Source organism: Amaranthus tricolor, chromosome 6 (assembly GCF_026212465.1).
Source record: "Amaranthus tricolor cultivar Red isolate AtriRed21 chromosome 6, ASM2621246v1, whole genome shotgun sequence".
Taxonomy (NCBI): Eukaryota; Viridiplantae; Streptophyta; class Magnoliopsida; order Caryophyllales; family Amaranthaceae; genus Amaranthus; species Amaranthus tricolor.
This window is the reverse complement of record NC_080052.1, coordinates 27,449,690-27,592,732: the sequence shown is the minus strand read 5'-3', so window position 1 is coordinate 27,592,732 and position 143,043 is coordinate 27,449,690. Positions and strand designations below refer to the sequence as shown.

Genomic DNA, 143,043 nt, shown 5'->3' with positions numbered 1-143,043 from the left:
ATGAAAAATAAGCAAACCATATACAAGTTGAAGCATTTAGAATAAAGAAAACAAGCTTGATGCTTCATTCTTTTAGAGTAAAGAAAACACTTATGCTTGTTACATGGTGAAGCCTATGACTACAGATTACTCTCACATGATTCACTAATCGCATGATTCACTAATCTCCTTGCGAATTGCGAATCAAAAAAAGCGAATTATGGTCAGTTTTGGGCTATTTCAGGGTCATTTTGAGCAAATCGCGAATTCAAAAAAGCTAATAACTGGCGAATTATGTTACACTGCTACAGATAAATAGCGCTGTATAAATTACACAGAATCTCCATCATATCCTTTCTGTACGCTAGAAGTAACATGGTGTGAAAATGATCTACAACAAGGTTACAAGTTGATGAGGATGCAAGGCACCAAAGACAACCATTTCAAATTCTATGGCTGGAGGTAGCATTACATGTCAAATGGATGATAAATGTATGAGTTTCTTAGCAAAACACATGCAAATTGCACAAGAGAATGCAAACAACTTGCCTCGATTAGGATAGAACCTTCGAGGATCCAAAGGGCAAGCAACAAAAAGGGCATGTTGTGGATCAAAAATCGCTAGACATACTAAGCTAAACCACTCCCTCAAAACACCAGGACCAGTAGCTTCTTCGTTTTTAAATTCCATAAAGAGACCAGAATGCAGCGACGACGGTTCTGCACGAGATATATACTCAAATGATTCAGCCAGAAAACTAGACCTGTCAATTAACATCTCATGTAATTCCTCATAATCTTCACTCACATCTGGAAACAGCAACATAGCTAAATGCCTCCTGGATGCATAATTCAGGACATCTTTATGGTTAAGAAGCCAACTATTATCATCAGAAGGCTTAGCGTATCGAACAACAAGTTCACACACTGATCTTTTATACCGTCTCATTGTGGTCAAAAATTGGTCTTCGAAACCTGGATAGAGCACAGAAATGCCATACAATTCCTTAAGGATAGCAAGATAATGTGATGTGAAGCTTTCATTAACTTCAACGTTCTTTTTACTCTTCTCCACCAAGTCCAGCTCCAATTTGTTAAGACATTTATCAATATTATACAGTAAATCTTTCAAAAGTCCAAAGAGACACTGAATCTCGTTAGGTAAAAAGAAGCAGGCTGTTCCCTTACCCTTTCGGGCATTGGTAGCAGCAGCAAGTTTCCTTGCAGTAAACCTCAACACAGGCTGCAGAAAAGAAGAAAAATCGCACACAAGCTGATCTAAAGACCCAGCGATGAAACCTGGTTCCACGCTCAATGACAAGTAATAGATCAATTTCTTCCCAACATCCCACAAGAAAGGAAACATGTCTCCGATAGCAACCCTGTTCATCTTCCCTTCAGTACCAGCGCGGTCATAGGATCCCTCCTGCCCACTACCAACTACGACTTCCTCTAACATTGACCCAAGATTGCTCCTGCAATATAAATACAGGGAGTCTTCTTCTGATACCATCATCTTAAGCACTTTACAAAACTTCAACACCGTAGTAACACAATAAGCCCTATCACAATCATTCTCACACCCTTTAAAGTCTCTCATAAAATTTATGAAACCCTCAATACATTCTTTCCCACATGTCCTGTTATACGTCTCCTTAGAAACATAAAGCATAATTATACCGTGAGCAGCATTAGCATCCATAAAAATCTTGCAGAAGTCCACCTTACCAATGTTTATCATCTTCTTTTTTATCTTTTTCCAATACTCATCATCCATGCCATCATCAATCCTACTCTTTCTATACGGCTTCTTAAACAAAAAACAGAAATTATCAACCACAAGTTTATCAACAAAAGCTAATTCTTCCCTATAAATTCTATAAACATTGGAAACCATATCAGTAATTACCCGCCAAACTTGAGGATGACCAGTGCTCCGCATTTTCCCCACCAATTGCAGACTCGCATCATTCTCAATTTGACACTGCCTCAATGTATGATCCCAGTGCAACTGCTTCCCTCTATACACTAACCTTTGCTCCGTCTTTGGTATCCTCGTAATCAATTCAATCTTCTCAAGCACAAGTTCAACGGTATCATCCCAATTCCCGCGTAAAACTAGGGTTTTACCACCAGAAATCAACTTCACAAAAAATTGCAACTGCCACCCCGTCAGATCCCAGTTTGATTGGCTCGATTCACACCGTGCAAGAAATCCGTCTTCGAATAACGGTGACACATCAGCATCAACAACAGATTTTCCCCTGCAATTGCTCGAATTTTTCCGAATTCGACTAACTGATGAATCATAAACCTCCAGCTTCCGCTTCGAAGAAAAACGATCAAGGTAGAATTGCTGCGTCGTCCAATTAGTACCAACGGATGACATTGAATTGCTGAATTCCGTTCAGCAATCAAATTGTTGACGATGATGAAGTTGGTATGAGAACAATTGATCGATAATAAAGAATCTCATCCGAGTACGGCTATAAAAGTAATAATAAAGAGTGAATTTTAGATTAGGGATAGAAATCGAGAAAAATTATACTCTATAAATTTAGGGCTTTAAAAGGATTTCGCAGAATCAGTAAATATGAGAGGGCCGAAATAGTATGATACTGAGATCAATTAAGAGTTTTTATTAACTATAAATTAGTTCAAGCGCGCCTACATGGCAAAACTTCTTTATTCCATAGTGACTCGGCATTTTTTCATTAAAAATTAAAGAATATTCCCTCGTTTCATAATAAAAAAAATAAAATATTTTAGATAATGAATATATTATTTTATTGAATAACATACATGATTGAGGAAAAATAAGGATCACAAACATTGAAAAAATATAAAAATCACAACTAATAAAAAAAATTATTTTATTAAATTAGTGGAAAACATGTAGAGACCATAAAAAATATAAAAATGTTAAAATGAAGTTGGGGGAAGATATAAAGGAACCACAACCATTATTAAAATATTAGAACAAGGTTATTTTTGTGTAAAATCTATAATATAAATTGAAATATCTTTATGGGAATAACAAATGAAACACTCAAAATAACAAATGAGAATGTTTTAAGGAACAGAGGAATTAGTCATTTTTTTCGACCTGTCTTGTATGAGACGAACTTAATAGTAAATTAGTGTTTTTTTTCTGAATTACTCCCTTGATCCTCTCAAATGCTTACTTTTTATTTTGACTATTTTCTTTTTCACAAATAAATGGGACAGTTTTTATGGTATCAACATCTCAATTGAGCTGACCATTTTCATTTATGATGGTCTGATGGATCCTTTTCAAAACCCTAAAGATAAACTAAAAGTAAAAAGTAAAAACTCATAAACTATGGTTAACTTCGCTTTCCTTGGCTACATCTTTTATTTGTATAATTTACAGTTTTTCATCTCTTTTCAGACTTTAATTAAATAGGAAAGTTGTAGAAAATAAACCAATCTTTGTTCAATCCACTGAAAATAAACTAAATTATTTTTTATTTTTAAATAAACTTAACTATTGTTTATTCCTAATTTTTTATTTACAAAGAAGTTTTGAAGATTGTTATAAACAATAGCTCGGTTTGTTTTTAGCAAACACACCTATTAGTGGGTTTATTTAAAAATAAATAATAGATGAGTTTATTTTCAGCAGATCAAATAAAGATTGGTTTATTATTAACATTTTACCCTTATTTCTATTAGTGAGACACGGTGGAGTTCCCAAACAATCAATGCAAGGTAGTGAGGATCCGAGTCATAGTGTAAAAACAAGGTCGCATCACATCGATCAAGTTGTAAAGGTTTTTAAAATAAATAAACCGTTATTTTTTACGCTGTTAAGGTGTAAAAAAATTGCATTTTAGATCGTATCCAGGGATATCTTATGATTTCGACCGAAATTTAGTCATTTCAAACCGCATCTCTAGCTCCTGTTATCGCATCATCATTGCAACAAGAAAAACACAAGGGAGAAAGCTCAACAATGCAAATGGAAAATGAGAAACCTAAAAAGCATCTCAACATCAAGTTAGAGCAAAAAGAAATTATAAGCTTTTGAGCCACATTTTATCATGTCCCCTAAGCTTTTTGGTAATAATAGAAAAATCAGTTAGAAGCACTTATTGGAGATTATTTTATTAGGCATTAAAATGTGAAAACTCTAAACAAAGAAATTCCTCGCTTATCATATCGGATAAAAATTCGCATTTACTGCAGCAATAAGCACCTTTTTTCTAAACGCAAAAATTTTGAACTTATAATTGTCACATAAATACTTAGTAAATCGGGACTACAAAGCTTCTTAGTCATCCATACACATTTTTCACAAACGACATTTAAAAAATAAATGAGCCGAAGTTTAAGAACATAATCATTCCAACATTTTTAAACCTAGGGTCTAAGGGACCATTACAAAAGAGCAACTCATAGACTGTTTTTATATTGTAAAGATCACTTGTATTTCCAATCTTTTATGTCAAAGGATCAAATTTTGTGTCCGGTCAATGTTCGGGTGTGTTTGAATAAAAGGACATAGAGGAAAAGGAAGGGAGGGATTTGAAGAGAGGAAAAATCTTTTATTTAGATAGCAAAATAGAAAGGAAGCGATTTAGAGGGGAAGAATAGGAAGAATTCGATAGATACATAATTATGGTTTCAATTTCTCTAAAGTTAGAAAGATTTGAAGGGATAAATCCAATCTCGCTTTATATCCCTTCCATTCTCTGTTATACAAACAAGAGTTATTTCCCCTGCATGTCTTTTCTCTTCCTTTTCCTTCCTTTCCTTCCCCTTCCCTCTTTTTTTTTTTCTCCAAAATTATTATCCAAACATAATATTAATGGTCTCAAGAAGAGTATTAATAAGTTGGATCTTAAATTCAAAAATAAGACTTTTATTAACATAAATGGAATGAGTTATAAATGTTGTGGTTCGAATTCAATTATTTATTATGTGGGTTTAAACGGAACGTGCGTAAAACGGACTAGCTTTTAAATGAACCCTTTATTGACATAAATGGAAAGGGGTGAAAATGGGCTCTTATATGAGATGGATTGAGTCTATAACCAAAGAGTCCAAATTCAAAAAAGATAATCTTTAAAACAACTAAAACGAGTTTTTTTATTTAAAGTGTCAAATTAAAATTTAAAATGATCAAATATTAAACAATTAAAGTGAATATTTTAAGCACAAAAATAAATTTTTTAAGGCAAAATTATCTAGAATAATCCAATCTTTTAATGATTTTTCTACAATAATCCCACCTATTGATTAACCATGAATAATCCCAACTTTAAGGGGTATTTGCCTAAAGTAAACCTGGGTAACCCGATGAGTATGACTTGCCAAAGTAGGTTATTCACCAAAAAAAAACTAAAAATTAATTAAAAATTAGAGAAAAATTTTAAAAATTTACACAAAAAATTCTAAATAATAAAAAAATTCATAAATTTTTTTTGAACATTTTTTTGACATTTTATTTTAATGTATATTTTTTTAAAAAAATAAAACATGCTATAGGAAGTCATCCAGTCATCGGGTTTACTTTAGGAAAATACCCCTCAAAGTTGAGTTTATTTATGGATAATCAATAGGTAGGATTATTGTAGAAAAATCATGAATAGGTTGGATTATTCTAGATAATTTTTTTCATCTTTTAATTAATTATTATTTTCGATGAGAATAGGTCTAGAAGAAATGTTAAATTAATTATTAGTTTTTTGAACCAAAAATTGTCAAACTAAATTTTAAGGGACTTTTTAACTCTCAAAATAAATATATTATGCTCATAATTGAGGTGAGACATGTGTTTGCTATTAGCATCATCGAATAAGAGAAGATTTGGTCAAAAAGTCCAGCAAAATTTTGTTCATTGTAACTATAGCAAACAAGTACTCCTTATAATTTTTTGCTAAAAGTATAATTTAAAAAAAAAAAAGAGTAAAAAAAAGTTTTGCTTATTCGAGATTATTAATAGCAAACAAAAGAGAATATAATTTTACTTTTTTATTTTTGACTTGTTCTTTCTTCTAAATCCTCTCTTGCCTGGACTGTAGTTTACAAAAACTCCATTTGTCCCATGGGATATGCTATATTTTCTATTTTGGTGAAATTTGTTACATTTCTATTTTAACTAGCTCAAACACTTTCTTCTAATTAACACAGCTAAATTATCTTTTTTTTATCTCATCATCATATTTATTCCACTTTTTTAAAGCACATTATTTTTACCCATGGCAAAACTTGCAATTTTATCGCTATACAGAAACCAGCACTTAAAAAATATATTAAATTCAATTCTCACACAGTTATATTCATCTTCCGGCCTATTACCCGCAATAAAACAAAACATCCCATTGTATAAGTGGTCGCTAAAAAAAAAAATAAATTATTCTTATAAGAAACCATTTATTAGTTAGACGATTTCAAAACAGAAAACTATATATATTAATAATTTTATTAATAATTATATTAATTTACTCAACCCATATATAAAAAACTTTAAACCATAAACGGTAACACACGGAAATTTGTGTAAAAAAATACATCATCATCAAATGAAAGATTAAAAAAGTGAATAGATAAATCCAGAAAACAGCAAAAATATTATCTAATCATCATACACTCATGATTTCACTCAATAGTCAACAATAACTCCCTATTTTTATGAAGCCATATTTTTACATAAATACTCCCACTTTCTTATTCAAAACAAATCCTTATTTCTCTTTTATCTTCAAACATGGTTGAAGGTGGAATTATAAAGGCAGACAAAACAGAATTCACAGAATGTTTCAGAACAATCAGGAAAACTCCTTATATTATGAGAATTGCCTTTTCTGCTGGCATTGGTGGTCTTCTCTTTGGTTATGACACTGGTTCGTCTTTATTTTTACCCATTAAAACTTATTTTTTTTATTGCTTTTTGTGTTTTTGTTATTGGATTAAATCCCTTTTGTAGAATCGGGTTTTGTTTCATATAGAGTACGAACTATTTTACTAAGGATTATTGAAAACTGGGTTTGATTTTCACTGGCTTTTTGTACAATCTGTTTTTGATTTTATTGAAAAGAAATTGATTTTGGAAAGGGTTATTGAAAATTTTTGTGTTTAATTTGATTTTGTTTTCATTACCTAGGTGTTATTTCTGGGGCTCTGCTTTATATCAGAGAAGATTTCAAAGAAGTGCAAAGAAAAACATGGTTGCAGGTATTTTTTTTTCATAATTTTCTCCAAGTAAATATTTTAATGGAGAAAAAAAATTGATTAATCGACCGCATAAAAATATAATATATGTTTATCGGGATGTAGATAACCTAAATCCTCTGTGGCTCTGTTTGTATCGGTGGTGGTTTTTGTTTATTGGCGTACTAGTCATTGCAGATTGGTCTTTCTAATTGATTTTTTCGAGGTTTTAGGGTTAAGATTACAATAATTGAATTCTAGTTAATTGCATTATTCATTTGACTATTTTAGATATGTGATGTGTTATTTTGAAATAATTTTTAACATATTTAACCATGAATAATTAAGAAAATTTTGATTATAATTAGGGTTTAAAATTTATATTATATATGGCTAAAAAAGCTATGTATAAATAATAAATATTTAATTACATTATTAAATTCATCCCAGAATAACGTTAGTGACTGAATACCATATATCTTATTACAAGGAAAGGTTTCATACGGGTGCAACATGTGCGAATGCACTAGGCCGATATCGAAAATAAGGACCTCAAATATTTCATAATATGCGTAAGGTATGAGATAAAGCAAGTGATGAAATGTTTTGACGTAAAATTAGAAGCCTAAAATATAAAAACGCATATAGTAATTTAAATATTTGACATTTTTTCCTCCACACCTCTTATAACTAATTAATTTCTGACTTTACATAATTTTGCCACTTTTTAGCTCTTTTTACTTCAAAAATATTCATTTTCATAGAGGTAAACTTATTTTATTGATAATGTGATAAGAAAGTTTGAGTATTTAGACAAATAAATTGGTTGTTTGGTAGGAAACAATAGTGTCAACGGCAGTGGCAGGAGCAATTATTGGAGCAGGAGTAGGAGGATGGCTAAATGATAAAATAGGGAGAAAACCAACAATTATAATAGCAGATATTCTGTTCTTCATTGGAGCTTTGATAATGGCATCAGCACCAGCTCCATGGATGATCATTCTTGGAAGAATATTTGTAGGTTTGGGTGTTGGCATGGCTTCCATGACTTCACCCTTATACATATCTGAGACTTCCCCAACCAGGATTAGAGGTGCCCTTGTTAGCACTAATGGGTTGCTCATTACTGGTGGCCAATTCTTATCTTACCTCATCAATCTTGGTTTCACTCAAGTAAGTAATGAATCTTTTTGTGTCCAATCTAAGTTTGACAATAGTTCATTTCATAGTATGTGTACACACATTTTGGACAGAATTGAAGATTAACGGTTTTTTGGTTTATGTACTGTGGAGGATAGTAAAATGACTCGGTTAAATCAGTGAACTTATTTATATGTAATTAATTGTAGAATGTTTGGTTTAATGGTCAATCAAAAACATCCTTTTGTTTTTTCAAAAGTAAGTGCAATCGTCAACTTAAGCTTTAATTTGAATTAGTTCTTTGACATGTATTATAGTCATCGTGACAAAATGTTACAAGTATGATTTTATCTACTATTATTTTTTCAGTTAAATATTTAGCTCTATGTATAATTAAAATTAGTCATATTTACATTTCCAGCCCAAAAGAGTCTCGTATAAAAGAGGTAACAGTATATGTATAAAATGGAGTCTCATCCATGCACTTGTTTGTAGATATTGGAAGTTTCTTGATTTCTTAAGAAAGTATGGTCACATAACAATGAACAGTCAAAGAAATAAAAAGAAAAGTATTGCACTGAGGAATCTTTTTGACAACCAATCCAAATGTTGAATAGGATGTTTGTTTATTTCACCTAATTGGACCCTTCATTGGTATTATTTTACTCAACAATGCATATCTTCTGCTGATATATTATTCATATTTTAGTTTATCATTGATGATCTTTGTTGACTACAAGTGATGTTAACTAATAGAAAGTGACCTTTAAGGATTCAAACTAATCATTTTACTATTTAAAATTAATATCTACTTATTGTAACAATATATAGTTTTTAGCGGCCCGTTTGATTGTTGGTAAGATGTATTAATTAAATGGTTTATGATCATGCTTTCCTATTTTAATCATTGTTTTTCTTCACAAAAAACATTGTCCTTCATTATCACTTGAAAAGATGGTATAAGTTGGTGATAAAAATCATGAAGAAAAACACACATTTAGAGGCTAGAACTACATTAGCGTCAGAATGACATAATATTGAAATTAAAAGCCATTCTCATTTCCACCATTATATACAAATAAACAAACGCCCTGTAAAAACTATTTAGGCCAAAGTTGATAGAATGTAATATGAAAAATCTAGAATGAACTAGACTACATTGAGCCTAAAAAACCTCGACAATGATAGAAAAATCTAGATAAGAAGGTAAAAATATAAGAATACTCTAGAGAAATGTAGAGTTGTGTAACAAGTTTCTCAAACTCCCTACATTTTAGTATAAATAGATTGTTTGGCTTACTAGAGTAAGGGTGCAACAATGATATGTGTGAGCGCGCAAGAGATGTATACCTTAAAATGAGAGGTATATGAGATGAATGAGGCATGACCTCACATAAAAACATAAATGAAGAGTGTATAAGTGTGAAACAAGTGTCCCACCAAAAATTTTGTTGTAAAATTTATGATGTAATCAAATATTTGTATTCACTAAATGTTATGCAATATTTGTTTGGGTCTAATCATAATTCCGAGTGCACCCAAAATTTGTATCAAAAGTTCACGTGTTGATTATTCAGGTCAAAGGAACTTGGAGATGGATGCTGGGGGTGGCTGCAGTTCCAGCATTTTTGCAATTTATCTTAATGTTGTCTCTTCCTGAATCTCCCAGATGGCTCTACAGAAAGGTATTGTGCACAAACAATGATCTAACTGTATCATCCTAGACTCACATTACTTGCAATTGCAATGCACAAAACTGTAAGCCAGTCATTAAGAAACTTCGTGCAGTCGGAACTAGTGATCGTAAGCTTGCATACATCTAACCTCCTAAAGATTTATCGTCCCCAAGATCTTTACGCAAAACTTTCCTCTCCGATGCAGGGTAAAGTCTCACAAGCCGAGGCCATCTTGGCAAGAATCTACCCCGAAGAAGAATTAGAAGACGAGAAGAAAGCACTCAAGGCATCCATAGACTCAGAAAGGGCACAGGAAGAATCATTTGGTGGAGGTGGTGTGCTAAACAAAGTCAGGAAAGTTTGGGAAAACCAAGTATTTAGAAGAGGGCTATATGCTGGAGTGACAGTTCAAGTGGCTCAACAGTTTGTGGGTATCAATACAATCATGTACTACAGCCCAACGATAGTACAGTTAGCCGGGTTTGCTTCAAAGAGCACCGCATTAGCTCTGTCTTTGATCACCGCAGGCCTAAATGCAGTTGGTTCGATTGTGAGCATGATGTTTGTGGATAGACATGGTAGAAGACGGCTTATGATTGTGTCCATGTTTGGGATCATTACTTGCTTGGTAGTGTTGGCTATTGTTTTTTATCAAGCTGCAGAACATGCTCCTAGTATAAGTTATGCTGAATCTACCCATTTTGGCCTGAATTCTACTTGTCCTGCTTTCAACTCTGCTCAAAATCCTGCTTCTTGGAACTGTATGACTTGTTTGAAATCTGCCTCACATTGTGCTTTCTGTGCAAACAAAGCCGGAAATGGGGTAATAATCTTGCTTTATGTTTCATCTATTTTGTGCATGTTTAGTCTTTTATTTTAACATATTTCTGCGTTTCAATTGATATTTGCTATTAAGAGTCAATTTGACAAAGATAAGGTTATATATATCTGTCTTCTCCAAAATTTATCTAGGTGAAAGTCATTTGATGACATTAGGGTAACTGAATGTACTTCGTTTCACAAGGCTTAAAACCAACCAATCTGACTTCAATGGTCATATTTGTATTAAGAATCAATTCAACCAAAAGCTTAAGTTGATAGGCAATTTTTGTAGTCTCACAATATATTATATATTCTATCATGTCCCTTCACTTAACAGCCCCTTGGGCTAAATGTGTTGATGAACACATAGCCTACTCATACATGACACTAAATGTTCTACTTGAAATGATGAGGGGTGAATGAAATATGAACCCGTGACCTTCTGTTACATGGACTTTTGATACCATGTTAAAGAACCACGTCAACCAAATCCTAGGATATGTTATACTCCCTCCAAATCAAATTAGATATCCCATTTGTTTTTTATCACTATTCATCCTTAATTTATATTTTATTCTTAATTTATAAGTTAAAACATAATTAAATGCGATCTTGTTGATTCATACATCTACTTTATGTATCAGTTGCACCCAGGAGCATGTTTGAGGAACACAGATGACTTAAAAGATGCATGTAATGGACAACAAAGAGTGTACTTTACAGAAGGTTGTCCAAGCAAATTGGGGTATTTGGCAGTCATACTATTAGGAGTATACATTATTTCTTACTCCCCAGGAATGGGAACAGTACCATGGATTGTCAACTCAGAAATATACCCTTTAAGGTACAGAGGAATTGGTGGAGGAATAGCTGCAGTGGCTAACTGGACATCAAACCTCATTGTAAGTGAAACATTCTTGACTCTAACTCAAGCCTTAGGCTCAGCAGGAACCTTCCTCTTGTTCGCCGGGTTCTCGGTCATAGGCTTCATTTTCATCTACTTGTTGGTGCCTGAAACTAAAGGACTGCCCATTGAAGAAGTGGAGCATATGCTTGAAAAAGGGTATAAGCCTAAGTTGTTTGGTGGGTGTCAAAAATCAGAACAAAAGCATTGAATCTTGATGAATTATTCACTTAGAAAATTTAGTCATAGTTTCTTTACTTGGCCATTTATCTTCAAGTATGTGCTTGTTTTTGAATTAGAAATTTTGGTTGTAATGGAAGTGTATGAAAACTAGTTAATTAACTAATTCAATTTTTTAGTTCGAGTGTGCATTATTTTTTCCTGGTAAGGTCTAAATTCGATCATCACTATCATGTTTTCTAGCTCTTCTCTTTTCCTTCTTTTAGTCTACATTGTACTAAAAAACTAAGAAACCTTTATATTCATTGGGTGTATTGTTTTGTGCCTAGCTGCTCAATTACAATTGTGTGTTTGCTTCTATAGGCTAAGATTTGGTTCAAAATATATAAGAATTATGTCATTAATTGAAGTACAATTACTCAACACTCACCGTAATTCAGTCTACATGTTTATATGTAATATATATATATATATATATATATATATATATATATATATATATATATATTTGTTGAAAAAGATATATTAATAATACTATTAATAAAATTACTTTTATGATTTATAAATTATGCTGTATTTTTATTTTATTACTTCAGTAAAAATTTTTGTGAGTAGAATAAAAAATTAAGCAGGTGGAGGAATACGTGTATTACGTATATATACGTATAATATGTTTGTGATCATCAAGGTGCACTAATATGCATGATAGAATCATAAACTTATTGAGAAATTTTAACAAAAATAATGCCAAAGCCTTAATCTCAAATAATTGGAATTGACAACATAAACCAATATATTAGTTTTAAAAATCGTCTAATTTCATCCATATGAACATCAGTTCCATTCCGATTTTCATCATGTCCCGAGCACTATAATCTATAGACATAAATGTTAAATTTTCTCATCTTCATGATTCCCATTAGATTGAAAAAACTATCGGTCAAGCTACCAATGTTTTAGGATTACAATTTTAAACTAGTACTTTTGGTTTTCCTTAACCTTTGACACAATACTTGGGCAATTTAGTGTGGCGATTCTTGACAACAGCCTTGTATATAAGTAACCTTCTCTTGTTCATTTGACACCACACTCAGCATAATTTGGGGCATTGCTCGTGAAGAAGCTAGAAGGTTAAAGAAATCTAAACAAAAGCATATAAAAGGGTTGCCTTATGTGGAGCAGCAACAATAATGAGAAATCCACCAGCTCACGAGTGCTGTGTTTTGTGTTAACTCGTGAAAGTTGGCTTTTCTATGTTCAAGTCTTCCAACCTGTAATTACATTGACACCTTTTTTTGCCTTTACTTTAACCTTTTGGAATGACGGCAAACTGAGATGTGATGGGATATTCTATAGTGCTTTGGTCAAGTTGGCCCAATACCCATTTTATGGATCCATGGTTGTTATATGTCAGAAAATTTGAAAAAAATAAAATTTTTTATTAACGTTAGTTAAAAAATAAAATTTATTCAAACTTTATTTTCAAAATAAGCTTCTTTGGCCCCAAAGTTAGGCTTGATACATAAGTATGAATTAAATCAAAATCAAACAGACAATCATATTCAAATAGGGAAAATGCTCTCGAAAATTCAACACAATTTCATTCATGTTCAACGAATCCATATCAAATTAAACCATATTACAACGGCTAGATTAAATCATACACAAAAGTCAACAAAAGTCAAACCATTTGATCGCTGTTACTAACAGCGACTTCCCCTTTGATCAGTCAAACCTTATTTGGCTGTTAGTAACAACTACTACCTGTTGACTTAAAAAATTCCAGCAACTTTAAACTCGCTGTTACTATTATGTACCAAGCCTAGCTGGGGCCAAAGACGCTTATTTTGAGAATAAAGTTTGAACGAATTTTATTATTTGACTAAAGTTAATAAAAAGTCTTTTTTTTTTTCAAATTTTCTTATTTGTCATGGGTACGACCACTCATCATCGTCTACACCCGGGTATTGGCCCATTAGAGGAGGAAAAAAAAATACTCCACGTGTGTGGTGGGAACCCAATACAAATATCAAAACAGTACTCATTAAAAAAAATTCTAATTTGAAGTTGATAGAGTGTATAACATAGATTATATAGATATATTTTGGAGTTTTAATTATAATACAAACTTAAATTTTTGATTGAGTTGGTTTCTTAACATAATATCAGAGGTCTAATTACGGATTTGAATGTCATTTACTCCTCTATCAAGTAGAATTATAAGCTGAAAGTGATACCTTTTATATGACAAATTACTTTTATTAGTTTAAAAAATGTCGTATTCTAAGAAATAGATAGACTCGTCAATTTTAGGCAAGCCCCATAAACAAAAATACAATTAATTGCAGATGGGTCTAATTCAAGCCCCAAATTGTCCTTGAAATATTCAAATGGCATCTGTATTTTGCAATAATACAAAATACAACATGTTTTCATTTCAATCTTTAACCTCCCAATTATGGCAATTTCTCTTTGTTGTGGAACTTCTTGTCGGCAATCATATTTTTACTATGTTGGGTAATAATAATAAATATTCAATGTGAAAAATAAAGGACCACTAATTTGAAAGGAAATTGGAGAATATTCACTTTTTTGTTATTAAATCTTAAAAATACTCCTATAATGTAAGCAATGTGAATTTCTAATATTTAGATTATAAATTGTAAAATTAATGAAAAACATGTATTTAGTTGAGTTAAACCATAATAGTCTTTAGAAAAAAACCTTTAGCCACTGAGTTAAAGTGTTAGTGTTAAATCTTAATTCTCTTTAAAAACTTATATATAGAATAAATTTAAATTCATTCAATTCAATCTTCATACAAGCCCTCAATCCCAACCCTTTTCATTGGTATAATTTTCTTCTTTGCTCTCTCATTAGAGGGATTCGAGTATACTATGTTTACTAATTTTCCCTTTGGATCTTGTCTTGTGCAGAAATACTAAATTGATAATTATGATTATGACAGATTTCTTCATAAATCAGTGGTCATCATTCATTTTTTCGTGATTACAGGGTAGGCTGAAAAAAAATAAAAATACTAAATGAAAATCGGATCCCAAAATTTACATAAAAAGTAGTTTATACTCTCAACTAAAAAAATGTTAATCATACATTCTTCTATCTTTATTAGACATCGTCTCACTGTGAGATAACTTTTAATTGGATCAACCCAAACTATTTAAAAAAAATATTGCTTCCTGTATAAGTGTAAATCCATATTTCATTGTTTTTTTTAATATTTTTTTAATAATGGGCTACTTATATGGGGACCGTCTTACTGTGAGACGGTCTCATAGAAGACTTGTTCTTCTATAACTTAAGTGATCGATGATTGTTTATTAATTCACAAATTCTTGTGAGAAACGGTCTCTTTGAAAGATCATTTCTAATTGGGCCGGCCCAATATATATTTTTTAAAATATTGTAAGTATGCATGAAGAATGATATAAGTGACATTTAAGATATTGAAAGTAAGCATTAAGGATATGGTAAGTAGCAACAAGGATAATGTAAGTAGACATTAAGAATACAGTAAGTAGAATTTAACCTTTTAACAGACCGGACTTAAAATACATTTTTCAAAGAGACGATCTCTCAATAGACTAGCTGTTATTACTTTTATCATCTTTCAAAAGTTTTGTTTTCACTTCTATTTTTGTGGAGAATTGAAGTTGACACTAATTTTAATCTCCTTATTTTGGCTAAAAGTTGTACATCTTTACACCAATCCACAACCAAGAAACACTATAACCTCAAACTAATTTATTGATAAATTTCTAACTTCTTGTCATTTATTTTTAATTCAGAAATAGTTTAGAGAATCGCTATGTGTTAAAAAGAAGGCATTTAATTCTTCAAGTAGATAGTAAAAATCGAACTCCTATTACAAATATGAAAGATAACACCTTCAAACACTACACTAACCCGTAATTTTTCATACTTTCTGCTTTTTTCAGATGGGATAGAAAAAACTTGTGAATGAAAAATCAATACCAGAAAATGGAATGACAATAAATTTGAATCACAACAACCAACCACCTAACATAAAATTGGATTAATAATTTTACATCCAAACATTACACATGTATGCCTTCCACAAATGCCCCAAAAAATAAGTAAGAAAAAGAAAATACAATGTGCAAAGATGGGATAACAAGCACCCTCTTGTCTCCATCAGCTACATTTTCTGGGCACATCTACAAATATTTTTGTTACAAGTTTTCAGACCACCAAAACAAAACCTCACGGGCCAGAACCCGATCAAGCCCGTGCTTTCACAGAGGCGAAAACGAAATATGCTAAAGCTTGTGTCATCTCCAAATATGTGGAGAAGAAAAAAGGGCAGAAGACGACAACAAGATAAGATATTTGGAGACGATGAACAGCAAACCTATTTGCAAACTAAAGAATATCTAAGTTAGCTTCAACATCTCAATGCAACTCCTACTGATAAGATTTCAGATTCTCCGGTTGACAAAACCGCACTGTACAAGAAACTAGACGCCACCAAAAACAGACCATTCCTCCTTACTATATATACAATTTTACGGAAACTAACAACCACAACCACAGAGTTAACACTGTTCGATTCGCTGTTAAGGGCTCGACGATGAGGCTATCTCTTGTTTCCTTGGTTCCCTCAAGATTCCAAGAAGTGTTTCGGCCTGCCATAATTGACCAAATATGATTAGGAATTAGTAAGCTTACCAATCCAAAGTTACCTAATCTTTGTGACATTTGTTGACAGGATTAGGTGATAATCTAAAACTTAACTGATGTAAATGACATTTTAACTACCCTTAATCTAAAGGACTTTCAATTAGAAGTATTTAAGTCTTTTCATTTCAAAACTTGGGAGTATGCATTAAGGATCCTATGAGTTCATTTCACAACTTCATACAAGTTCAAAAAACGGGGAATTTACGCAGAAAAAACTACAGTATTCATGATATAGTCCACTACAATTAGTGGAGAATGAAGCCCACCATTAGCTAACCAATCTACTTGACTTGTTCAAAATGATGGTTAATGGACCCACTAATAGCTCAAGCATCAAAGGAAATTCATCTCTTTCACAAAAACATATGAACTATTCAGTATTCCCTCCTTCCAAAAAAAATCCCTAACTACAAATGGGGAGAATATCAGGAAAATGAGAAAAACTGGTAAAAAAAGTACCCATCCGATTTCACTCATTTAACATAATTTGCTATTTTAATTTGTCCAACTAATTTTGCGTCATTTTTATTTTTAGACAATGATTTACCACTTTCTTTTGAGCTCGTTCATACATTCTAAAGTTCTTTTTATTTCATCCACACAAAATACACAATTTACCTTTGCTACTAAATCAAAGCAACGGAATAGTATTTTTATGGGAAACAGAAAAAAATGAATGGTCAAGTTTAAATTGGAGTAATGAAAATCAAAGAAATAGCGTAAAAACAAGGCAAATTCAATGATGCAGATTACAAAGGAAAACCGGGTTTTGCTCTTTAGACAGAGGGAGTATGCTTCTAAATGCGAAAAACTAAAAATCTTCTTCAAAAGGGGAATGAAGTACAGCATAAAAGCCAACGCAATTTTCAATCTTCATCACCTAACAGTCAACAATGGTCTCCATTTCCATCAGTTATAGCTCAATAGCCCAAAGTTTTCATGGTACAAGAGCAAATTACTAAAATGGAAGCTAATTTGATTCAAACTCAAGCTGAAACCTCAATCTTTCCTGACTTTAAGTCAATTTAAAATCTCAGAACACTGTAATGAAAAATCATCTCTTTTTTGCAATGATTAAATCAGATAAACTCCTAAAGTCAAACATTACCAACGTACTATTACTCCAATGCCAATCGGCTCCTGCCTGGAAAAAGTCTAAAGAAGTCCAATATACACGACCTTACCCGTTAAAATTGTTTCAGATTCACTATTTGCAAACTATGTTTGGATAAGAATTCATCAAACAAGAGAAGCTTTTATTTGTTTGTTTAGAGGAAAAGAAGGCAAGAAAAATATCATTTTCCTTAGATATCTTATCACTTTTAGAAAGATTTAATCATTAACAAAATTAAGGAAACTAATCCCATCCTTTTCAGTTTCTCCCTTCCAAATTTGTTATCCAAATAATGAAAATTATATCCCTTCAATTCCTTCTCTTTACTTTCCTTTCCTTCCAATTCTTCAATGTTCAATCCAAACAAAAACAAAGTGAAGAAGCGCAACGTATTCAATAAATCATAGCATACCTAGAGGTATTCACTCGGGTTCTCGAGTTGATTTCGAGTAAGGTGTTTCGAATCGGTTCAAAATCGGGTCTTGTGTAAGTTGTGTCCACATTGTTTTTTCCATAATTATAAATCCATTTAAGTCGGTCAAATTGGATTTGGTTATAAAGTATGAATTTTAGGTCATCAGGTCTATTTTGAACACCTTACCTCTGACTCCTAGCACACCCAATTCAATAATTTGATTCAAATAATCCTAATACAAAGCACATGAATAATCCTAAACACCTTTAATCAAATCAATCCATTGTTCACATCTAGTTCTCTTCTAATCATTTCAATCTTACTAGTTCCACAACTTAAATCACATATTCAAGAATTCATCAACCAAATAAAAAAATCAACCACACCATCACCCCAATGCAATCAAGTTATTAAGTAACAACATCAAGGCGCAGAGTTCTGGGTTCGATGCATGCAAGCTTACCTTTAATGGCGGTAACAAAGAGGTTGTTTCCATTATAATTTGGTTAATGATAAGAAACAATCACATAAACTTTCAATATGAACCACCAATAAATCAGAAATTGAACAACTAGCTCACCTTATGCTTAGCTCTAGCAGTACCAGTCTGAGATAAACCAACAAGAGGAGGAATACCACCTTCAGCAACCAGCAATCCTCTATTCCTTACATTTTCCCCACATAATTGCAGCAATGTCACCACCGCAAACTCCTTCCCTTTCGCCGAACTCTCTTCCACTGCCTCCACCAACGCCACTATTCCGCCTTCCTCCACTATAGCCGCCCTCCCAAGCTCTATCCCTGCCAAACTACTCAACACCACCATCGCCTTCTCCGCCATCCCACTGCCCTGATCCGCCACCAACTCCACCAATGGCACAACAGCACCCGCCTTCACAGCACGCTCTTTATTCAGCTTCGCTGAGCACAGCTTATACAATGTCGTCAGCGCATCCTTCTTTCCTCGCGCGTTTCCATTTAAAAGAAGAGCAACCAAAGGTGGAATCGCACCCGAAGCACCTATGGTTAAGCGCGTCTCTTCATCCACCATAGCTAAACTCATCAAAGCTGCTGCCGCATTCTGCTTCGAATTTTCCGTCCCTGTTTTCAACACATAAATTAGGGATTTTATTGTTCCGGAAGTTTCTGCAATTGGACGTTTATTATCCGGATGGAGAGATAAATTCAGCAACGCTGTTACTGCATGTTCTTGAGTCCATGGATCAGTTGATTTCAGGAGCGGCACCAAACCCGGAACTGCACCTGTTTCTGCTATCAAAACCCTATTATCAGCCCGATTCTTTGCAAGTAATCGGAGTTTCGCCGCCGCAGAACGCTTGATCGCCGCCGAAGGAGAGTTTAAGCTATCAACACATAGTTTCACAGTTGGTTGAAGATCTTCCGGCGAAATACTCTCGATTATTTCAGTCGAGAAAGTTTCTCTTTGAAGAAAACCTTCACATGGTTCGGGTTCTAGATCCATTTCATCCGTACTCGGCCCAATAAGCGCCGTCGCCGCTAGCCGTTGTAATTCACCGGATATATCACTGCTACAAACAGAATAGTCGCTGAATGATCTAGAAAGATCATCAAGAAGGCCAAAATCTTCCTCAGCAAAAGATGATTTGAGAGACTTAGCAGTTCGAGAAGCGAGCTCACCAAGACGGATATCAATGACGGAATCAGTGAGGTTTTCAGAAACAAAAGTGCTGGTTCCAGTAGGAGGAAGGATTGATGATTGTGTATCAGATTCCCTAGAAGGAGAGAAGATAGTAGAGCGTATTGTTCTCATAGAGCGGCCTCTTTCACGCCATATCTTGGTAGAAGATGAAGAAGATAAAGAAGATGGTGAGTGAAAAGTGGAGTAGATGGAATGTATTCGGGTAGAATTGGAGTGGGTATCTTCAACCGACACCATTTTCGGATTCCTATAACTATAAGGTTCTGGAAGAAAAACTTGGTTTAGTTAACAATGGAGGATAGTTAAAGATGGAAATGGAATAATAGAACCTAAGACATTTATGGAAAGAAAAAGATTTTTATGTAGAAGGAAGAGAAAGTAATCCCGGGTCTGGATACCGGGTCTGGATACCGGGTCTGGTAGAGGAGGGAGTTATCCGGATTCTATGGGAGCCGGGAGGATGAAGAGAGAGAAGGGATAGAGTGACAGGTTGGTTATTGCCAAATGTAAAGAGTAATAAATAAAAGAAGGATGGGGTTGGGTTAGCTTTATTGGGGACCCAATTCTTTTTCATACTCGGGGCATACTCGGGGAAATCGTTACTAGTAGTCTACTACTATTCTACCAATTCCTAATTATGTGAATTATTAAATATTATGTTTTTTTTTTATTTTATAGAGTATGCATAAGGAAGGTAAGACTAGATGAGGATTAGAGTTGTGAATGGGTGCGGTTTTTATAGAGATTTGGATTTGAGTCTTAAATATACATATTTTAAATTGGTTGGATTTTAAATAAGACAGATTTTTTATGAGCCTTTTATTTACATAAATGAAACTGGATAGAATCGGTTTTTATATGGCCTTTTATTATTTTTTTTTTTCTTGATTCATCATATATTACTATAGATTTGTAATAGTTAGTAGTCTAATTATAATTGACAAAAAGTAAATAAATTATCACTAATTTTCTATTAAGTTCGTCTCACCGTAAGATGATTTTCATTAGTCTCATACAAGAATTTTTGTTTATTAAAATATTTTTTACTAATGGGCCTCTTGTATCGACTCATCTCATGGTGAAAAAGGTCTCATACAAGACAGACTAATTAATTATAAGTCATTTTACTCAATTTATGCTTTACAAGAATAACATTATATATGGGTTTGGCTTGGTTGTAGCAAGTTGAGAGGGTCTAACCCATTTGAGCTTGTTTTATTAATATTACAGCTTAATTCAATTCGACTTGACCTGTATCCAGTTATTATGTGATTTGAGCCTAAGCTCTTTACTGAAAATAATGCTTACTCTTCAACTAAGATAAGATTCGGTTGTCAAAATTTTGTAATAATGAACAATTATTTTTAACGTTTTCTTGAGTAACATTTTTGCCTTGATAAAAAAATTTTTTTTTTTCCAAATATTATTCAATTTGATAAGTTTGAATACATGATTCGTACCTCAAACAATGTGGAATACATCGTTCTCTTTGGTTTCTATTATTCCCACTCTAATAGTAACACATCATTGACACTTCTACTTATCTCATTAACTTTCCTACCCACAAAATCACTTCACAAAATCACTCTACTTTGAGGAATCCCTTCATATAATCTCTTTTAAATCTCGTGTATCATAGAATTAGTAGTATTTATTTCAAAGCAATGATTATAATAATGTATTGTTCTAAGTTTTTGAATTTCAATTAATCTTTTAGGTTGTCATTATTTTAGGTGAAAATGACATTAATTGATCGTCTTTATGTTACTTTGGCTTTGACTTTTAATATGTTTTTGCTCATTTTGCATGAATAAAAAAACGATTTAATTATTCGTTTTACAAATAAAATTTTACTTAAAATTTTCATAAAAATTTACTTTATATGCTGATACTCTCGTAAAGTTTGAATTCTAAATTCGCTCAAAATATTGAGCAGATTTATATTACTCAATCCCTGACCAAACCACCTCATAATTTCTAGTTTCTAACGTAACTCCATCTCAAACCTCAACATGGGATGTTCATTCTTGATCAAAAAAATACCACATGTCTATTCTTATCTTCAATCCTTTTCATCATCAAATCCTCTCTTTCCAAAACAAACACATATCATTCCTATAATAAAAATTATGAACAAAATTTTTTTATTACCACCTAATATTATATCTCTAAATGGAAATATATTGAAATAATTTTTTTTTAAAAAAAGATGATTGAAGTAGAACAATCATGATTATTAAACTTGTCAAAAAATTTTCCCACCAAAATTACACTAAATTTTCATTAGCATTTCCACCATTTATTACAAACAATTAAACGGGTCGTATAGGCGGAGTAACAATTGACAAACTTATTAAGACCCTTTGCAATTTCAAAAATAATGATATGTTTCTAACAACAATGTATCTTTAAACACTTAACATATGTTTCTAACAATAATGTATCTTTAAACACTTAACATATGCTAAGCAATTTAATATTGAGGCCCCCAATTTTTTGATCGAACATGTTGAATATACTCAAAATCTCCCTTGACATGTCGTAAAAGTACTTCGTCCCTTTGAATTAGCTTTAAAGAGAAAATAGAGTATATTTTAACACAAATTCTTTTATAAGACGGTCACACCATGATATGTGTCTCATACTTGAATTAAATAGCCCAATAAAGAAACTTTTAGCATAAAACAGCTCTTTTGTATGAAATCGTCTCACAGTGAAATGATATCATAACGATCTCATACAAGAGGGGCTGTTATTTTAAAGAAAAAATGAATATTAGGTAAAAAAAAAATACAGAGATATTAAATTGTGTGAATAAATTTATAAGAGATATATAATATATGGATGAGATTTAAAAAGTAATAAACTATTGTTCAAAATTAAAAATAATGCAAAATGAGTAAAGCGAATCAAAATATCAATGGGACCTAAGGTAGGAACGAGGGTGTAATTCATAAGAACCAAATGCAGTAAAAGCTGTTTGGCTCATAAAATTTTTTAGCAAGGGTGATCCAAGCTCAAGCATGACCAAACTAATTGGTCATTAAACAAAATCAATCAATTAAGGATGGCGGATTGGTATGTAAAATAAAAGATTTTAACTAGACCCTGAAATAATAGATGATATATAATTAAGGACTTCACATCACATTAGACGTGTTTAATTGATGGGTCAACTCAACGGATCAAACATTGATTCATATTTATACGGATCATTTACGATCATGTTGATAATGTGTCGAGATCTTATTGGACATATATAAAGTGGTCGGGGCGGAGTGAATCAGCCGATCATGTCAATTTTTCGACTTGGTTGCCATAAAAGATTATCTGATATTTATTATTTCTTTACTACGTAATTTTATATATAGACGACTCGAACTAACAAACTATAAAGTCAAGTTAAAAGATTACTAAATGAACATTTTCAAAATGAACTTGAACAAATTAAGTTTTTGACCCGACCCGATACGATTAGGAGCTCTACACCACATCCACACTAGTCGTATAGATAACCTACACATCACACGTGCGAATAATAGTTAGACACCGGAAACTTTAACACCTTACGACCACAGTATATGACTACCGTACAAAAATCTAGACATGAGGACACGTGTTAACGTACAGTCTGATGTATAAGATGATGATGATGATGATTATCATACACGGTTTCAACTGAGCACCGTCTGATTATCATATTTGGATGCATGCATTATCATATTTAGGAAAAAGAGTAGCTGCACGTACCAACTAGACAAGAATACTACAATTAGTTTAGATTTGATCTAGTAATTAGTGTCAAACGAATGTTTAATTGGAGCATTCTTATTAATTTAATATTCTCATGTCTCTTTGGCAACTCTAAAAGTCGAATTTTTATCTTTATTTATTTTAATTTTGTCGGGACAAATTTAATAGTTTGTAGCGGCATGCAATTAATTTCCTATTAATAAAAAAAATTAATGTTTTAATAATATATAAAATAGTAAAATTTGTGGGATGCATGATTAAATTGAAAGTACAATTACAAATTCACAACACCTCTGTATATGAACACATATAGATTTAAAGGATTAGTATTCAGTGTTTTTTTTAACAAATTTAACTAGAGATTTTTTGTATTTAATATTGATTTTATTATTATTTTTTTTATTAAAATTTGATTGGTTCATTTTGTTATCTTAAGGGCGAAGTCAGAAACTTAATGTTGGGTAAGACGTATAGCCGCTACGTTAGTAATAATTTAAGTGAATGATGACGAATACATCAAAAAAAAATATTTCGAATGACTAATACACTAGCAAAACAGTTATAGTGGAAGGACGGAAAAACTAGCAAAAAGATAGTCGAATGATCGTTACAATAGTAAAAATTTTAGTCCATTAACAGCCGTCAAACTTTCTAAATAATTATAAACGTATTAAATGTCTAGATATTTATTTTCTAATATAAAAACTTTCTAATATAATTTGCAATTTGAAAATTAGAAAGATACAACTTAACACTAAACTTAAATTAGTAACAAATACGGGCAATTAGTATTAATTAATTTATAAAACTAAATATATTAAATTGTTACATGAAACTTTCTTAATCCAACAAATACAAATTATAAGAGTTGCCTTGCTAGTAAATAACGACAACGTTGATGGATGATAAAGATTAGGGGATGATTGTTAACGAAATTAAGCAGTAAGGAGAAGGAAGAAAAAAATGTCGAAAATGACACACTAGCTAAAATTAGTACTTGACATCACAATTTGTATAATGTATATGTCAAACAATTAAATTAAAGATTATAATAAATTAAAGATTGTGATAAAATTAAAGAGTCCAAATCAAGCAATAATTATAAATCTTATGTGCGGTTCATAATTTTTTCAGCGAAATCATGATTAAGATAGCTAATAAGATGTAGTCATGCGTGGGTCACCTCACTTTACTTTGTCAAATAAAACAACAATATCAATATTTGATTAATCAGGAATAGTGTCAACTTTTAATTAAAGCAGGGGCGGAGCAAAATATTTCAAAATCCAATTTATTTTTCATAAATTTTTGAACTTGAGATCCTTCATAAATAAAAAGAGAGAATTTTTTTAAAACTAAAATTATTAAAAATTCAACGCAATAATCTTTTTAAGTACTATATAACTAAATAAAAACTCAACATAAATTCTAACTACTTAATATTAATTTTTATAAATATAACTTAAATTGATTTGTTAAAAAATATTTTAATTCAAACCATTTAATGAAAAGTTAAATGGAGTATTAAAGTAAAGAGAAAACACTTGTTTGCCGTTGAAATTTACATAACATTTACGTATCGACACATAAAAGTAATTTCCTCCTCAAACTTAATAAATAAATTATTATCCAACGTTAAAGATAACAATAATTATATCCTAAAGAATGGGATTACTTACTAAGACTACTTTTAATTACTTAATCTTAATCATTAACAACGTTGGTAATCAAGTCAGCCACTTCTTTTTAGTGAACACGACTTTCTTAACCACAAGTTTTAAGTAAATAAAGTAATGATTATTATTATGAATCATAATAATAGGATTAAGCCGAGTTTTGTTAAGTTTTGGGTATTTTCCCCCTTGTTCTTTCATAAAACCATCAAGAGTATATATATACATGATCAAACAAAAAATAATTGGGCCAAAGTTAAAATAAAGCCCATAATGCAAAATACATCGAAATTAAATGTAAATTGTTCAACACCCCCCCTCAAGTTGGAGCAGACGGATCACAAATGCCCAACTTGCGTAGGAGGAATGTAAACTGTCGTTGACCCAAAGCTTTAGTAAAGATATCACCCAACTGCTCATGCGTGGAAACATGAGAAGTAGAAAGAAGACCCTCTTGAATCGCATCCCGTATGTAATGGCAATCAACCTCGATATGTTTCGTCCGCTCATGAAAAACAGGATTCTGGGCGATATGCAAAGCAGACTTACTATCACAGTACAACATCATAGGAGCAGAATGATCAACACCCAAACTAGAAAGCAGACCCTTTAGCCATTTGAGTTCACAAGTGATAGAAGCCATTGAACGATATTCAGCCTCAGCCGATGAACGAGAAACCGTATGTTGTTTCTTGGTTTTCCAAGAAATTGGAGAACCACCAAGAAACACAATCCATCCAGTCAAGAACCACAAGTAAGAGGGCAACTAGCCCAGTCAGAGTTGCACCATCCAACAAGATGTAAGTCACAGCTAGAGGGAAGAAGTATACCTTGACCAGGAGAACCTTTGAGATAGCGGACAACACGTAATGCCGCATCCCAATGCTCCACACGAGGCGCCTGCATAAATTGAGCAAGAATATGAACTGCGTAGGCCAAATCAGGCCGAGTGAAAGAAAGATATATAAGACGACCAACTAGTCGACGATAGCGTTCTGGAACCTCTAACAAATTACCACATGCAAGAGCCAAAGAGTGATTTTGTTCAATTGGGAAAGGAGACGGCTTTGCACCCAACAAACCGGCCTCGGAAATGATATCAAGAGCATATTTACGTTGACATAAGAAAATACCCTCATCATTACGAGCCACCTCAACCCCAAGAAAATACTTCAACCGCCCAAGATCTTTCATGTGAAAGCACGTACACAAATATTGTTTGAATGCAGAAAGAGCAGAGGAATCATTGCCAGAGATGATCAAATCATCGACATAAATGAGAACATTAAGTTGAATAGAACTGCTCCGGTAAGTAAACAAGGAATAATCAGAGTACGATTGGCAGAAGCCATAGTGTTTTAAAGAAGCAGACAGTTTAGCATACCAACATCTCGGAGCCTGTTTCAGTCCATACAAAGATTTTAATAAGCGGCACACCTTACCGTGTGATGAAAAGCCAGGAGGGGGTTTCATGTACACCTCCTCTGTCAAATCACCATGTAGAAAAGCATTATGAACATCCATCTGATGCAACTCCTAGTTTTTAGCGGCTGCAACAGCTAGAAAAGCACGCACGGTCACCATTTTCGCAACAGGAGCAAAAGTCTCATGATAATCAATCCCTTCAACCTGATGGTTACCAAAGACAACTAAGCGAGCCTTTAGACGCTCAATCGAACCATCAGCATTATATTTAACTTTGTACACCCAACGACTGCCAAGAGCCTTCTTACCTGGAGGCAGAGCAGTTAGTTCCCATGTGTTATTATCCTCTAAAGCAGTAATTTCCGTTTTCATCGCTTCTTTCCATCCATTATCCTGCATAGCCTCGCGAAAAGAGCGAGGCTCAGAGCCAGAGAGAAGTGCTGCAAGAAACGAACGATGTGGCATAGAAAAGTTATCACAATTAACATAATGCGCTATAGGATAGGGAGTACCGGAGAGACTAGTAGAACAGGAAGCAACAGAAGAAGAGCCTTTATCCGTAGAGGTGTGTGTGGTAATATTATTAACAACAAAATCACGTAGAAGAACAGATGGACGCTTGTCACGAAAGCCACGACCCAAATTCTCATTATCAAAGGAGGCAACATCATCAGATTCATGGGTGCTGGATGAACTGCTGGGCCTAGATGTTTGTGGACTATACGGCGGGGTAGCAGGAGATGATTGGTTAGTGAGCGGGCCGATATTGGTGAGAGTCTCATGTTGTATTGGAGGAATAGGATTAGTAGACAGTGGACCAATATCATCAAGAATTAGAGCATTGTTATTATGTTCTTGAAGCTCATTACATAAGGAGGTATCAACATTAGTGGTAAAGGGAAATTCATTTTCATAAAATTTTACATCCCGCGAAACAAAAATTTCACCAGTTTCCATGTCATAGACCTTCCAACCCTTCTTAGTAGCCGGATACCCCACAAAAATACACTTACGACTACGAGAAGCAAATTTATCACCTCGTGTCTTTTTATTATGAGCAAAGCAAAGACAACCAAAAACTCGTAGTGTATTGAAATTAGGAGGTGTGTTATACAACATTTCAAAAGGAGTCTTATTACCCAACAAAGGCGTAGGAGTTCGATTAATAATATAAACGGCAGCCAATATACACTCCCCCCAAAATGAAATTGGTAAATTAGCCTGAAACCGCAAAGCCCTACCCACATTAAGAATGTGTTGGTGTTTTCTCTCAACTCGACCATTTTGTTGTGGGGTGCTAACACACGAAGTTTGAAAAATAATGCCATGAGAATCAAAATAAGGCACCATACAATTAAATTCTGTTCCGTTATCACTTCAAACATATTTCACATGCACTTCAAATTGACAAGTGACCATAGCAAAAAAAGAATGAAATGAAGAAAAAACTTCAGTTTTATTTTGTAACAAATAAACCCAAACGCCACGAGAGTAATCATCAACAATAGTCAAAAAATAAACTGCATTACACGAAGAAGAGGTAGAGTAAGGGCCCCAAAGATCACAATGAATCAATTCAAAAGCTCTAGTAGCATGAAAAAGACTAACAGGAAAAGGTTCACGAGTTTGTTTCGCTTGTGGACAAACAACACATGCTTTATTCAAAGTTTTTTTATGAGAACTGGAACTAATAGCAGGAATTAACTGAAGAATCTTATCAGACGGATGACCCATACGACGATGCCAGAGTTCAAATTCGCAAACCCCCGCAACAGTAACCACACACACCGCAGGAACATCACGGAAGAAATAAAGGCTATCACGTTGCTCACCTGCTCCAATCAGCGTCCCCGAGCATGGGTCCTGTATAGCACATACTGTTTTAGTGAAACGAACAATACATGCACAATCATGAAGAAGGCAGGAAACAGACAGCAAGTTACAATGTAGACCCGGAACATAGAGTACATTAGAGAGAGTAATAGACGATGAAAGCCTAACACTGCCACTAAGAGTAGCAGACACACGCCTACCATCAGGTAGTCTAACTGACCATTCGGGAATGCGTTCGACATTATCTAAACAAGAGTAGATTCCGGTGACATGGTGGGAAGCCCCACTATCAATAATCTAGTCAAGGCAAGAATGCTTACCAATCATACGATCATCCGAGTGCTTAGGAGTAGGAGCATGTAAAATAGAGTGCACCTGAGCAGTACCAAGAGCAGAAACATCAGGCTCTTTCGATGGAGAAGAGTGAGGCAGGGACAGTAGCCCACCTCCAAGAGAAGAGACAGCAGTAGGTTGAGCTCCCCGAGTCCGAGGCACCAAAGCAGCAGCAGACTTAGCATTACCATAGCGCTCATGCCACCAAGAAGGCTTACCATGTAATTCGAAACAAGTACCACGCTCATGACCACGCTTCTTACAATAAGAACAAAGAAGAGCAGATTTATCAAGCACAGGAGGTCTTGAACGAGACCGAGAATGAACATTCGAGAGAGCAAACACATGGGTGTCGATGTCAGTAGACTTTGTGCGAGCAATGGAGCGGGAACGTTCCTCTTGAAGGAAGGTTTGATAAGCACGATCAATGTCCGGGGAAGGCATCTGAGACAAGAGATTAGTGCGAACCGTACCATAAATGTCATCATCAATTCCAATATAAAACTGATGTAATATTTCTTCATCCCGATCTTGGCGAAATTTATTCACAACACCACAAGTACACAGACCACAACTACAATGAGGAATAGGTTTCAAACGATCAAGTTCATCATAGAGCCCCATAAGTTTAGTATAATAGTCCTCAATTGTCATAGATTTCAATTGACGACAATCCGTAATTTGCGCTCGAAGTTGTTGAATACGCGGGCCATTAGCAACACAGTAACGTTTTTCAAGATACAACCATAAAGCCCGAGCCGTATCATGAAAGGGTATTGAAGAAACAATTTTAGGGTCAAGAGTACGATTAATCCAAGATACAATCATGGAATTAACAGTTTCCCAATCAAGAATATCATGAGCAGCAGTCGGTTTAACAATGGAACCATCAACAAAACCAAATTTACGACGGGATTTTAAAGATAAAGTAATAGCACGAGACCAAGAAAGATAATTATCACCTTTGAGAATGATATGAGAGATGAAATTACCCGGTTGATCGCCGGAGCCAAGATAGAATGGAGAAGTAATATCAATCACTTGTGAATCAGTGGACTTCGGTTCACCCGTCATGACGTAAAAGCAAGCGTGGATCAATCACAAATCAAAAGAAACCAGAAACGCAACAAACCAGCAATAGAAGAAACGCAACAAATCAATAGAAGAAGAAACCAGCAACAAACCAAAAGAAACCAATCAATCGCAAATCAAACCAGAAACCAGAATCAAACCAGAAACCTAGAAACGCAAATCAATCGCTGAGACCAGAATCAAAGCAAATCAAAGATGAAACCAGAAGAAAATCAAAAGAAGAAACCAAAGCAATCGCTGAGTCCAAATCAATCGAAGAAACCAATCGAAAACGCAGAAACCAATCGAAAAACAAAAACCAGAAAATCAATCGAAGAGATCAATCGAAGAAACCAGAAGGAAGAAAACGCAATCGTTGAAAATCAATTGAAAGGAGAAGAAACGCAGGGAAAAACAGAGGAGAAAGCAAGAGAAAGAAAATGAGATATGTCGTCAGGCAGAGAAAGCAAATCTGATACCATGTTAAGTTTTGGGTATTTTCCCCCTTGTTCTTTCATAAAACCATCAAGAGTATATATATACATGATCAAACAAAAAATAATTGGGCCAAAGTTAAAATAAAGCCCATAATGCAAAATACATCGAAATTAAATGTAAATTGTTCAACAAGTTTAGTCCAATATAATCCATTTTTTAATTAATATTCAAGCTTTTTAAACTTAATAAAGTTTATATGATATCAAAAGTGTTAAAGGTGTTTAGTTCCTAGTATTGCCTTTTTTTACTTGGTATCTATTAGATCCCAAAATGTTTTACTTGGTAATTAGACATATATTAACTTTTCTTTACTTTCTTATTAAATTTATCTATTTATCTATACTATATACTAAAACGGTATTTTTAATGACACAAAATATGAGCGAGTATGTTATCTTAGGGTGAAATGTTAAATATTCAACAAATCAAATATTTTATTTCTATTAATATCAAGCAAGATATTTTTCACAATAAGCATATAAATATTTTCTTTAATCAATGTGTATTGAATAATATATTTTCAATTTGTTTTTATATATAAAAAATTTAAAGTAATGATTGAATTAAGATATTCAATGCATTTATACGGAATATTAAACTGATTATGCTTGAAACCCTAAACACTTTATAGAGATAGCAAATACTATACAAATACTACTATTTTATTTTTACAAGTAATATATATAATTATTATATTTATTTAATAACCTAATTAGAATAAATTGGATGAGTAGAAATGAAAGGAAAATCGTGTACAACAACTAGAGTTTCCTATATATGAAAAATTGACACTTAGCTTGAACATTGACTTTAAGTATACTAATTAAAGTAATTGTAGATCCTTTTTAATTATGATGTAGATTGATATTACTTATTTTTCTGTAATGACTTGTCATCTAATGGCATATCTCTTTCCTCATTAATAAGTTTTGATTTTAGGTTTTTTTTTTATTTTTTATTTGTTATTTTTTTAATTTGCATTATTTTTATTTTTATAATGATCTATTATTTTTTTAATCTCATTCATATATTTTAGTTGTATTAATTTTATCCATGCGCACAATACCTTCTTTTTCCTAATCAACAAATACTCACATAATTTGAAGAAGCCTAGTCCAAATTGACGAATATTCATGGCCTAATATCTCATTCTACTTAATCAAATAAAATAGTTGATTCAATACATTAATATCCATAAAATATCATTAATTTTTAATCCTATGGTTTTGCTGCACTTTTTAGTTCACATTTCTTTGATTTACTACATTTCTAATGTTCATTGCTTTCATTATCTCACGTAATCTCATTTATAAATTAAATACATATTTAGTTTTTTTAATTTCATCACATTTATACTTAGTAGTTTTTTTTTTCTTTTTGAATAGATGTATACGTACTTAGAAGTTAGTATATCCATTTATTTTTGTCTATATATTAATTAAATGACGCAAAATTTAATTTCGTCAATTAATAGTCTAAGTGAGTATCATTTTCGACATATTTTTAAATAGAAGCTCACGCAATGTAGTTTGACCAATAATAATAAGACACAACAACAATATCAACCCCATATATCAACTACCAACCTAATTAAGGCAATAATTATATAGTCAAACATTAACAAATTAATTCATAATTTTGGTGGAGAGCAAAATATATAGAGATGATAAATAGTGTAAAAATTTATTTATTTATTTTTATTTTTTTAAGGAAAATCAAAGCATGTATATAAGAAACTATTTTATATTTTTTATATAATTATTAGGAAAAATTACCTAGAATAATCCAACATTTTCATGATTTTCCTAAAATAATCCCATTTATTGATTAACTATGAATAATCTCAATTTTAGGGGTACTTGCCTAGAGTAAACTTAGATAACCCGTTGACCTATTATAACAAGTTTTATTTTTTGGAAAAAAAATAAATTAAAATAAAATGTCAAAAAAAATATTAATAATGTTAAAAAAAAATTGATTTTTTTAATCGTTCAAAATTTTTTATGTAAAATTTCAAAATTTTTCACCAATTTTACATTAATTTTCAGTTTAATTTTTTGGTGAATTACCTACTATAGCAGGTCAATGGGTTATCTAAATTTACTCTAGGCAAACACCTCCTAAAGTTGGAATTATTCATGATTAATCAATAGGTAGAATTATTGTAGGAAAATCATAAAAAAGTTGAATTATTTTAGGTAATTTTTCCTAATTATTATTATTATTATTTTGGAAGAAATAAGATTCATTAATTCCAAACAAAGCTAACCATATACAAGACAAGAGAAGGACAACAGGCCTCAAAACACAAACAAGCATAAGAAAATTACACTAAGCGATCCTTATACAAAGACATAGACTCAGGATACAAGCTGGAGATACGAAGCTTAATGCTCCTCTTTAGGCTCTTCATCACAGCTTCAGAGTGCTAAGCTTGAATTGCCAAATACAATCATTACGAGCTTTCCAGATTAAATAAACCAGATTACTAACAGAGGCAATAACAATCTGCTTCATGAGCTTAGAGACCTTCCATCTATGGGGGAGGATGGCGGATAATGAATCCTTAAGGTGCACACCCAGCCACAAAGAAAAGAGGCAATTTTTATTTTTTTTGTCAAACAATTTTCCATAAAACACTAAACCAAACAATTTACAAGCGGGGTAAACAAAACCCAGATATTCAAGGGTCTCCCTACAAGTTGCATCAGTGTGAAAGAATAGTCTACCTTCTATGAAGGGTTTCTCATTCTCACTCTTCACGTGCACGGGAGGCACTGGGATATCTCAAAGAAACGTCACAGCCGGCGAAACAACATAAAGAATTACTATCTATGAAAGTGTCAAGCAAAAAAGAGACACAAGACATAGGTACAAAACAAAACACTGAAGAACCAAGCCTCTAAAATATAATAGCACAGATGTATTAGGTTCTCAGTACTTTACGGCTTCCAGATTTTGCTTTGAAAACTTAAAATTATTAATTATCTTATGCTAGATTGTACCCAATTTCTATATTTAATCATTCTTCTTGAAAAGTTATAATTATTGAAAATAAATCGAATTTGTTAATTTTTATGTACAATTCTAAGTGTTGTAAATACTACTATTATTTATATTTTTTATACCAAAAAGCTAGGAAAAGAAAAAGGCTAGAAGTTAGATGATCAGAATTGAACTTAAAACTTTATTTGAAAAAAATAATATTCTGACTGATATTGGCTAGTGTATAAAAATTGAATGGGACCTAATCAACATTATCAGCTAAGAAAAACTAAACTTAGTGATAGACAGTGCACAATTCCTTGTACCTGTGCTTTTGCATACTTGCACTATGATATATACAGTCTGCTTACGGCTTTCATTTTGCTTTCTATTTTTAAATTTTAATTGTTATTTTTAATATTTGGAATATTTTTGAATTAATAATTAGTGTGTACTTTTAAAAAAATCTTAGCTGTACGTCTTGCTTCGAGAATAATTTAAGATGATAAGCATGAAAGAGATTGTAGACAAGTGGGAAGTTTGTTCAAATGAGCCCTTTCATATATATATGTACTCCTAATTACATTTAATTAATAAAACTACTTTGATTTGTCTTCATGCTTAAGAAATCAAATTAAGTAATATAATAAGTTTCACTAATTTTCAAATCCTCAGCTTTTGTTGTATATTATAATAGGGCCGTTTCGTTTATTTTTGGGCCCAAGAGCAAAAGATAAAAAGAATCCTTATAAACTTACTTAAGACGTAATGAATAATATAATACACCTTTTGTTTTTTATTATTGATATTTAAACTACTTTTTAAAAAAGCACCAAAAACTCATATTACTTAGCAAAAAATGTAAGTTATATCTACAATTACTTTAAATTGATATCACTTATATACATAAAAATAAGTTTTTTGGGCCTTAAAAATTAGGGGTTCTGAACGGTATCCCACTTTACCCTTACTAATCGACGACCATGATTATAAAGTACTCTTTCTATTTAAAAGAACTATTTTGTTATTTTACAGGAGGATTATAAGTGTCAAGTTTTATGACGGCAATTATTATATTTTTAGGCGAAATTTGAGTTTGATCTTTAGTTAATAGATGAAAGTTCTTTGATGACTCTAAGGGGAAATTTCTAATGACTGAACTAGAAAGCTATTTTGAAGATTTTTGGTAAGTATTAGGTTGGATTCTTGTCTAACTCAGTCTAAATTATAAAAAAAAAAAAAAATTCAATCATTTCAATTATCTTTTGAAGTTCCTACTTCAATATTCCATATAACATTTATGCATTACCATGACCAAATATAATATTATACTAAACTATTTCTAGCTCTACGCATGTATTTGCATGAGCGGGATATTAGGTTGCTGATGATGAAATCCATGGCTAGAAAGAAGATTCTATATACTAAATAAAAAGACAGATGACCCAAATAAATAAAGAGCTGTAAGTGGGCCTCTAAACCTTGTTAGATTTAGAAAATTTGAAACAAATAAGCAAAAAATTATAAAAAAATTCAAATAATGGTAAAGTTTTGAAACTATTTTTCAAAATAAGCAGTTTTTTCCCACACCAAAGGTTTAGTATGTTCGCACTTAGTAACAACGAACAAAGGCAGAGGGTTTCATAAAAGGCAAAGAGTCTGTTAGCTGTTGATAACAACGAACAAAGCTTTGAGTAATAATCCTTGACTTTTTTTTTTAATTACTTTTGTTGGTTGTTTTTGTTCAAAATTGCCATTGTAGCTTTGAAATATAGCCATTATAGCCTTAAATATAGCTGTTGAGTAAAGATCTATAAATACACCGCCCTTGTTAATTCTTGTAAATTATATTTATTTTGATATGTTTATTTATAATATTTATATTAAGTTATTCATTAATTTCAAATTAATGTTTTTATTTAAATTTAGTTATATATGTCAAAGCATCATTCAATGGAAGCGTAACACCCCGGCTCAACGGACCATCGGTGACTACTCATGGAGACTGTAGACTAACCCCACAGAGCAACACAAGTCTTTCCAGCGCACTTTGTCCTCACTCACTCGTGCGCACCCAGGAAAATTTTCTAGGAGGTCACCCATCCTAAGATTACTCCCCACTTAGCAAGCTTAATTGTGGAGTTCTTAGCAAATGAGCTCCCATGAAAAGAAGATGCATCTTGTTTATATAAGTAGTCTATCAATCTCTTTTCAAGCTAAATTTGGGGTATCACAGGAAGAGTATTGTCATTGTGGTCATGAAGTGGAATACGGTCGCGATTGGAGCGATTTTGATCCTGGACGTCAATATGTTGCATGTCCACTATTCGAAGATGAAGATTTGGGATGCACCTATTTTAGGTGGGTTGATCCAAAGGGCACCAAATGGCAAAAAGACATCATTATTAAGCTCGACAAAGAGAATGAGGAGCTTAGAACCGAGATACATAACTTGAGAATTGAAGCAATTGATATGACGCGTAGGAGTGAAGAAACCGAGAGGATATTGATAAAGTTTAATAAGCGTTTTTAAGTTGTAATGGTTATATTTTATGAATGAACGATGTATTTGTAATCATTATTAATGAAACTATGTTGAAGTATTGGCATCGTCTATTTGCAATGAAGTCATCAACATAAGTCATAATAAGTCCGAGCATGGATGATTGTTCTCCAAAAGTCCGAGTTATGGATGAAACTATGTACTAATGAGGCTTATCAACTTCGATTCATATACAAAATATGATAAAAACGATAAACATATATACATACATTACAAACTATATAAAAATGTCTAAATATCGAAATCCTACAAATTTTTAATATACACAAATGTTTAATGTATTACAAAATATTTACTAATCCTCATCTCCATCCTCCTCCTGCACCCTCTCCAACTATGATGTCCTCTTATGCCTCCTACGATAGTATGAGGCGTTCGTGTGTTGCTCGGGTACCACTTCTACATATAACTCCAAAGAGGGAATAGATGTAGCCTTTGAATGCTCCCACATAGCATCTATAGAATCATCATCCTCAACAGAAAAAGCTAACAATTCACCACTCATGTAGTATTTAAAACATAAATTAACAGTACTTCGTGTGGTGTCAATTCCAATCTTAAAACATACAAGAAGCTTAAATTCATTCAAATCCATGTTCGAGTTGCATGCAAACAATTTACGTTTACCCCCCAACATATGCAACCTTGTTGCCACTTGTACGAATAGAACCATTCCAAAAACATGCAATAGTCATACGAAATGATGCCATTTCTACATGAATACATACAAAACCAACTTCATCACCAAGTACATTCACGAAGATACATAATTAATTAACTATATTTACATAACTATTTAACTACATTTACATAAACTAATTAACTAATTCAAATAAAATAAATATACTCAATATACAAAATAAATTAATTACGTATAATGAATATACAAAACAAAATCAACAAACATAATTAACTACCTACATTTACATAAACTAAATCAATATAATCACCAAGTAACTAAGTACATAATTATTAATTCAAATGAATAGTGATAACATGGTACTAAACTCACAATATCCACACACAAAAAAAAAATATAATAATAATAATAACGTAACCAAATTCAAAAGAATGCACAAATAAGTAAAAAATCAATAATACATTACCTTAATAAGCTTATATTGAACTAAATGAGTAGTATTTGCACAAGTAATGAGCTACATTTTAAACAAAGAGTAAAAATTGGGTAAGGAAGAAAAAAACCCTAATTTTCGTATAAAAAAACAAAGAAAATTATACCTTAGACAACTGCAAGTATATGCTATACCACTTTACTAGTGTTGGATTGGAAGATTTTTGGGATTAAATGAAGATTTCAAGGTTTTTTAATGAAGGAAAAAGAGGGAGAAAATGTTGACTAATTTTTGGGGTTAGTGGAATTGGGGGAAAATGAGAAAGAAAGGGAAGCTGCTGATTTTAGAACGCATTCGTTTGCAGTTATTATCAGCGGACAAAAAATAGAGGTAAAAAATAGTAAAAGTCTTTGTTCGCTGTTAATAACAGCGAACAGACTCTTTAACTTTTTTTGACCTCAACTCTTTGTTCACTGTTAGTAACAGCGAGCAGCTCCAAACCATAACTTTGGGAAAAAACTGTTTATTTTTAGAAATTGTTTCAAAACTTTACCATTATTTGAACTTTTTATTTTTTTTTTCTTATTCATTTTAAACTTTCTTAAATTTAAAGGTTTGATTTAAGCATAAAACTAAAACAAATTGGATCAAAAGCTCTTTAACAATATAAATAGAATGTTGCCCAACGATACTTGAATAGTTGATCAAATATGTGGTGAATCGATCTTCTTGTAGGTGGTGAGAATCAAACCCTTATCATAAAAGCGGATACGGATGCCTTCAAGTCTTAATTTTGGTGAACCGTATCGCTAGCGCCAAATAAAGATTGGAGGGTGTGAATTGAAATCATGGCCCATGTCATATTCTAGAAGGTTTTCAAGAATTTAAACAATTAGAACAATTAACAAGACTTTTATTACAATTTGTCTCCAAAAAAATACATCTCAAATGCTGAAGTCTGAACAATGAATATTGAGTTTTGTTCTACAATTTGTTGTCGCGTAATCTCTCATTCAGCCAGTCGAAAAGCCTCCGTAAACGAATCCTTAATCAAGGGGTTCGAAGCTGCTATTCGGGTGACAGTGATATCAAAATCTTTACCCGACCTAAGCATACAACACCAGCAATCAGAATTGTTCAGTTACTGTTAAACAATAATCGACCTAAGTCGATATACTGCAAAACTATAATACGAAATCATTAGAAACGGAAGAAATTGTTTGGAAAAATATATATCTTACGGATCAAAAACGCAGCCTCCAGCCTCTTCAACAATTACAATGCCAGCTGCCACATCCCTGAAAAAGGCGAAAAAAACCCCTAAGAAAATGTACATATAACAAAACTGGACCTTTGCTCGTGGATATACAACATTGGTAATGCTAAATGAGTTGGCCGTTTTGAGTATATTTAAGATACGAGGCGTAAGAAGATTTCATACCATGCACCCCCATATCCTGTCTCGTAAAAGAGATCAAGCCTTCCGCAAGCTATACCGCACAAATTCAATGCGCAAGAGCCTGACATTCGTACAGACCTCACCTGATTACAGGAGACCATTATAGATATTTAGCTTAGGTCATGTACAATGTTCGGATCTCGATTTGGACCAAGTGGGGTTCACATGAGGTATACCTTGTAAAGCAATGCATTGATTCTGTTTGTTGTAGTATCAACGGTGGCTTTATCCCGTTTTGTACCGGTCTGTTCCAACAAATGGCACAAAAATCATTGTATCGTTCATCTTCGGAGTCAAAGCACATTAAAAAAAATATCACATTATTTTTTTCCCATATTGGTAATGTGGAAGGTCGTCTTGCATTAAACAAGTGGCGAGGGGGGATTCAAACCTGTGATTTCGATCTGAGACCGTCTTGAGTTACTCTCGTGAGATATTGTCTCTCGGTGAGACGAGCTCAAAACAAGAAGCCCATATACTAATAATTTGTATGAGTTGGGCTACTTAATCTATGTATGAGGTGCGTCTCTCGGTGAGACCGTCTCATACAAGAATTTGTAAACTATCCAAGGTGTAAAGGTAAATTTAACGGTACAAAACTTTCCAGATACCTCTGTTGCAAGAAGGCATTTGACAAGTTCATCTTTCGAAGATACTGCATAAGAACAACATAAGTCATGAGTTGAAGGTGCCCATCATATCTACAAGTTATTGATTGAATCAATTACGATTTACGACATACCTTGTATAGGTTTTCCGTTGAGAAACGCACCTTTCCCTCGCACACCAGTGAAAAGCTATTTCCAAAAGCTATTTGTCAGCGCAAAGCACAATATTTTCGACTTCACCAAAAGATACAAATATAGGGGCCTTCTTGAGTTGAGGTAGGTCAAGAAGATATACAAATATTGCATACGGGCTATGATACCCACAAATATCTCACGAGTAATTTGGTTGTGCACAGTAGCAGAATACTTCTATATGACATTAACCGCTAATACGATAGAAACGAATAACGCACAAATTCTTACCTCGTCCAATATTGGATTATACACAACACCAACAGTTGGAACTTTTCCAATGGTGAGACCGATGGAGACACACACGAAAGGAAATCTGGAAGTTTATTTACAGATAATTGAAACTAAAATTAGCAATAATAAACACAACATAAAAAACCTTAATGAGAAAGAAGAAAGCTGTGATCAATTTACCCATGCACGAAGTTAGTAGTCCCGTCAAGTGGATCAACAATCCATGTAGGATCATCTGTCAGTTCTGTAGCACCATAGGCAGCCGTAGTTTCTTCACCAATGAACTGAAAAGTATATGGAAGAGATCATATTTCACATAGGCCATATTACAATTATATAACACATTATAAAGAGGAGAAAGGATGATAAATAACAAGGGAAACCTTATGATCAGGGTAATGCTGCTTAAGATGATTAAAAACAAGGTCTTCGCATGCCTTGTCGGTCTCAGTCACCAAGTCCACCTGTTAGACAAGTTATTCCACAGTTAAGATTGCGTGCGCTAACAGATGCAAACATAGAAGTTTAAAGAAAATTTTAAATCTCGCAAAGAAAGGATTTGATGTTACCAAAACCCATGTTGAGCTACCCTTGTCGAATTGACTCGCAGGATCAATAGATACCGAGTTTTTGTTGACATTGAATTAAAAGTACAACTTCTTGGACTAGAGTTTAGCAATTCATTGAATAAAACTATCCACTAGATACTTCATGACAGTGATCTTGTAAATCTTAAAAAGGGGGTGAAAAATGAAAGTTAACACGAACTTGTTAATCTCTATCAAGAACCTCAAAACACCTATAATCACATGAACCACAAGAATTCAACTGTTATAATCACCTAGCCTTACACTTCCATTAATTGCAATAAAGAACTATTGCTTCATGATCTGCATTGCACGGAAAATTTTTGAACACTTATCCAAAACAAAAGATCTTATACACAAGCTTATGTGAACCCACCTTGTAATTACCCGATTTGCTTCCCCACAATCCCCTTCTCAAAAGAAGTGCTGAAGCAAGAGTCAATTCCCACAATATTGAAGATGATTTTGAGCATCTTGTAGCTCATGTTATGTCTTGCACACTTGAGAGTAGTGTGGGATGTGCCATGGGAAATGAGGTGCTAAGGTTTGGATCAATTGATCAAGTGCTTAATGATGATGATTTGAGGGGCTTTGAGCAAGGCATAGAGTGGATTGATCAAAGCAAGAGAGGATTCGAAGAGGGGGTTGGATGTGCCTTGAACGAGGCAACCCTCGAAGGGAGAAGTGCTCGTCCAAGGCAGCTCGCGTGCAGCAGACAGAAGCTGTCCCATTGAGCCGCTCGTTCGGGTGCTATACATGCTCGTTCGAGCGGTTAGACCCTGAAGCATTCTGACGGTATTTTAAAGTTGCGGTATTTGGCTTGGGCCTTTCAAGCCTTTTGTCTAGACTTTCTTATATGTTGTAGGAGTATATAAGGGAGATGTTAGAACCCCAACAGAGTATTGTGAGAGACTAATACTAGAGAGGCAACTAGGGTTCATCGATTAGAGTTCCCTCTTCATTGTATTAGGTTATTTGTGTGAGACCACCATTAAAGGTGAGGTCTTTGCTTTAAGAGGCTGTTCTTAATGCTTTGTGTGTGGCTTCTCATTGATGTATGTTGATATATTAATGAATGTAAGCATTGTTTGAGGGGGAGGTATCCATAGATACCTCGTAAAGTTTGTGTCTTTGTTCATTGTTGTTCTTGCTCTGTTTTTGGTTGTTTTCTTTGCACTTGTTTGTGTTTGTTCTTCACCATTATCATAGCCCATTCACAACAAGAAGAATGAACAGACAACACTTAGATATGTGTAAAACACTACATCCAAAGATTACAACAATAACAACAATGCTAGAGTCTTAACCCAAAAATTTAGAATCGGCTACATAAACCAATATATCAGTCATTCAATAAAACTTACCCTCTAACTTTATAGGCACATCTCGATCACAAAAACTTTCAATAGCCACGCTCCATTTTTACCACTCACACTTAATTGTATGGGTCACAATTTTGTTGGATGTCTCCACTTGAAACATCCATTACATCTAAAGATTAGCTAAACAAAATTGACAAGCCAATTGAGTTGGCATACCACATTCTAAGTTAACTGAATATAGTCATCCTCAACTCCACAAAAAGTTCAGGGTGCATCTCATGGTATCCAAACACCATCAAATAATATAGCTTTGCTTTCTCATTTTTTCCACTAAGGATTCCATTGTTAAGCTTTATATCAAACTTTGCCTAATACTCATTTTCATAATCGACCCAAATCCACGTAAGCAATGGCAAAAGCAGTTCTCTATATATCAACAATCAACTTTACCCAAAAAGACTCGACCATATTCATTGAAAGTGAATGCCAACCCAATAATGATGATCCAGGGAGGTTAATCAGATATTGTACTAGCCCCATGAAACACAGAATTCCATTTTATTCTTCAACATCATTCCTTTTATCTATTGTGTTCTTTATCTCAATGGGCCAAAGATTTATAGCTCTTTCATTTCAAATTAATTGAACTATATTAAAATGGCTCATTAAGGCATTTGCTTCTAAAGGTCAATCGAAAACAACCTCTTTGTTACTATGACTAAAAAGGGTGAGGTTGCGTTCCTACCCTTAAAAACCCGCCTAGGTAGAGCCACTTTATGACATTCGGGTAATGGAATGTAATGAAAACTCCTTCTAATCTGTAAATGAACTAAATTTCATTAACTCTTAACACCATTAGTACTCAACTATCTCAATACCCAAAAATCCATTAACTCCCATATATCAGAAAAGTGATTCCTTAATAATACTAATAATTTCAAACATCACAAAGTTTATAATTCACAAGTTGGGAATACATTCATATTTCATACACTTTTTGCTGAAATTAATTCATACAACAATCATCAAAATTTCAATACCACTTAACTTCCAACATAAACTAGATTGACACAATAAAACAAATAAGATGATAACAATTAAAGAAAAGGGTAACCTGGCCTTTATGCTCCACATTTTTGGTCTGATAAAATCCCTTGCGAATTACCTATCAATCAAACAAAAGAAAAGGATTAATTCAATTTTAAGAGACACTTCAACAAAGGATGAACAAATGAAGAAGAAAGAGAAAGGAGAGAAAGAAAAATACTTCGCCAGCTTTTTTGGCAGCATCAACAGCAGTTGCAAGGAAATCTAAAACATGGAGAAATTAATTATAAAGCTAAGGACTTTGAACAAATTAAATCTACAATTAGAAGTGTTGGATTAAGAGAAAGATGGTTACCAATTGAAGACATTGTTGTGAATTTGTAGGGGGCGGAGAAACACAATTGAGAAGTAGTGAATGTTGATGATGTTGCGAAATTCAGGAACCTTGGTGTACCATTCAGTTTCAGTGATCTATAGTACACGGGAACGTGCATTTTATTTAAAGAATTATTTTAAGATTAAAGATGCCCTTTTCCTATAAGGATTCGCAAGTATCCCAAATCTTTTTAAATTGGAATTATATTTTTAGTCCATTAAAATTGAATTTTGAATTTATATTGGTTTTTTACATTTTTATAAATATTTAATCTTAGAGTTTGATTTTTACTTTTTTATGTATAAAAACTTAGGTTTGTATTTGTATTTATATTTAGTATAAAGTTTTCCTTTAAAATTTAAATTTATCTTTATCAAATTAGAAGTGCTATATAGTAGTATAGAGTACTTATATGCTTTCTTGTAGTCCATACTTTTGAATTTCCATTAATTGTGAATGAAGCATTTTTTTTAAAGAGAAAGAATGTGGGTATTTGATAATAAGTTTAGAGATTGATTGAATTGGATGGATGATATTGAAGATGGGTTTAATATGTATGAATGAGATTAAAATAGTTTTGAAAACCCCTCAATCCGCTATAAAACAATTTGTCTAATCAAATTAATATATAAAATAGTTTATATGGTTTACAAAATTTTTAAAACCCCAATTTATCACTTGATCTAATTTTAACATTTTTTCAAATTGAATCATATTTGCTTAAGTAACACGATTGTATTCTTATCTTACGACCCAAATAAACATGCTATATTTTCAATTTATTAGATATTAGATAGATTTCTATAATATTATCACTAAGATATGATACCATAGTAAATACCTTTTTATTAGTAACAATACAAGAAAACTTTTTTTCAATTTAATTTAACTCATGTTCTTTTTCAATATCATTTCATTCTCTTCAATTGGAATTAATCATCATTTTCTCCAATAGAATTTTTAGACGACATAGGGCCACCATGAAAATAACGGATAGTCGAATATCAACAAATGCATGGAATATGCCTGTAAAATATGCTGAAGTACACTTTTATTCATTGTAATTATTAGGCCCCTGACTTTCCACGGCTCTAACCAGTAACTTCCTTCCACACCATTCCAGGATAAAAGTATTCCAATTTCCAACCACATCTTTCATGATGCAGCATACAATAATCCTTACTTCAAAAAGGACCTCTAAAAGTGTATCAACAAAAACATAGTAATACTCATGTCAATGGAGTATATTCAGACAAACTAAGCTTCCATAACTCGATGGAATCGATATCCAGACAAGTGTGCTTTGACTAATCTGAATTTCAGAAATGGTAAAAAAAAAAAAAAAAAAAAAAGCGTGTACAAAGATCAATTTGTTGGAGAAAGATGCATTTTCACTTTGGACTCCTCATGTTAAACTTTATTTACCTTCAACATTATTCTTTAAATACAGGAGATGTTCTCAATATTCGCTCAAAATTACAAGATGCTGAGAACTTGAGGCTGCACAATCAATAGGAAGGACTGCAGAATATAGATCTGTGTGCGTTTCAGATGACAGCAGTGATCTACTGAGTTCACAGGCTGTGATTTGATAAAAGGCTACAACGGAAAAAATAATTGGAGATAATGAACAATGGAAACGATACAAAACATACAAAAAAGCTCATGCCAGTTCTCGGGGTTCAAGAGAAGCGATTTCCTGCATGACTTGGGCTTTGTCTGCATCAAACTGTTCATCCTCTGTAAAATATCAATGCGAAATTGCCAATGCATTAGAAATCAGGACAACGGCTGTATGAAAGACCAGATATTGAACTTTTCGAAAAAAAGCTTACGAAAAAAATAGAGAAGTTTGCATCATATACCTTTATCAGTCTTGAGATCACCAAGTAATCGAAGAAGTTTGCTCTTATTTGCAACAAGGATGTTGGCGATGTCGGCTGGCTTGTTTTGGTTTGCAGCAAATAGCTGATTGGAAAATAGAAATTCATTAAACATAGTAAATCCAATTGAAGTATTTATAATGTAAATGCAAAATTGCATATACAAACCTTGAAAACATGAAATGCTTCTATCTGGATGGTCTTGCTTGACTCCTGCATTGAAAAATACACATATTTGCAAATTGTTCAGATACTTTAAGCTTATACAAGATGCGTCTCCGACAAAGATTTTCCACACAACGATATTGAAAAATCGAATACAATCCTCAACCCTCTAACCAACCTTTTTCTTCCTCACTTGTTGCCTCTCACATAGAAAAAAGATAATTCACCAAATGGAAGATTATAAAAGTATGCATATACTAAATTACCCTTAGAAGATTCATCAGAATCCTTAGATTTTCCCTTGAGCTCACATATTTTGTCATGGTTGCAGCATTGCTACGATCCAATAACATGTCCCCCAAGAGCTGAAAAACACAAGGCAAGATTAGCAAGTACTTTGAGGTAATCAATATACAATCACCTATCATTTTTGGGAAAAAAAAAGGACCTTGTCAATAGATACTTTAGTTGAATTTTGTGAAGAGTTAATAAATGCCAAAGCATTGGGAACACTCAAATTCGCTAATGAAAAAAGTAAGAAAACAATTCTGAAGAATACCACATGACAACATGTCATCTGTAGTGTGGACTAATACCTTTACGGCTTGTCTTCTGGTAATGTAGTTGCTCGATTCCAGGAGTTTTGAGTTGTACTCGGCAAAAAACTGGAACAAATCGTGGACACATACACGCAAACAATTAGAATAAAAAGTATGATTTGAACAATTAGATAAACAACAATCATACAAGCAAAAACCTTCATATTCATCAAGCTCGTTATCACACATGAAAGAAGTCATTTCATTGAGTTCTAACTTTAATCAACGTAATTTAGACAATCCCCTTTAGGCCTTCAATTAGAGTTTAGTCACATTTACATCCAGGCTTAAGCAAAGTTATAAATAATATTTCAGTGCTGGCACCAATAAAACAGTAGTGAAACTCCCTCAACAATCTCACAACTGATAACATCTCGTCCTTCCCTCCCTCCTTTTGATTTCTGAACAAAGGAATATGATTCTTTTATGGCATTTTCTACTTTGTACCAAACACTTTGCACAGCATTACACTGATTAGTAAAGTAGGCACTTGCTAGTTCAATTAGCACCTTAAGAACTACAATATTGGCAACTTCACATTTCAATGTTGGGCAGAAGAAATGTATTTTCAGAATGACTTCTCTAGTATCAGCTATATCCTAAATCTTGCTTCTTAATCCTAGGTTTGCAAGATTCTTATACGAGTAAAATAACTCACATATGATGGTGCAATTTGACATCGAGCAATAGGCAATGGCACATAGCAGCATAAATATTTAAACCTTATTCAACAACCATGACAAAAGGAATGAAAAGTAAAGTCCAAGAATACCCAATCATAGTTCACAGAGAGAAACTCAGCCACCGTAGATTTATGCCTTGTCAAGAGTTCCTGCATCATGGCCACAAATCCCACATTAGCATCAAAATTGTCGGATAGATGACATAGTTTACAGCCCAACTCAAGCATAGTGTTAATTCAGAAAAAATTTCAGGCATGGCATAGTCGAGAAAGGATTTCAGGTTTATATTACAAAGCTATGGCAAGTGTGTAAAGCTTGTAGTTTACATTACAATGCCTAACGAAAATCTTAAAAAGTACTAGCACACTCATTCCCAAATAAGAAGGAAAAAAAAAGATTCCAACAGCGAATGATATCAAACCTTGAAAGTTGCAGCAGCATCAGCAGCAATGTCAAAATTTGGAAGCTGAATAAATTCAAAGAATTTCTTCAAATGCTCTGATTCTAATACATATCTGTGAAGATAAAAGATAAAAATTGAAAGGCATGTATATTCAAGACATACAACACTTTTAAGTAATGAAATGAATAGAGATTGTTAGAAATATTTCACAGAATATCTCAAAAAATGGCAAGCTGACCATAGCAAGTGCAATGTTCATATGGATGGATGGTAAATTAAGCTCCCTAACTCCACGATAAATGATTTCCAGGCACAAATGTAACTTTACATGTTGGCCGTTGCTCAACAAAAAATAATGGCATTGAATCAGAACATTGAAAGAAAAGCTTTCGAATTAGAAAGCACTGTATTTCTCCAAACCGCAATGCCAAGTTGTCAACTCTGAGGCATGAATGCTTCCTATAAAGAGGGGAATGCTAATTTTCATTTACACCGAACTACCATTATTCAAAATACTCACTTAGCCACAACTTGATGACGTATGCACTCCCTCAACATGGAACCATAATGCAGGGCCATGTCTGTGTTTTCATATCTGCACAGGTGCACAAACAATGATCAGACATCATATGTTTGATACAAGATACAAATTGAAACCCTTTGGGATAACATGATAAGAAGTGGAGCTAACAAACAGAACTTATGGAAGTTAAATCATCCTTTGTGAGATGTCACAAGCGTTTATCTTAACTTATCTCGAAAGTTGGGTCCTACATCGACCAGACCACCACCCAAATTTCCTCTATTCTTAACTTACTTTAAAAAATTGAATAAAGTAAAGGTCGCACAAAATATTGGGGCAAAGTGAAAACGACATTCCATACATCACTAAGGAAAAGAATAAATTATAAACATAATCTAGCACACCCAGAAACATTTTTCCATATTATATAGGAATAGGATGTGTTGTATGAACAGTTGAAACATAACCGGAAACAGAATCAAATTATACATTAACAAAAGATTTAGCTCTGATTCTCTCAACCTAATAACATACCCTGCTATAAGAATGTCCATCAGATCTTTGTTTCTTTCCAGGTAATCAGAAGCAATTAGACGAGAATGCACTTGTTGCCTTTGCAAATTAGCAACAATTTGAGTGGCATCCTTACGAGCCTGCAAAAGATTACCTTCACACAATCAGAAATTTTTTTTGGTACAACACTACAATCTCAAAATTAAAGATGCATGTGTCCCAAGAGCAGTTGTCTGATCAAGAGAACCTTTAGCACTGTTAAAACTCAAGATAAAAACTACACATAATGATGACTATCACACAGATCTCCATATTTCTCATCCTAATTGAAGGTAAGTGGCATACCTCTAGGTTCAATTTGGGAAGGCAATTGATCAGCAGGCGCAATGTGTTCTCTTTAAAGAACTCTTGGGTTAACTGCATGCAAGCTTCTGCAACTGGCTCTGCTTCGCTATTTCCATATAAGATACATTTCATGTCTCGAATGAGTTTGCTTAGCTCCGCCATCTGGAAGAGAAATGCATCAAAATTTAATGTTTGTTTGGAACCTAAAATGTTTGGTTTTATAAGACAGATTAAAGGTATCTCCTTCCTAGAGAAGCATATAAAAGCCATGAAATAAAATAGCAGCATCATTCCATTATAAAGGTATCTCCTTCCTAGAGAAGCAGATCCTCCAAGATTTTAACATAATGACATTTATTTATTCCAACAAAAATTCCAATACTTAAACAAACAATAACGTGTTTTGACTTTTAAGCAAAATCCTGATTCATGAAACATGAATTTCGACGTAAAACAAGCCCAAGCATAGAAGCTATTAATATAACAGCTATTGAGCAGTTCACATCATACATTTATCGTATTCATAACAAATCAAACATTAAAAGAGACCCCTCTAAAAGTAACACGGGAGAGAAAATATGGGTGGGTTAAGCCTGCTGCATTCACTTTTGAAATAAACTCCAATACACAACAATGGCTGATTACAAAAACAACCACCACCAACTGCAAGCAGTTTGAAAGCGAATTCAATTCAGCCAAGTGTAATAAAAACATTATGTTGCCTCACATTACCCCTAAATGGCTCCCACCTAGGTGATGAAAAGCGGGTTGAATGTACACAACTACTATAGTGATAAATGTCCAAAGGGCAAATCTTTTATTTCAATAGAAACAAATAGGTAAAGAGTAAAGAAGATGCAAATGTAATAGTGTTTTAAGCTTAGGAGAAGAAGAAACTGAACAACAGAAAGTAATACCTATTTTACATTTGCATCAAGAAACATATCCGCCACTCAATATTATCATATGCGCACAAAAGGGGAAAATATCTTCATCCAAAAATAATTGCACATAACTCATAAGTACTTGCACCTTTCCTTGTTGGTTTGCCTCTATTGGATTCATTACTTTTTTGGCAGCACCATTATTTTTATTATACCCAAACACTCCACCTTTTGGCTTTTAGTCCCAAAAACTTGCACTATTCATTTCGTAAAAAAAATTATATTTGTCTCTACTCTTAAATCCACACAAAGAAAATTACATCAGCAATTCCTAAATATGTGGCTTAAACTGAGACAAACAAAAGAAATATATAGGATAAAATGAACACTTCGAGAGATAATAGATACGCTCCATGAGATATGAATCCTTACATCCGTATAGATTTACTACGAATAATTACCAGGCATAAACCGTAATTCACACCACAATCCCGCAGTTTGAGACACTAATCACAAGCAACCACTCACTCAAAACCAATGCTTTTAAATGAATGTATTCAGCTATCTAGATCAATAATAAGGTTGATATAAGAGCCACTCGTATAACATCCAACTACAAACGTTTAATCACTGTAATACAACGAATCTAGAGCCAAAATCAAAGATCGGATTGAGATCAAATTAACTTTATCCTTGTCCAACTATAGGATAAATTTATTTGAAATCATCAGAATACTATACTTTATGTCTGCTCATCAGAATCATTGGCTGCTCTCTACCACTTTTGCTTCTCGTGTCAATTCAACTAGTCTAAAAAAGTTCGAAGTTCACACTTTCAAACTTTGCTGAACAAGTCAACAGTACACAACAAAATTTTACAAAATATGATGCAAGATACAGTTATACAGCACAAAGCAAAAGATTTAAGATTTATGATAATTCAATCAAACATAAGATCTAAAATGAATGAAAAGCCACAAATAGAATCTATTTATTTACACCAAAAAAAATAGTACAGAATTTATATTACTAAAAACATTGCAAATCAATTATAAAATACTATACAAATGATCTTGAATCAACTAGGTAACCATAATCAAGATTTTGTCAAAAATAAATGAGGATACACATGAATAGAAAAACAATATGATTCATGAAAACGAAAAAATTAGTTTAAAAAAAAAAACCTTTTCTTCGCGCTTGCTCTCACGGATGGTATTCATATCAAATTGGGTAAGGAGATCCCGGGAGAGTCTAACGATTTCCGCTGGAGTTCGAGGTTTGGATTTGAACAGACCTTTCATGATTATTGATTCTTCAGACTCAAACTCTTTGAAGATGAATAGAAATGGGGAACTTTCGCAGGTATCTATGTTCTCTCTCCTAGGGTTCGTGATATGAAAGGAAAATCATTCATCATCGGTGCATTTGTTGATATTAATCTTTTGACGGAGTTGATTTGTTGGCGCTTATCCTGTGTCGTTGGCACATGAAAGGAAAGAAGAGGATATTTGCGGGATTTTGTTATCAACAATTCTGTGGAGGTGGTCAACTACCCCTTAATCTCAAATTCTCAACCTCCTAGGCCAGTTTGTAATTATTACTTTTCCTCCGTTCTCCCTTCTGAGTTAGATTATACTATTTATTCATCATTTTTTATATTTGATTTGTGATTAGTATATAATATATAAGTTAAAATATAGTTAATTGACATTTTATTTTATTTGCCTAAATGTAAAGATTACTATTATCTAATTTTTATTATTTATCATTATATATAATTTGAGATATTAAGGATTAAATTAATGCATTGAATTGCGTGAAAAAACAAAAAAACAAATGGGAATAGGAGGTAGTATTTTTTTTATTTTTGGCTTTTTTAAATCACAAATTAAAAATAGAAAATTAAAAAAATGATTTTTACTCTTACAGCAGCGGAGATAGAGAGTTGGTGATAAAACCAGCTAATACTAGTGTTTGGTGAATTAGTTGGTTAAAATAGCTTATTGATACGAATAAGCTGTTTTGAACAAGCTACTTATAGCAGCGGGTTCAAAATCAGCTGATCAAACTAGTTATTAAAATCAGCTGGTTTAATTAGTCAATGTAAGCAGCTATCAGCTTTTAGCTACCATCTATCAGTCATTTGCCAAACACCCTTCTAATTGTTAATTTTTTAATCATTATGTTCCTAATAAATTGAGTAACTTTTTATTTAAAGAACATATATTACATGACTTTGAAATTAAAAAAAAAATACTACAATAATATCAAACGGACATTGTGTAATTCACTTCTTGTATGAGTTTGTGAGCATTTGTCTTCTTTTACTTAACAACATCCACATCTATTATTTAATGAATTTAATTATAGTAGATATCTTGAAAATTAGATCGATTTGTATGAGATATTCTATGAAATCTGGAAAAAAAAAATTTCAAAAGTTAAATATTGATGATCAATATAAATCACATCCCTAGCATAATTACTTATTATATGTGATTTACTTTACCCAATGGTCTTGAAATTAATATTTTCATGCCTTTTTTTGCACGAAACCTTCATGAACAATGATAAGATTCTTTTCTTGTACACTCTACAACATACATTGTTGCATCAATAATTCAATATCAACAACTCAAAATATATCATTTTTAAAATTTGATTCATCTTTATATTATATCTTTTAAAAGTTTAAACTAATGAGCACCCGTTGAGTTAGAAGTGTGTATGCAGTACTGATCCTCCTTATACTTGCGCAAAATATTCCACTAGAGTTTGAGGGGTAACTGAGATTTGAACCTATTATCTTTTGTCACGTTGACTTCTGATACTATGTCAAAGAATCAATTCAACCAAAAGTTAAATTGATGGTTAAAGCCTCGACATATATTATAAAGTTTTAAGTCTCCCATCTTCATCATAATTAATATCAATACACTACATACAAATCATCATACCCAACGAAGTAAATTTAAGACATCAAATAATTCAACCTAACCATAACTTCATAGACGCTTCAAGTTCATGCATGTGGAGAAGTGATGGAGAATAGAATTCAATATAACACTCATTATAATTATGTTATTTGGAATTTGCTCGTTTAAGTCTTTATATGGCCCATAAAGCTCTCAAAGAAGTGTCATCATCAAGAACAATAACCATGTATGGCCCTAAAATCGGAAAATACATTTGCAAATTGCTCCTTAAGACTATATATCTTCGATCACAACTCATAATATCGTGTATTTTATTTTAATCTCAAAAAATCAAACTCAAAATTACAAAGACAAATTTCTTAATTCATACGATAACTCACTAGTCACTATTCTAATAACATAAAGTTAGGACAATATTTGAATTTCAAAAAAATCAAACTCAAAGTGACCTAACTTTTATATATGTTTTGTAAAACTAATTATTTAGTATTAGACCGTCTCACTATGAGACGGGTCTATATAGTTAGTCTATTTTTTAATGGATTACTTAAAGATCGTAATTGATCGTTTTAAAGTTATAAGTAATCATTCTAAGCCTATAAAATATAATTATTTTAAAAGCTTAAGTGATTACTTTAGCGTTATAAGTGATCACTATAAGACAAAAAGTGTATACTGGGTCAACCTAATAAATATAGTTTCATCGTGAGGCCGTCTCATTTAAGAATTAGTAAACTATTTATTATACAAAATTTGCTCAATTACAAATTATTTATGTTTGCTTTTCTTTTAATTCCGTTATAAGAAACACTTACATATTTATTATTTTACTTTGCAATTTCATGTTATCATTTGCATATAATGTAGCAACATTAGTGAGCCTATTAAATCTTGGTGTTCTTATTTATTTTTTCACTTTTGAATATTTGTTTAGTGCACATTGTAAAGCCACAATATTTATTTAGTTTATTGCTACACCGTAAAGCTACAATATTGAACAAGCGACATAGTGAAAATTTGAGTCATGCAAGCATTGTTTTGGAAAAAAAAAATGTGAATTGCAAAAATGTTAGAAAACATAAAATCAGAAAAAGGGAGGAAAAAATGCAGTTGAGGAAAATATATAAACTTAATACAAGCTCTTAAATGACACGGTTCTATGGTAAGACTATTTTTATTGGACCGAGTTATGTATATTTAGTTGTATCAAAGTAATCACTTACAATTTTAAAGTAATCAAATTAGAAAAATAAATTAATTATATGGTCTGTTTCATAATGAGACAGTCTCATACAAGATGAGTTGTACTTAATATACTTTACATTTTATCTTTTAATCTCATTTTTAAATTTTAATTATATTTTTTCTATACAAATAGTTTTTTTTCTTAATTTCATTCTTAATTTCAAAGTACAATTTTTTTGTTAATAAAAATTACTAATATAGTGCATACAATTATAAAAATACATGATAACCAAAGAATTGAAGTTTGTTTTGACTATGGACCATAATATAAAAATAAGGTTACATCACGTAGTCAACTGTGTTGTAAAAAAACAAACAAATCGAAGTCTATGTTGTAAATGTGTAAAAAAATTACATTTTGATTCATATCAAGGAATCAATTCATTATAATTTAACCAATATTTAAGCATTATAATAATTGCATCACTCTCTTAATTCTATTAATGCAATAGCCAAAGTAACCATATTTTGATATCACTCTCAAGTCTCATGAGTCTTTACTCTTTTGTCTTTAGCCATGACCTACTATGCAGTCTATGCTACGAGGGTTGGAAATTTGTAATCTATAAATGAGTAATGACAAATAAGCTAGCATTTAGACGGGTTGGCCATAAGATTTCAGGAACTCGAGGCGAAAAATAATTTATGGGCACTAATTCTCCGCTTTTTGGTTGATAATCATACATTTTTTAATTTAATAATTTGTAAATAAGGTAATAATTATCATCATTAACACTTTGACTTGGTTAGATGCACAATTAATCACAAGCTCGATGTATATAAAGGCAAAAATTATCTACTTTTTTGTGGGCCCTAAGTAAAGGCCTTTTTTTACCTTATCCGGACCGACTCTGCATTTAGATGAATTTTAACCATTAAAATGATCCTACGTTCCCAATAATTCAGCAATTTGCCTACAAGAACACACACAGCACGCCGTTAAAGTCTTTGATTATGACGAATATAGCATAACGATGGGTGCACACTTAAAACATTTCCCTACCGTGGTCGTTACTTCTTGAGTCTTCTTTAATTATCACGACTTTTCGACTCTTCATTTTTCAGCAAATTCCCATCCCATGTCCCCACCCCTCTCACGAGTCTCACTCTCACCCATAATATAGTATTATTAATAAATTAATTAATTTCAATCAATAAGTGGGTCTTTATTTTCAAATTTTGCTTTATTTTTTATTTCAATCTGTTTAATAAAATTCATTGTAATTTTATTTTTAATCATAAATCATATTAGATTTTCTTAATTCGCATTCACATATTTAAATTATTTTTTAATCTTATCTTTATATAAATCACACTTATCCACTTTTAATAATTTTTTTAATTCACTCCAATTTTGTTTCCGTAGCAAATGTAATAAGCATAATAGAGGGGCACATAAAGTACATTTTAAGCTAGTGGTTTCACACACATCTAAAACTATATGTACCCACTGAAATTCATATGTCCATGGTGCAACGCGTACCAAATTTAAGCGTCCCACTTGTATAGAAAGGGTTACTATATGCTACTCTATGTCTCTATCCAAACTAAATAAATTTTAAATTACATTAAATAGCTTATTTAAAAGTTTATAATATTTATTTTATTGGTTTAAAAAGTCAGTTTTACCATGAGACGATGGTGATTAGATTTATTAGACAAATAAACCAAAGTACTAGTGGTATATAAAAGGTAATATAAACATAGATGAAACATAAAATATGAAATAATAAATAAATTAGGACGAAAAAATATATAGCTCAATTTTTTTTATAATTGCTATCTTTGCGAATATAATAGCTATTTATCAGACAATATCACTCCTTTACATTTAATTTTTTGTATAAAAAATATAGTACCACTCAAAAGAACATACTCTAAAAACGTTTCTATAATATTTAAGTGTTGTATTTTATGATGATACACAACTAAAAATAAGTATTATTCTATATTTTATTTTTTTTTATGCACTGCAATGATCATTCGATAACTTTTCCAAAATATATTTAACATTTTATATTAAATTGACATTATTCAATGCAAAATTTTTTGTTTTAATTTTTTTTTTTTGTATATAACCCTAAAATCTAAAAATATCATGTTTCGCTTTAAAAATAATCCAACAACCATGTAGTAATGCATGCAACTCCAAAATAAGGAAAAATATTAAAACTAAAATTAACTTTTTTGCTCTATTCATTGAACATAAACTAAATTATTTTTATTTATTTTTATATAAATTTTCTATAACTGGTGCAAATAAACTCAAATTCATTCGAGAATTTAACATAAGAAAATATACAAGATTGTTTAAAAATATTCATCAAATAAGTTTATGTTTACTTATTTGTTAAATTCAACAATGAGAAAATTAATGGTATTTTGCTTATTTATTGCTAATTTATAATTAGTATTTACTATACACCTTCTGTTTTCGTATGTTCTTCTCAAATAGAAATTTTATTGTTTTCATATCAAACTTTAACTACGATTTACATACAAAATACCAACCACCTCCCTTTTCTTTTCTCTCTGTTCTCTAAAAAAACCCTAATTCTCATAGTTAATTTGAGCTTATCATCAACCTTTTAGTTAATAATAAGCCTCTAAATTTATCAGTTTTAAGCTTATTAAATATGATTAGAATAAATATTTATTCTCTCCCTATAGGAGGGAGGAGAGTTGTTTTATCCATTCATTGGATTGATTCTACCCATATATTAAATTTTGATATCTTTTCTTGAGATTTTAGAGTTATGATGTTTGGTTTATAATCGATTTGTTGGTATATACAACAAATCGAAAGACCCCTCGTAAAAGGCTGTGTTAAACAGCAATGTAGAAAAGTATATTCAGAATTATCAGATCTCATATAAGACGATCTTTTATCTCTAATATAAATGTCGTATAACTCATTATTCATGAATCATGAATTATTCAAAAAAAAAATACATTTTCTCTTTCAATCTATAAAAAAAATAACATATTTACGTGAAATCTTGTAAAATTTATTTATTATTTACTTTTTAAAATTTATTTTTTTAAAGATTCATAACTATTATTTTTAAAGAATATTTACAGAGGGAGTAATGAGTACTATATAAAACAAATTTCACGATATCATCACATTGGATTTCGTATTAACATTACAACCGACAAAGAACGAAAAATACACTCTTATTTCATATCACATTGAAGCAATCATAAAATCTCACTCATAACATTTTTTTCAAGTACAAATCAACAATTAAACATAGAAATTTTAAATAGGAGTGAAAGATGTGAGACTCCTGTAATGTTGCCATGGTTTATCATAAACAACAGCCTCATACTGGTGAGAATCGTTGGCGGCGATTGTAAGACGATAATTAGTTCCGGCGACAACCTGAGACTCACCTTTAATGATTTTGACCAATTCGAGATGGTCTTTTCCTTCTTTGTTATGTTCTGTTACGGCGAATTTGGCCACATCTTGAACGTACGGATCGTTGAGATCTTTGATGGACTTGTATCCTCCGACAAGGGCGTCGCGTTTACGGCCGGCAGAAACGGCGGATATCGCGACGAGGAGGGAGAAGGCGAGAAGGATGCGGCGGGGGGTCATTTTTGTCTAGATTTGAGGAGAATGGAGGTTGAAAAGGAGAAAGGCCGGTGAAATTGTGAAAGGGAGTTTAATGTGGGAAAAGTGGGTGGTTGTGGGGATTTATTTATAGCAAGACGCAACGCGGTAAAACGACACTTGGCAATTCATTTTCATTAATGAATAAATACAAATTTTTACTTGAGATTGTCTTTAAAAAAACATGTCAAGTTTACTCAATTTAATTTTTAAATTTAAAAAAAAATTAACTAAATTTTTTTAACAATGCTTTCTAACTTTCATTTTTAGTTTTCCTTTTTCTTTTTCCATCTCTCAAACTCTATTTGTAGTTTTCAATCTCCATCTTTTTTTCTTAAACTATTGTTTATTCTCTATTTATCTTCTTCAACATTTTCAAAACTATCAAATTATGTATTTATACGTCATTATTTTCGTTTTTAAAGCTTTCATTTTCATTTTTTTTGGGTTGATTGTGTTATAACTCCAAATATATAATGTTATAACATCAAATATATTATGTTATAACCACAATTGCCTTTAATAATTTGCCTCAAATAGTAGATATTGTTGTCTTCTTCAACATCACTATTTACACTATTGATGAAGCTTAATTAAAAAAAAATCAGAAAATTGTAAATCTAACTAATATATAACACAATCAACCCAAAAAAATAAAAATGAAAGCTTTAAAAACGAAATGGATAAAAATGAAGTATAAATACATAACTTTGATGGTTTTGCAAATACTGAAGAAGATAAACAGAAAATAAACAACAATGGAGTTTGAGAAAGGAAGATGGAGCTTAAAAACCACAAATCGAGTTTAAGAGAAAAAGATAAGTAGTTTTGTTAAGAAATAGAAAAAGGAAAACTGAAAATAGAAGTTAAAAAGTATTATTTAAAAAGTTTATTTTTTTTTTAATTTAAAAATTAGGCTGACCCAAACTTGAGACGCCTTTTATAAAGACGGTCTCAAGTAAGAATTTCAATCTTATATAGAAGATTTGATAAGGTGTGGTTTTAGGATTTTAATTTTTTTTTACTTTATTGCTATTTATTTTACCTTTTTTGATAAACTGATAATTACAAATTACAATGAATAATTAGGAATTTCTATAATTTAGCCATTAAATTTTAAATATTGACTCTATTTGGCAATGTAATTATCAATAAATCAAGCAAAATATTCATAATTAGGTGATATTAGATATTATACTCCTATTTTTATTATAAAATATAAAACAATTAACAAGATAACCAAATCAAAATAGATATTGAATAGAAATAGTATCTCTAGAACTCTCAATTTTTAGTTCATATTAGTAATTTAAGGAAATGACTCTAATCAAATTTGATATTAACAAATAAATCTTTATGGTAAACTTACCTTCTACAGCTAATCATATACTTCGTCCGTTCATATGAAATTGCAGTATATGATTCATTTATGTGAGAGCTTCTGAAATCAAATAATATTATTTCAATGGGAGAGGGGGAGTAATCAATTAATATCGATATTACCAAAATTGATATTGAAAATGAGATTTTTCAATGATAATTGAAAAGTAAAATATTTTTTGGTGCCGAAAAGTAAAATATTTAAACTTCAATTTTCTATAAAAAGTAATTTTAACCTAACAATAATACTTCTAAAGTTCAAAACTAGGTTTTTATAAAGGCTAAAAATTAGAACCTCCAATTTAAAGCTTCTCAGTTTTTTTTTTTTTGCTTAGGGGAGCTAATTTTACACTTAATCATATTTTTTTTAATAATTATACCTTTCACATTTGCAGAAATTCAAACATTGCCTATCTAGATTCACATTGTCGTATTTACTTAAAAAAAATGTATTTATTAACACTTATTTACCCACACTTAATTAAAAGTATGTATAATATAAAATTTAGCCACGCTTTTTATGTGTGGTAAAATAATCTTACTTATACTTAAAAAAAGCCAAATTTAAACGCAAAAAACTCAAATATGTGTTAAAAATTACCCACACTTATAATTGTGAATGTAAGCCTAATCAACCACACATATCTGTGTGGGTATTTTCTAACTCAATATAATTATTCAAATTACTTTAATAACAATTTAAAAACGCAACCGTTTCATGTGTCTATGATAAGTGATAGCCCATTTTTAAATTATTGAGCGAGTATGTTTGGGTAATACATAAGATTAATCTGACTTCAAACTAAACTGAAATAAGAAGGTTTTATTGTGACTTTTGATCGAATTAATTAAAGGTCTCGATTCGACTTGATCCGTTTATTAAATGAGTTGGTCTAAGGTCAAAATTTTAAACCCTGAAACAAACATATATAATACATTTAATTAAACACAAATTCTCGTGACAGACAGTCTTTTCGAAAGACCACTCTAAATTGGTGAGGTCATATTACCTTTTAGTTTATTAAGCTTTAAAGAGTTGGGCCTGAGAGACGTCTCTCAAAAAAGACGGTCTCTCAGGAAACTGTTTGTTAATTAAATGAGTTAATTTCAAGTTAAATCAATAAGTATAACCCGAGTACTTAATTCATTTAAGATTTTCTTATTTTTCATAGTAAATACAAATCTTAAATGAAAAAACTAAGGCCTAAAAGATAACAGTCGGTCTCCTGAGAAATCGTCTCTCTGAGAAATGTCCCTCAGGCCGGCCCATTAAAGATTATGCCTACTTATTGAATTACTGTATCTTTAATGCCTACTTACATCATCCTTAATACCTACTTACATCATCCTTAATGCCTACTGACATCATTTTTAGTGCTTACCTAACATATGCTTAATCCATACTTACAATATCCTTAATGTTCACCGAGTAACTTACTTTATATTTTTCTTTATAGGCCGGCCCAATTAGAGAAAGTCTCTTAACGAGAACGTCTCTCACAAGAATTTGTGAAAAAATAATACATAATCAATTTAAAAATTCTAAAATTAAAACAAAAACTCTAAATGTGTTAAGTGGATTGAAACTTAGTTGACCTAATCATATTAGGTCAAGGTTGTGACTTGTGATATTCAATACAATTACCTAAACCAATAAGGTTAAAAACAAGGGGGTTCATATCTGTTTATACATGATCCGAACTTAAATCCAACCAAATTTATTTGATAGACATAAGTCACATAACACATAATCAGGATAGACAAAGGAAGTGAATAGAAGTAGTGAAAAAGAAAATTAGACAAGCATAATGAGTTTTCTTTTTGGGGTCGAGGCACATATAGCCTTACACAAAAACTTGGACGAGATGGTCTCATTATGAAATCGTTAATTTGGGCGGGCTCAATTCTTACGTGTAACAACATTTCAATTTTTTGGATATTTATCAGTTTTGACCTTAAAGACATTAATTTTTGAAAATTGACACCTTTAAGGTTAAAATTGAGACCTTTAAAATCAAAATTGAAAAATGCCTAAAAAATAAAAAAAATGCGCAGGTTGTTACACACGCGAATTGGACCGGTCCAAATTAATGGTCTCATCATGTGGCCGTCTCATCCAAGACTAGTTGATAACCTTATGGGTGAATTATATGGCACTGACTTTATTAATGGCTTTAGTTTTAACCCTTTCAAGTTTCAACCCATTTAATATATTGTCTATATTTACCATTATTATATCCTTCCAATCTTATCATTGTTGCAAGTTGTATGGGTGTCTTTTCTCTAACTCTCTTTCCGACATTTGGGGTGTCAAACCCCGAAAAAAAAAAAAAGACAACACGAATTATAAGTCCAAACTCCAATATAAAAATGTACTACATATACACAGTTACCATAAAAATATACAAAAAAAATTAGAAAAAATTATCGGGAATAATTCAATTTATTGACGAACCGCTGTGAATAATCCGTACTATCGATTATTTATGAATAATCCCACCTTTCCACTATTTTTGGTCGTAGCACCTCTTAGGAATCAGTAATCGGCTAATGCAGGTTACCATATGGCATTTATTTCTTGTATCCCCTTTATTTCATCTATCCCCTTAGAAATCTATTTTCAATCCATCCTCTTCAAATTCCTCTCCTTCCATCTTCAAATTCCAAACTCGCCCATGGTTATTTGCCTTCCCTTCCTTTTGTTATCCAAATAAAAAAAGTCCTTCAATTCAAGGAATTGGAATGAAGTTAAGGAATCTGTCCTCCATTTTTTTTCTCTTGTTATTATCTTTATTTTGTTTGGTATAAATATATGATACGGATTTACAAATTATAGAGTGCACTTGAAAATCATGAAGTGCGCCAAGCTAATGGGTATTCCATTGGTTTATCCGTTCCAAAAACGTAGGCTCCTATACAAAAGAAAGTATGCAGTTAGAGTCTTAAACTTATTTCCTAGAATTTCAATATAAAAACAGAAAATTAAAAAAATTATCATCTAATTTTTCCTCTAGAATAATGAAACTTTTTCATGATTTTCTTATAATAATCTTATATATTGATTAACTATGAATAATACCAATTTAAGGGATATTTACCTAGAGTAAACTTAAATAACCTGAATACTAGCTATAGTAGGTAATTCACCAAAAAAGCAAATTGAAAATTAATGTAAAAATTAGAGAAAAATTTAAAAAAATACATAAAAATCATAAATCTTTTTTAACATTTTTTAAATATTTTTTTGATATTTTAATTTAATTTATCTTTTTTTAAAAATAAAAAAATTACTAATAGTAAGTCATCTGATTGCCGAGTTTACTCTAAGCAAATACCTCTAAAATTGGGTTTATTCCAGGTTAATCAATAAGTTGGATTATTGTAATAAAATCATAAAAAAGTTGATTATTCTAAATAATTTTTCCTTTATTATATCATTTATATGGCAGACTGAAATAAGACGAAAGTTAAATGAGAAAATAATATCCAATCCAACTGAGAAAAGAATTAATTTTCTTCCATGTACTTGATAAACTAAGAGTATTAAAATAATTAAAATATGAAGAGCTATGTTAAAGTTGCTTACCAAGAGTAGGCATTAGAATAGAAAGAGCTATAGTCCCAAAAATCTTCAAAGGGAAGCCAACTTTGAGCATATCCTTGATTTCAATATGGCCAGTAGAAAACCCAACAATATTAGAAGGAGTCCCAGTAGGAAGCAAATAAGCAAATTGAGCTCCAATTGCCCCAGGAACCATGAGCAATAGAGGATGCAAATGCATGGTTTGGGCTATTTGGATCAGCAACGGGACCAACAATGTTGTGGTCGCGTTGTTCGAGGTAAACTCGGTTATGATTCCACCAATGAGGCACACTGCTGGAGCGATGCCCCAAAATGGTGCAGCCTCGAGAAAGTCCAGCGCTTTTGACATGACATCTGCAAGGCCGCTTGTGCGGACGCCATCAGCGATGGCAAAACCGGCTCCTAGTAAGAGGACTATGTTCCAAGGTAGTTTTTTGCACTTGCTCCAATCCATTAGTTTTTCTCCCTTTCTCCCTTTGTTTGGTATTATGAATAATAAAGTTGCCATCAATACCTAAACATTACAATAACTAAATTTAAGTACTATATATTATCTATTTATAGGGAGTATACATATACATACATATTTTTTCAAATTCTATTATACTGCTATATTTCATTTTTTACGTAATTTAATGCTTAATTTTGATCATTTATATCTTAAACTATGCTTAACTAAAAATTATAAAAAGTTAATACTACCTCTTATTCAGCCTAAATGTCCCATTTGATTTTTGGCACTATTCACTTATCACTCTTAATTTGTATTTTACTCTTAATCTATAAGTTAAAATATAGTCATGTGGGATCTTGTTTGATTCGTCTCAATACAAGGATTATTAATATCAACTTTTTATAATTTTTAATTAAGAATAATTTAAGATATTAAGGGTTAAAATGTTGTCTCGGCAAGTGTGAAAAGTCAAATGGGACATTTATGCTGAATAGGAGGCAGTATTATAAAAGTATGCGATTAGACAATTCAAACAAGATCTCACTTGACTATTATTTTCTTACATATTAACCGCGTGCAATATATAAAATAAGTTTCAAGATGAATGATACTAATAAATTTAATGTAGCGAGTATTTTAGAACAAAGAAAGTATATTAAATACTTGCATAATTGTAGACAATAAGTATGTGTACTCACACTAGCAGTGCCATCACCAGCTCTTCCCTTAAACAGAGCTCCCCATCCAGGAAGGTCATCTGTTAAGTTCCTTGTCATCCATAGAACTATTAGAACCTAAATTCATCCAAGGAGAAGAAAACATATTTAACAAATTTGTGAAAGTTATGTTATATATATATATATATATATATATATATATATATATATATATATATATGTTCATAGTTGGGTTTTGTTCTTCTAGCTTTAAAGCAAGCATAAATTTTTATGCGATGCAGTCTTATCTAGAGACATGCTTTATACTTAGATTAAATAATTCATCTAATATATATTATGAAAATATGAATTCTTTATTTGGCATTCACTGAAAGAAAATCTCTTATAAAAAGTAACTTAAACAATAATTTTTATTTTTTTCGACTAGAAAAATAAATCAAATTTGTGCAAAAACAAATTCAATCAAAATCAAATTTATGACTTCACTTTGTAAGAGAATAATTACAAAGATTAAAAATGGCGCGTCATAAAAATATTTATAATTGAGCATCAAAATATTCTACAACTTTTTTAATTAGACGTGAAATGTATAGATAAATTTTAGTTTGACAAAACTCAAAAGTTGATATAAAAAGATCAAGACCTTATCTATCACAATATATATTACTTTTTTAATCCCTCATAGCAATTAACATTATTTGGGACATTATTTTACAATAAAAGAATAAAATGTAGTTTTTTTTTTTTTTTTTTTTTTTTGAGTTTGTTATATCTCTACAGATAAAGAGAAATCAAATTATTCCTTATGTTACAACAATAATTAAAAAGAAAAATTATCTAAAAATAATCCAACCTTTTTATGATTTTTCCATAATAACTCCACTTATTGTTTAACCATAAATAATCTCAACTTTAAGGGCTATTTGCTTAAAAGTAAACTTAGGTAACCCGTGACTTGCTATAACAAGTTTTATTTTTTTAAAAAAAAAGTTAAAATAAAATATAAAAAAAATATTTAAAATTGTTTAAAAAAATTATGATTTTTTTTATCATTCAAAAATTTTTATGTAAATGTTCAAAAGTTTTTTCTAATTTTACATTAATTTTCGATTTACTTTTTTGGTAAATTACCTATTATAGCAAGTCAATCGGTTACCTAAGTTTACTATAGACATATACCTCTAAAAGTTGGAATTATTCATGGTTAATTAATAAGTGAAATTATTATAGAAAAATCATGAAAATATTTAATTATTCTAGGTAAATTTTAATAATTAAAAAGAAAAGGCGTCAACTAGTAGGCTAAGTGGGGATTGATCTTGAGTGTTATATGAATTTAATTATGTAGCTTAAACAGAGAAAAATTAAGAGTTAAACCTTACCGAAAAGACAAACAACACCATCTTTTCAGCAAAAGACATAGGGCCTGTGTCACCAAGGGATGGAAAAAGAATGCATAATCAATACATAGTTGAACATCTTTTGACAAAATCCAAAGGTCAAATAATCAAATTGGATAAGCTTCGAGGTCAATATCATCATAACACTTCACTTATACACATAATATAAGCATAAAAGAATGCCCACCTTGTACTTTTGGATAAGAAAAGGGGTCATCAAAAATTCAAAATTAGTTTAGTTAAGTCTAAACTTAATATATATATATATATATATATATATATATATATATATATATATATATATATTATAAGTTTGAAATTCAATTCAAACAAACTAATATGATAATAGAGTATATGTAACTATTTTATGATTACAATCAATAATTTAAAATTTTAATTGAGTTCATCTTTTTACAATATATCAGAAGTCAATGTAACAAAATGTTACGAATTCAAACTTTATGTTGCATCCAAATTCAATATCAAAGAATTTTTATATGAGGGGGCGTGATAGCTAGAGTATATAACATATTATTGGGCTTTGATTAATAAGAGCATTACTTGAACACAAATTTTTTTAAGGAGTCGGTCTCGCCGTGAAACGTGCCCCATATTTGGTTTAAATAGCCTAATAATAGAAACTTTTAGCATAATAAACTTTTTGTATTGACTCGTCTCATGGTGAGATAATCTCATACAAGGGGTTACTTGTTAAATAAGTAACCTTATGAAATACTTCCTCCGTTCCATTATACTTGCTACATTTGATTTTTTACGCAATCCAATGTGTTATTTTATTCATTTTATATGTTGACTTATGAACTTCTAGAAATTATAAAAAGTTAATATTATGAAAGCATACGATTAAACGATTCAAACAAGATCCCGCTTGACTATATTTTTACTTACATATTAGCCACAATATACAAAATAAACTTGAACGATAAATAGTGCCCAAAACGAAATGTAGCAAGTATTTCATAACGAAGGAAGTAGGAGCATACATTACCTAACAATTCAAGTTCTCTTTTGAGATGACCCTTGTCCAAATAATTAGCAAGAGCCCTTGATGTCCCTCTTTTGCAATACAAGCAACAAAGAACACCCCAAAAAAAGAAGAATATAATGAGTGCCAATGGGAACCCAAAGAAAAACCATGTATTAAAACTTATTGGATTTGCTGCAGGAAAATAACTCTTCCACATCCCCACCAATATCAGATTGACACCTGTCCCAGTCAACGTTGACATCCCACCAATAGCAGCTGAGTATATAACCCCTAAAACAACTGCCCTACAATACTTGTCTACGGCGTCGTTTTGGGCCGTTCTAGTCGTGGGAAGACGCTGTAGGATGCCTGTGGCCACAGGCATCATCATGACAGCAGCCGCCACGTTGTGCATCCACATGCTGACGAATGCGGTCGTTGCACAAATCCCAAGGAGGAGGAACGGTGGATTTACCGGGTCTCCACAAAATAATAGAGTTATCTGCGATGCTTATCACACATTTTGGACTAATAAGGATAATGCTACGGAAATATCATATTTTCTAACTTATAATTTATAATATATAGAATATTATACTGTATGTGATTGTTAGATAACTAGTATATGTTTCCACGCATTGCACGGATTTCTGTTATAATTTTATGGTTAATAAAGTTTATATTTAAAATGATTATAAATATTTATTTTCAAGTATCAAAAATTATTTTCAATTTTTTTAAATTCACATGGTATGTTAGGCAACTTGGAATTCATTTTCAAATGTAGAATTGGCCTAAATATTATGTTTGGCAAAATCTTGAATTTGGAATTGTGAAATTGAGTCAATTTCATAGAATTCTAATAACAATGTAAAATGAGTCAAGTATCAAAATTTGCAAATTTCAAATATATAGGTGTTATTTACAATTCTTGAATTTGGATGCCAAAATTAAATTCCCTTATTTTCAAATGAAATCTATTTTGTCAAACACTACCTTAACTAATAGAGTAATAAAATAGTATGATAATATAATTGATGATGCATATATGAATATTGAATAAACATAATTAAGCAATACATATGTACATACTTAATATCGAATGCATTAATTATAGTTTTTGTGAATGGGTCCTCAATAGGATACACTGACTATAAAGAGAGCGACATTTAATAATATAGACCTATAATGTAATCTTCGTGATCATATAGTTAAAAATTATGTGTTCTTTCATGAATTTTTTCTATATTAAATGGTCAAATTGAAGTTAGTTTCTTAAAATAATTGTAAATTAATAAGGTTTAGTCAAATTAAAGAAAAAGGTTTACATGAAGACCTCTACCCTGCACAGCAATTTATGAGTTATGACCATCTTGGCTGTCCGGCTGTCCCATATGATATAGCAGAGAATACAAATGTACAATAAGAAAACAAAGAAGAAAGAAATAAAAGTCCTAAACGTAATTGATTAACCAAAATAATTGCTTACCACTATTCAATGTTAGAATAAGTAGTCATATAAAATTTTATTATATGCTCCCTTTTATTTTTTTTATTTTAATTAAATGTCTCAATTAGTTCAACATTGATTTTGAAAATGAGAAGAAGTAAAGAAGAGAAAAAGTAAATAATAATAATAATAATAATAATAATAATAATAATAATAATAATAATAATTAAATAACAGATATGTAAATTGTTAAATCACAAGAGAGCATAAATAAAGAAAAAATATTAATATTAAAGAAATAAAATATTTAATGTTAATATGTTAAATTGCTAACACGAATTCTTAAATGAGAAAGTCTCAAGGTGATTGGTGAGATTACGTTTATTGGGCAAATCAAATATTATAATTATTATACACTTATAACTTTAAAGTAATCACATTTTATACTCAGATTAATTATAACTTTAACTTGATCACTTACAATATTAAAGTAATCAATTAAAAAAATAAATTAATTATATGAGTTCATCTTATAATAAAGCAGTTTCATTTTTAGACTGGCCGATAAATATTATACTTCCATATAGTATGGAGTCGTGATGAATATTTATTTTGGCAAATGATTTAGCTATTTGATAGAGAAGGTGATAAAAGTGTTAGGTGGGAAGTTAAAGATGATACTTATCCTATCTAGTGGTATCAATCTAATGCCTAATAATGAAACCTTTTAAAGTGTGGAACTAACTTAGGTGGCCTAATTTTGTGTTAAAATGCAAGACAACAATATTGTACTTTATTTCGATCGCGTAAAATATTTGTATTTTAATTATTTCTGTTATAATAGACTATAACTTAAAAGTAAAATGTCGAAAATAAATATATTTTCGGTATCATTAATAAAATCTAGTTTATGTATATATGATCTTCAAATTTCGCTCTAAATGACAATAGGATAATAAAACCTTACAGTCACATCAATTGAATCAAGTTCAATTTTATTTAAAATCTAAATTTAATCAAAAAGCTTTTTAAAATGGAAATATTCCATTCAACATCGTCATAGATGTCAAATTTCATCAACAAATATTATACTTGAGCTATTTTAAAATGTTATTTGACCAGAGTCACTGAATGTTTTGCCAACTTAAATAGGATACTTTTTGATAAATAGTTTTTATTAATTTTTAAATTTAAATCTTTTAATTGGTAAACAGTTAAAAATACTCATTTAGTAAATGTAATTTTTAAGTTAGGTAAAAAACTAATTTAAATCCAAAATCATAAATTAAATAGCTTTTTAATTAGTTTTTGACTTTTTAATTTATTATTTTAAATTAGAAGGCAACAACGACTAATAATTAAATTTATTGAATCTCTCCGTAAAAGTTTATAAGCTTATAAGTCCATGCTTTTAACTAGTCAAACTAATTAATAATTTCAACCTAACAATTTTAGCGATCAAACAGTCCCGTAAATAAAAAACTAAAAAAAGTATGTAAAATGACAAGAATTCAACCAACATAATGTAGGAGTAGGACTTACATTCAAGGCAAGTCTCTTATGAATACAATAATGTTCAACGGCAAGAGCAAGAATGAAGCTACCAAGCACAAGAGAGATAACATCATCCATATAAGACTTAGCAACCATATCTGCCGACGATATTCCGAACATCGGAAAAAGGAACAACGGCGACATGGATGTTACCGGCATCGGAACCGCCTGGGTTAGCCACCACGTAAAAATCCACACAAGAACACCCAACATATTCCTACTTGAGTCTAACTCGCCTACCTTAACAAACAAGCATATTACCCCACATAACAAGGGTCCTAAAAGGATGAACAATGTATTAGGTGTGGCAAGGGACAGGATAAGTGAGGTGGAAACCTCTTCATTACCGTTGATATTGATTGGAAGAAGGGGAGTTTTGATATCGTCGGTGGTGATTGGTTCTTGATGTTGATGATCATGCTGATTATGGTGGTCGTTTGTATTAATCATTGTAGGAGAATAGAGAGAAAGAAAAGAAGAATAAAATAGACAAAAGAGATTGAGATTTAATTGGGTTACTTATTATGGTGTTTGGATATTGGATGGTATTGGATAATGTGAAAGAACATGGGTTGATCAAGTAGCTTTGGAGTCTTTTTTGATGTTTTATGACTATTATTCTCCCATTTTATATGAATTGATTGATACGTTTTTAATTGGCTTTTTTCGTTATACCATATTATTTCATCATGAGATAAACCTATATAATTAAATTAATTCTTTATTAATTATTTTAAGGTTATAAATAATCATGTAAAGATTATAAGTATTACTCTCAAAATATAACAAAATTATCTCTTTAAAACAATTAAATGTACGTTGAAGCAACTCAATAGAGAAGATCTTACCGTGTGACCGTCTTATTTGAATATTTGTCTTTTTTATATGCCTCTAGCATATTTATTTAATTGTAAGTTGTAACATTAAAGGTCTATTTTGAATTAGTACCACTGCCACATAATAGTTGTTTTATTCTTTTCTTCTATTTAGTAGTTTAGAAAATTATTCATGTTGGACTTATCCTTTCCTTCCTCTAGAAATGATGAATTTCATACACATTATTCTTATCTTCAAAATTACAAGAGAAAACTAATTTTAGCTTTGACCCTGTTATAAATATAGGGATGTTTGGTTTATAGCATTTTTTTTAGTTTTTTGGTTGTCTTCTGACTTTTTGGTCAAATAGCAAAAAAAAAATAGTTGGTAAATGACTTTGAAGCTAGCTGAAAAGCTGACTTTAAAATCAAAATAATAAAACCTATTCAAGTTAGTTTTTTATTGGCTTTTGACTTATTAACCCACTTTTTCTCTAATAAACAGCTAACAACCAATACTTAAATTTACCAAATATCTTCATAAACAGTTGGCTTTTTCAGTTAACTTAAAAACCAACAAGAACAGTTAATATTTCAGACTGGTCAAACAAATCAACTTAAAGAACCAACAACCAATTTTCAAACACCAAAAATTATTTAAGCACAATATGTACTTATCATTAATTAAAAAAATTAGTGTAATAATTTATCCATATTCAAATAGGTTTTAAATTCATCGGTCATCATATGGTTCGATTCTCACTTGTATATAAAAGATTAATTTCTTCTTCTTCTTGCCTGCAAAGAATATCTAGTCTACCCCAAATAAATAAATAAATAAAATAAAATAAAAAAACTTTGAAAGATCTCAGCTACAAGAGCAGCATAAGCATTCCTTTAAGTTTGCACATGTTTTAGGAAACTAAACATGGACATCATCCATTAAAACAAAAACAAGATAGCAGAAGGATTATACAATTGCCTTAATATATTAGGAACTTAATAGAAGCACAAATGGAGAAGTAGGGAAACCAAAGTGTAATTAACAAAAAGAACATAACAGATAAGACATTAGTATTGAAGGATTATACAACTGATGTTACTAGTAGATAAAGATAGAGCTATCAAACATAAAGACTAATGTAAAACACAAAAGTGATAACTGATACCTATTGGATCTTCGCCATAATTATTAGCCATTCCATCCAGTTTAACATAATTTGCAAGTTAATTCGCTTATGAGTTCACAATTTACACGACCCAAATACCGACCAAAAACCAGCATAATTTCTAGTTGATCGGTGAATTATGTGACACGGATTTCACCAGATTTGCTTCACCCTTCAGTTTCTGCAGAACCTAGAAGAAATCTCTTCTATCTTTGACACTCAGGACATATAGACTATAGCATGTAACATATAAACTGATGGTATGAACTTAACATGAAACCCTACAAAACTGTACATACTTTTAATAGTTATTACCTCGGGCTTGGTCCTTGATCATCTTCTCCCCATATTTGTTCCTCAGTCTCGAAAATGTCATTAAAACAATCCAGCAAAAGAAGATTCTCTACGCAAACATGAGCATCTAATCGCCTTGGAGCACGACCATTCCCACTAAATCTTTCAACCTCCATAGTTTCTAAGTTCATAGATGCAAGAAGTTTATGGCAATACTTAACAAGCAATTCCTTTCTATTATTGATATAAGCAATAGTCCTCTCATAATTGATAACTCTATCTGTACTCACAATTCGATATAACAGAGCCCATGATTCAACCACCCCATATTGTTTCATTACATAAATCTCAGAAAGATCTAAATAATTTGCAATTACAGACAAACACCCATCTAATACTCCCACATGCATGTTGCAATAGTAACAATCTAGGTCAACCTCAGGCACTCTAACCTCACCAAAAGTGTGGGTGTTCAGATTGAAGCTAACTATAGGATGGGGAGTTTCCATATGCTCTGTATCAATGACCCAATGTAAGTTCTCCTCAACTAACACACCATCTCTATGCCTACAATTGAAATCAATGGGGACATGATCAAGAACCCTAGACCAAGAGTCCATTTTCAAGCTATAAATCGAAAGTTCACTATAGGATTCAGAGTTCTCCCTATAACATTTAAGAATTTTGACGAACTTGTAGTCATCCGTGACAATATCATATCCAAACCCATAAAAAAATTCATGTTTAAGATGAGCAGCATGGGGAGGTATCGGTAAAAATGGGACCATGGTGTTAGTACGAGTGGTGGGGTTGAACAAAAACACAATGAAATCCTGATAACCAAAGCACCAAAGGCAGAGCAAACCATGACAAGATCCTATGATGGAAACACCACCATGTTCAGGGTTCTTGAAAGGGTAATCAAGCTCAACAGCATTATCAAAAGAATCAAAATCAGCCATGTGAAGAATCTGTTTACTGAAAATAAAATGGAGATTGGATTGAGTGGATAGTGATCGGTTTAAATGCTGTTTGGCAAAATTAGGGTTACTGATTAGATGATACCATGCTGTGCTTACAGTTTTGAATCGCAGAAGTGGTTTTGCAGGCAATCTAACGAGGATATTGATTAGTATATCGATTGGAAAGGTTCCCAATGCGTCCATCTTGTTAAATTAGATAAGAATTACAGATTTAGATCGAAAATTTGAGGTACAATTGTATAATCTAATTGCAGAAATATAGCAAATGGGATGAAATTCTAGTAATTAACATGATAGAAAAGGCTTAAAATAAAGAATTAAGAAAAACAAAGAAAGGGAAATCAAAGAAAAGGATTACCGATCGGTGGTAAGATTACATTTCGTAGAATAGAAGGAGAAGACATTCAAAAACTGCAAAAAATTAGGAGTAATTCCCGGAATTGTATCCCCAATCCCCATTGCCTATTTAGTTGTTGATCTCAATTTCTTTTAGAGCAACGGTCTCAATATGAGACAACTTAAACAGTCTAATTATAGCTTTTCACAATATGCCATCACTAACCGATCTATTTTAGATCATAACTCATAATTTTAAAGTCAAAATTTATTTTTTTAAATTTATTAATGAACTTATTTTAGATCATAACTGATAACTTTAAAGTCAAAATTTATTTTTTTAAATTTATAAATGATCTTAATTAATTGATCGCTTTAAACTCTAAATTGATCACATTTAAATCAAAATTAAAATTTTGTATAACGAAGCACTCATAAAACTCTTGATCATTTTCAAGAGTATTTATTGAATCAATTGACAAACATAACTCAAGATCAATATTTCCTTCTGTAACAGGCTCAAATTTCTTAATCTTAATCTTCCGATTAATTATTCCGAAATTTTTTTTTCGAATTCAAATATTAAACCTTATTCCGATTTTGTAATTTCTTCCAAATATTAAACTTAAATATATATATATATATATATATATATATATATATATATATATATATATATATATATATATATATATATATATATTCTTAAATTTCTTTAGAAGCACTAAAATATTATTTTATTATTTTATACTACGAAAAGTAAATTTTTAATATTATATTTACGATTTTATTAAAACGTTTACGTTTCAATTTCGTTTACTTAAATTAACTTTACTACTTATCATTTTAACCTTACAACTTTGATTTAATTATTTTATAGCTAACCATATTTTTCTTATTAACTTTAAGTATAGTTTTAACCAAAATTTTCTAAGTAAACTATCATATTTTCATAATCAAATCTTAATCATACTTTCCATTAATCTAAAACATTTCACTAGTATAAACTAGAACAAAAATTTCATGAACCAAAATCCTTTCTACATCAATCCATAATGTTCATCACTTACACACGCTATCACCATTTCCTTACACAAGTTAACCTTCTTCTACACTCCAAACTCTTACACATCCACTTACACACTCCAACTCTTACACATTCACTTACATACTCTAAATCACTTACACAAGTTAATCTTCTTTTTCATACAATCTTATGAACTAAAAAGTTGCCTAAAACCCATTATAAATACCCCTCCTTAGCCATGAGATCACTTGCACCCCCATCATCAATTCTTTCTACAATTTTTTCTTATATCTTCACTTCATTAACATCTTACTAACTTTATACCTTTTTATTAGTTGAAGAATCAAATGAAGATGGAGCTTGATCTTATCACTTCTTAAGCCAATAATCATCAACTTTTGAAAAGTCAAGTATTATCTTTTGGAGCTTGGATATCATTTTCTTTTGGGTAATTGAAGATCTACTTGTTTGAAGCTTAGAGCATTGAAGACTTTCTCTTTTGGAGTTTATTTCTTTAAGTTCTTATTTTCCTATTATTATTCTCTTACTTGGTTTAGCACCACCTTTGGAGCAAAATGGTACACATTTTCTTAATTCTCTCGTTATGTGATATTTATTTATGGTTACTCGATAATATAAAAGCATGATCAACATGATTTTATTTTAATCATTTAAACTTTACATGGTAATATTAAAGTCATATCCAGTTAAGTGATATTTTCGTCAAAACAATAATATTTTTGGGACACTCGAAAAAAAAGTCACATATATGGAAATTTTGGTTAATATGAAAATATAGATATATATGAATTTTACTAGTTAAATAAACTTATGTGTTTAAAATGATTCCATATCATCTTGGTGTTTTGATAATTTTTTTTTTAATTTTGGACTCAAGTAATTATAAAGAATTATTAATCGGTTTATCGGTAAAATAGTCAAACAAATTTGTTAAAATGCTTAGCGTTGTTTTTCTCAAAAAGTCATTTCATTTAGATTTTGGACCCTTAATAACTTGTCGAATTATGTTTTTTTTATAGTTATGATAGATCCGTTTTATTATTTTACTGATTATTTGATAAAATACGTTATTAAGTACTTAGAAATATTACTCTTGACTTTTATGATTATTTATAACATAATAATGACTTAGTTTAGCCTCAGAAATCTTAGTATAGCTACGAAAATTTGCTATTTAATTAATATTAATTTATTAGATACTAGTAATTTTTTTCTATTAAAAGGGAAGAATTGTCAAAATTTTAACTAGTGGAAGTTTGACTTATAAGAATGTAAACTATTTCGGTTTAGAGTCTTGTTTGATATTGCATGATATTGATTGTATGACTCTGATAGTAAGGTAACGTCGAACCATGGACCGGCATGTAAAATCCCGGCGTCCGTGTTAGCCGGCACGTAAAATGCGGTGTCAAACAGGGGGTCCGAGAAATACCCATCCTGTGAAGTCTCGAGCATAACAGTATTGAGAGAAGTGACGACTCCCACCACAGTTAGGGTTTATGACTAAGGTTCTCACCTAACCAGACCCTTACATATATCAGTTGTCATTATTGTTGTGATCTTGTGATGTGCTATGATGGTAAAACTATGAGGCTTAATTGAACTTGATTAAATAAGCATTAAGGTTACCAAGTATTTAGTAGCAGTAATGAACTTCTGCAAGTATTGAGAATGTAACTTAATTAATGGCTTAGTAAAGGTCAATAATCAGTAATAACCTTCTATATTGTGCTTGATGATTATTTTGTAAGCATGATTTAACTATCGCATCATAAGCTTGTTGAGAAAATTGTACTCGGCTTTATCGCTGACCGATTTAATCGGCTGTCATCCGTATTATGGATGACAGTATTTTGCAGGAAAATTTAGCTCAGTTTTCGATCTAGGCCGCAACTTTAATTATTCTATCGAGGACTTAGTTGCATTGATTTTACTTGATGACTATATTGTACTTATGCTTTTTTTAATCGTATTTAAGCAAACCTTATTTTATATTTTCTCAATTGTAAGATTTTTTTTTTAACTTATGTTTTGAACAGTTTTAGTTTAAATGGTTTTTAGCAGTTCGCCGTTTTACACTTCCGCATTATTTATCTTAAGTATAATTATTAATGTTAATTATGTATCGAGAGTGCCGCTTCTGCTACACCTTCGCCTTCACATCTAGGATAAGCAAACACTACACCTACAATTATGTTCCATTATCATGTTGCACCAAATAATAGAATAATACCATTTTATTACCTCCGTTCTGAAATTGTGAAAAAAGAACCATATTTAGGTAGATTTTGATCAATTTAACATCAAAATTGATCATTTTTACGTTAAAAATGAAATTTTTTATTTTAATTGATTTATTTAAGATTTACTTTAAGTTGAAATAGATATTTTTAAGGTCAACATTAATATCTTCCTTACAATGTCATTCATTACCATAATGGAAATAACATATCATGTAAATTTTAACTACAAATCAATTCCTTACCACCAATTACTAATAATAATGAAATAGGTCGTTAGCGTTCAAAAATTAAAGACCCTTCAATTCTGGTCCCCTTAAATTAGGTTTGAATCGGGCCTCAACCGTCAAACCAACTCTAAATTACTCTATCTATAGGCCGTAGGGTATCTCGCGTAGTGGTATATCTATAGGATCTAAAATTGCGTGTAGCACCAATAAACAAAGTATTAACCAACATCAAGTAGAAAACCTTAAAATTCATTAAAATTCTTTTTAAAAATTTAAGGAAAAACAATTTAATAAGCAATACCCATTAGTAGGATTAAAGTAAGACACAAAAATAAATAAACTTTTACACTTTCACTAAATCCATTTTCAAGCAAGATATTAAAAACAACATTCAACACAATTTTACTACGCATATTTGATCAGTACAGACCATGAGTTAAAGTCAAAACCATTCTACTCATATGGTTGTACATTTATACATAGTGTACTTTTCAATAAAATAAGACAGATGAAAGATACTCCCTCTTATTTAATAACTTTGTCTCAAGCTTTTTTTATTCACTATTGAATACATTTATTTAATGTTTAAGCTCTAATAATTCTTATGTTACGACAAAAAATTATAAAAAGTGAATATTAATATTTATTATATTGAAGCGAATTAAATAAAATTTCACTCAGATATATTTTAATTTTTTTTTTGAAGAGAAGATACATTTTAATTTATACATTAATAAAATATCAGCTAAAAGATAAATAAGGCAAAGTTGCTAAATAGGAGGACGTAATAAAACACTCCCTCTGTTTTCAAATATTCTTTCCATTTATTTTTCGTAGATCGCAATGTAAACTTTAAAATCAAATAATTTTAATTGTGAGTTTTTAAAAATTTTAAAAGTTGATGAGAAATCATAGCTAAAGTTTGACATCAAAATTGTTAACTTCTATTTGAGAACCTAGGAAAACGGAGGGAGCACTTCAAAATATCAATAAAGAAATTCCAAAATATAAAATAAATGCATGCCTCTCCATTTGCGACCCAAAACCCAAACCAATAGGTTATGCGCTAATTTCTAATGACACGGTCTCACGGTGAAAGAGATTATTTTTATTGAGCTGATCCAATATTTATATTTTATTTTAAAGTAGTTATTTATAACATTAAAGTGATTACTTATAAATATTAATAATTATTTTTTTATAGTTTTAAAGTAACTACTTGTAACCTTAAAACGATCTCTTATAGTTTTAAAGTAATTAATTAAATAAATATACTAATATATCAATTTGTTTCATACAAGACCAGGCGTAGGTTACGTTAGAAAAGCAAGTCTACTTTAATTTCCGCCGCATTCCTAGCTTTCGTCTTCAAGCTTTGCTCTTAATATAATACCAGTTTTATTAATGGAAAACTTCAATAAATTTTCATATTGAGCCCTTTTTATGAAGAAGAGGAGATAAGCTGGAAATTTTGAAAATTTGAAGGTTACAATTGTACATCAGCCAATGGTTGTTTCAAATCCATTTGATTTCAGCAATTTTTCGTTAGGTTAATTCTTACTAGAACTTCATCCCATTTGCATTATTTCTGCAATTAAATTGTACAATTGAATCCCTATTTTTCATTCAAAATCTGCAATTACTTTCTATTTTAACAAGATGGACACATTGGGAACTCTTCCAGAGGATATACTAATTGATATACTTGCTAGATTGCCTGCTAAACTCCTTATGCGATTCAAGAGTGTAAGCACATCGTGGTATGATTTAATCAGTGATCCTGATTTTGCCAAAGAGCAATTAAACCGATCACTAGCCACTCAACCCGATCTCCATTTCATTTACTGTAAACCAATCATTCACATGGGTGATTTTGATTCTTTTGATAATGATGTTGAGCTTAATTACCCTTTTAAGAGTCCTATACATGGTGGGGCTTGTATTATTGGATGTTGTAATGGTTTGGTATGTCTTTGGAACTTTGATTATTTCAATTTTATTGTGTTTTTGTTCAACCCCACCACTCGTACTTACACCATGCTACCATTTTTACCTAGGCCTCCCCATGTTGCTCATCATAAACATGAATTTGTTCATGGGTTTGGGTATGATAGTGTCACGGATGACAATTTGTTTGTTAGAATTCGTTAATGTTTAAGCCAGGACTAGAGTGAATTCTATAGTGAACTTATGGTCTATAGCTTCAATTTGGACTGTTGGTTTAGGGTGCTTGATCATGTCCCCTTTCGTTTCAATTGTAGGCGTGCAACGGGTGTATTGGTTGAGGAGAAATTACATTGGGTCCTTGGTACTGAGCGGGAATTTCCTCATTCCATAGTTAGCTTCAGTCTGAACTTCCATTGTTTTAGTGAGGTTGCAGTGCCTGTGGTTGATATAAATTCTTACTATGTTGACATGTATGTGGGAGAATTAGATGGGTGTTTGTGTGTTTTGGCAAATTATGTTTATTTTTCTGAGATTTTTGTAATGAAACAATATGGGGTGGTTGAATCATGGTCTAAGCTATGTCGAGTTAAGAGAACCGAAACAATTATAAATTTGGAGAGTACTATAGCCTTTATTAATGACAGAAAGACTTTGCTAGTTAGACATTGCCGTACGCTTCTTGCTTCTATCAACTTAGAAACTTTGGAGATTAAAAACCTGAGTATCGATTGTCCTCCTCCTAGGCGATTTGCTCATGTTTGCATCGAGAATCTTCTTATGTTGGATTATTTTAGTGACCTTCCCCTGAGTGAGGAACAAGGATTTAAAGATGATCAAGTAACAAGAGGTAATAAATGATATACAATTTTGTAGGGTTGTTGATTCATACCATCAGTTCATATGTTACTTGTTTTTCATAGTTAAAGGTTGAGATAAAATTGCTTAACATTGTCCTTCCTTGCAAAGAAACTGATGGGTCCAGTACATCTGATGGAACAAGCTGATAAATATTGTCTTGGTAAAGACATAATAGGTATTATTAATCACTTGTACGTTTTGTCTTTATGTTTGATAGCTTTGTTGCATGAAATTTTTGTATCTTCTAGTAACATCAGTTGTATAATTCCTTCGATGGTATTTCTAATGTATCCTAAGTTCATTATTTTATGCTTCTAAAAGTTCATGAAATGCCAAGGATCAAGATCAGGACGAGAGCTTGTGAGCATGAGAGGGTTGTCATGCCAAGTTGTGAGAAAGTTGAAGTCGAAATCATTAGAAAGGATTATTTGAAGATGCACGACACCTTGTGAGGTAGTTTGGAAGTGTGAGGTACAATGTGTTATGAATGAGGGAATTTGGATTCTCAAATGAAAGTAGAACTCAGGGAAATAAGCACAGTATATGAATAAGGAAAATCTAAAGATAAATCACAGTATATGAAAAGATAAACAATGTTAACAATGTTTAGTTGGCCCCTCTATAATTGTATTGATCATTTATTGTTTAGATTGAGTTGGTTACCATTCCGAAATTGTTCATGATCCGCCATTGTATTTAAGCTTTTGTGGTCTTTAAGAAGGCTTCTTGAAGACCACATTAAAGGGTGAAGTTGAGAGAGCACCATAATTGAGAAGCATTACTCCATTATGGTTGGGTGAGGGTATCTTAAGATATTTTTTGAAGCTAAGTTGGGTGCCTAAAACATGTGAGGGGAGAACTGAAAGGGTGGCAAGTAAAAAGTTTTTGTCAAAGAACCAGCTCAACCAAAAGCTTAAGTTGATGGTTGAGGCCTCATGATATGTTATATACTCTAATACTTCCCCTCACACGAGAGCCTTAGGGCTAGAAGGGCTCTCGTGTGGATGCAACATAAGGCCTCTTGGCGCTGAATATTCCACTTTAAATAAGGGGTAATTGAGATTCGAACCCGTGACAAGTTGTCACGCTGTCTTCTGATATCCATTTATATATTTGCATGTTTTAAAAGTTGTTTTGTATTGGAAAAGACTTGAGATCTTTTTATAGCAATGCATGTCATGTAAATCCATTGCCTGTGCGATGCATAAATCTCTCTCGTTTATCATTCTTCTGCTTTGCTAGACATATATGAATTTGCTCATAAATTACGAACTAAATCTCTTTGGTTCCTGTATAACGTGGTACCTTATTTGCTTCTTGTACATGCAGCAGATATTGTAGTTGATCTTTAATGTACAGAGTCATGGAGATATGGGGATTTCTACTTTGATTTCTTCACTGGTTCTAGAGCATCAAGGACATCCACATTTCAACACAATTGTAGAAGCACAGGCTCATTGGAAAATTTTCAGTCCATTGACGATGGTTTCTTTTGTTAAATTACCATTACTGAGTATGCTTAAACATCTAAGTTAAATTAGAAAATCTCTGTTTTATTTTTGTGAATAATGGGCTACTTTTTATATTAAGGGGTAATCGAAAATAAGCTTTGCTTTTACAATCGTAATGTTAGGTACATTCGACTTTCCAAAACCTTACATAGGTAGGAATCATTAATGGCATTGCGGTATCTGATGTAGTTATATATTTATAGAGATATATTATGAACTTTCATATACGATTTTTACTATTTTGAGATTGCTGCTAATATTTCTTCTCACAACATATCACCATTTGTAGCTATGTCGAAGGAGCATGGAAAATAGTTATCAATGATCAAGCAAAGGAAACTTATCACTAAAAAAATTGTCAGCGAGAGTTAAAATTATTAAACCGATTAATGGGGAAAGTATAGATGATAGCAACAATATGAAAAGGTGTATTATTAAGGATAGTGTTTATAGAGATTTAGTATTGTTACTTTATAAGAATGATCACATAAACCTAGTGCAAGGAATCAGATTCAAAAGAGAAGAACATCAATTAAGTAAAGCACAGATCAAGTATAGTTCGTTTCAGGGTTGATTATTTAGAAGTACTTAGTACTAATTCTCTATTCTTTTATGATATGAGGCGTTGGTATCCACTCTTAAGTGGATGGAGTACCGGGTATTGTTCCCACTGGAGTGGATGGAGTACCGGGTGTTGTCCCATTTGGAGTACCAGGTGTTATTCCCGCTGGAGTAGAAGCATCGGGTGTTGTCCCCACAGGAGTGGATGGAGTACCGGGTATTGTCCCATCTGGAGTACCAGGTGTTGTTCCCGCTGGAGTAGAAGTACTGGGTGTTATTCCCACTGGAGTGGATGGAGTACCGGGAGTTGTTCCCACTGGAGTGGATGGAGTACCGGGTATTGTCCCAACTGGAGTACTAGGTGTTGTTCCCACTGGAGTGGACGGGGTACCAGGTATTGTCCCTGTTGGAGCAGATGGAGTACCAGGTATTAATGTCCCCGTTGGAGTGGACGGAGTAACGGGTGATGATGGAGTTGGGGGTCGTCCAGGGAAACATTTATCACACCCTTGTAATTTTGCAGTAGCTCCAGTACATGGCTGTACTATAGAAATCACTACTTTTCGACTCATAATGATCTTCTTCGGACCATTACATACGAAGGTTGTAGCGACTCCTTCAGGAAGAACATGGCTAGGTGAGCACAACGTACAAGCGGCCAAATTGCTGTGCCTTGCGCACCTTATTACGCCATGCCCGGTATTCAAGTTTATCGAATTACTAGAACGTCGTTCAGAACTTGGACAGATCAATGTTGTTCGCTGTGTTCGAGCAGAAGCTACTAGCATTGGACTTAGTAATACTGCAAGGCTTAACAAGCCGAGCAACAGTACATTTCGTCGTCCAACATCAATATGTACCATCTTAATTATTTAGAGATAATTACAATATTATTAGGAAATTAAGAATAGGAAACTTGTATATAATGAATGAAATGAGATTTAGACTAGAATGACTAGAATTTATAGGCCTATCTTTCCTTAAATTGTACATAAAGTACCTTGTTATATAAATATGGCTATTTTTAAATTAATTTTACGTATATTTAAATTTGTTCTTTTGGAATTTTTTTATTTTAAATCACATTTTAGTATAACTTAAATATTTGAATAAAATCACATTTAGAATCTGAATCTTGCCGACTAATTGATATTTTATAATGTTATAATATATTGTTACAACCTAGATTGATTTTAATGTCTATTCATTTATTTTATGACAATTATTAATCATGTTGCTCATTTAGCTTGTAGTTGATTAATGCTTCTCTACTACTAATTTATGGTAATTAGGGATAATTTTGCTGTATTAAGTACACAAAATGTACTTTTTTAAGAGTAGAAAACAAGGTAAGTCAATAAATTATTCATCGTACAAATCAAGAGAATCACATTATCGCATATTTTAACCTAAAATGCTTAACATTTTGCTTATATTAATTGATATGATATTCATTTCTTTGCTGGCAATATATTGGGAATATTTAGAAATATTGTGATTGATATTAATATTAGTTATATGGCAATATTATTGCATTATTCTGAGATATTGGGAATATTAGTTATATGGTAATATTATCTTGTGGCATGTTTTTAGGCTAAGTTTACTTAATTAAATCATATCCTTATATAAGGATACATTGTAAACAAGGATTATCAGAAAAACATATCAGAAAATATACATTTTTACACATTCTTTCACTGTATGTACACTCTGTTTTTTTTTCTTTCCATTTACTTTTTGCATAGCTTTTAAAGTAAATTTTAAATTTTAATATCTCTAAATACACATAATAAAAAATTATAAAAAATACATAATAATAAAGTATACATTATGACGAATCTAACGAGATTTCACATGAATATATTTTATCTTTTAAATGTGTCAAAAATATTAATTAAATTTAATTTCTTTTTCTTTAAGGTGAAATATTGCAAATGGGAAGAATATTAGAGAATGGAGGGAGTATTTTTTTTTTTACATTATTTATTAATGATCAATCTTAATTTGCATATTTTACTCTTAATTAATAAGTTAAAATATAGTCAAATAAAATCTTATTTAATTCGTCTAAACATAAATATTATTAATATTGAATTTTTATAATAATACTTATACTCTTGATTTAGTGCACAATAATATGTAGTGCACCACTTCTCAATTACATCTTCATTAGATTACATAGTGTACTCTATTTAAAATATAAAAATAAGAGTTGAGTTTTATTTTTCGACTTCATTAGCTATTAATAGTCAATTAAAAATATATTATATGTTGGGTAACCCTTTTAAACGGATGGTAACCTGCTAGGATTGCTATGAGCAAGAAATTTCTTAGGTGGTTTATTGAAAAATAAATATTATGTGGATTTATTTTTAACGGATGAGTAATAATTTGTATTAATAATGGTAATTTTTTCTGTTAAACACTACTATAAAATTTCTCAATTTGTGATTTATTAGGTTTTTGTCACTATTAATATTCGGTAATCTTAATTTATACCTATTCTTAATATATAAGCTAAAATATATTTAAAACTTATCTTGTTTGATTCGTTTTAATGTAAATTTTATTCAATATAATCTTTTTCTAATTTAAATTGTTCACCATTAGAGATATAAATTTTAAATTAATACTCCCTTATATTCTAATCAAATGTCTTATTTTCTCTTTTGTCATATTCATATTACATGTCTTATTTCTTTATTCGATAAAGTAATTTTTTTCTCTTATGCAGTTATGCTCTTAAGGTTTCCTTATGCTTTTTTTCTTGAAATTGGTGCTTTATTAAATTGAATATTTAATTAGAATAGGAGAAAGTACATTAGATAGTATACATAAGAGTTACATCGAAATAGAAGGAGTATGCAAAATCTAAACATCCAACTAAAGATTTAGGATATGAGAGTATGTAACATATAAATATCCAACTAAAGATTCAGGGTCTGTTTATTAGAAAAATACATTAACAATTTAATGGTAGCATCCAATTTTCATGAAATATTAACGGTAACACTTTTTTTAAGAAAATTCCACATGATAGCATCCAGTTTAAACACAAACTAGGGATGGTCATGGGTCCAGTACCCTGTTGGACCTGTTCCGGACTTGCCTCTTTTTAAGGGTCTAGGTCTTAATTTTTGAGACCCATCGGATCCGGGTCGGATCTGGATCCAAAAAATATTTAACGGGTCCGGATCCTAAGGTGAAGATCCGGACCCTAAACTTTTAAATTTTATATTATGAATTTTTGATTTCTAAATTCTAATATTAATTTTTTTATTATTAATATATAATGCCTTGAGTATTGATTGCCTAATTTGCCTTCTCATTAATCTCAATCCAGTAATTATTTTATAATGTTATGGAATATAAACCATGTATCTCATTTAGTTTTTTTATATTTTTTTTAATTATGTATTTAGACAAGTGTTTTTACGTTTTATTAATCATTTTGTATTTGAATTTTATGGACTCGAACAAGTGTTTGTAATACGATTATAAGTTGCTTACAAAAATATAAAAAGACTCGCAAAAGGTTCAATTTTGACAAATCAAAGAGGCTTTGTATAAGACCCATTAAGGACCCTAGACCCGTCAGATCCGTAGGGTCTGGGTCTGAGTCTGAAAATTTTGGACCCTTAGAGTCCGGATCTGGGTCTGGATCCATAAAAAATAAAAGAATCCGGGTCCGGGTCTGGCCAGACCTGCTCCAGACCCGCCCCATGACCATCCCTGACACAAACTAATTGTCGTAGCATTTTCCGTTAAGTTCTTGTTAAATTCTGTTTAATTCGTTATTTTGTAAGTTTTTTTCACATGATAGCATCCAATTTTTGTTTAATTCACCATTTTAACGTTTAATTCACCGTTTTCATTAACGCCCATAAATGTTGTAATAATTTTATTTTCATTCAAATTGTTGGCATTATAAAGTTCAAAAGGTAAATAGCCAAGTTACTTATAAATAATTCAAACAGTGTATTTCATAAAATCAAAAGGTGCATTTCATAAGTTCAAAAGGTGTCTTCCAAGCACTAACACATATTTACTTAATTAGCATTATAAAGTTCAAAAAATGCATTTCAAGCATTAGTACATATGTTCAAAGTTCAAAAACTAATATTATCAAAGTTGAAAGTTGCATTTTCAGCACTAAAACATATTTACATAACTATATTTAGGATGCTTTTGAAGATGACAACGTAGAAGTCGTCCTTTTACCCTTCTTTTGCTTAACCATCAATCCACCCTTACAAGTCTTTACATTGTGTCCAAACTCCCTGCATCTACTACACTTCACAGTCTTAGACCTTTTCCCCTTTCTTTCCTCGTCTGCATCCCTCATTCTAATCTTTGCAGGTCTTTCAATTGCTCTCTTCATCACCGGTGGCTTAATTGGTGAGAACTGCATTTCTGGCCAATGCTCAGGGTCTGGAATAGATCTAATAATGCTTGCATACGCTTGCTTGTACATTTACAACTGTACCGACCACTGCAAAACCTTATGGGATCTTGGCTTGAATGTAGAATGGCTCTCACAGCATGCTTGTAAGGGATCCCAGTGAGTTGTCATGTGTTGCACATGTATGTTCTGTCATTTAAGCTCACAGACAAGGTGGACTTACCATCTTTAATCTCATAAAATCCATCCCCAGAATTGAAAGCCTTACATGTTCTTGAGTCTGAAATCAAGGATTTCACTCTCTTCACTATATTAGGACAAAAATCAGTGTCTATCCAGTTTTCACTCTTCTCCTTTCTTGTGGCCATCCTTACCATAATTACCCTCCTTATACTTGTCACACAAATGCAACTTATTCAACTTTATGGATTTCAAGTTCTAAAGCAAGAAATTTATAGTTTACAACAAAAAAGTTTAAAGCATATATTACCCTTGAGTAGTGTTAAAACAGGCTTGCCCTTATCAACTCTAAGAGTTGTATTAAAGCTCTCAAAAAAGTTCGTTTTGTTATCGTCACAACAAATATTATGGTCAAATGCATACTTTGTCGATCTTAATTGATCTCCAATATCTGCAAGCCACTCCCATGCGGTAGGGTTCACGTCGTCAATGGCTTCCATGGCTTTCTTGAACTTGAATAGAGAAGTGGCATTTGCAGCCCTTCAAAATAGTGCATACATCAAGGGGCTTGGATATTTTTTTAGTGGAAGCTTTTGAGGACTTAGAAGAAATAGTTAAAGGTAGTTGGCTAGAGGTTTCACTTGTTTGCAATGATGAATCATTAATGAGAGTATTTTCAAAAATTTTCAATAATGATTACACTTCCATGTCATGCCACTTATCCTGCATAGCATTCATCACAGCAATGTCATGTTGAACCTCAATATAGTCATTCAAAGAGAACATGTTCTCAAACTCTTGTAAATTCCTTCTCCTAATTGACAATTTCTCTCTTACAGGAATGGTTTTAAGTAGTACAGAATTCCGTGACGCTTGCAAATCCCTAAGTCTCCTAACCGATTTCATGAGACTACTTTCCTCTTCAAGTGCACCAACCCAAATAAAAATCATTTCATTCTCATTAAACCTCTCAAACATGGTCATTAGGTCTTGATCACAATTCAGTTTAACATGATTTATCTTCCAAACATACGCAAGTGAGGGATTTTTAGGTATAAGCTTGTTAGTTTTAATGCACTCATCTTTCCAATCTATTACCATATTCAGCAAAATTATTTTATCCTTATCATCTACATCCAAGTCTACTTCAACACACAACCATTTAAAACATAAGACCACATGTTTAGGCATTCTGTAATTTTAAAATAGGAATTGTAAGAAAATAGGAAAGAAAAACAAAAAATGTCCTAATCCATTACCAAAAGCCCTAATTTATTATCAACCAATCAACAAAATCAACAACTTTGAGGGAATTTTGCTAGTATTATTGAATTCAAACAATCAACAAATCAACATTTCGAAAAACCCCTAATCCATTACCAAAAGCCCTAATTTATTATTGAATTTAAACAATCAATAAACCAACATTTCAAAAATTCCCTAATCCATTACCAAAAGCCCTAATTTAATATTGAATTCAACCAAGTAACAAATGAACACTTCAAAAATGCCATATTTTTCGAATTCATAACGGAATTCGGACAACATAAACCGCAAGAAACACACAAAATCAAATGACATAAACCCTAAATTTTGCTATTATTGTTCAAAAGAAATAGAGAATCGAAGCCATACCTGTGCTACCACTTCGAAGGTGTTGGGACTGAGAATCGCAGCAAGGGGAGGGAAAATCGCAGCTTTGAGTGAAGGGACTGAAAATAGTAGTAAAAATCGCATAAGGGAACTGAATTGAAGCCTGAGTGAAAACAAAGGAAATACTGTTAAACTTCTAACGATAAAGTAACATTTTTGTGTATTTAAAGCTTAGTATGTTATCATGTGAAATTTTTTTTCTTAAAAAGTGCTATTATTAACATTTTATAAATACTGAATGCTATCATTTCAAATTTACCATAAATTTTAAGTATAAGTGTTTTGGGCCGATCAAATTATACTTTTCTACTATAAAAGACATTTACATTTCCGAACACTCTATAAAACAAAACAAACCACGTGGCTTTCCAAACCCATTTTTCATTCCCAGTATTCCGGGCAGCACACTACTATTTCTCCTTCAAATTCTTCTATTTATCTGCAAAGTTTGAATCTTTTTCATTTTGATTGTATGTTTGTGTACAATTATATAAATATTGAAACGGGTCGCAATTTTTTTGTCAAAAAATGGGAAGATTGTTTATAGAATCACTTCCAGGTCCAAAAATATTCAGGTGCAAGTGCTGCAAAGTTGATTCTGCATCCCCTGAAAACATGGTTTCTAAGAATTTTTTCGGCCGTTTTGGGAAAGCTTATCTCTTCAAAACTGTGTATGTATCTCTCAATCTTCCCTTTAAGTTTTCCTTTATGATTATTCGATTTTGCAGTTATTCAATTGATCATGTTATTGCTTTGATTTTAATGGAAAAGAAGTATAATTTATGCTCTTTTTGTTTGTGTTGATGGGTGTTGTTGTAAATTTCTTGGGAATTGGACTTTTGATGCACAAACATATAAATTGTTATGAATTGGGGAAAGAAGTTAGGTTAAGAGAACAAATAACAATACCCTAATCGACAATACCCACAAACTATCTCAAATTGTTCAGTTTTTGTTGCCCCTAATTCTCTTAATAATTGAATTAAGTTTTTGAGCGTTAGAAAAACTTGAAGAATTAAGGATGTTAAAATTTTATTTTTCTGGTTTGGGGTTAGGCTAGATTATCCCTGCAAGCAAAGGGGAAAGGGAATCAATCCTTGGTGAGAATCGGATCAAATCATAGTCACAAGGGTGAAAGGAAAAACCCTTAACCACTAGCTAACCCATGATTCTCAAGGATGATGAATATGTTGATGGGTCAATTCTTATTTTCTAGAGATGTTTTTTAGGCTTTAGATTGTTGGAAAATGGTGGTTGTTCTTGAATGCTAAATGACTCACTTTATTCCAAAATGAATACTAATGATATTTGAATATGTGTGTTTCAAAACTCTAATCAAAGGTAAGTCCCATATTGATAAACACTCTATTTATTAGATTCATTTTTTGCAGTGCTCTGTATTTAACATGATATTTAGCTGTTGGATACTTCAAATTAAACCTCTATAGAAAAATATGTCTAAATCTTATCCCTATCTTAGTAATTAGTACATTAGAAATAGGTTGTCATCAAGAAGCTAATAGAATATTACAATTTGAAGAACATTTCAAATGTATTAACACTTAACGGCCCATTTGGTTATTGGTACTAAATGGAGAGAATAGTAATGGAAAGTTAGTGTAATTTTATTAGGAATAGCTCTTGACAAGTTTAATGGTCATGGTTATACTGCTTCTGACAATTTTATTTTCTTCATAAAATTCATTCCAATGCATTATCTTTTAAACATGTGGTATCAGATGGTAATGGAAAATTGTAAAGAAAAATTTTTGTTTTATAATCAACCTTTCATCATTATGGGAATGACATGATACAAATCATGAAAATTTACACTACAAATCTTTCTTATTCCCATCATTTAGTACCGTTTACCAAATGGCTTGTCAAGTGTTGGACATAATAGTTGGGTGGTTTTTGCTATGTTCTTCACTCTCGTCTTTTCTCAAGAACTTATTATACTTCAAGTCATCTATTCCTCAACCTTTTAACATGATTGATGTATAGGAAGGTGTGAGGCACACAGGGGCTATATAGACCTAGAGCCTAGGCGTGAGGCACAACTTACTGAATGAACTAATATGTAAAATAAGGATTTCGAGGGTAAAAACAATTTGTAAATTTAGAACCACAAAGAAAAACGCCTCGGTTGAATTTTCTCGCCATAGTATAAGAAATTGTTGGTGCTGATATAGGCACTCCTGAACATGAATATGATAAATGATATGTCGAGTCTGAAATGTGAAAGCAATTATTCTAGTCCAAATAACATTGGTGCTTATTTTCCTATGTTGTATAAACTATACGAACACACCCTAGTGGCTAGTGTATGTCCCTTAATTGTTGACACGTTACGTACATTGTAATGCTCTTGATACACTCGTGATAAATAGCATGTCATAATCTAATTGAGGAAGCTTGTAAAATGATGTTTGCATAAGATTTTGTTCTCAAGGATTAAATATTATCGTATATTTTGAGCTCTCTAGTTTGAGTCAACACTCCACAGTAGGGCATTTACGAAGAAGGCTCATGACTCATCTGAGAGAGGCTTCTCTTGCCATCTGCTTATTTGGAGAAGTGAATATGGGGGTTTGGGCAATACTTTGCTTTATGTAAGCTAGTTAAAACATTGTTTTTCGATGAACTAATTAGACCTTTTCATTTAATATGTTTCAGGGTGAATATCACCCTAGGGCCAACTGAAGAACGACATTTTACCACGGGATTGCATGCTTTCAATGATGTATATTGTAGCTCATGTCAGCAAATACTCGGTTGGAAATATGTAAGTTTTAGTTTAAGCCATTGGCTGTTTAAGCACACATTTTTAAATTTTTCGTCCAATCATGACTATGTCTTCTGTGTTCTTCATATTAACAATAACTTGTATTTGCAGTATTTGAAAACTGAGTTTTTAACATCTAATTTATTGTGGGAACCCAAATGATGTTTCCATACATAATTGAATTACAAGATCTCTTGTGTAGTGTACATGAAAAACCAACTTTTTTTTTGTTATATTCTCCAAGCATTGAACTCTTGCATGTTGGTTTTATGAATTATTATATTGACATTATGATTAGCTTGATATTGAGGAGTCTTTTACACTTATATTCCCTTTCTGAATTATGAAGACCCATTTGAATAAATCAAATTGTTATTTTTTCCCGCATTCAATTCGATATTCTGAATATCCTACTTTAAGCTTGATGGGCTACTCATCATACATGTATATATGATTGCCTGAGAACTAGTAATTCTGGAGGTGGCTGACAAAGCATAGGCCCCACTGTTAATTAACAATCACTTTGATTGCAACATGGTACTTGCTGTTATCCAAATGTCATCAAGTGGCTTCCACCTAGGAGGGGTTTAGGATTAGATGTACGCAAATACGCAAATTTACATTTATAGTGATAACAGATATGCTTTTCCTTTTAGACTTTTGGTAGAAAACATCAACTACAACTTCACATGTTTTAAAAATGCACATGAATTATTGAGTCGTTTTACTATATACTATATAGTCAATTATAATATAAAACCAAAGAACTGTACATCTTTGACCCGATCGAAAATGGACATCATTGCAATATGGTAGTGTCGGAATACACTCTTTGCAATTGTGTTAATGTATAAACAGTCTGTAAATGGATGTGGATGCAGGTAAAGGCGTACGAAGAGAGTGAAAAATACAAAGAAGGGATGTACATTTTGGAGAAAGAAAGGATTTTGAAGAATGGCTGGTAAATTTCTGTTATTGATGCTTCTGCAGCGAATTTTGTAGTATATGCTTTCTCCTTTATATTTTTAGAACATTAAAATTGATATGCTTTGTTTCCGTTACTATTGTGAATTGTGATACACTCCTATGTTTACTGATGATGCTGAATACATTCCATAAATGTTAATGATTTATATACTTATGTATATTGTGCTATTTTCTTGAAATCATTATGATTACTCCTATCTCCTTTTGGTTATGTTTGGATTGCGAGAAATAGAGGGAAAAGAAAAAAAAGGAATTTAAAAAATGTATTTTTCTTTGTTTGGATATATTGAAGCGGAGGGATCTTGAATCATGCATTGATCTAACAATTAATTGCTAATAAAGTTTTCCTATAATGACTATTGTATATGCAAAAAAGCGATCTAAGCTCACCTAAATTAGATACTAACATTATGTTTGGATAGAGGGAAAAGAAAGGGAGGGATTTGGAAGCATAGAGAATACTTTATTTGGATAATGAAAAGGAAGGGCAGGAATTTAAAAGGGTGGGATTTGAAGGGAAAATATGAACAAGTTCTGTTAAAAATATACATGCTTTCAAAGTTGGAAAGATTTAAAGGAAAATATTTAATTTCCTTTCTTTTTCCTTCTAAACAAATAAGATTCACTTTTTCTCCTTACTATGGATGGCAATGGGTATTGGACCCGACCCGGATCCGTGGATCCGTATCCGTTTTTACGGATCTGGGTCCTAAAAAATTGTACCCGTCGGATCCGGATCGGATCCGGATCCGTTTAAATTTCGCGGGTCCGGATCCGGATCTGAGAAAAATACCCAGATCCGGACCCGCGGATCTGGAGGACCCGTTTTTTTTTTATTATATATATATATATATATATATATATATATATATATATATATATATTAAAATATATAATAAAAATAACTCAAAACTGCCTCAAACCCTTCCCTTCCCTTCCCTCACTTCACTACTCAGTACTCACCGCCTCCTTCTCCCTCACGAGAATCATCACGAATTCACGAGTCACGACTCACTCACAGTCACTGCTCACTCCTTCTCCCTCGCGCAGCACGGCAACAGTACTCCTTCTCCCTCACGCAGCACGGCAGCAGTACTCCTTCTCCCTCACGCAGCACGGCAGCAGTAGCCCGGTAGCAGTCATCAGCATCACTCATCATTCGAATTTTCACAGTGACACTCGACTGCCGGCCACCGCATACTCCTCCCCTCTCCTCACTGGCAGATTTGAGGGTAATTAGCCCTAATTTTGATTTTTTTTTTCTACAATACTTTTGATTTGTGTTGAATTGTTGAGTAGTTTTTAATGTGGATCTAAACCTTAGATTTGTTACTGTTAATTGTCTGTTCCCATGCTTTTTTGCTAATATATTTTCATGTCAAATAATTTGTTATCAAGATTATAAAAGTTTTGCTAATTTGTATTACCTGTTAGGCTGCTAATATTCTAGGCTGTTACTCGGATGTCATGTTTATTGGGATATTTTGAAGACAATTTTAAATTGTATAATGTTTTTTGGGTGATTCATTGTGAAATTATATATATTATTAACATTAGTCTATAAATATCGCTTTATTGCAATCTAACACATTTAAAAATACAAAAAAAAAAAAGCAAAAACAAGTCAGACCCGTTTTGGACCCGAATCCGATACTGGATCCGCAGTATCCGCGGATCCGGATCTGGGTCTTGCAAAAATGGACCCGCGGATCCGGGTCCGGATCTGGATCTTGTTCTTGAAAACGGATCTGGATCCGGGTCCACCAAGACCCGGTCCAGATCCGACCTGTTGCCATCCCTACTCCTTACCGGTCTTTTCTTTTCCTTTCCTTCCCTTCATTTCTTTTCTCTTCTAATTTGTCATCCAAACATAATGTAAACCATTCAAATAGGTTGAACTATTCATTCATCTGATTCAAAAGGTAAACAAGTATGATCTTTAAACTGGGTCTAAATCAGCCCAAATGACTCATGTTCAAATCTACTCCCACGCCTTACCGTGAGACCAATAGTCGAATCATCCCAATTATAATTTTTCCAATTCGCAATCAGTAATTGATTAATTTAAGGTCATGATGGATATGTTTAAGGTTAAAATTGGTTTCTTTTAATAAGTTATAACTGATCATTAGTTGCTCACTTTTTGATCACTTTAACATCGAAATTGAAGACTTTAAAATAACCTCTCATTTAAGGTTATAAACTTGTAAGTAAAAATGATCACTTTAATATTAAGACTAACCACTTTTAGGTTAGTACTTCCTTTGCTCCAAAATACTTGCAACATTTGACTTTTTACGTAGTTTAATTCACTAATTTAATCCTTAATATCTTTAATTATGTATATTAAAAAATTATAAAAATTTTATTAATAATCTTTACACTGAGACGAATTAAACAAGATCATACTTGACTATGTTTTAAGTTATAGTTTATAAACTAATCACAAATTAAAGATGGTGAATAAATAGTTTCATTTTTCCAATGTTGCGAATAATATGGAACGGAGGAAGTGTTCAATTTTTTTAGTTTAATTGATTTATTTAAGGTTTATTTTAAGTTGAAATTGATCATTTTAATATCAAAATTGATATCTTAGAGATAAAATTGATTTTTTTAAAAATTTTTGAGTTTAGGACAACCCAATAGTACATGCCTTATAATGAGGCGATCTCGTAAGCTTTTCCATATAAACTATATATAAAAGTCTTCTGACTGAAAAATAATTTTTTGTGAGAGCAACTCTTGAAAGAATAGGAGAACAAGAGTACGTGAGCCCCATATGTTGAAAATTATTTAAAATTTACGAAAATAGTTTGTTATTTGCTAAAATATTGAAGTCAAGTAGATAACTTTTCTTATAAAAAGTATTAGGTGACTATTTAAAAGTTGCTTTCTCTCTGTACCCATGAAATAACATTATTTAATTTTAAAAAAATTTATTCAAATTATTTGGTGTTATTTTGAATTGACAAAAAAATATATATAATACTCCCTTTAATTTTTTTCAATTGTTTCATTTGACTTGGGCACAAAAATTAAGAAAGGGGAGGAAACACCTTGAATAGTATACCCATGTGATGTAATAGGTATTAAGAAGGGTTAAATAGTATAGTTTAGTAAAAAAAACAAGAGTATTTTGATAATTACATAAATGGTATAAGGACAATTTAATCTAAAAATTATGTTTAAAAATAAAAATAGGACAATTAAAGTGATTGTCCAAATAAAAAAATGGACAATTGAAAAGAATTGAAGGGGGTAATTTTTATGTATTTCTATTACGTAGAAGACAATTTTCAGTAAGGGCAATCGGCAAAGAGAACACAGTCACACAAGTTCACTACTCTTTATTTTGGACAGAGAATATTATTTGTTTGTATCTTACAAAAGTCAATGATCCTGGGTTTAATGGAGCAGAATTTTTTGCTTTTATGGTGATTAAAATTGAAAATAAAAAAATATTAAATACTATATGAATATATAAATTGTAACATAAAGTATAGTCCAATCACCCATGGATGAGAAATAAGATGAAATGTCAAGGTGGCAAAGAGACATGTAGCCGTGATCTGAGTTAAGAATAGGGCCGAGTAGAGACTTGTGGGCCCATATACTAAGTCTAAGATGGGCCTTATCATATATTCATAGTCCACCTTCTATGGGCCCAGGGAATTAGCAAAGAATTGCATTGAAATGAAAGCTTAAAGACAAATCGTGGCAAAATATTATAGCCGTCAAAGTCTCATCACACTCAAATTTTACGTGAATTTATTTGTTTTATTTTTCATTTTAACTATCTACATTTAATAAGTTTACTAGAGTTTTACTATTTTTTAATAATAATTCAATATTTTACTTTTTATATTTTGTTTTATTTTAAATATCTTATTATTTTATTTTCATTATACTCAATTTTTAAATCTCTATTATCAAAATAAAAAATAACTAAATGACTAAATCAGTACGCCTGTAGTTCACACAACAGAATCCCCTTTTTTTGGTCTGTTTTATATCCTAGTAAACACAATTGATTCATTGGTTTCAAATGATAGGCTACAGCTAGAATGTACTCCTACTTTTGATGTTTTGGAAGTTGGATCCCTGAAGTTAAGATCCCAACTAAAGAAAAGTGAGAAAAAAAAATTGTTTAGATCCCAACTAAAGAAAAGTGAGGAAAACGGCGTCCAACGTCGCTTTAAAAATATTATTAATAGTGATATATTTTGAAAGCACCATATCAGTAACAATCTAAAAAGAACAAAAGAGCGGTGTTTAACTAATGTTGTTTTCGAGGGTTGTGTCTGTACGTACTCAACTAAGCAGATTTAAAGTCGGTTAGGGCGACTTCATTGCGGGTTAGACAATATTTTTCATACACTTTTTTCATTATACAATCGCCATTTTGACAATTTTAATCTTAGCCAAAAATAAATAATAGAAGATATTTCAGCAAAAACTATACAAAGTACAAACCCATATTCCCTCTCTCCCTAAGATTTTTTTTAGTCCCACCCTTTTATTTTGTCACAATTCATATGGTGTCATAATTTCTTGATCTTTGTAATGTACAACCGAGACAGAAGGAGTATGAGGAACACACTAAGAAAAAGAAACTTAAGACTAGCTAAAAAAGATTGGAATGGTGCAAGTAGCTAACAAGCATTCTGAAGAGTTTAACCATTACAAACTCAACCAGAAGTTCACTACAGCAATTTTAAATACCTCATAAGAATATAAACAACTTGGCTGGAAAACTATATGAGAAGATCAGAAAACATTCATGTCTTAGTTCCTATAAGCACCCGCCCCATGTTGCAAGTAATGGATGATACTATGTGTACCCCGTCACTCAATTTACAAATTCCAACGAACGAAGACAAAATACGATGGAAAGGAGGAAAAAAAAGATCTTTGTTAAATGTATACTGTGAATCCAAGCAGCGACTTTGATCAATGCTACGAACCAAGTTTCTACTTACTGAATTTGCAGGATACGGTTTTTGCAGACTTCTTTTCACCTACAGAAACTTCATCCAATTGAATAACGACTCCTACGACCGCAAACCCTGAAACTAACCACAAAAACATATCTCAGCAAAATGAAAAAAAAAAAATCCGTGCATTCTAAAGAACAATTATGATTCAGGTGACCAGAGTCGTCTTCTTCGCAATTAAAGAGCTGATTTTAAGTCTCGTGTGCATTGAGAATCGTGGGTTAACGTAGTGGTCGAAGGATTTTCCTTCCACCTTGCGATACCTTGTGATAGAGGTTTGATTTTGACCATCTACAGGAAGATCGACTCCCTCACCCCCTCTTGCGTGTAGTGGATTATCGTTACCCCGGAATCCAAATAAAGGTCTCAAGTAAATCGACAAGCAAAAAAAAACTTGTCTCATGCAAACCCCAGCCCCTATTTCCCTCTTCAGGGAGAGCTTAGATGTAAGGGACCTTAATCACCTAGTTGTAGTGTAGATGGGAGGGGAAGGCACCAAAGTTCACAAGCATCATGATGAATCAAACTGTACGACTGCAGATTTAACTAGTTTCGTACGGACGCAATCTTAAATTAATGTAGTAGACAACTAAATCTGTCAAACACTTAGCCCTTTACGATCACTCATCAAAAAAAAAATCAGGTGGTGACGGTCAGGGAATCATATGGCATACATGTCGAGTTACTGATTGAGCATCTCCAAGACTCTGACATCGAACTTATCGTTTATGAGCTTTATACCAAGGAGCATATGAATTGGCTATAAATAGAGGAATAAATAGATATCTACAACTAAATAAAGATTAAAAATCCATGTCCTCGCAATTTAAAGCAATGATTCACACATAACAAACACCAAGTAGAGAAGCAAAACTCGGAAAACAGGATAGAAGGCATGTAGAATTTAGTGCAGAAGTTGTGTAAATTATGATGTTGTAGAGAGAATTGACTCTTACCTCTATGTTGCTATTGACAGATTCTATAACTACCAGCATAAACCAGCAGGATTATTGAGCGGAACATCTGACACGGAATTTCCAAGTCCAAATTCAAATGAACCAGATCCCTTGAGTCCCAAAGATGGCAAATGCAAGGACTGATCACTCCCACCACCAAGGAAATCATCAAACTTAGCATCAAACCCACCATCTAGTGAAGGAAAAGAAGATACATGTAATGTCCTATTTCTCATATCTCGGCCATACAATCTCACATCAGATCCAACATTGTTGTTTTCACGAGCATAACCAAGACCGAGACCGTTTGAGACAGAAGCACGCCCTCCGCCTTGAGCAGGAATGGCAGGGGGGTTCCAAATTGATTCACTATTAGTAAGAGCATTTGCCTCGATATTTCTCAAACTCGTAGGAGCATTGTTACCGGGGAAACCAGTTTCATTGATGCTCCCATTTCCCCACAAGCTCCAGGAAGATGAACCAAGAGTAGAAACATTACCCCTGTTCACCCCATCAAAATCAGCAAAATTGTCATGCCTGTTGACATTGCTATTAGGCATTGCACATAATCCTTGCTCAAAGCTCAGCTTTGGAAAGATATTTGCTGTTTCACCAAAGTTTGGACTCATTCTTGGTTCATAATTCAATGCATTTCCATAACTAGACGGGCTAAAAGAAGGGTATCCACCTCGAGTAAAAGGCATGGGACTCTGACGATCATCAATCGTGACTCCGTGTCCTCCCATAGGGATAGGACTGTAACTCTGCGTATAGCCATTGAGGAAGCTGTTAACTCTACTAAGTCCACTACTACCACCACCTAAAGGACTCCTGTTCGGCACGGGTGATAACTCTTTTGGAACAGCGCGTTTGACCTCAACCGTTTTTCCATTAAGATCATGAAAGGTGTTAATCAGTGCTCTCTCAACTGCATCTTCAGAGTCAAAGGTGATGAACCCAAATCCTCTTGGCCTTTGGGTGTTGTGATCATACATAACAACAACATCAGTGATGGTTCCAAACTGCTCAAAGTACCTTTTGAAATCCCCTTCGGTCACAGTAGATGCTAAACCCCCTACAAATATCTTCTTAGTGCGAGTAGGCACAGGCGACGCACTAGGGGTGCCATGGTTTCTAGTTTGGATGTTTTGGTCATCTCTAGGAACAGCTTTCTTTGCCTCAACCTGATCACAAACAATATACTAAATCATGTAATTCAACATCCTCTAACAGTTCATCACATGATTACAAATATCAATAAACAACCTAATGGCTAAATGTGTTCACAAACTAATGGCATCAAACAATGCCAATAAACTATTCATTAAAATGATTTACCAATGAGAAAACCAAAGCATCAAATCTAAGCACATTAGACTTCATAAGCATTAAGCAAACTGTTATTTTCATAATGTCGCAACATGATGATAGCCACTAGATAAATTCGTATTCGAGTTTTAGACTGCTTGTGATTAGACTAAAACAGACAAGCTACCTCATCATCAAAGTTTTTGTGATCAAAGTTTATCACCATGAAAATGACATGAACTTTTGATGAAATTTTACGCCATAATTCATTCTCATTACCATCATCTAGTACCACTAACCAAACGGGCCGTTAAGGCTTTAACCTTTTACCCTTCATCATCTAAAGATAGAACCGCGATAAAATAACAACCATGAACGAATATATGCAGCTGAAAGTCACTGGAAATCAACAACACTAACATTTGTATGAGAGTTAAGGAACGCACTTTCAGCAACAGATACCACAGTTACTAATAACAAATGAATACAACAGAGAATCAGATTGAAAAATGGCAACTACTTACAGTTCTACCATCAATCATATGTTTCTGCTTAACAACTCGATCTGCAACAGCTGGGTCGGCATAAATAACAAAGCCAAACCCCCGAGCACGGCCTGTAGCTCGATCCTTCATTATCACAGCTTCAATAACATCACCAAATGTTTGAAAATACTCCCTCAAACGTTCTACATTTGTGTCCCAAGAAATTCCACCAATGAAAAGCTTCCCGGGATCCATCTTTCAAACTACCAAAGTTCATAATCGAAAAGAAATATCAGAAATACTACACAATAAGGAAATCACAGTTTCTGCAATCTTCACTCAATTCTTAAACTCTTTTTCATATATTTTGCATTGATCATGTAAGTTTAGTGTTCAAAGCATCTAATACTAGAATTCAAGCACATATTTGTTACAAGGATAATAACAACGGATCCAGCACAGCAAAAACAATCGACTTGAAAACGTGAAAATGAACTGCGTCATCAAAATGAATGAAAACCCAATGCTAAAATGTGGAATCTATACAATACATGATAACAAATATTCAAATTATATGTAAGCAAAAAAGAATTATGGGTCAAAATGGGCATTGCTTTAAAATCAAAAAAAAAATCAGATCCTTCAAAATCAGTATCAGATCAATGATCAACCAAGCATACCATATGGGAATTCATTAACTTGAACAAAACACCCCTAAATATTCAAATTTTAAACAAAAACCGAAGGTTTTCAATAAAATGAAAAAGGGAAAATTAGTATACCAGATTATGAATTATCCAATATATGAATCAAAAGAAAAGGTTGATGAAGAAATCAAGATCTGAGAGGAGGCATAGAAACAAGAACAAGAGAGAGATGAAAGCTTCTCCCTTATTCAATCTCTTCAACCCCCCCTCTAAGGAATAAATACAGAAAATTACTAAGGAGGAGGGATATTAGATGAAAAATTTTGAGTTTGTGAAAACAAGGGAAGAGAAGAAGGGTATATGTAAGAACCCAAGAGGAATAATGGATGAAAAAATGGGTTGAAATGGAGGAAGAAAGAGAGAGAGAAAGGGGAAGGGGTGAGAGGTAGCTTTGGCTATCCTCTCGTGTAGAAGAGGAGACGAAGAAAGATGGTGACTTGCTATGCTAGTTTTTAAGTTGATTTCAAAAGTTTGAGTGTATGTGTATGCCTCTTCTTTACCTTTTTTTTGGTTGTCTTTTTCTTCTATTTTCTCAATGTTATTTTCTCAATTTTAAATTGTGCAAGTAGAAGTATTTAAAAAAAAAATATTACTCCTCTTTAAATTAACATCAAATTAAAATACATATTATATTATACAGATAAAATTAAAAAAAAAAGTTAAAACAAAAGTATGAGATTAAAATACAAGTTGTGGAATGCAAATTAAGTCGAAAACCACTAATTAATAAGGCAAATTGAGTGGAACAAAGAGAATATATATCAAGTGTTATCTGAGTCGAGAGACTTTTTTCAATCACGACCTCCTGTAATGAGGGTATTGATTTGCCTTCTTTCACACCCTCCTCAAACCCTGCTTAGAGTGAGATACATTGGGATGATGATGATGATATGGTAATTGTTTAATTTTTTAGTGTTTGGGATGCATTGTAATCATCAATCATCATGGTGGTGAATGCACATGACGATTATAGACTGAGCTGACAAATCAATGTAAACTAATAGATGCATTTCTTTTTCTCTCCTGTGTACTTTGAGAGCTTTTTAAAAAATTACTCGTGTTAAGAATACTTCACACTGAATACACTTAATTGTGAAGTTGTTAACAAATAAACTTCTTTATGAGAAGACTTGTTGATTATATCAAACCTTTTAAAACTTAACTCGATGTATTACACCTATGGGCGAAGCTACATGGGGGCTAGAGAGGCCCAACCCCCTTGTCGAAAATGTGACCCTAGAATTTTTTGCTTTAGCCCCCTTACTAATATCGAGTGCAAAAATATATAAGAGTTACTATAACTTAATGGTTAAAGTAACACATGGTAATTTAAAGTTAAGGGATCAAACCCTAACTTAAACTATTAGTTTATTTAATAGACTAAGCAAATATATGGAGTCAATAGAGCCGACTCTATGAGGGGACAAGAGAGGCTTGTGTATCAGGCCCATCCAAAATTATAAGAAAATTTGTTTTAATAGTTACACAAATTTGCAAATGAGACGGTCTCAAGGTGAAATCATCTCTATTGAATTGACTCAATGTATACTTATTGTCTTAAAGTGATTATTTATAATCTTAAAGTGTTCACTTATAGTATTTAGGGACCCATATGTAACATTTTGCTTCTGGTCTCACAAATCTTAGGGTTGGCCCTAAGAGTCAAAAACCCTTAGCTTTTTCAAAAGGGATAATTTTAGAGAAGCTTCAACTCCATTTGTTAAATATAAATTTTACTATGGTTCAAGTTAATTTACTCTATATGATTTTAAAATTTTCATAATTTAACTAGTCTTTATATATTAAATAATTGCCAATTAATTGACAATTCAACCCCCGATCCCTAATTTAAAATTCTGACTTTGCCCCTTATTACACCTTATTAGCTACTTCTCTTGCATTATTGTCCTTCTCCTTATTGGAATTCACACCCTCTTGACTATGATTCAAAAATCAACATATTAGCATCCAAGATTATACTCCTAATTAATAAAGAAAAAAAAAGATAGAAGTACATGCTTATAGTTTGTGAAAATAGATGAAGTAAGAAGCTTGAGAATCCTTTAATGGAGCTTGACAAGGAAGAAAATGGAGGAGTATAGAAAAAAAATCATCCATGAAGTTTTTAAGAGGATGTATAATTGCAAACAAGAAGTTATCCATGTTATGGTTAATAAGCTTAATAAATCTTGTTAGATTAGCTTAGTATTCTTTTTTCCTTTTATGATTGGAGTTCGAGTCTTATTATTTATATAGACGATTAATTTATTTTCTCTCTTTGTTTTCTATTGAATATCTTTAGTTTACTCCAAATACTAAAAATCTTCTTAAACAAATATGATTCAAAAAAAATAAGTGCTCTAATTTTTAAAATATCAATTTTAATATTTAAAATGATATACTAAATATTAAACAATAAATTTAAGTACTATAATAACAAAAATACATGTTTTAATTAACTTGATTATACTATTTAATTTAATTAAAAATAATTTCATGATGAGACCTCTTAAATGAAGATTTGTGAAAATTAAATTCGAAAGGGTGAAACCCAAGCCCGTGGAATTAGGTTAAATTTTATCCACGTCAATGTCGAAATAAATTATTATAAGATATTCATATATGGAATAGCATTCCTAAAGAACAAAAACATGTCTTGATTACAAAAAAAAGTAATTCACATATGGAGTTTATTAATGACATAGTTTCTATAAAGAAAATTAATTGTGATTCATGCATCATAGGAATTAGAAATGTTTTAACAAAAATGCCTTTTTAGTATGTTTTCTAAAACATTATTACTTAATTTTCTTTTCATTTAAAATATATTGTATTTTAAGGAAAGAAATATTTGATTAAACTTTTTTAGACATTCATAGATAATAAAATATAACCATGTGAAATCTCGTTAGATTCGTCTTAATGTATACTTTTTAATTATATATTTTTTGTAATTTTTTATGAAGAGTATTTAGAGATAATTAGGTTCAAAATGTACTTTAAAATGCAAAAAAGTAAATTAGAAGAACAAAAAAAAAGACAGAGTATTATTTTAAAAAAAAAATCACTTATATCATGAGTTTGTTTGATAAATAGGTGTTGACTGTAATTATTAGCTAATTTAATTAGTTGAAAATAGATTGATAAGTCAAATGTTTATTCTTGAGGTATTAGATATGGCATTAAATGATAACGAGCAGTTTTAATTTGTTATTCTATCTATATAAATTCCTGTTTTTCCATTTGATATCCTCTACCAAATATTAGAAAGCAAAAATTATGCAGTAAGAAAATCAAAAGAACTTATTGCTCCCTCCTTTCTTAAACATTTGATCACATCACATTACTGTAACAAGAAATTTTAATTTGTTTGTCCATTATTGTATTTGCCATTTAAAAAAACTTATTTTATTTAAATATTCTTGATTGTTTACAAAATCAAAAATTCATTTTTAATTAATTCTTCCAAAAATTATGATTCGAAGAAAGTTTTTCAAATGTTCATTTATTCTCCCTTTTTTTTCAACTTTTCTAAATTTTTTATCATTGTATTTCTCTTGCATTATTATAATAATAACTAAACCTCTATTTTTTTCACGATTTTTCTTCATTTTGAGACCCTATTTATGGCTTAAAAAATACATTATTATTCAAAAGTGACGAATAGAAAAAAAATAAAAATAAAAACTCATCATTAATTAAATTTATACTTTCTATAATAAAAATTTCTTATTATAACACAAGATTTACTAATTCAAATTTTGTCTTCTTTTGCCTCATAGACATAGACAAACATAAAAAGAGGCGAGAGCATATTTTTTTTACTTGTTTAATTTTCTATTTTAGTCTGATGAATTTTTTAATATATATATTTTTGGACATGATCTTACTGTCTTTACTTACTATATTCACTTTTTTAATTTATTTATAAATATTTAACTATATTAATACATTATCACAAATTGTTGTGAGAGATGATTTTTTTGAGAAACCATTTCTAATTGGACCGGTCTAACATATATTTTTAAAATATTGTAAGTAAGCATTAAAAATAATATAAATATGTATTTAAGATATTATGTCGGTATTAAAAATACGGTAAATAGACATTAAATTTTAATGAGTTGAATTTGAGAAATATCTCTAAAAAAATAATGTCTCCAAAAACTAACCAATAGATTAAATTGAACTTCTTAATCTATGTATCATTTAACAATGGAACAAACTATCATAGACCGAGCGATAAATAAATATCAAGAATATTAAAAAATTGCAATGTGTAGAGAAGACGGCGGCAATGGCAATTAGCAAGGTGCATACTCCTAAGATAGAAGGTTGGTATTTGTACCAAAATTGCCAACTTGATTATCATCTGTCATTTCTTACTTATTCTTCTATGTCACTATTTTATTAATTCAATACAACATTACATAACATGCTTTGTTTCCTTCATGTGGGAGCAAAGCATAAATGATTTGTGGTGTCACTATATTAATTTTCTTTTTTCCTTTCATTTAATCATAATTAATCATTAATTTTTTCGATATCTTTATGAATTGTTAAACTTTTTGGGGGCATAATATTTTCAATAATGCATGGTTCAATTTTAATTATTGTTTAGTTTGAGAAAAGATGGAGTACATAGAATGTTAATTACTTAACTAATTTGGGATTAGATAATGAGTCAATTTAAGATTTAAAGTTAGATCTAAACAATGTTTTTTTTTTTATTTTTTTATTTTTTTATTTTTTTATGATGATCAACATCCTTGCAATGTTTAAGTAAATGTTGATTACCTATTTTTTCCATTATTTAATGCAAGTGGATTAGTCTATATTTTACTACTTCTATGTTTTAAGTATGTAATTACAAAAGGATCACTTACAACTTTAACAACAAAGTGGTAAAAACTAAAAACTGATGGTTAGATTGTCCTGTTTATTTTAAAATTTCATAACGAAAGCTAAAAAAGACCCTTAAAAACTTAAGGCGTAATAAAATGCTTATTCTTATTTATTGTTGAAATCTGAATTACCCTATAAAAAAACACCATAACTCATATTACTTAGCAAAAATGTAAATTAAATCTAAATTTAATTCAAGTTAAGTATATTAACCTTATACATGAAAATATATTCATAAAAATCTGTACATGAAAATGAAATTTTTAGACCTTAAAAATTTTGGATCTTAAAAGGTAATACGCTTTATCCTTGCTAATCGACGGCCATGCCGAGGGTACAAAATTCAAATCTTATCGAGGCACATGTATTCAACCTTTCTCTTTTACTCTTATAGTAGGAATTTGATTTTCGCCACTTTTCCGTGCCTTATTATATAATCAAAATTATGCATCGAAATCACAAAACAACCATATGAGTTGAAGTAGATAGTCTATTTTAATTCCTCATAATATTATATTTTATATACTCCTATTTGATATTGAATTTTCAGCTCCATTAAAACATGGGAATACATACACATCATAAAATTAGATTCTAAAGAAGGTTCTTGTAGATAAAGATTGCTAATTATTAGGGTAAAAAAAAGAACTTTTAATCCAACTTTATTTAAAAAATATTAAAAAAAAAATAGTGAAAGCATATGAAGGAAGAAACAGGGGAAGGTGGAGACAGGATGTGTGAATAGCAAAGAAGGGATAACTTTGTTCCTCCACTTCTTGAAAGGGAGAAAGGAACAGCTAATTAAGATCTAATAATCAAACAATCACTCTACCACATGACTGATGCGCTAGCTTCCTAATCACCACAGCTTATCTAACCTAATATCTCTATTCTTATTCTTAATTATTGCACCCTTTTTTTTAAAGAATTATTTTAATAAATGGAATTAAAAAAAAAAAAAAAAAAAAGTGGTTCCACTATATAGTATATATAATATTTGATGTATTAAACTTTTCTCTAGTCTTATTCTCGATATATTGGCTTCGAGATGAAAATATTTGACTTAAAATATCAAAAAATGTGAGTAATGTTCGACCGATCTGATTTGCGTTTTGAGTTTAAATAAGTTTTTAAGTGTTGTGTTTAATGAAATTTTGTCTTTTGAGTTTATTTAGATGGAATTTTCTAACATGTATATAGACTTCATTGTAAGAACTTAATCTATAAAAAAAATTTCATATGTGGTATTTTCTTTGAGAATAAAATGATGAAAATATTATAACTTTTGACTTGTTCGATTCATCTGAATTTGAATAATTCGATGTTAAAAAAGAATTAAAATATATGAATAAAATTTAAAAAAATTGTATAATTTATTTTCAAATAATAAAATGAGGCAAAATAAATAAAACAACTTAAAACTTAAAAGAGCATAAAAGGAATTCAAAAAGGATAAAAATTAGTACTTCCAAAATATTGTTTTTAACATGTGCATCTTAGGCTCTTTATGTTGCTTCTAGTTATTTAAATTTTTATGTCAATTTTTACATTGGTATGGATTTTAGAATCGTGAAAGTGGCATAGAATATTAGAATATTTGTAAGAAAATTAGATATAGAATTTGTATGAATAACATTGATTAAGTAACATCTTTTTCATCTTTTAAGAGATTTGCTTAAATAATCATATCAATATGTCATATGTCTATATGAATATTGGTCGTACTTTTACTTTTTTATACAATTTTTAAAGTAAATTATGATTTTCAATATCAATAAATATTTAGTATAAAGAATACAAAAGAATGTATTATAAAAAAATATATATTACGACAAATATAATAAAATTTTGGATAAATATATTTATCTTTAATAGAATCCTCAGAATTCTTATTTAAAATCTTTTCTTATAAATTAATTTATTTTAAAATTGACAAACGAAATAAATTAGAGAGAATAAAATTCGAAACTCTAATGAGAGATACTACAACTTATTGTCTAAAAAAACTATTTTAAATTTCCAATTTAAATAGCCATTAATACCTTTATGACCTTTTATTGCCCAACATATATTGCCTTTTAAAAGTTATATTCTATTCAATTGCTTAATTATTTATCCACATTTTCTTTTTTATTTTGCACTCTAATTTTGTGAATTTCAAATTACTACTTCATTCATTTGAGACATCACATATATTCTTTCTATTTCTTTTAAATTTACACTATAGATTTTAATTTAAATATATATAATTTTTCTTAGACTTTTAAATTAAATTGAAGAGACAGAAAAAGCAAAATAAATTTCGTTTCTCTTGAACTTGACTAACTCCCAACAAAATTCCCTCCAAGCTAAAACTCTCGTTTAGTCTGTTTTGCCCTAAAACCTCATTCACCATTTTCTTCCATAAAATCCCCGTTTCAACCTCCATAGCCATGGTGGACCTATAATCTTATCGATTTCTATTTCTTCTTAATTTTGGGAATGTTTATATCTAGAATGAAATCCCTAATTTCTCTTAAAACTATCCCTATTTTTTCTACTTCTACCTATTTACCTCTTCCCTTTTTCCTCATCCAAAAAAACCCTAAATTACTAACTGCTTCATTCGTGCCCACTTCCCTGCGTTGTTGCGCTTCTTCTCCTCCTCCACCTCACCAGACGCCGATAAATCCTCTTCCTTCGACATTATCGTCATCTTATTGTTCCGGTGAAATTCACGTTATTGTGGGTCCCATGTTCGCCGGAAAAACCTCCTCGCTTCTTCGACGTATTCATTCTGAAGTCAATAACGGCAGGTTCTTATCTTCTATTTTTACTTGTTATGATAAAAAGTAATTTCTAGGTTTAATTGCTTTAACTGTTGGAGCTTGTTTGAGTGCATGTTAATATTGGAATTTACATTTGTCACCATTTGTGTATAGTCATTTAGTTGACACTTTCGGAGAAGCGTAGGGTTTAGAGATTAGTAGAGTTTGCCTTGTGATTAGGAATTGGAAATTACAAATTTTCACAAATTTTAGAAATTTTAGAAATTCCCGTAGAATTTGAAATTTCCACAAACTTAAGAGTAAGTTTGTTGGATTTGTTTTTGTTGAAATTTCAAATTTGAAGAACATAGGAAATAGAAATTCCAAGAAAATTTATCTATAAGGCTTAGGAATTTTATAACAATGACAGTTTTTTTATCTTTTGTGTCAATTATAAATTTTTTATGGTCAACCAGACAATATAAGTCCGATTCGTAGGAAATTAGCAAGTTATTTTATTGGAATTTACATTTGTGTATAGTCTTTTAGTTGACACCTTTTGGAGAAGCGTAAGAATTAGTGATTAGTAGAGTTTGCCTTGTAATAGGAATTGGAAATTAGCTACTCCCCAAATCATAGAAATTCCCATAGAATTTGAAATTTTTACAAACATAGAGTTATTTTAATGCATGTTTTTGTTGAAATTTCAAATTTGAAGAACATAAGAAATAGAATTTCCAAGAAATGTAAATTCCTATAAGACTTAGAATTTTTTTAACAATGTCCGTTTATTATAAATTTTGTGTCACTTATAAGTTTTTATGATCATTCAAACAGTATAAGTCCAATTCTAAGGAAATTAGCAAGAGACACCTCATACAGCCATAAGTTATGAATTCTCAGGCAAATTTTTACCAATGACAATCAAACAACTTCATAATAAATTATTTCAAATTCTAGTGCTGAACCAAATATGTATAAAACATTTTTTAGTAATTTGACAAGGGAACTAAAATGCTAGGAATTCAAACTTACCATAGGAATTTACGTGTAATGTGCTATTTTAGTTTCAATTGTAGGATTATATTTGTCTGAGCATTGATGCATTTAGTTATCTGTAATTTTATTACTATCGCCGCTCGCAAGATGTTATTAGTTGATTTCTTTGTGAAGGTTTTTGATTATTTTATGCTATATTATGTTGTCTGATAAATTTTTTATGACTTGTAGTATGATTTTATTATGTGATCTATGTGAAATTATTTTATTTCAGCTTTTTTTTTTGTCACAAAGTGATTGTTACATCATCCAGTTTCATACATTTTAGAATATGCTTGAATTTACTGACATGACTTTTTTTAGCCCACATGTTTATTTTGAACTAATTATAAGAAATTTGAGGAAATCTTTGAGTTTTGGGAAATAATATTTAGCTTGTAATGACTAATCGTTATAAGTAGTGCCATACTTTGGCTGTCGTTAGAGAAATTGTGACACGATCTTCTAGAATAGTGTAGCGGTGCCGTTCTAGTCTGCTTCTTATCATCCAAATTTGTCTACGGGACACCATTGTATTTTAGCTTTTGGATATAGTTGTCATGATTAGTATCTCCCAGATTTCAGGCTGAGGAAGTAAAGAGCTCTTCCCTACAATTTGATACTACGTTGAAGGATCTATGTTATTCAGGAAAATTGAGGGAAGCAGTTGGATTATTGTGCTGCACTGAAGTACCCGTTAGGTGGCGCACTTATGCTCTCTTGTTGCAAGACTGTATACATAGAGGAGCGTACAAGTGGGGAAATATAATCCATGCTCATATGGTAGTGGTTGGTTTTACTATCAATGATTACCTGAAGACCAAATTGTTGATTTTGTACTCTAAGACAGAGAAATTGGAGTCTGCCTGCTATCTATTTGATGATTTGGTGGATAAGAATTTAAATTCCTGGAACTCTATAATTGCAGGGTATGTGCAGAAAGGGATGGATGATGTAGGATTGAGTTTTTATTTTAAGCTGAGAAGTATTGGTAGGACTCCAGATCAGTTCACCTTTTCTTCTGTGTTTAGAGCGTGTGCCTCGTTGGCGTTGCTTGGGCAAGGAAAAAAAGCACATGGAGTTATGGTTAAGTGTGGAATTGGGCAAAATGTGATTGTTAATAGTGCTCTCATGGACATGTATTTCAAATGCAGTTGTCCATGTGATGGCCATCAAGTGTTTAATAAAGCTTCTAATAAAAATGTAATCACTTGGACTGCCCTCATATCTGGATATGGGCACAATGGCAAGATTGGTGAGGTTTTGGTTTTCTTTGAAAAAATGATAAAAGAAGGTGTGAAACCCAATTATGTCACATTTCTTGCTGTGCTTTCTGCTTGTAGCCATGGGGGTCTTGTTGATGAAGGCTGGAAGTACTTCTCATCAATGATGGATGACTTTGGGATCCAGCCTCACAGGAAGCATTATGCAGCCATGGTTGATCTTTTAGGACGGTCCGGGAGATTAGAAGAGGCTCACAATTTTATTAATAGCTTTCCATGTAAGGACAATTCTGTAGTATGGGGTGCTTTGCTTGGTGCCTGTCAACTTCATGGGAATGTTAAAATTCTGAAATTGGCTGCAAAGAAATACTTTGAACTGGAGCCCAATAATGCTGGAAAATATGTTGTTCTATCAAATACTTTTGCCACTTATGCGTTGTGGGAAAATGTGGCAGATGTTTGGGGTTTGATGAGGGATTGTGGAGTGAAAAAAGATCCTGCATATAGTAGGATTGAGATTCAGAATGAAGTTCATTTCTTCTATAAGGGTGACAATACACACAAAGATGCTGAGAACACTTTTGAAATGCTGAAAGTTTTGAGCTGTGTACTACAGGATGGTACTTTCAAGCCCGATTTAAGTTTGGAGTACTGATACAGCTATCAGGAATTTTAAGTTTTTTAAACTGTTGCAGAATGTAAAAGAAGAATTTATTAAGGTAAGGAATTTGGGTGTGTTACCTGATTTGTTCTATACTATTCATTCCGATTTCCGACCAATCTTACAAATACCTGTGCACCCTGCTGCATTTGGCATGCCAATTCAAAAAACACTATACAGACATACAAGCAATAATATGTTCATATCTATATAAATGAATTGTACCTTATACCTGTTCACTTTTTGATAATAATGTATAACTAGTACTGTCAGATTTATAATTTTTTAAATAGTGAACAATAAGTGACATGAGGTACTATTGATTTGTATACATATGAATGTGATTATTCACACACGTACCTCTAAGTATCCAAGCTTGCTTGTCTAATTCTTACTTATGCCCAAACCATGTGAGTTGTGAAGTAACGACTACTAGTTGAAGGGAACTCCAAATATGGCATAGTGCAAAAGTGCGTTAACGATCGCAATCACGAAATAGGAGTGATGCGGTTATCATAGCATCCAATATTGGCTTTAACCATGAAATATCCCTCGAGGAAGCCCAAAACATGTTTCTTTACAACTTAACAATGCCAAAAATATCAATTTATTTTTTTATCAAAAGTTTTACAACGCGGCCTTGTTTTTGCACTATGGAATATAGAGATGGAAGACGCCTGAACGTTTGTGCACCTTCTAGTATTTGTAGTTTTGCTCAAAATAATGCTTTTGATCATTTGAAGGCAACTGCATTTGTTAAGATTGTTGATACCCGATTGTTTGTACGCTTAGCGTTTCTTTTTCAATTCTATGGTGCGTGGTATATATGAATCGGATACCGTTAAGACAATTTTCGTGTGGCCATCCATGTATATTAGTATTTATAAATATTGCATGTGAGGTGGTACTTCTTTTTGAAGGAAATTCCATGCATTTAATGGTGCTCTCATCTCTGTAGTATTTAGTGTGTATTTAGTGTGGTTTCTAATGAAGAACTTTTAGCTATTTATCTGAATTCAAGAATATTGTGAGTATAAAATAAAGTTATTGAGCCTTCAATATCTATTTCATGACTGCCATAGTGTAAAGGTGTGATTTTGGTCGCAATTATGACTAAACCTATATTTTGGTAGTATTAAACTGTTATGTTGATGGCAAACAGAAGAAAAGAGAAAAGAAGAAGAAAGAAGAGAGAAGGTGGAATGCTTGTATTATTTACTAGAGAGCGGTGTACTCCCTTGAGCTCTTCGAGAGGGCCGATAACTCCTTAGGTATAAGACCAATACGTACTACAAGCATAAGCAATATCTAACCCACCCTCTACTATATATAGCAAGTAAAGTTTCTAGAATAATCAACAAGTACAGCTCATCACTAATGAAAACAGAAAAATGTTCCTTTTGTAACCAATTCTCTATATTCAGCTCATCACTAATGGCGGACATGTGATACTCGTACAACAACTTTTCGATCATCGAAGAGGACTTTGGAATTACCAAGCGCCCTTTGTACAAAAGTGGCCCATCGTTCATGTAATTTCCAGCAATCTCACCACCTTAGGCCACCAAATCAGCCCGTAATTTGCTCAAAGTGGGATCATTCGCTATTTCCTCTCGTAAGTTGGCCCAATCTACTTCGAAGGATGATGCTGCCAGTGCAAAAAGGTGTGCTGCCATGATGTTTGGGTGTCAGGATAAGGCATCAGCGGCTGCATTATGAACCCCTGGCTTAAATTGAATCTCGAAATCGTAGCCCAATAACTTGCTTGCCCATTTCGGATATTCGGGACCCACCTCTCTTTGATCCACAATGAATCGTAAACTCCTCTGATCTTTCCAGACTATAAAATGCCTCCCAAATAAGTAATGTCTCCATTTTTGCACGGACAAAACGATTGCCATTAATTCCTTCTCGTAAATTGATTTGGCTTAGTAAAACTTAGTCACATTTCATAATCAAGAACCAAAAGTCATGATATATTAGTTCATGTAGACGACGTCAATTTTTTACGATTAGGGTTTTGGTATTGTTGTTGCCAAATGTTTTGAGAGTTTGAGCTGATATATCTTGTGTTGGAGTTTCATGCTTTATGATAATCAGGACCAAGATTACTACATTGACTAATTCCTTTTATGTGGTTTGTGTGAAACAGGAAAGTGGCGCTGATCAAATCAAACAAAGACACAAGATATGAAATTAACTTCATCGTCACTCATGATGGAGATAAATTTCCTTGCTTGGCATTGCATGACTTGTCATCGTTCAAACAGAAGATTGGCTCAAGTGCTTATGATGAGGTATCGTTAAAGAGAATGTTATCTTGTGCGTTTGGATGTGACACAGGTTAATTTGGCCTTTTTTTTTTCTGGATAACAGACCAGTTTCTCTGTAAATCTGTCTGCATTCAATACCTCTCTTAAGGGGTTTGGGCTTTTTAGAAAAATATGTGCGACATTTGCGAACTCTTTTGGTTACCATTTAGTTTCAGTCCAACTTCTAATGCGTGGTAATATTTGCAGCTCGAAGTGATAGGTATTGATGAAGCTCAATTTTTTGGCGATCTATATGACTTCTGCCGAAGAGCTGCAGATCATGATGGCAAAACTGTTATAGTTGCTGGTTTAGATGGTGACTATATGAGGTACAATTACATAATCTCTGATCATACTACATGTGGATCACGTCACATACAAAATGTCGCTACCCCATTGCCAATTGGCTTCCGCCAGGCGGGTTTGGATGGTGTAGATATAGTGATATACGCAATCTTAACCTTGTAGGCTTGTAATAACAAGGATGTTTCCGATTGATTCTCGATCACACTATTTATTTCACATAAATTAGAAGTGCAAACAATATAATAATTTACATCTATAATAAAAGTTTTGTTTTTGGCAGGAAGAGCTTCGGCTCTGTTCTTGATGTAATCCCACTAGCAGACTCTGTTACAAAGCTCAATGCTCGATGTGAGCTGTGTGGCAAACGCGCCTGCTTCAGTTTGAGGAAAACCGACGAAAAACAGACTGAGCTGATTGGGGGAGCTGAAGTCTACATGCCTGTGTGCCGGCAGCACTATGTAAGTGGGCAGGTAGTCATTCAAGCTGCAAGAACGGTTTTGCAACAAAAGGTTCAGTGTGGGTAGCAAGCTAGGTAGGTAAACTTGGGGTTTCACTTTGTATCTTTGGGGGTAATGTAGGATAATACATCCATATCATGGAATTAGATTCAGTGATGCAAATTCGACCAGCTATATGTACCATTAGTTCTGTGAAGAAAGCGATAAGTTTTCAAACCTACGCGTAGATCTAATACAAAATTTCATTCAGTGTTGTATGTGGACATAAAATTTAATTTTGAACCGACCCAAAATGCTTGATTTGAAATAGATCCAATGTCCTGAATAAATATCTCTAGTTTTACCTATTAAATTTGTAAGCATAAGTATTGTTCAGTTGAATTATGATATAAAGATTTGACGTAAACTCAATTTTAAATTTTAAATTTTCTACATGAATTATTCTAAATTTATTACTCCTATAACGTATCATGAATTTGACAAGTTGATTTTGACTTGGCCTGAAGTCATCTTGAAAAAAATAACTTAATTTGATATACTATTTCATTCAAAGTGAACTTGATCCAATATGACATGGCTAAAGTGAACATGGACATGAAATGATCTAGTATAAAGAATGATTGAACTTCCATTTAACATGGAGTTTAACTGACATAAAATCCAATTATATTGACCTAACTTAATATTAATCATACTCAGTTTTTAACTCGAATATAAATTTATCTATTGTTAATATAAATTTAACTCAACATAATATTAAAATGACATAAAATTACTTTTAATCAACCTAACTTGAGTAAACGTAACCTCTAGGTAAAAAAAAGCAAATTCATGTGAAATGATTTAAATCGAACAAAACATGACCTGATTAAACCCCACCCATAGCCTCATCAACATATAAATAATTGAGTAAATTAAAAAACTTTATGAATTATAATTTCTCCTATTTTATAAATGAAAGAAATGAAAAATATAATTATAAATTATTATAAGATTAATAGCTTTTAAAATTTTCACTTTAAATTTTAATTTATCACGTAAAAATCCAAAACATCCAATTGTAACATGTTGCAATTAAATGAGATTATTTTTGGAATTATTTTTTTGAAAGTATTATACTCCACCACGACAGAAAAAAAAAATCACAAAACGGCGTCGTTACAATGTTGAGTTATATTCAATATAGTCGACATTGCAATTATTTGTGCTGCATTCCTTCACACTTGCACATTTCTTTCCCTCCCCAAAATCTAGCAAGTTTCTGCCTGATGCTCAAATCACCATTTTTAATCCTCCTATCACTCTGTAAGGTACATAAACTTCTCATTATTTACACCATTGTTGAACTTCTTTGTATAACTCCATTGTTTTCTTTTTTTCTTTCGCAATTTTGGGTCTTGAAGTTGTTATGTTAAGAAATTCAATACCAAAAGTTTACATGACCCAGTTCCTTCTATCTTTCTCTAAAAATCCCAGTTTTTCATATTGTTCTTTTATAAATAATGATGATAATACTAATAAATCTGCTTCTGAAAACTATAACCAAAACGGGCATTTCAATTCTGAAACTGATTGGGAAAATTTACTTAAACCCTTTGACATTGAAGATCTTCAAAAGTCACTTGCTTTTCTTACACCCTTTAGATTATGTAAATTAATTGAATTGCCCATTGATTTGGCCACTTCAATGGAACTTTTCAATTGGGCTGGTACACAAAAAGGGTATTCTCATTCTTTTGATGTATATTATGCTTTGATATATAAACTTGGTGCTGCTGCAATGTTTAAAGATATAGATAAATTGTTATTGCAAATGAAAAATGAAGGAATTGCTTTTAAAGAGTCTCTTTTTATGCTAGTTATGAGGTTTTATGGAAAGGCTGGATTGCCTGGGCAAGCTACTAGATTGTTATTGGATATGAAGGATATATATGGGTTTAAGCCTAGTTTTCGATCATATAATGTAGTGTTAGAAATTTTGGTAGCTGGGAATTGTCATAAGGTTGCTCCTAATGTTTTTTATGATATGTTGAATAAGGGTCTTTCACCAACTACTTATACTTTTGGTATTGTAATGAAGGCGCTTTGTAAGGTCAATGAACTGGACACTGCATTGTCTCTTCTTAGGGACATGACGAAGTATGGGTGTGTTCCTAATTCGATTATTTATCAGACACTTATACATGCTTTGTCGAAGCTAAACCGAGTTAATGATGCATTGACCCTTTTAGAAGAGATAATGTTGATGGGGTGTGTCCCTGATGTTGAAACATTTAATGATGTCATACGTGGCCTTTGTATGGTTAGTCGTATTCACGAGGCAGCCAAGTTGGTTGATCGGATGCTTGCTCGGGGTTTTTCCCCTAATGCTGTGACCTATGGGTATTTGATGAATGGGTTATGTAGAGCAGGACAGGTTAGTGAAGCTAAGGCTCTGTTGAAGAAAGTTGCTGAGCCAAATGTTGTGTTATTTAATACGTTGATAAAAGGGTATGTTCTGACCGGAAAGCTTGATGAAGCTAAGGAAATTGTTCGGGAAAGTATGGTGGGTTCTAAATGCGAACCAGATATATACACTTATAACTTAATAATACGCGGTCTTTGCAAAGAGGGTCTTTATGGTTCGGCTATGGAGCTTGTGGAAGACATAGACCGTAAAGGATATAAGCCAAATATCACTACTTACACTATATTGATTGATGGATTATGTAAGGAAGGTAAACTCGAGGAAGCTAGTCATATGCTGGATCAAATGTCAACGAGGGGCCTCTCTTTGAATACGGTTGGGTATAATTGCTTTATATGTGCCCACTGCAAGGATGGGAACATCCATAAGGCTTTCAAATTATATGCTGAGATGTCAGGAAAAGGATGTAGACCTGATATATATACATTCAATTCTCTAATATATGGGTTATGCAAGGTTAATGAAATGGAAGAGGCTTTGAAGTTGTATAGGGATATGTTTCTAGAGGGAGTGATTGCTAACTCTGTTACTTACAATACATTAATCCATGCTTATTTGAGACAAGGTTTTATACAAGAGGCACTCAAACTTGTACATGATATGATATTTAGAGGGCTACCTCTTGATGAAATCACTTACAATGGTCTTATAAAGGCGTTATGTGAGAGCGGAGCTCTAGAAAAAGCTTTAGGGCTATTCGAAGAAATGGTTAGAAATGGAAGCAAGGTTCGTGTGATTACATGTAATATACTTATCAATGGCTTTTGCCGATCAGGGAAGGTGGAAAAGGCACTAGAACTGTTGAGAGAGATGATTTATAGAGGCTTGACACCAGATATAGTCACATACAATACCCTGATAAATGGTTTGTGTAGAAATGAACGCCTCCAAGAAGCCGTTAACCTCTTAGAGCGATTACTAGTTGAAGAAATTTCTCCTGATTCTATTACTTACAACACTTTGATTAATTGGCATTGTAAGTGTGGTCTGTCAAACGATGCCTTGATGCTTTTATACAGAGGCCTGGACAATGGGTTTATCCCCAATGCAACCACATGGTATATATTAATAAATAATTTCATTCACAAGAAATGGAGTAACGTTTTGGGTTTCTCTTGATTTGCATTGTGGTGCTGCCTTTGAGGAAGGTTCTTGTGTAGGGAACTTCCTCTGCTGTGCTAGAGGAAAGCTAGTGAGCTATGGTTTATAGTTCCTCTTGTGTAGCTGAATGTACATATTTGTGTTGGAAAAGTCAAAACGTTATGTAGCATTTTGGCTTTATGGACCTATTATCGTTAGAGCTTTTCTTTATGGAAAAGCCGATGAACCATCAAACAAATCCTCTATGACAACAACAACAACAATAATGTCAGAGCTTTAATCTTAAAAAATTGGAGTCGGCTATTAAAAAGTTCCTTTAATCGACATTATAATGGAGGGCCTATTCTGAATTTACCGCAGATTTGTAAGAGGTCAACTTGGACATGATGTATCAAATGTGGAAGTGGATCTTGAGTCTTACGACTGTATGTGTATCTATATCCTCCATTTTTCTCCTGTCTTGATGTTTTGTGTCTTGTATTTGTCCATGCTCGCACTATTCATTTTTCCCTATCAGTTTTAAGTTGATTTATTATCAAGTTTAAGTTAATACCTGCCTGTCGCCTTTACATAATCCTTGAGGTGTACTTACAGGTTATATAAATTATTATTTGGCAATCGTGATGATACATATCTAGCATATTTCATGGACAAATTTTCATTGCATCTGACTGCATATAGTTAAAGAATGCTTGTGTTTGTTGTGGGCTGTGATTGAAAGAGCTTCAGATGTCTGACAAAACTCACTCAATTTTGCTATTATAAGTCAACAATTTTGGGGATCAAGGCTTGGCAATTTTTTGTTGTTGTATGTTCATCTGCTTGTCCAACATCGAATCATCTTTGCTTGGCACATGTTTCGTTGTCTGCGGGCTAGTTAAGTAGAGAAAACGAGTTAACCTGAATAAGGGGCAGTGATACTATTGCATGTGAGAACTCTTTTGAAGCATTGTATGGATTCTACATGACTAATTTTTGTATCCTTAGAAAACCGAGCTTTGCTCGACTTTTCCTGTCTTCTTTGTGTAAATATGATGTGCAAGGAAATAACTTTAATGAGCTGTTTGATAATTGGTACTAAAAAGTGGAAATGAGAATGATTTGTAGTGTAAATTTTCATGATATGTATCATGTCATTCACATGGTAATGAAAGTTTGATTAAAAAAAAGCTTTTTAGTTCACAATTTTTCATTACCACCTAATACCATATGTTCAAATGGTAATGCATTGGAATGAATTTTGTGAAGAAAATGAGATTGTTGAAGGAGTAAAACCATGACCATTAAACTTGTTAGATATATTCCTATCAAAATTACACTAACTTTTCATTACCGTTCCTACTATTTAGTATTGATTACCAAATGAGCCTTAGGAGAAGCTATAGAATGAGAATGAGTACGCTGTATCAAATAAAAGGAAAACCACTTTTGCAATTCAAGCATGACTTTGGAATTTGTAAGCTTTTATGGAAATAGTGGAATTAGAAAGTTTCTTCCTCAAGTTTTCTTGATTGTCTTGTTTTCTATGTATCATTGTCTTCCATTTCCACTTTCCCATTTTCTCCATTGATGTTTGCAGCATGTTACTTTATATATCTAAGGTACTCCTGTTCTAATTATTGCAAATTAGATTTCTTGTCAGGAAATCATTTTAGATTTCAAGCTAAGTCATAGGCTGTAATTTATAAATTAGCAAAGATGAGATAAACCAAGTAACTACGTTTGTAATCAAATGGCTTATTGATTTGTCTATGCCATCTCTTGCTAAGGTCTAAACGTTGTGATGGATGACGTTTAAATCAATGATAGTTTCTTTGGTTCTAGGTTCTAGCAGTGTTATTTGACTGACTGTCCTTTGTTTTTTAAAAAATGATCGCTTTCTACTCTTGTGGAATTAAATTTATGTTTGCTCATTGTAGGAAAACACGGATGGAGAGCCTTCAAATGAGTATATTCGCGAAGTTCTGGTTTATGATGCCATTAAAAAGGTAATTAATTTCTTTCATGTTTCTTTATACAGTTTTAAAGAATGGAGATATTACTGATGTCTGAGTTCCGAAACTATTTTTAAATCTAGGCTGCATTCTGGGTATGTTCTAGTATTCTAGTCATTAACAGCGCGTAAAATGGTGAGACTGGTTTCCTCCGATAGCTGTTAACTCCAATTGACTAGATCAGGGCCGTTTTAGCTTTGTGAAAGATGGAAAAAGAAGGTGAACTACGATAATGCTGCTGCCTGTTGCAATGCAGGAATGGCGATAAGTAATTGGTCTTTGGGTTGTAAATCTATGTACCACACTATGTTACTCAGATTCTTCATTTTGCTTCACGCACTTGTGTCCGGTCCTTGATGCTCGGACATTGGTATGACACTTGGACACTTCATTTTATGCGTAAAATTAAATATTTAGACATATCCGACACCTGGACATTAGTATCCAACATCAGTACCCGAGTCCAAGTAACATAGGTGCTATGTGTTCATCTTTCTCTTAGAATCCAGTGTCTCTATATTTTGTGAGCTTTTAGATGATTTATAGATGCAAATATGATCTTGGTGTTCTTTCCTTGTGAGCTGCAAGTATGGCCTATGAGAATAGTACAAGATGCGGGCTAATGAGTATCTAAATCGGTTCTTTATTGAAGTTTAGATTCTTCTTTTGGTTGAATTTTTATGCGGAAGCCTATGAAACTGGAACTTAGAGTTGCTTTTCTAAATCAGATTTTGCCAAGAATCACCCCTTTTTATAACTTGCTCTGATTTGTATGCTTATCAGGGTTCCAACTTTCTGTTTGCAGAGTGTATTGCTACCAAGTGAACGCGAAGAAGATGATCAAAGAGGATGGACTATGTCTAGCTTCGTAATGTTAACCTATGAGTTACCTTGTGTAGAAGATGAATGCTGGATAAAATTTTGTTCCTATGTTAAATGATCGAAAAGGTCAGTCATAGTCATAGACTCATAGTGATCAACCTAGTATCCGGCACAGGTTGGAGTCCGGGGGAGGAAGGTATCGGACAGACCAATAGACCATACCCGTACCCCTCCGAGGAAAGGGGAAAGGCAAAGAGGACTGCGCGCACTCAAATGATCCCCAAAAAATTTTGCTCTGCAAAGAGAAATGTGAATGATATACATCTCGCTTGAGATTGGAAGGCGCCTACAATCGAGAAGGTGAAATGGGATAGCATTTGGCGATATGGAAATAAATAATTCTAGCTGGAGAACTATGCTTACATTACATGTTTTGTTTTGCTTAGTGTATAAGGTAATAGTAATGTTTTTCTTTCCTAATGGTGACATTTGGGAGTTGCTTAGGATTTGGAAAATGGTTATCCAAATGGTTAAAATATGTAAGATGTATCTCTTACGTTGTTGTTGTAATTCATAACGTTTAAATATAGCATTTAGTTGGATTATTGTGTAGTGTCATCATTTTGATTAGAAAGATAGATGAATATTCTTATAATGCCACTTTAAGGTGTCTTGTCCAACCTTCCTAAGTGCTTAATAGTTAATAGTGATGTGTGGTTTTGTTCTCCCTTTCTGGTCTAGAGGTGGTTGTGGGGAGATGCCCCATATTGAAGATGCATTTTACAATATTTTTGAAAGAAATTAAATCAATCGAAAACTTAAGCTGATAAATTATAGCCTATAATGTGAACATGTGACACATTGATATTTAATATTGAGTTTCAAACTCGTAACTTAGTCATATGATATCAGGTTATAGAATCTACTAAACTATTAAGTTTTTATTTATGGTTATAACTTATAGTATGTTATATACTATACATTAAATCTCATTTCTTTTTTGATTAAAGTCTCCTAAAGATCATCTAATTTTTCCTTCTTCTCTGATACTATGTTTCTATTCTTTTTAAAATAGCATTGGATTGCTTTTCCGCTTCTTTGTTGAATCTTGCAAGTATTTCACTTATCTTATTTATTGTTTTGTTTATGGCAGTTTTATATTTCTGTAGAACATTAATATTCATCCAACCTTGAAAATTTCTATTTTAGAACTCCATCTAACTGCATGATCTGCATTCAGGACCTTTGGCGTGTCTCTGATCATCGAAAATCGAACCTCTCTGATACCAACTATTATGGATCAACAAATCCAAAGATGATTTAACATAATATTAGGCAGAATCTATAGCAATATGGCTAGAATGGAAGAGCGATGTATATTAATACTAGAATGTCGATATAAAATGTAGATGATTATATATATAAATGTGCATTAAATACAAACGTAAATCGTAAAAGGAATGTAACTTAAAAAGATTACAATTTAATGATATAGTAGTCAAGTAATATAAGAGGCTTGAGGGGGGTGAATGCCTTCGCGAATTGAGCGAAGTGAGTTTGTGAGATCTTGTTGAATTTTATGTACAATAGTGGTTCAGGGGAGGAGGCGGTGGGGGAGAGGGTGGCAGATGGTGAGCGGTCTGTATGGAGATGAGGAGGAGTGGTTAGGTTCTTTTTTTTTTTTTTTTTTTTTTTTTTTTTTAAGTTTTTAAATTAAACAAAGTAAAAGTAAAGAGAAAAAAAATCCTTTTTAAAGTCAGATTTTCAAAAAAGTAGGATTTTAAAAACTAATTTTCATTCATTAAGCACTAAAATCCGAAAATTTTAAAATGTAAAATTTCCATTTATTAAGCACCGAATCCGATTTTTTTTTTCTTTTTTTCATAACACACTTAACAATTCCTCTCTCTCTCTCTCTCTCTTGTCAGGTATACTTCTTCTCCTTCTCTCCGCCTATCTCCGTCTCATTATCGCAGCATTTCCATGGTTATTTTCCTAATTTTCTTTCATTGAAACCCTAATTTTGGTTTCCTCTTCTTCTCTGTTTTCACTTCTTCAATCTCATGCACTTTTTGCTTCTCAACTGCAATGTATATTCATCTGCTAACCCTAATTTCCGCTTCACTTTTATTTACTATGATTGATTGATTGTTTTTGATGAATTACTGCGTGATTCTTTGTTTGTATTATTTTATGATTGTTTTTTGTACTTAGTTTGATGTTAATTGAGTTTTGATTTGGTGATCTTGTACCAGAATAAAGAAAAAAAGAAGACGATTTTTTTTTCGTAGAGGTGAAGGGTTTTGAGGGCCTATATGTCCCTCAATCAATCAAGGTTTGATAAAAACGAGTCGCAGTTTAGAAAGCCAGGTGGTGGACGATCTGGTTCTAATCCTGCTGGTCAGCAAAGGAATTTTTCGGGTGGTCGTGGACGAGGCGGTGTTGGCGCCCCAACCACTTCCACCGCTCCGCTGATTTCCAATAATCGGAGGTAAATTTTCTTAATTAGGGTTTTTTTACACTGTTTATGAGGGTTTTGTATTTTATCCGGTGTGTTATCATATTTATTGATAATAAAATGATGCAGGTATTAAATTTTGTAAGAAGTACTATTAGTAATTGAAAAAAGGTTGCTGGGGAGGAAAAGGACTTCATTATAATTAATGGAAGGGTATATTGCTAAATGTGTTATTAAATTTATCAATTTTACTGTGATTCTTTGAGCTGTTAAATTGGTTGTAAGTTAAGTTTTAAAGTAATACTGAGTGATTGAAAATTTAGTGTAGGAGCAAACGAGAATTTCTTTAATATGTCAGTGTTATTTTGGTGCAAGTTGTGAGATGTTAATGAATGATACATACTTTTTTTCTTAGAGGTTAAGTCAATGTACTAAGTTTGTAAAAATAATTATAGCCAAATGGTAAATTTGAGAAATTTAACTGAGGGTAGGAGGGCAAAGTTGCATTTAATTTTTCCAAATTTGTTAAAATTTTCGCTATCATGTCACTAATCTTTTTTTTTTTTTTTTTTGAAATTAAAAATTGATGATCAGTTATAAGAAGGTTGTCAATGCTCAAGGTGGGCAGTCTCGAGGAAATGCTGGACCTGTGAATACATCATCAGATTTAAATGCTGCTACTGGTTTGCGTTCCGTGGAGAATGCTGGCCATGTACAATCTACATTACAAGGTGCTTTTTGTTATCCGTGATTGGAAGTCATATATATATATATATATATATATATATATATATTTATTTAATGTTTGATTTTTTTAACATTTGAACTGTTATTTCCTCCCCCTCCCTGTACTAGGCATGTTGTATGGTTGTTGATTAGGACTTCAAGGGAAACGATTAGTTCTCTTGTATGTTTTGCTAATTGGGTCTACAAGTGGTGTTTGGGGAATATAGCGTTTTCAGTTTTCCTTGCCTTATATCTGATAGATAGTCTCTTGGAATCCCTCTGCATGTAGTGTTGTTACTTTTTTGATGTGAGTATTGAGTAACATGGTTTAGCTGAATGATTGTGTTTTTCTTGTTGCTTTAGCAGTGCCAAATGCTCCTACTCCAGCTGTCATTCCCAAACCTGCTGATCCAGCTTCTCAGAAGCCTAGCTGGCCACTACCAAAGGCTCCTCCTTCTCAATCGTCCTCCATGAATTCAGGCTCTGCAATGCCTTCCACCCCATCAAAGGGTACGTCCTTGTTGCTTTACGTTGCTTTTCTCTGGTTTTAGTTTTGTGTCATATCTTCCATTTTTTTTCTACTTTGAGAAGTATCAACTATTTGTTTATGAAACATTTTTCCTCCTAGGTGGTGGAGCAAAGGGGTTTCCTTTACAATTTGGATCCATAAGTCCAGGTTTAATGAATGGCATGCAGGTTCGTTAGTTTTGCTGCTAGTCACGGTCTGCATAGATTGCAAATTTTACATGTCTTTTCAATGTTTTGTTTAATGTTTTCTTACAGGTGCCTGCTCGAACTAGCTCAGCTCCGCCTAATTTGGATGAGCAAAAGCGTAATCAGGTATGCTATTGTCCTCCGGATGTTGCTCTTTTAGCCATGTTGAACATGATTTGAATCTTGCTGTTTACCAATGGTCTACAAAAAATGTCCATTTTTGACTGTTGTTTAGTTAAGAGCCCTTTCAATATCAAATAAAGAGTGCTCTAGCATAATTTTATTCACTGAATATCTGTGCCGGTCTAGAACTAATTGAAATCATGATAATCTGATTTGAAATAGCTATTTGACGAGGGAATGGGAATGTTATTATCTTTAAAGAAAGAAATGGGAATACTGTTAAAACTATTTTGGTCAAGTCTGCAAATTTTATCTAAATTTAATTGACCATCAACAGTGCAGTGAGAGTCTATTCCTAGCTTTTCCCATTGACTAAAGGGCATACATCAAAGAGATTTTGTGGTGATTGGCTATCCTATTTTTGTGCAACTAGTCTAAAATGGTATTGATGTACAGGTACTTGGAGCAATGTTGTGTGTTTTGTTGCGCACTGGGTTGGGTATGGAGGGGAGAGGAGAGGCTGTGTTTTAGGAACTCACTTGCTCTATGTGGGGATGGAAAGGCAACTGCTACAGAAAGCCAATTTCACTAAAATGTTTGCTTGAATATTTTTGTTGACAGGAGCTTCATCTTCTTTAGAATTTCAGTGTACAATTGTACAAACATCATGTTGCTCACTGTTGCTAATATGTTCAATGATTGAATCGATTGATGGTAATTTCTGAACTTCTGTTGCAGGCTCGGCGTGATGCTTCAAGGGCCATCCCAGCAATTCCATTACCATCTGCTCCCAAGCAGGAATTGCCCAAAAAGGATGTTTCAGTTGCTGACACCCCTATTTCTCAAGAGACTAATTTTAAGTCCAAAAAAGATGTGCAAGTGGCATCTATATCTCCTTCAACACAATCACAGAAGCCTTCTGCTCCTCCTACAGTAGGGATATCTCAACCAAAGCCTTTTCATCAGCCCACTGTTTCCATGCAGTTTGGTGGACCTAATCCGCAATTTCAGTCTCAAGGCATGCCAACTAGTTCGCTTCCAATGCCAATGCAGATGCAATTACAGATGGGAAACCCTTCCCAAGTTCCACAACAAGTTTTTCTGTCTGGTCTCCAACATCAGCTTATGCAAACTCCTGGAATTATGCATCATGGCCAGAATTTGGGTTTCAGTGCACAGCTTCCACAACTTCCACATCAATTAGGAAATTTGGGGATGAATATAACTAATCAGTATAATCAACAGCAGGCTGGTTTATCTGGAAATACACGCAAAACAGTAAAGATAACTCATCCAGAGACGCACGAGGAATTGAGACTAGATGGTAGAGATGGTGGATCAACAGCATCACGGCCACATCAAATGGGGCCCTCACAGTCCCAACCAGTACCTTCTTACACTGGAGCTCATCCCATGGGCTACTATTCTAACTCTTATTCAACGGGCCCCCAATTTTTTGCAGCCCAAAATTCATTGCCTTTGACAAGTGCACAGTTAAATGCTAGCCCCCAGGGACCCAGGTTTAACTATTCTGTTAGCCAGGCACCTCCAAATATGCCATATATCAACCAATATACAGCTAATTCCTATTCCGTCAATAGAGGGGCTTCAGTGCATGGCACTCCTGATGCTTTCAGTTTAGATCATGTACGAGATGCTCAGACTGTGGTTCCTTCATCGCAATCTACTTCAGTCCCTGTGACTGTGAAACCTGCTTCTGGGGATAAGGCTATAAAGTCAACTGCTAATGTAAGACCTGAGCAGGCTAAAGGTGAGAACCAAGTTGTGAAGCCGAAGCCAACTGCTGTCCATTCAAAACATTCTGTTGATATGCCAGCTTCTGTTGTAGCTGACAGCTCAAGTCAAGTAGCAGCATCTACTGTTCCTGGCTTGGTTTCCAGAGAAGAATCATCAGCTATTACGCAACCAAATGTTGCAAAGAGGGAAGTTGTTGTCAAGTCTGTGTCTGTAGGGGATGTTGAAAAGCAACACCCGGACAAGAAGGGATTGTCTGAATTGTCACACCAGGTTATACTTATTATGTGCTGACTATTGTGATTTGTAAAATAATATCTTTCTTGTTTTGTTTTATTGGCTTGACAATACATTTTCTATGCAGGTTGAGGAGCATTCTGATTCCAGAGTGTGTCAGGAGCTTGCTGATTCTTCTGAGGCTATGGCTTTTGAATACTCAAAAGCTAAAAATACTCATTTATCAGGCTCTAAGGTGGTTGTATCAGAAGCTGTTCAGACATCCCCTGTAATTGCTTCTGCTGCACCAACTGATGTTGATGCTGTTGATGTTGGTTCTGAAAGCTCATCTCATCCATCTGAAGTTCATGAAACCCATTGTGCTGTAGATAAGGCAGCTAAAGAACAGAATACAAAACAAAGTGATCTTCCTTCAGAGAAAACCACAGAAAAATCTCCAGATGGAAAACTAGAAGGGGATAATGATTTAAGAGAGACTGTGATCGCAGATACTGCCAAAGAGAATGATCAAGATGCACAATCAAAGAATGTTGATCATGCGAAAGGTTTGTCGGATGCATCTCAGCAAGGGGCTGATGCAAGCTTTTGTGATGAAGCTGCTACAATGTCCACAGAAAAGTCTTCTTCTGTTGTATCTGATGGATGTAGCATCTCAGATTCAAGCATTTTGTCAGGAGCCACAGACAGTGTCAGTTGCAAAAGTAACGATGTTTCTAAATCTGGTATGTCAGATAAGGAGACCATCTCTGTTTCTGAGAATCTTGTAGATGCACATTTAGAGAATGAAGGGGAAGTTGTGGATAGCCCAAGACCGAATTCATCATCAGGTACTTTTTCGGGCTCTTCCAAAACTTCTGTAGAACCAAATAAAATGAATCGAGGCAAAAAGAAGCGGAAGGAAATGCTTCAGAAGGCAGATGCTCAGGGGACAACTTCTGATCTTTACATGGCTTATAAGGGACCAGAGGAAATGAAAGAGACTGGTGTTGCTGCAGAATTTACATCTGCGGTCAATACGATGGAGGTATGTAGTGATGAAAAGCTGGAAGAGAGTAGAGGTGTAGACAAGGATGAGCAGAGTAAAACTGAACCTGATGATTGGGAAGATGCTGCTGAAATTTCTGCCCCAAAATTGGACTCCTCAGTTAAGGGTGATAGTGGAGGCTCAGTTCATGATGAAGATGGAGTCACATTAAAAAAGTATACTAGAGATTTCCTCCTTACCTTCTCTGATAAATGTACTGATCTTCCAGAAGGATTTGAAACTACTTCTGATATGGTTGCCTTAATGTCTGGAAATATCAATGTTTCTCGTAGTGATCAAGAATATCCTAGTCCTGGAAGAATCATAGATAGGCCAACTGGAGCTGCCCGGTCTGATCGGCGTGGGGGTGGGATGGGGATGATGGATGCTGATAGGTGGAATAAACAGTCCGGTCCTTTTCTCCCTGTTCGGGATCCTGGGATAGATCTTGCTTATGCAACCAGTAGCATGGGATATCGTGGTGGTCCAGTGCCTAACTATGGCGTGCTCAGGAACCCGCGGCCGCCAGGTCCGGTTCCACATGCCGGGGGGATCTTGTCTGGTCCAATGCATTCGTTGGGCTATCAGGGAATGCAAAAAAATAACTCTGATGCTGATCGTTGGCAAAGAGGTGGAAACTTCAATAAAGGTTTGATGCCTTCTCCTCAGGGACCTTCCCCTGTGATGCACAAAGCTGAGAAAAAGTATGAGATAGGTAAAATATCTGATGAAGAAGAGGTGAAGCAGAGGAAGTTAAAGGGTATACTGAATAAATTGACTCCACAGAACTTTGACAAACTGTTCGAGCAAGTTAAAGAAGTTAATATTGACAATGATGTGACTCTGAATGGAGTGATCTCTCAGATCTTTGACAAGGCTTTAATGGAGCCCACATTTTGTGAAATGTATGCAAATTTCTGCCAACATCTTGCCTCTGAACTGCCAGAATTAAGTGTTGAAAATGAGAAGATCACCTTCAGGAGATTGTTACTGAACAAGTGCCAAGAGGAATTTGAGAGGGGAGAAAGAGAAGAACAAGAAGCCAATAAGGCTGATAATGAAGGTGCAGATGAGCCTAAACAATCCGAAGAGGTAAGAGAAGAGATGAGACTGAAAGCTAGGAGACGTATGTTGGGCAATATAAGATTGATTGGGGAGTTGTACAAGAAGAAAATGTTGACTGAAAGAATAATGCATGAGTGTATAAAGAAGTTGTTAGGTGAATATGAAAATCCAGATGAAGAAAACATTGAGGCCTTGTGCAAATTGATGAGCACAATTGGGGAGATGATTGATCATCACAAAGCCAAGGAGCATATGGATGCCTATTTTGATATCATGGGTCAATTATCAAACAATATGAAGTTGTCTTCTAGGTTAAGATTTATGTTGAGGGATGCTATTGATCTAAGGAAGAATAATTGGCAACAGAGAAGGAAGATTGAAGGACCTAAGAAGATTGAGGAAGTGCATCGTGATGCTGCTCAAGAAAGGCAAGGACAAGCAGGCCGTTTAAGTCGTGGTCCCAGTATGAATTCTGCAGTGAGAAGGGGCCAACCTATGGAGTTTGGTTCTCGGGGAACTATGTTATCTTCTCCGATTGGGCAGAGTGCCGGTTTCAGAGGTATGCCTGCTCAGGTTCGTGGGTATGGTGGACATGATGTTCGGATAGATGAAAGGAGCACTTATGAAAGCCGTACCCTTTCAATGCCATTGCCTCAGAGGCAATCAAGTGATGAATCTATTACTTTGGGACCCCAAGGTGGGCTGGCTAGGGGGATGGTATATAGAGGGCCACCAAGTGCGTCAAGTTCACCTTTGTTAGATAATACTCCTTCCTATGGTGATTCTAGAAGAATGCTAGGTGGTTTGAATGGCTACAATAATGTGTCAGAGCGTGGAGTGTATGGCTCAAGGGAACATCACCTTGCGAGGAATGCTTCTGATAGATTTGCCACTTCTATTGCATATAATCAGTCTAATAGTCAAGAGGTTAATGCAAACAGGGAGTCCAGATACTCTGATCGGAATTCAGACCAGCCTAGGCCAATAACCCCACCTGCACCACGGGCTGCCCCGGGTCACGATATTGTTTCGGAAGGAGTATGGCCTGAGGAGCGCTTAAGAGACAAGTCTATTGCAGCAATAAGGGAGTACTACAGGTTAGAACTTTTCTGCATTTTTAATTTCATTTTGTTAATATGTGATGGTAGCGTCATTTGCCTTCATGTTGATCAAGTTATCTATCAGTTTGTGACTGCATGAGAGATCTAGGTTTAATATGTATCTGGAAGCCCCATAAAATTTGAAATATATTATGGTCGTCTTGTGTAGAAAAACTCGAGGAGGCTGTCTTTTGTATGAGTGTTGTTTTAAATTTGTTTCTGGTTCATCAATTTGTAGGGCCTTCATTTAGTTTAGGGTGGTTTATTGATTTTTGGAGTTTTTTGGCTTACCAAATTCAAGACAAACAGGATAAACAATTGCTTTTCTTTGTTTGAATGTTTTAGCTTCAAAGACTTCTATTCACAATTTTGCCATGTTTCTGTAACAATATGCTGTCTCTGTATTATGTGTCGGTGTTCCATATTCTGAATCTGATATATGAAGTTCTTTGCGTGTATGTGATATGTCATCATGCATGATAGTTTCTGTTTGCATGAGAGAGAGAGAGAGAGTGGCCATCTGAAATGTTTTGTTTGTTTAGATAGCTTGTTACATCTGTTGTTCCACATATTGACACATATTGGTACCCTTGGCTGTCGGTGCCACTTCATAGGAGTTGTTACAGTTCAGACTGTTACACTTTCTGATAGAAGCATTTGAAAGGAAAGATAGGTAAGGAAGTGGGAGAGATCCAAAGAGAAAAGAGCAGTTGAAATGTAATTTTCTGTTTTCGAGTTCTTGATTGATAGCGTGAAAAACAGTTGCTATGTTAGTGAGGCAGGTAACGAAGAGAACAGGAGATGAAGGAGTTTCTCATGATTATTTTGTCTATTTCCTCTTCTTTCTCAAGTCTTTTTTTCATGGTCCAAACAGTGGACTGTATTTCCAACCTTTGCTTAATAGACCTGCTCATGCTCTTCCTTATCCTTGTTAGTTGTTACGCCAAGTGCCAACTGTGATTACACTTTCCTATCAAGCCCAGCAACATTCACGAATGAGAGGGATGAGGAGTGAGGAAGGCTTTTGAGTTTCCTTAAAAATCCATCTATGCATAGATTTTGTTGTTTACAGAAAAAGAAATCCGGATAATGTCTCCGCCTTTATCCCTTCAAAGCATTTTTTTATGCTTCCTTCCCTCTTTCTTTGTTTCCCTTCCGAAATAGTTATCCAAACAAAATCTTCAGCAGGGAACACTGGCAATGTTATTTGACATAGGCAGGAAGGAAATAAAATTTGACACCTTTGCTTGTGATGTGGCATCAATGATAAATATTGACTTGCTTTGAATGAAGAATTTGCTATTGTATTGGAATTGAATGGAGGAAATAAAATTTAGTGTCATAACATCAATATTCAATAGGTTTAATGAGAGAACTCTTTTGGACTATCCATGATTGTCTTCTGCTTGTGACTTTGATTTTAGTTTGGACAATAGAGAATGGACAAGGGTTTTGCAGTTGTCAAAGTGTTTTGAATTGGAATGTCAAAATTTAATGCACTTGTTCTCGTTGTGGAATGTCAATAATGGAGCATTTTGCTTGCAGTGCCAAAGATGAGAAAGAAGTTGCTCATTGCATTAGAGAATTGAATGCGCCAGGATTTTTACCTACAATGATATCTATTTGGGTCACTGATTCTTTGGAGAGGAAAGACTTGGAGCGGGATATGCTTTCAAAGCTGCTTGTCAACCTTACAAGAACTCAAGAAGGCATATTTAGCCCTGGCCTGCTCGTTGAAGGGTAAGACTTCTTTTTTGTGAATTTAAATCCATTTTTTGATATGATCTATGTTCCTGAGTTCTCTTTATATCATTTTTACTATTATTTCCCAGGTTTAAATCTGTATTGAGCGAGTTGGAGGACACTGTCACTGATGCCCCCAAAGCACCGGAATTCCTTGGACGAATATTTGCTCGTATTATAATAGAAAATGTAATACCCTTGAAAGATGTCAGTCAGATAGTGCGCGATGGTGGGGAGGATGGTAGTCTTCTGGAAGCAGGGTTGGCAGCTGACATTATTGGGAGTGTGCTGGAAATGATCAAATCCGAACAAGGAGAATCTGTAATGAATGAGATTCGAGCTAGCTCCAATATGCGTTTAGAGGATTTTCGACCCCCAGAACCAATTAGATCACGTAAATTAGAGATGTTTATTTAGGGATGTTGATTAAATTTAAATGTTTGTGCTTAGAAAATTGAACTGTTATCATTCGAGGCACAGTCATAAAAGAGTAGTGAAAATTTCTGACATTTTTATGGGCGGAATGGAAGTTAATATGTGGCAATTCTTAATTGCAATTTCAATATGTTATTTCTGTAAGCCAATTTTTGTTTAGCAATACGATATCTGTCTTTGGTCTCGTCTTTAATGTACATTATTTTTAATTGCTGAAATTATTTGTTAACTTTACGCATAAGTATTTGTTATTGAGAAGGTATTAGTAAATAACGGCTATTTGTGAGGTTAATTTATCTTTTTTGGTTTTATTTATTTTAATATTATTAGGAATTTTTGTTTGTTTTATGTAGTTTGAATTATTCCCATATCAGATCAGAAAGAAATAAATTCTTAGTAAATAACGGTTATTTGTGAGGTTAATAAATCACCCTTATGTGGTAGGATGTGATAGGGTGAGAATTATATTGTTTTTATTTATCTTTTTTAATTTTGTTTATTTTAATATTATTCTTTTTGTCTTTGTATGGTGCAAATCACAGATTAGAAATTTTTATTATGAAATTTAGGCATTGGTTAAATTGTACTAACTTGTACAAGTATCATAAATGGTAAAATCATATTATAAATTTAAATTACTTTTTAAATTGATCTTTAATTAAGAATGATTTCCAACTTTTGAATTAGCATATATGCTTTACGAAACTTGATATTTTCTAGATTAATATCATTTGATTTACTCTCTGTTTTTTTATTTGTTTTTTTACTTTTTGCACGCATATTATAGTAAAATTTTGAGAGGCAAGTGTTCTTTAATTGTCACCAGTTACCATATACATGAAAACAACACCATTCATCCATATGCAAGGATTAAGGATATGCTTTTCCATAAATAATCTATTGTGTTAACCCTCACTATTTGAATTTGTTATTGATTTATAGATATAAAATGTACTCTTTTATTTCTTTAGAATAGTAGCAAATAGAAAATTGATATTTATAAGAAAATGTAATATTTGATTATAAATGAAATTAAAATAGAGTCTTTATAAATGAGATTAAAAAAACTAAGACTATTATCTAAAAATAAAAATAATGCAAAATAAAATAAACAAACAAATTGAAAAATAATGTTAAATAAGAGAACGAGGACTTTACATAATACTCTATTATCTAGTTCTGTAAAATGCTGATGTGTACATGACATAATCTTGTTGACGTGTACATCACTCCACCAAACCGACGTGTGCGATACACATTTGCGCATGTGACTAAAATGAGTTGCAAGAAAGCATATGCATATTTTATGCTTTGAGCGCGTAGCAACTTGGTACAATGCATCATGCAAGCTACATGGATTTAAATAATCCAATATTTGACTACCATCATTTTTAAATATAAATCAATCCAAAATCACGTATTTTATTAAAAAGGAATAAAAGAACGTTACTATTAATTACTAAGAACCACTATCAATAAAATACAACGTAGTCATCATGTAGATGAATACACCAATCAATGTCATTCTTAACTTGATTTTTTTTAAGATTAAGGAGTGTTTTGAAATTAGTTTGTTTTTTTTTGTTTTTTTAGTTAGAATTTTAATTTTTGATTTTTTAATTGGTTAAACAAAAAGGATTTAACAGATGGCTTTTAAATTTGCTTTTAAGTTAAATTTTTATGCTAAAATAAAAAATTATTTATATAATAATTTTTTTATTGACTTTTGACTTATTTTTTCTTTAATAAACAACCATCACCAACCAATTTCATTTTACCAAACATCACCCTTACAAGTGACTTAAACAACTAGCTTAAACAATTAACTTATTAACTAATACTTTCAGCTGGTTAAACCAACCAATAATTTCAGCCAATAACTTCAACTAAAAGTCATTTGCTAAGTAGGCCCTAATACTTTAATATTGTTGTTGTTGATGTACATATTGGTATTTTCAAATCAATTATAAAAAATAAATATCTATGTATCTCTTGTATTAATATAGAAGTATTTGTTTTTAATAGTTATTATTTCTGTGTTTCTTTGAATTTAATGTACTATTCAAATCAAAATAAGAACCTTTTATATGTGTTGGGTAAACAAATTCTAAGACAACGTACAAACAAGCATTTATCACCGTTATTTCGTAGTGGTGGGTATGGTCTGGGGGACAACGTACCAACAAGCATTTATCATATTAAGCACTGATTGTCAGTCTGAATGTATAAACTAATGCTGCTTGTTCAACCATCTACAATAATACGAATGTGCAACGAAAGATACCCATTTATTTTGGTAGTTCACACACTTTACATTTACTACAACGCTATTTCTTTAAGCTAAAAATGGAGAATTATGGACCCAAGTCCCAACCCATTTGTTTGTTTAATCATCTATCACATTATATTGGTGTTAACATGTTACTTCTATCCCAATAACCACTAACCAAACAAATATATTGCAACCTGTCTTGTATGAGACCGTCTCATGGTGAAACGACCTCAAAACAAGAAGCCCATAAGCTAAACTGAACTTTACAGGAGTTGGGACATTTTATTCGGGCGGTGAGTTACTACGCCTCACCTCCAAGCTGAGGCGGACGACAAGCCGCGGGTTTTCCAACCGAGATATAGTGTTCCGTCCCTCTCTGCAAGTCGATAATTCTCGTGGAACTCCTTCATCAAACCCTTAACAGATTCCTTCACCGAGAAACTTAGGGGCAGTTGAGTGAACCCTGCCATGGATAACCTCGCCCTCCATTTTCCAAACAACTCGTGCCTTTCTACCCTTTCTGAATCCTCGCATGCTATCATGTTTACGATGTCACGTGCAAGACAATGCATCTCGGTGTTTATCCTCTTCTTGTCGTCCCTTGGAAGAGCCACATCGACCGACTCGAACATAGCGGTGTAGTAATCCAAAGTCTCGAGGAATCGTTGAAGGAAGGGAGGAGTGTTTGTATTAGACTCTTGCTCGACTACAGTCACTACTCGAGGCGATAAGCTCTTGATTAGCCTCAACAAGCGGTCTCGATGGTTTTCTGTGCTCACGCTCTCGTCTGGCATGTGGTGTAACATGAACGGGAAATTCACAAACAAGGCTTCCCCAGGGCGAACCCTAAGATTCTCTTCATTAACTTGGCAACCCGACATTGCTGCAGCATTAAATTCAAACGGCACAGGTACCCTGAACGATCTGGCCTCAGCCGACAGTTTTTTTTCTACAAGATCGAGCCCTCCTCCTCGAGCATAGGCTGATTGGGAGTCATCAACACCCGTTATACGAACAAGTGGGGGCCCACCAGGTCGATTAGCTAGAGAATGGAGTAACGATGTCCATTGTGTTCCCATCCCAATTTGAAAATCGATTATATGAATGCTCCTGTCATTCCCGATTGCTTCTTGGATGATAGAATTCGAAGATACGTAAGCGAATTTAAAATAAGGGCAGACCTGATACAGAGTATGCATGTAGGTGAGAAGCTCTTTACTCGTTGGTTGATCGCACCTTAGCTTCTTATAGATAGTATACCCTGAAGACTCGATCCTCGCTCTCAGACCTTCGAGCATATAAGCACCCAATCGTTGGATAGGAGTCCCATTTATCGACACCATATTCCCTAAAGCATTCATAAGGGTTTCAGCACTCGACAAATCATTGTCCGAGATTGCTTGTGCACATAAATAAAGAACCTGTTGGAGTTCCATCTTCGGGAGCATTTCCATCAGTCGATTCGACGAGGCTACATGATACCCTTGGCTGTTCATTGAGCAAAAGTGCCCATCTGACATCTGTGGTGAATCAGGCTCCATTAGAAAACGATCTAGATCTCTGAGTCGGTTTCTTAGTTCCGTATTGTCGTCCACCACAGAGGAGCCGCTAATTGGGGAACCATAATTGTTGTCTGACGACTGATGAGGGTCCGAGATGTACGACTGAGAACCTTGTGGAGAAAATGAACTTCGGTTTGATAAGGTACTGACATCGCTTGGTGAGTCGTAGATGTGATATAAGCTCGTGGCTGGAGCAGAGTCTAATGTGAAATACCCTTCGTCGTATGTTTGGAAAGACATCAGGCTTTCCTGGGTAGGAATATCAGGGTATGTATTTTTGTCCATGATTTGGTAATGGGAAGAGCAATAAGGCGTCATCTCAGGCGCATGCTGGTAATGGAACCCGTGTACTGCACTTGGTATGCAGTTGCGCTGAGATGTTTGCATCCGAGAATACTAAAAACTGACTGTCGAAGAAAATTCCGGGGGACAAAAGCCTCCTTTCGTATGAACACAAACGACAGTGAGAATATGAACTCCCCGTTTCTTGCCCACAGCAAGCGACCACGAGATTATATGCAGCAAGATTATGCTGTACCTGAAGCGGAGGTTCAAAAACAATAAGAATTCACCCGTCACAAATATTTCAACTCGGAAAGCCACATCAAAATGCAAATATATACTTTTGACCAACTTCTAAACCTTCATAAATTGTAGACAAATCGTGAGATCAAAAGGCGTAAAATGTTTGACATATCACTTAAAACATAAAAACAGGATTAAAGATGATCATAGAACTGAAAAGTTCGAGAGATCATCATTTGGATCGAGATGAGAACCACTGACGTAAGACACGACTCTCTAACTCCGAATATCAACCGATTAGTTTACTATCTATTGATATCAACCCTTGTTTATAGTATTCTACAAGGAACATCAAATCTGAAATACAACTCATCAAAAATAAACTTCTATTTAGCTAACTACCACCTAAAAATCAAAGACTACATTAAGAATATGTAAAGCAATTCATAGAAATCAATGGAAATGAAGAGTATAATCAACCTAAAATAAGAAAAATCATGAAGAACAATCATCAAATGAAATATGAAAAAAAAAAAGAATGAAAAGGGTATGCAACAAGTGAATTCACCTAACTTTTTTGTAAAACACTAATCATAGATTCATACACTTCATTATCCCGACGATATTAAATGGCGGGTGAGATGCACGCGACATTACCCTGGTTAATGATAACAAAGAGGTTATTTCTGATTCTTCGGACAAAATCACAATAGCTTGTGAATTACTAAAACTTTACCATCATCATTTATAGACCCACAACAATATTCAAATTATTTTTCCCAATTTACTTCTTTAAAAATTCTAATTAATTAAAAATTCATCAATCTCATTGTAGGAACCACATCCCCACAAACCCACATCCATAATATTCTTAATCATCATTTGCTTTTGTTAATTCTCTGAAAATTCTAAACTCTAATATATACTGATTCTTATAGGTATAGATTTCCACTGTTAAGATTTAGGAATAACATAAAAGTAAATCAACCCATCAATGAAAGCTCATTTATAAACTTTTGAAATCCCAAATATAAAAAGATGAAGAAAAAAAAAAAAAAAGCCAAATCTCCCCATTGGTATACTAGCATAAATTCCCTTCATAATTAACTAAAAAAATATACATCACAAAAATTTATAACTCAATGTTCTTTGAACTAACTACCATTTATTTTTCCAACTTCCGAACAAAACCGGTTGAATATCAAATCTTATAATAAAAAATTACTAATCCATTAATATGTGATTCTGGGAACTATGAATTCAGAAAAGAAAAAAAAAACATATTAAAAATTCAAATATAAAAAAAAATTAAAATCATCCAAGATCAAGTAAAGTATCAAACTAAAAGCAATCAAATTCAACAACAACAACCAAACAATAGAATTGAAAAGGAAAACAACCAACAAAAAATAGGAAAGAAAACATCAGATTTATGATGAATCACAAAGAAGATTGAAAAGATTCACTAAATATATGAGGAAGCAAGGATTTAGGGAAGTGGGTCAACACCAAAAAATGAAACATACCTATTTTAGACCCAGAAATGAGAAATCCAGGTTGGTTGAGAAAATTGTAGGCTGAAGAAGGAAAGGAAGATATTGAGGAAGAGCAAAGAAATGTTGTTGTAGTAGTATAAATTTGACTCAATAGAAATTTATGGAAAATTTGGGGAACTTAATAAGTTGAATCAATAGATGAGTTTTATAATGATCACTAGTTTGCTCGAATATTAAAGCCCATGATTTTGGGTATAATTACAGATTGGCCATTCATCAATGGTGGCTATAAAGTGAATGGGTGGGGGCCAATGAATTAACAACAGGATGAAACAAATACTCTTTTATATTCAATTCGTTTTTATAAGTTCTTTCAAATGGACTACTCCCTTTTTTAATGATTTTTTTATCTAGAATATTTTAGGAAACAAATTTGATTAAGATTTTAAAATATATGAAGTTTATAAAATATATCCATATGAAATTTTGTTAGATTCATCTTAATATATTTTTTTATTATATATTTTTATAATTTTTTATGATGCGTATTTAGAGATATTGAGGCTCAAAAATTATTTTGAAAACTATGCAAAAAGTAAATAAGAAGAACAAAAACGAACGAAGGGAGTTGATTTTAGTGTTAGATTTTGACTATAATTTCTCATCGATCTATATGAAAATATATATTGATGTAAGATCTTGATAAATTTGTCTGAATATATAATTTTAAATATCAACTTTTTAAAATTTTTAAAAACAAATAATTAAAATTATTGACTTTTATGTTTGCATTGGATTTTGTGTAAAAGTAAATTGGAAGAACAAACGAAAACCGAAAAAGTACTTCACCATTGCTCTTCTGTCATCTCTGTGTTATTTTTTTAATATTACACCGTAGACTGATAAAAAGTGAAAGTTATGTGAGATTCAATCTTAGGGTTTTGTTTAATATACACAATATTTTTTTTAATTGACTTATTTATAAAATAAATGTCAAATATTTCAACTTTTAAGTAACTTGTAAATTATAATTTATTTATTAATCTAATTGTGCATAAATTAATATAATAAAAATAATAGATTATTCTAATTTCTTAGAATTAAATATGATTGCCGCAAAATTATTTAGATTGATAGTGAGATGTCTTATTGAAATTAATGACTTAAATATATAGAAGTAGTTTATATGGATAGAAAATTAAGAGAAGGAAAGAAAATATTTATGTGTACATGAATTAATAATTCTCTTTGGAATTTCGATCTCGCTAATTATAAATAGTAATTCTCAGTTCTAAGAATAAAAAGGTACTAAGTGGAAAAAGGATACTACGTTTGGTTGTCAGACAGAATTGACAGTCTTTTGTTCAAAATTCGCAATTGTTGGCTATATTAATACTTCCACTATCGGCAATGATTTGAGCAAAACTAAACAATAAAAGTGCATAGAAAGTTTTGTTGGAAATTTGATATGGTAATTTTGAGTATTTGAATTTTATATATGGTTGACAAAATTTTTTTTAATTTGTATAGTGATTTTTAATTTTCAATTTTTTCATGTAATATACAAAAAATTAAGTTTTTTGTCAAATTAAGTACTTTCTTTGTTTTCATATGCTCTTTTCATTTTTTTTTTGCAGATTCCAATACAAACTTAAAAATTAAATAAATTATTAGTTTTTAAAAATTCTAAAAAGTTGATATTAAAAAATATATATTGAGACGAATCTAACAAGATCCCATACGAATATGTTTTTCTTATAGATCCCATATTTTCGGAAAACATCCCCAAAGGATGATCAAGACATTTGTTTTCATGAAAAAAAGTCATTATGATGAAATATAATAACGAAAATCAAGCAAAAACCTTAACTTTTGTCTATCAAATGGAATAGTAAGAAGTTTAGGGTCACCACGCGAATAAAAAAACATTTGTTCATCATGTCAAAAAGCTAAAAATTTATTGTCACCACGTGAAATTTCCTAAGTTATGATTATGAAGAAATGAGAGAAATGTGTAAATAAAATAAAAAGATAAATTAATTGTATGGATAAGAATAAAAGAAAAAAATGTTAGCTATGACAAAAATAAAAATATAACCAATTCCATTGATGAGATAAAAAATATATCGAAGGACGTATCTTTGACAAAGTTGAGACAAACCAAAATTAAGAAAGTTAATTCTGGCAGAGGGGAATAAGGCACAAATGGCGCAAGTTTAAAACTTCAAGTAAGGAGACCATGCAAGATATAAGTAGGTTGCTTGGAATTGATCCCCCAATTAGTCAATTCCAATTGAGAAATTTGCTAAAGGATCTTTGACAATTGGAATACTCTCTCCATTTCTTGTTGTTTGTGTACTTTAATTTTGTTTATTTTGAAATAAGAAAATTTAAATTTGATTTTTCAAGTATATATTAAAGATATACTACCTCCTATTCATTTAAAATGGGACATTTTCTTTTAGGACACTATTCGTGTATCACTCTTCAATTGCATTTTATTTTAATCTATAAGTTAAAACATAGTCATATGGGATCTTATTTGATTCGTTTTGATGTAAAGATTATTAATATCAACTTTTTATAATTTTTAATTCTACATAACTCGATATATTAAGGATCGAATAAGTGCATTGGATAGTGTGCATAAAGTAAATGTCTCATTTTAGATGAATAGGAGGTAATAATATATTCATGTGTAATCTTGTTAGATTTGTCTTAATGTAAAGTTTTTATTATGTAATTATAATTTTTTTTATGATGTGTACTTAGAAATATTATAGCTCAAAATTACCTGTAATATGCGTATAAAAATTAAAATAGACAAACAAAAATGTAAATAAGAAAATTTTATGTAATTTGAGACTCAAAAATCTTAAGAACCTTTGAATAAATCAATATAGATATTGAGATTGTCTTAGGGAGATAAGAAGTACGTTAAGTCATATTGGAATGAAGTGTATTCAAGATGGTTTAATTCGTCTACCTTTTCTTGTAGTATTGTAAATTGCTTTCCATTTGGACTTAATTGGAGGTTCATTCTAAATATTTGGTCTCTTTTCCCCCTTTAGCTTGTACTAAGGCAATTTGTTCTAGGTAATTATAAAGTTTTCTCTTTAAAAAAAAAAAGTATATTTTAAATAATTAGTTTTGAATTTATTTTACAAAGTATAAATTTATCACTTGCATGAGAATTTAACCACAAATTTCAATAAATTTTTAAAAAGAAATCTAAACTTTAGTTGATCTTGTTAAGTTTGACATATATATAAACTACCTATTAAAAATAAAATTATAAGCTTATTTTATAACTGAATTAAATATATGTTTTAGGTTTTACACCATCTTATAAACATTTAAGATGGGTTTATTTTTTAATCTTTATTTTTTACAATTTAGGTCGAGTCTACACTATATGTACTTTTAAATTCTAATGTTAAGAATTTATCTCTAATCTCTATCGTCAATTTCTATCCCCATGAAATTGCACTTTAGTTGTAATATTTTTATATATAGAGAATTAAATAAAATAAAAGTAGTTGGAAAAAATAAATAAATAAAGTTTAAAAAAATATCATATTGAAAAGATGGACTCCATTGCGGTCCGGTCGCGCATTTTACGCGATCATATCGTGTTTTGATTGCGCGTTTTACGCGACTATACCACAGTTCGGTCGCGCGCGACTAGATGTTAAAAATCACTGCAAATTTTAAATGGTTATCATTTCTCGCTCGGTTGTCGAAATTGGGCATATAATATGTCGTTGGAAAGTTTTTATACTCTTGTTTCGAATGACGCAAACCTTATATTAGTACAATTTTCTATAAAAAGTTATACCCAAAAGATTTAACATGTATCAAATTTCAGCACATACAAACTTTAAATAAACATTATTTCTTGCTCGGTTATTGGAATTGAGCATATAATATATCATTGGAAAGATCTTGAAGTTTAGGTATTAATGTCACAAACATTGTAATTATGTGATTTTCCTATCAAAAGTTATAGCCAAAAGATTGAATGCGTATCAAATTTCTATACAAACATTTTTTTTTAAATTAATGATAGTTATCGATGCTTACCGAATTATTTTTGTTATTATTTCATTTGTCATAGTGTTTTGGCAGTAAATTTTTAATTCAGAAAGTTTTTTAAGAGAGAAATTAAAAAACTAAAATTATAAAATTTCATGAATAACAATATAATATATAAAGGATGAGGACACTGCAAAAAAGCGGAGAAATATACTAATGCCCGAAATATAATGAGTTTGAAGTGGAAATTGTGGGTGTAAGTGAATACTGATTACTATGTTGATGTGATCATATCCTGATCTTGTCAAATCTGATAATCATGTGCTTATCAGAATAATATTACTTCTTTTGTTTTAATTTACTTTCAATATTTGTTTTCCATTAATCTAATGTACTAATATAATCTTTAATATTTATAATTATGTATAATAAAAAATTATGAAAATTTAATTTTAATAATCATTGCAGTGAGACGAATCAAACAAAATTTCACATAGACATAAAACTAATCACAAATTAAGAGTAATCAATAAACAGTGACATTTTACTGACTTTTTGATGCTTTCATGTAGGGCCACCTTAAGAATCACAATCAAGGGAAGAAATTTTATACTAGTCCTAGTAAATTGTTTGTAATCATGTATTCATGTTTGCGATGTAGTTTTATAGGCCACATCACTAATTATAAAATTTGAATAAAAATTTACAAAATAAATTTTTAAAATCAAAGATAGATTAATTAAAATTAAAAGTAAAATTCAAATCAAACATGTTATTTCTAATTGAAATTATCAGAATTCAGCTACTTGACAACAATATTTACGCCTTTTAATTATTCATCAAAAATAATAAAATTTTATCACCGTAATTCTAAAAAGCGTCAAACTTAGCGGTTATTTTTTTCAAAAAATTTCAAAACAAAGCTATTTATTTTTTTCCCTAAATTGAATGTTGGAGGAAGTAAAAAGTTTCAATTCTCAAACAAATATTTCGTAGGTGACACCAAGTAAAAAATTTCCTTTTCCTTGGTATTGCGTTTGGTATATTTGTTAGGTGATATTGTCATTTTTCGAATTCGTAGTATTGCGTATCTTCAATAATTTGCATTATAAAATTCCAACTACGGTTAAGTCGTAGTTATTTACTCCCATATCCAATCTAATTGTCAAAGGCTTACTTTTACCACTTTCATTGTTCAATCTTCTTTCTTGAGTGCCATGGAAAACCATCCTACATTCAACTTAATTATTTAGAATTAGTACTAATATTGTTGTAGTTTCTTTACAATTAATTTGATTTAAATAAAATAAAAAAAAATAAAAAATACGACGACCCATTATTTTTATTAGCCATTGTTTTACTATCTATATTTAATTTTGTTGCCCACCAATAATTTGATCATCCATATTTTCTATGAGATATGTACCCGATTTTAGTGATCAAATAATGTAATATAATCGGTTCGATTAATTTTAGACCGGTACAAATCTCAGGTCATGGAGTATAGGATTGCCACTATTATTTATTTTGACGATTGACATTTCAAAAGGTATTGTAAATTTATCCTTACCAACACTAGCTAGTGGACTTAAAAAAAAGAGTTAGATAAGAGCATGTTTATTTTTTGATTACTTAATTAACAAAACAACAAGATTAGGAATATGGAATTGAATTATTAGTCCATGTCCCTTAAAATTCTATCTTATTTTTCTTTTTAATTTATCTTTTATTGTCATAATCCACTTAATTTTTTTTATGTGTTTTTATCCATATATTTGACTTATATTTTCATCTCAATCATATATTCTTATTGTCATGATCCACTTAATTTGACAATTGGTTGTTGGTTGTTGTTGTTGGCTTGTTTGACAAGTTAAAAATATTGGTTGTTTTTGTTGTTTTTAAGCTAGTTGAAAAAGCAAGCTATTTATGGAAATATTTGGTAAATTTAGATATTAACTAAAGGTAAAGGACATTTCTAGTATCTGTACAAAACAGGATCCAAGTGGGGTTTTTTTCCCTGAAAGATGCGGACAAATTATACTTGTTCCCCTCAAAGATAGAATAAAGAGGATGCGCGCAAACCTTTTGCTCAACATGCAGATCCTCTATCCATTGAGCCACAAATGCTTTTGGTAAATTTAGATATTAATTATTGGTTATTTATTAGAGAAAAAGATGATCAATAAGTCAAAAGCCAACAAAAAAACTGACTAAAATAACTTAAAAGTCATTTACAAAATAATTTTTTTACCTATTTAATTAACCAACAAACCAAAAGCTAAAAATCAACCAACGTAAAAGCCATTCAAACACCTTACAACTAACCAACACTCACAAATGAAGGGTTTAGAAAAATCACAAAAAAGCACGTGAGTTGGACATTTAGAAAAACAAGGGGCAGATTCGGAATAGGTACCCCGTACACGGTTTCAAAGTAAGAAACAGAGTAAAGAGAGTCAACGGTCAAAGACACTGAAGTAGAAAATGGCAATTTTGTAAATATGTCAAAATGTTGTGTCATTTTTTATGATTGAAATTCATCGGCTCATTCCTGGCAACATAAAGACGAAAAAAAGAAGAATGTTCAACACACCTACGACTACAAGCTTTGCTTTATCAAAATGCAATAAAAACTCCCTTTAATAAAGTTTAGTAGGGTTTAATTATTATGGACTATTGTGTGTTTAATGTTTATGTTAGGTAGCTCTGAAAATTAAAGTTATCTTTACAAGCATAAAAATTAATATTCTCTTTATCTTTAAGAAATTACAATAATTATATAGTATTGAAAGATTAATAAGCAATAAAATCATTTGAATTATGTTAATAATATTAAAAGACAATTAAATATATGTGTACAAGAATAAAAGTGAGTAATAGCAACATTTTTAGAAAAAAAATTTATAGCAAAATGAAAACAGAATAAAAAAATTAGCGTATCGATTTAATTAAAGGACAAAATTAAATTTTTGACTCAAATTGTTTGATAATGACCACGAGTTAAATATTGATAGATGGACCATATTTATTTATTTATTTAAAAGTGATCTCTAGTTTTAGTTAATAGTGCGATGATGCAATCATCATCATTCGAGATATTCAAAAATATTTTTAAAAAAGTAAAAATGAAAGAAAATAAATATTACTCATCTT

The 143,043-nt window shown here is 32.1% G+C and overlaps 17 protein-coding genes across 24 annotated transcripts in view; 8 read left to right on the top strand and 9 right to left on the bottom strand.

Annotated features, from left to right (window-relative positions):
* LOC130814981 (E3 ubiquitin-protein ligase UPL5-like) overlaps positions 1-2,618 on the bottom strand; it is a 4,728-nt gene extending 2,110 nt beyond the window's left edge. The window contains exon 1 of the mRNA XM_057681298.1: positions 529-2,618. Coding sequence (XP_057537281.1) covers positions 529-2,368 — 1,840 coding nt within the window. The 5' untranslated portion in view covers positions 2,369-2,618. The remainder of the gene's footprint in view (positions 1-528) is intronic.
* A 3,978-nt stretch (positions 2,619-6,596) lies between these two features.
* LOC130815351 (inositol transporter 4) lies at positions 6,597-12,068 on the top strand. The gene is made up of 6 exons (XM_057681792.1): positions 6,597-6,848; positions 7,109-7,179; positions 7,993-8,328; positions 9,873-9,980; positions 10,177-10,794; positions 11,438-12,068. Exons 1-6 carry the CDS (start codon positions 6,713-6,715, stop codon positions 11,906-11,908), a joined length of 1,740 nt encoding a protein of 579 aa, XP_057537775.1. The 5' UTR covers positions 6,597-6,712; the 3' UTR covers positions 11,909-12,068.
* Positions 12,069-15,895: 3,827 nt separating this feature from the next.
* Positions 15,896-20,622, bottom strand: LOC130815008 (U-box domain-containing protein 4-like). The gene is made up of 2 exons (XM_057681329.1): positions 18,709-20,622; positions 15,896-16,544 (listed from the first exon to the last, which is right to left on the bottom strand). Exons 1-2 carry the CDS (start codon positions 20,044-20,046, stop codon positions 16,476-16,478), a joined length of 1,407 nt encoding a protein of 468 aa, XP_057537312.1. The 5' UTR covers positions 20,047-20,622; the 3' UTR covers positions 15,896-16,475.
* A 17,220-nt stretch (positions 20,623-37,842) lies between these two features.
* On the bottom strand, positions 37,843-43,061 carry LOC130815298 (inositol monophosphatase). Of its 2 annotated transcripts, XM_057681714.1 has the most exons (12): positions 42,821-43,061; positions 42,686-42,729; positions 42,533-42,583; positions 39,893-39,973; positions 39,690-39,793; positions 39,507-39,591; positions 39,218-39,272; positions 39,087-39,130; positions 38,652-38,720; positions 38,458-38,558; positions 38,258-38,314; positions 37,843-38,122 (listed from the first exon to the last, which is right to left on the bottom strand). In XM_057681714.1, the coding sequence occupies exons 1-12, from the start codon at positions 42,957-42,959 to the stop codon at positions 38,026-38,028; spliced, it is 927 nt and encodes a 308-aa protein (XP_057537697.1). In that variant the 5' UTR covers positions 42,960-43,061; the 3' UTR covers positions 37,843-38,025. The 2 variants fall into 2 exon arrangements, with proteins under 2 accessions (XP_057537697.1, XP_057537698.1); XM_057681715.1 differs by lacking the exons at positions 39,087-39,130; positions 39,218-39,272 and having other exon boundaries at positions 42,821-43,006.
* Positions 43,062-44,229: 1,168 nt separating this feature from the next.
* On the bottom strand, positions 44,230-50,448 carry LOC130815297 (putative MO25-like protein At5g47540). Its single transcript, XM_057681713.1, has 11 exons — positions 50,027-50,448; positions 47,956-48,117; positions 47,632-47,750; positions 47,095-47,169; positions 46,593-46,686; positions 46,261-46,320; positions 45,486-45,554; positions 45,156-45,254; positions 44,893-44,937; positions 44,707-44,809; positions 44,230-44,581 (listed from the first exon to the last, which is right to left on the bottom strand). Exons 1-11 carry the CDS (start codon positions 50,141-50,143, stop codon positions 44,505-44,507), a joined length of 1,020 nt encoding a protein of 339 aa, XP_057537696.1. The 5' UTR covers positions 50,144-50,448; the 3' UTR covers positions 44,230-44,504.
* A 5,676-nt stretch (positions 50,449-56,124) lies between these two features.
* Positions 56,125-56,710, bottom strand: LOC130815296 (cysteine proteinase inhibitor 1). Its single transcript, XM_057681712.1, has one exon. The coding sequence runs from the start codon at positions 56,625-56,627 to the stop codon at positions 56,286-56,288; it is 342 nt and encodes a 113-aa protein (XP_057537695.1). The 5' UTR covers positions 56,628-56,710; the 3' UTR covers positions 56,125-56,285.
* Positions 56,711-60,366: 3,656 nt separating this feature from the next.
* Positions 60,367-68,828, bottom strand: LOC130815294 (tonoplast dicarboxylate transporter). The gene is made up of 6 exons (XM_057681710.1): positions 68,117-68,828; positions 65,146-65,626; positions 64,119-64,162; positions 62,758-62,853; positions 61,609-62,119; positions 60,367-60,934 (listed from the first exon to the last, which is right to left on the bottom strand). The coding sequence occupies exons 1-6, from the start codon at positions 68,576-68,578 to the stop codon at positions 60,873-60,875; spliced, it is 1,656 nt and encodes a 551-aa protein (XP_057537693.1). The 5' UTR covers positions 68,579-68,828; the 3' UTR covers positions 60,367-60,872.
* A 1,091-nt stretch (positions 68,829-69,919) lies between these two features.
* Positions 69,920-71,922, bottom strand: LOC130815295 (F-box protein CPR1-like). Its single transcript, XM_057681711.1, has one exon. The coding sequence runs from the start codon at positions 71,570-71,572 to the stop codon at positions 70,424-70,426; it is 1,149 nt and encodes a 382-aa protein (XP_057537694.1). The 5' UTR covers positions 71,573-71,922; the 3' UTR covers positions 69,920-70,423.
* Positions 71,923-76,902: 4,980 nt separating this feature from the next.
* On the top strand, positions 76,903-77,394 carry LOC130815729 (F-box protein CPR1-like). The gene has a single exon (XM_057682212.1). It carries the CDS (start codon positions 76,903-76,905, stop codon positions 77,392-77,394), a length of 492 nt encoding a protein of 163 aa, XP_057538195.1.
* Positions 77,395-77,409: 15 nt separating this feature from the next.
* Positions 77,410-81,075, top strand: LOC130815334 (F-box protein CPR1-like). Of its 2 annotated transcripts, XM_057681773.1 has the most exons (3): positions 77,410-78,037; positions 78,157-78,223; positions 79,381-81,075. In XM_057681773.1, the coding sequence occupies exons 1-2, from the start codon at positions 77,434-77,436 to the stop codon at positions 78,192-78,194; spliced, it is 642 nt and encodes a 213-aa protein (XP_057537756.1). In that variant the 5' UTR covers positions 77,410-77,433; the 3' UTR covers positions 78,195-78,223; positions 79,381-81,075. The 2 variants fall into 2 exon arrangements, with proteins under 2 accessions (XP_057537756.1, XP_057537755.1); XM_057681772.1 differs by having other exon boundaries at positions 78,157-81,075.
* A 5,624-nt stretch (positions 81,076-86,699) lies between these two features.
* LOC130815449 (putative yippee-like protein Os10g0369500) lies at positions 86,700-91,520 on the top strand. Its single transcript, XM_057681926.1, has 4 exons — positions 86,700-87,029; positions 89,035-89,143; positions 90,025-90,104; positions 91,181-91,520. The coding sequence occupies exons 1-4, from the start codon at positions 86,887-86,889 to the stop codon at positions 91,368-91,370; spliced, it is 522 nt and encodes a 173-aa protein (XP_057537909.1). The 5' UTR covers positions 86,700-86,886; the 3' UTR covers positions 91,371-91,520.
* A 3,253-nt stretch (positions 91,521-94,773) lies between these two features.
* Positions 94,774-99,051, bottom strand: LOC130815178 (heterogeneous nuclear ribonucleoprotein 1-like). Of its 2 annotated transcripts, none has more exons than XM_057681561.1 (4): positions 98,659-99,051; positions 97,916-98,139; positions 96,084-97,267; positions 94,774-95,205 (listed from the first exon to the last, which is right to left on the bottom strand). In XM_057681561.1, the coding sequence occupies exons 2-3, from the start codon at positions 98,129-98,131 to the stop codon at positions 96,113-96,115; spliced, it is 1,371 nt and encodes a 456-aa protein (XP_057537544.1). In that variant the 5' UTR covers positions 98,132-98,139; positions 98,659-99,051; the 3' UTR covers positions 94,774-95,205; positions 96,084-96,112. The 2 variants fall into 2 exon arrangements, with proteins under 2 accessions (XP_057537544.1, XP_057537545.1); XM_057681562.1 differs by having other exon boundaries at positions 94,774-95,199.
* A 6,726-nt stretch (positions 99,052-105,777) lies between these two features.
* Positions 105,778-111,447, top strand: LOC130815235 (pentatricopeptide repeat-containing protein At4g16470-like). The gene is made up of 3 exons (XM_057681626.1): positions 105,778-106,283; positions 107,852-109,215; positions 111,310-111,447. The coding sequence occupies exons 1-2, from the start codon at positions 105,970-105,972 to the stop codon at positions 109,149-109,151; spliced, it is 1,614 nt and encodes a 537-aa protein (XP_057537609.1). The 5' UTR covers positions 105,778-105,969; the 3' UTR covers positions 109,152-109,215; positions 111,310-111,447.
* On the top strand, positions 109,811-112,299 carry LOC130815728 (thymidine kinase a-like). Its single transcript, XM_057682211.1, has 7 exons — positions 109,811-109,977; positions 110,078-110,137; positions 110,240-110,246; positions 110,320-110,354; positions 111,310-111,454; positions 111,677-111,933; positions 112,056-112,299. Exons 1-7 carry the CDS (start codon positions 109,811-109,813, stop codon positions 112,297-112,299), a joined length of 915 nt encoding a protein of 304 aa, XP_057538194.1.
* A 1,148-nt stretch (positions 112,300-113,447) lies between these two features.
* On the top strand, positions 113,448-119,445 carry LOC130815264 (pentatricopeptide repeat-containing protein At5g64320, mitochondrial). Of its 3 annotated transcripts, XR_009042554.1 has the most exons (4): positions 113,448-116,226; positions 117,721-117,789; positions 117,879-118,165; positions 118,601-119,445. XR_009042554.1 is itself a non-coding variant. In XM_057681674.1 (1 exon), exon 1 carries the CDS (start codon positions 113,642-113,644, stop codon positions 115,817-115,819), a length of 2,178 nt encoding a protein of 725 aa, XP_057537657.1. In that variant the 5' UTR covers positions 113,455-113,641; the 3' UTR covers positions 115,820-116,227. The 3 variants fall into 3 exon arrangements, 1 of the variants encoding a protein (XP_057537657.1); XR_009042553.1 differs by lacking the exon at positions 117,879-118,165 and having other exon boundaries at positions 118,601-119,442; XM_057681674.1 differs by lacking the exons at positions 117,721-117,789; positions 117,879-118,165; positions 118,601-119,445 and having other exon boundaries at positions 113,455-116,227.
* Positions 119,446-120,419: 974 nt separating this feature from the next.
* Positions 120,420-130,181, top strand: LOC130814452 (eukaryotic translation initiation factor 4G-like). 2 transcript variants are annotated; one of them, XM_057680518.1, is made up of 10 exons: positions 120,420-120,545; positions 120,873-121,108; positions 121,670-121,806; positions 122,168-122,311; positions 122,430-122,497; positions 122,585-122,641; positions 123,377-124,666; positions 124,758-127,816; positions 129,365-129,559; positions 129,652-130,181. In XM_057680518.1, the coding sequence occupies exons 2-10, from the start codon at positions 120,933-120,935 to the stop codon at positions 129,977-129,979; spliced, it is 5,454 nt and encodes a 1,817-aa protein (XP_057536501.1). In that variant the 5' UTR covers positions 120,420-120,545; positions 120,873-120,932; the 3' UTR covers positions 129,980-130,181. The 2 variants fall into 2 exon arrangements, with proteins under 2 accessions (XP_057536501.1, XP_057536500.1); XM_057680517.1 differs by having other exon boundaries at positions 122,165-122,311.
* A 2,083-nt stretch (positions 130,182-132,264) lies between these two features.
* On the bottom strand, positions 132,265-136,042 carry LOC130815073 (scarecrow-like protein 21). 2 transcript variants are annotated; one of them, XM_057681412.1, is made up of 3 exons: positions 135,883-136,042; positions 134,925-135,014; positions 132,265-134,369 (listed from the first exon to the last, which is right to left on the bottom strand). In XM_057681412.1, the coding sequence occupies exon 3, from the start codon at positions 134,216-134,218 to the stop codon at positions 132,578-132,580; it is 1,641 nt and encodes a 546-aa protein (XP_057537395.1). In that variant the 5' UTR covers positions 134,219-134,369; positions 134,925-135,014; positions 135,883-136,042; the 3' UTR covers positions 132,265-132,577. The 2 variants fall into 2 exon arrangements, with proteins under 2 accessions (XP_057537395.1, XP_057537394.1); XM_057681411.1 differs by lacking the exon at positions 134,925-135,014.
* Positions 136,043-143,043: the final 7,001 nt, after the last annotated feature.

Bases quoted from the DNA above. Each gene is read 5' to 3' on its own strand.
- LOC130815298 (XM_057681714.1), bottom strand. From the start codon at position 42,959: ATGCACGTTCCCGTGTACTATAGATCACTGAAACTGAATGGTACACCA. The intron at 39,794-39,892 runs GTTTCCCTTGTT...TATACTTTTCAG, and splicing joins AGCATTACCCTGATCATAAG to TTCATTGGTGAAGAAACTAC. The intron at 39,592-39,689 runs GTAAATTGATCA...ATAAACTTCCAG, and splicing joins ACTACTAACTTCGTGCATGG to ATTTCCTTTCGTGTGTGTCT.
- LOC130815297 (XM_057681713.1), bottom strand. From the start codon at position 50,143: ATGAAAGGTCTGTTCAAATCCAAACCTCGAACTCCAGCGGAAATCGTT. The intron at 47,751-47,955 runs GTATGCCACTTA...AATCTTTTGCAG, and splicing joins TTCCCAAATTGAACCTAGAG to GCTCGTAAGGATGCCACTCA. The intron at 44,938-45,155 runs GTAATTTAGTAT...TTTTCAATGCAG, and splicing joins TTCTGATGAATCTTCTAAGG to GAGTCAAGCAAGACCATCCA.
- LOC130815073 (XM_057681412.1), bottom strand. From the start codon at position 134,218: ATGCAAACATCTCAGCGCAACTGCATACCAAGTGCAGTACACGGGTTC.
- LOC130815235 (XM_057681626.1), top strand. From the start codon at position 105,970: ATGTTTATATCTAGAATGAAATCCCTAATTTCTCTTAAAACTATCCCT. The intron at 106,284-107,851 runs GTTCTTATCTTC...AGTATCTCCCAG, and splicing joins TCTGAAGTCAATAACGGCAG to ATTTCAGGCTGAGGAAGTAA.
- LOC130815294 (XM_057681710.1), bottom strand. From the start codon at position 68,578: ATGATTAATACAAACGACCACCATAATCAGCATGATCATCAACATCAA. The intron at 64,163-65,145 runs GTAATGTATGCT...TTGGTGACACAG, and splicing joins AAGAGAACTTGAATTGTTAG to GCCCTATGTCTTTTGCTGAA. The intron at 62,854-64,118 runs GTAAGGTTTAAC...GGATGAATTTAG, and splicing joins TGGTGTTGTTTGTCTTTTCG to GTTCTAATAGTTCTATGGAT.
- LOC130814452 (XM_057680517.1), top strand. From the start codon at position 120,933: ATGTCCCTCAATCAATCAAGGTTTGATAAAAACGAGTCGCAGTTTAGA. The intron at 122,312-122,429 runs GTACGTCCTTGT...TTTTCCTCCTAG, and splicing joins GCCTTCCACCCCATCAAAGG to GTGGTGGAGCAAAGGGGTTT. The intron at 127,817-129,364 runs GTTAGAACTTTT...TTTTGCTTGCAG, and splicing joins GCAATAAGGGAGTACTACAG to TGCCAAAGATGAGAAAGAAG.
- LOC130815728 (XM_057682211.1), top strand. From the start codon at position 109,811: ATGGAATATAGAGATGGAAGACGCCTGAACGTTTGTGCACCTTCTAGT. The intron at 109,978-110,077 runs GTATATATGAAT...TTCTTTTTGAAG, and splicing joins TTTCAATTCTATGGTGCGTG to GAAATTCCATGCATTTAATG. The intron at 111,934-112,055 runs GTAGGCTTGTAA...TGTTTTTGGCAG, and splicing joins ATATACGCAATCTTAACCTT to GAAGAGCTTCGGCTCTGTTC.
- LOC130815449 (XM_057681926.1), top strand. From the start codon at position 86,887: ATGGGAAGATTGTTTATAGAATCACTTCCAGGTCCAAAAATATTCAGG. The intron at 89,144-90,024 runs GTAAGTTTTAGT...ATGTGGATGCAG, and splicing joins AAATACTCGGTTGGAAATAT to GTAAAGGCGTACGAAGAGAG. The intron at 90,105-91,180 runs GTAAATTTCTGT...TCCCTCGCGCAG, and splicing joins AGGATTTTGAAGAATGGCTG to CACGGCAACAGTACTCCTTC.
- LOC130815729 (XM_057682212.1), top strand. From the start codon at position 76,903: ATGGACACATTGGGAACTCTTCCAGAGGATATACTAATTGATATACTT.
- LOC130815008 (XM_057681329.1), bottom strand. From the start codon at position 20,046: ATGGTGTCGGTTGAAGATACCCACTCCAATTCTACCCGAATACATTCC. The intron at 16,545-18,708 runs GTGAGCTAGTTG...CAATTATGGCAG, and splicing joins CTGCTAGAGCTAAGCATAAG to GCCGAAACACTTCTTGGAAT.
- LOC130815296 (XM_057681712.1), bottom strand. From the start codon at position 56,627: ATGACCCCCCGCCGCATCCTTCTCGCCTTCTCCCTCCTCGTCGCGATA.
- LOC130815178 (XM_057681561.1), bottom strand. From the start codon at position 98,131: ATGGATCCCGGGAAGCTTTTCATTGGTGGAATTTCTTGGGACACAAAT. The intron at 97,268-97,915 runs GTAAGTAGTTGC...GTTTGTGATCAG, and splicing joins ATATGATTGATGGTAGAACT to GTTGAGGCAAAGAAAGCTGT.
- LOC130815264 (XM_057681674.1), top strand. From the start codon at position 113,642: ATGTTAAGAAATTCAATACCAAAAGTTTACATGACCCAGTTCCTTCTA.
- LOC130815295 (XM_057681711.1), bottom strand. From the start codon at position 71,572: ATGGACGCATTGGGAACCTTTCCAATCGATATACTAATCAATATCCTC.
- LOC130815334 (XM_057681773.1), top strand. From the start codon at position 77,434: ATGGTCTATAGCTTCAATTTGGACTGTTGGTTTAGGGTGCTTGATCAT. The intron at 78,038-78,156 runs GTAATAAATGAT...TTCCTTGCAAAG, and splicing joins AGATGATCAAGTAACAAGAG to AAACTGATGGGTCCAGTACA.
- LOC130815351 (XM_057681792.1), top strand. From the start codon at position 6,713: ATGGTTGAAGGTGGAATTATAAAGGCAGACAAAACAGAATTCACAGAA. The intron at 6,849-7,108 runs GTTCGTCTTTAT...TTCATTACCTAG, and splicing joins TCTCTTTGGTTATGACACTG to GTGTTATTTCTGGGGCTCTG. The intron at 7,180-7,992 runs GTATTTTTTTTT...GTTGTTTGGTAG, and splicing joins AAAGAAAAACATGGTTGCAG to GAAACAATAGTGTCAACGGC.